General features: G+C 43.2%; 2 protein-coding genes and 1 long non-coding RNA gene across 3 annotated transcripts in view; all 3 read right to left on the bottom strand.

The window, feature by feature from the left end:
• ACTC1 (actin alpha cardiac muscle 1) overlaps nt 1-6,576 on the bottom strand; it is a 7,018-nt gene extending 442 nt beyond the window's left edge. Inside the window, exons 1-6 of the mRNA XM_075282945.1 lie at nt 6,472-6,576; nt 4,549-4,693; nt 3,392-3,716; nt 1,882-2,043; nt 1,131-1,322; nt 74-255 (exon numbers count right to left, since the gene is read on the bottom strand). Of these exons, the coding sequence (XP_075139046.1) occupies nt 74-255; nt 1,131-1,322; nt 1,882-2,043; nt 3,392-3,716; nt 4,549-4,677 (990 nt within the window). The 5' untranslated portion in view covers nt 4,678-4,693; nt 6,472-6,576. The remainder of the gene's footprint in view (nt 1-73; nt 256-1,130; nt 1,323-1,881; nt 2,044-3,391; nt 3,717-4,548; nt 4,694-6,471) is intronic.
• Nucleotides 6,577-27,668: 21,092 nt separating this feature from the next.
• Nucleotides 27,669-39,412, bottom strand: LOC142214188 (uncharacterized). The gene is made up of 2 exons (XR_012717261.1): nt 39,136-39,412; nt 27,669-28,157 (listed from the first exon to the last, which is right to left on the bottom strand). It is a non-coding gene; the product is annotated as an uncharacterized LOC142214188 (long non-coding RNA).
• Nucleotides 39,413-56,782: 17,370 nt separating this feature from the next.
• On the bottom strand, nt 56,783-135,809 carry AQR (aquarius intron-binding spliceosomal factor). The gene is made up of 35 exons (XM_075282958.1): nt 135,663-135,809; nt 134,900-134,956; nt 132,317-132,357; nt 130,410-130,445; nt 128,910-129,030; nt 125,682-125,825; nt 123,867-123,935; nt 123,658-123,758; nt 123,353-123,429; nt 122,610-122,674; nt 119,452-119,568; nt 119,248-119,361; nt 112,993-113,096; nt 111,125-111,227; nt 105,619-105,739; nt 105,071-105,212; nt 100,350-100,528; nt 87,208-87,375; nt 86,939-87,108; nt 83,348-83,589; nt 83,113-83,259; nt 82,835-82,904; nt 78,828-78,938; nt 76,407-76,516; nt 75,857-75,992; nt 75,196-75,405; nt 74,684-74,821; nt 72,961-73,032; nt 72,217-72,404; nt 71,872-72,043; nt 71,527-71,697; nt 70,544-70,629; nt 62,509-62,683; nt 60,105-60,224; nt 56,783-57,711 (listed from the first exon to the last, which is right to left on the bottom strand). Exons 1-35 carry the CDS (start codon nt 135,750-135,752, stop codon nt 57,235-57,237), a joined length of 4,644 nt encoding a protein of 1,547 aa, XP_075139059.1. The 5' UTR covers nt 135,753-135,809; the 3' UTR covers nt 56,783-57,234.
• Between the last annotated feature and the right edge of the window lie 8,370 nt (nt 135,810-144,179).

Genomic DNA, 144,179 nt, shown 5'->3' with positions numbered 1-144,179 from the left:
TAATGTTGTTATGTGGTATAACATATTACATGAGTAATGGGAGTTTTGTGAAAAGATCATTCTCGGCGCTCACCTTGATCTTCATGGTGCTGGGAGCCAGGGCGGTGATTTCCTTCTGCATTCTGTCAGCAATACCTGGGTACATGGTGGTACCACCGGACAAGACGTTGTTGGCGTACAGATCCTTACGGATGTCAATGTCGCACTTCATGATGCTGTTGTAGGTAGTTTCATGAATACCAGCAGACTCCATACCTGAGATGAAGAAGAGGGACGCCATGATTTGTTAGCAGAGTGTATAGGGATTGGAAAGAACAGGTGGCGTTAGAGCCCAAGGCTGAATGTAACATGCTCTGCCAACTGGAAAGCAACTGTCCAAAGAACTAAGCAGGTGTTAGAGCTTCAAAATGATAAAAGGGTCTTTGTTGGAGTAGCAGCTTGTGTTGGCCAGGGAATGTGGTATGGGAGCCCTTTCATGCTCGGCAAAATAAATCTATACTTAACTAGGCTGGATTTGAGATTGTATACAGTCACATTTACCAACTTTGCATGCATAATGCTGCATACAGTAGCTATTTTGGAAGCAGAGGTAGCAGTCGCACCCAGGTTCTGGTGCTTGAATAGGCCAAATGGCCTCTGACGTAGCAGAAGACACCAGTATCAAAAATAGCATATGGTATGGTAGATTAAAGTAATGCAATAGTAGGTAAGGCCTTGGTGTGTGTTTGTTCAAGTATTTTGGGATAGCTTGTGATTATCTATTGTAGAACTGTTATCATTCTATGGCTGACAGTTCTATCTAACAACCTGACTTTTTGGGGGGCCAAAAATGTGATTACGGAATGGGAAGTGGGGTCGAACTCTGGTGGTGCCTTAACTTTCCCAAGTACAAAAGGATCGACATATTGATCCATATCTCCCCCAACAATTAGTCGGGAGGCCTATATATATATATATATATATATATATATATATATATATATATATATATATATTAGATGGTTGGCTGTGCCCACCAACATTAGGGTCAGATTAAGTGATGTACAGTATAGTTGATGGCAATAAGTAATATGTTGTGGCCATACATCTGTCACATAGAAATGTGATGAGTTACATGTAAAGAGGCTCACCAATGAAGGATGGCTGGAAGAGGGTCTCAGGGCAACGGAAACGTTCATTTCCAATGGTGATGACCTGACCGTCAGGCAATTCATAGCTCTTCTCCAGGGAAGATGAGGAGGCAGCGGTTGCCATCTCATTCTCAAAGTCCAGAGCCACATAGCACAGCTTCTCCTTGATGTCACGGACAATTTCACGCTCAGCTGTAAAAGGGAAACGGAAGAAAATGTTGAGTTAAATCTCCTTATTTCAGTCATAACCTATTCTAATACTCTGTGGTACAGGGGCACATTAGGAACTGTTCAATCTCATTTTAGGGTGCATGGATATAACTTCTAGCTTTGTGTATAAGTAGAGGTTAAATATATCTCTAGATATCATAAAATGAGCACATAATTTCCAGTTATCTCAAGGTAATACAAGAAGGTAAGCGTACATTAGATGTCTCCTGGGAGGACAGAGCTGTAATTCTGCCCCCGGCTGACATGAATAGGATTTGTACAGTATGTGTGATATAAGGATTGTGCAGTAGTTACAAATTGCTGCAAATCCCATGGAATATGTACCGTGTGCCTGCCAGAGTCTTGTGACTGCCACTGACTCTTAAGGCGCCTCAGGCATACCAAATTATAGACTAGAAGCGCTATCTCCTTGTGTCATCGCTCCGGTAATTTTTGCACAAACTGACACGGTCATGAGAATAAGCGTTTTTGAGGTCCAAGCCCTACAGCTGGGAAATTCTTGGAAACCATAAAAACTTGCCTGTGGTCACGAAAGAGTAGCCACGCTCAGTCAGGATCTTCATGAGGTAATCGGTGAGGTCCCTGCCAGCCAGATCAAGACGCATGATGGCATGGGGCAGAGCATACCCTTCATAGATGGGGACGTTGTGTGTGACACCATCACCGGAGTCAAGAACGATACCTAGAAGTTACGGGAAGAAGGAATGGATGAGAAATTTACATCATACAAGGTTAGACACGGTAGATTCATGTCTTGTATTGTGTCTGTGGTCCATATATGGCCTAACAAGACGGATGTGCCAAAATACAGCCATCACTGTGCAGAACCGTCAAGGACAGACTGCAGACTGTATACGAGAGAGATTATTACACTTGGAGCTACTTTCTCCACTTTCTTCCTTTATTCTTATCAGCTTTAGGGATTTGCATTTCTACAAGAAATATGGGTTGAGCTAGGTACTGAGCATCCGGCAGCCCTTCTCCCCTGGCTATTTATATAACAGACAGATGTTATTGCCCTGTGTACTGCACAAGCCAGAGTGGGGTCACAGCACTCCATTACCCCTCCCCTGTCAAGGGCTATTCCTGTAAATATAAGCCAGTATTTCAGTACCACTAAATAGGCTAGATTCAGAGACAAGATGCCCGTGTCACCAGTGTAAGAAGATTACAGCTTCCATCGCATTCTGGTTGAACTCGCAATGAATTAATTTGACTTTGATGTATTATTGGGTGCAGGGTTGCCATAAAAAAAAGAATTTACTGTCAATTCATTGACCTTATCTTCTGCAACATTTCTAGGATTATACTGGAAAAAGATTATAAAATAGAGTAACCCATTGCAGTACTGCTAAAATAATTAGAAACCGCAGCCAAGGGGCCGCACATGCCTTCGATGCCCTCCTGTACAACCATCTCTGGCATCTCCTCTCTGTTCAGTACTCTAGAGACAAAGTGATGGTTGGAACTGGTTGTGGCTCTTTCCATTGTATCTTATAGTATATGTGGTCATTTCTATAGGTCTTTTCATACCTATTGGCTCAGTTGGCCAATAGGTATCTCTCCCGATTCTCCTATAAACATATGTATGTTGTGGGAGGCCTCATAAACATTAGATGCTTGGCTGGTACTGCCAATAACATAACATTTAATGTGTACCACCCTATCTTTCTTTAACTACAATATACAGTATATCCATACTTATACTTTGCCACCTCGACTGCTTTACTCTGTAGTAGCAGATAGGATAGCCAAGGGTGCCTATTGACTAAATATGTGGCGTTTCCATAAATCCCCAATTACCAGACATCTATGGCTAGTGCTGCCGCTATGTCCTAGAGGGCACTACCTCTACAAGTTATATGTCTACCCAAGGGGATAGTACAGCCTAATACTGTGGCCCTTAGACTTGTATGTGTATCCCTGCATATACAATACTAATGTCTGACTGCAGTGTAAGCCATGTAGAAGTGTGGTTGAGGTAGATATTGATGAAACGTGTAACGTTTTGTTATCGTATTTGTTCTCACCTGTGGTACGACCAGAAGCATACAGGGACAGGACAGCCTGGATGGCAACATACATGGCTGGGACGTTGAAGGTCTCAAACATGATCTGGGTCATCTTTTCACGGTTAGCCTTGGGGTTCAGTGGAGCTTCAGTGAGCAGGGTGGGGTGTTCTTCAGGGGCTACGCGGAGCTCATTGTAGAAGGTGTGGTGCCAGATCTTCTCCATATCATCCCAGTTGGTGATGATACCGTGTTCAATGGGGTACTTGAGGGTCAGGATACCTCTCTTGCTCTGAGCTTCATCACCTACGTAGGAGTCCTTCTGACCCATACCTACCATGACACCCTAGAATAGAAGATTGAATACTCATGTTAAATTCACTGCAATGAAATCATAAAATAAGACACATGAACGAGGCTTTATAGGAGCCCTGTATAATCTTATCAGCCAGTTCTTTTTATATAGTGTTTATAACTCTGGATCAAAGTTACCCTGACCTACAAGTGAAGGTGACAAGATCATGACTCAGTTGGCATTAATATAATTTGGCCTCATAAACTGCACAGCTCTTCTTCACTATGGCCTTAGCGCCGGTGGTTGCCATCTATTCCCAGTTGAGGACTTGGCAGGACGTAGCAGTAAATGATACTAATAGGTTGTTGGCAAAGCTTAATTGTAATATGCTCAGCTTCCCCTCATGAGTATTTGGATGTTAGCAATGCTTCTGCTGATATTTCAGCTATGGCAAAGCCATTCACAGTGTGCCAGCATTGACTGTATAACAAGGCCAGTTCTGCCCAGCACACAGTACGACAGGAGAATATGAGGAGGCTCAAAGCTTCCTATTAATAACTAGCTCATCTTATCACTAGTCCTTGCGGCACACGGTCTGTGCTATTTCTATTTTTATCTCCCAGTAGTAGGAAAACAGGGAGAGATTAAGAGGTGTAGTTTCATAGACATAGTATAAATAAGCACTAAATAATAGAGCAATAACCTGTCACCGTACTATGGACATCTAGGGGCAGGAATCATATGGGTTTCTGCCTATTGGTTGGCCGTATTGCATTATCTCATGGCATAGATTATTTTATTATTTCATCTTATTCTTTAAATGGGTAGAAAAAACCCCCTTATATTTACAGGTATTAGGAAACATTTAGGAAAAGGTGTATACCTGATGACGTGGGCGACCAACGATTGAGGGGAACACAGCACGAGGGGCATCATCCCCAGCGAACCCAGCTTTTACCAGCCCGGAGCCGTTGTCGCACACCAAGGCGGTAGTCTCCTCATCGTCGCACATGTTGGCAGGTTAGGTTCTGTGGAATAGATAAAATCGGAATAAAGCACAAACCCTGAAAGTACAGAATATTACTGCACTCTCTCTCTCTCGCTATATATATATATCTGTACATATATTACAGTGCTGGATCATTGTATTCATTCTACTATTATCATCAAATTTCAATAAAAACATATTGAAATTATTGGCAGAATATTGCAGGTATGCTAACATTTTCTTAAAGTTACTCCTTTAAGAGAACCTGTCATATTGAACATCTAATATGCAGGATACAGATTAGGAGGAGCTGAGCAGATTGATATAATTTTTGTAGGAATAGCATAACCTGAATTTTTTAAACTAAAATCTGTAGCTTAGGTGTCCAGTGGGCGGTCCTAATCAGTGATTGACAACCTTCTCTGCTGAGTAGGACCGCCCATTGGACTCCTGAGCCCAGAATGAGCAGAGATTTTAATGAGCAAAATGCATTGAGTTTTCTCCCACAAATCTATATCAGTCTCTTCAGCTCCTCCTGCTCTGTAACATGCTGCACCAGACAGAAATTCATGTACAATGTGAGAGGTTCACTCTAAGTTAAAATTGGTTTATTTTACACCTTATCCTCAAAACACAGAAATTCTCCCGGAAGCCTATGACCAGATCCTTAGGAAGCTTGTGAATCCAATCATAAAGTATATATTGCTAGAGCAAACCATACCCCTTCCCCTTTTCTTCTCAATTATTTTCTAAACAGTGATCTCTAACCAGCAAGATTTCATAGATAGATAGATAGATAGATAGATAGATAGATAGATAGATAGATAGATAGATAAATAATGCTGGGATTTGTAGTTCCAGCAACTGGATAGCTGGTTGGAGACCACTGTTCTAAAGCGTAACATTAACATGTAGGATTCTAAGTTCTAAAACAGACCTCTACCCCCCTCCCCTTCATAAAACAGTCGCCCTCACATGTCAAAGAACAGCTGTCTTTTAGACACAAGACCCGCACTGTGCCCAAATCCTCTCCCCGCTAACACAAGTGCAAATTGAGTTTCATGTTTCCACACCTGACGCTGTAAACTACTTGTGGAACAGCAGAGTAAAGCCAAAGGGGTTATTGGTTCGCTAGAGTAAGTACTAAAGCTGCCTTGTCTAGAATGGGTTAAATATGTGTGTTGAGACTTATAGCTATTGCTTGAGATGGATTTGTAGAATATATACATGTACCGTATGTATAAAAGGGAATAGCACGGGTGGCTGTAGATCTGTAGTAGAGCTAAAGATAAAACATCACTAAATCATGACACCAAAGTGACCTGGCATATCTATCTGTCTATCCATATATCTATGTATGCGTCTATATGCATAGCTAGCTTTCTATCTATCTATCTATCTATCTATCTATCTATCTATCTATCTATCTCTCCATCCATGAACAGTATTTGTCATCGTTCTAGATATATATCCAGTAACAACTAGTATAGTTTTACACATTGTGGTTAATTCTTCAGAAAACTGCAAGCAAGCGTTGCAAATTCCTGTAACCACTGGAAAAGCACTAAAATCGCTTGAATGTTTCCAGCTTGTAAAGCCGGAAAAGACCCAGGTCCAATGACTTCAGCCTTCCCTGTATGATAATCCTGTGGCGTCTGCAGTATTTTGTACATCGGAAGAAGGTTACAAAAGTTTTGACTATTTCCATTGAATCCAACAAGAAAGCTGAAGCTTGACTTTGTCCCCATAGTCTAAGAGCTGAAATCCATCTGACAGGAGGGAGCAACGAGCCACCTACAGGTCCCCGCTGGTACTCACCTGGTCAGCACAAGAGAGCTGGCTGCTGTGTTTGAAATTGGCTGGGTGCTGCCTTGGGGACTGAGCTGTCAATTTATACCCTGCCTGAAGATGTAGAGTCAGTGGGGAGCTCCACAGGGAAAGGCAGACGGCCTATCCTTATTTGGTAGCTTCTGGGCCATTGAGTAGCAAAGAAGCCATTAATGGAGTAGGTGAGGGGGGAGGGCAGGGTCCATGGACCCCTTAGCCCATGTATGGAAGGTGTGGAGGTGGGGAGAGCACTACGAGGGATGGCCAAATAGGGATTCCCAAAAAAGCATGTCTGCAATGCTGGGTGACAAAAAAAAAAAATAACAGCACAATGAAAGAAATAGCATAGAAACAGTGACTGCTGAGGGGCAGACAGGTGCAACACAATTGGGAGGAAGGGGGGCGAGAGGGAAATAGCAAGTCATGACTGCGCTTCAGACCAGAGAGACTTGTGCTCTGTCTAATGAAAGATCGGACAGAAGTTTAATGTGCCACTGACTTATACATTAATAATGAAGTAGCAGGAAGGATGGCATGCTGAGCTCGATAGTTGTCTCTTTGTGAGGCTGCCAATGCAAACATATAGTAGCAATGTGACTGCGGGTCCTGTAGTCGTATTAATAATAATATCTGTCTAATCCCCATAATACCTCAGGGGCCTGCAGACAATCACTCACTACTATTACATTCTGCAGCTCGTAACCACACTGGATACTGTAAAAATGGGAATGCACGTGGAATATGACGATGTAGCAGAGCTGAATTTGTCGTTATACCTAAACCCAAATTGGATTAGTAAAACAGTTTTATTACATTTCCTGAGAGATGGGCATGCAATAAAATGAACAGTAGGTACTGAAATCTATCAGTATTCTCATACATTTATAGACTGTCAGACTGACCACAGTCACCTCTCTGTTGAAACTGATCATTCTTAAGATATGTTCACACGTGTCAGATTTTCAGGTCCGATACATATTGTATTTATAACAGAACCCAGAATCTGAATTGGACACTTTTCTATATTAGATTTGTTGCAGATCCATACAAGGATGAGGTCCATTCAAGGATAAGTACAATAACGTTCTACTATTTAATGCCATATTTTCCTAACAATTGATCATCAATATCTATAGGACTGAGAAGTCCTTTAAAGCAACATAGTAGCTTTACTTAGATTCCTATTTAACACATGTGACACTTACAATAGGAAGCATTTTACCCCATGACAAATTCAGCTCTGCTGTCTTTTGCAAGCAGAACTCTGCTGCATCTGTCGGTATGAATGAGAGATCAAGCAAAACATGAGTTAGCTTGCAGTCTAGAGTAAAACAGGTTTCAACCTTTCCAAGGATATCATATATGGAAATAGTTATTATTTGGCAGAGCAAGGTTGAAGTTTTGCCCTGAGACAAGAAGGCATGCCAGTTTTCTCGGTGGAAATTCCCCTCCTCTTCTCTTTCAGGGGGACATGGCTTTTCTTGATACAATACTGCATACCATCCATCACAAAGGAGGATGGCAGAGAATGGTGTGCATGTTTATGTGGGATACATTGTGTATTGCTGCATTACAGTGCCAAGTACAGCGTTTCATTTTTCCACTTCATTCTTTGAATTCGGCATCTTAAAGGGACCACATTTTTTCTATGAAATTGGTGAAATATAATAGACACAGTAAACCTGCATTCAGTATGCAATGTAGGCCACATCAAGAGGTGTAAAAATACTGTACAAACATAGTCTCTCTGCAATCAGCTCATCCCTATGAGATCATACTACGATAGCCATATATATGTAGCCCCCAAGATCTAAACTCCATTACCAAATTACCTATTGTATATAGCAAACAGCACAGATGTTGCCTTCTCTGCAGGAGAGTAACTAGGAAAGACGTGTGCAGCGCCGCACCTCCCATGAGGCGACCTGAAGCAACCGCTTCAGGCGGCGCTATGCCGGGCCCCCGGGGGTGGCGGCATTTTTGCTGACCTAAGCCAGTCCAGGACAAGCTGTCCTGGACTGACTTAGCGCCACCATCTCGGCAGCCCGGCACGGGAAGCGAGTGGTGGATTGGGGAGGCCCTGTGGACACAGCGCTGCTCCACCGGCCTCCCCTGATGCTCAGGCAGAGAGCAGGTTCTCCTGCCTGCTCTCTGCCTGCTAACGCCGCCCCGTCTGCTCCGCCCCGCCCCCCTCCACTCCGCCCCCTCCTCCCGGTAGGGGGGGGGTTCTGTCGTCCGCCGCAGGCGGCATAAAAGCTAGGTTCACCCCTGGACGTGTGCCTATAACAAGCTTTTCACAGGGATCCTATCCCCCAGTCATCATAATGCCTCCTTTGCTTCCCCCACACGTATAACAGCCATTTACTGATCTCCTCCACATGGTATATTGCCCCTATATTGGTCCCTATACAGTATATTGCACCCATTAAAGACCCTCACACAGTATACTGTCCCCATTACAGGCCCCTGTACAGTATACTATCCCCATTACAGACCCCTGTACAGTAAGTGCCCCCTGTTATTGAGTCCCACAAAATATAGTGCTCCCATACAGGCTTCAAAGGTACATTAGGTTGCTACCTACTGGAATACTTCAGCAGGCAACAGCCAGTTTTCATTTAGCTATCCTGGTTCCTGTCTGCGCCTGCTGCATATTACCATCAGCACAAAACGCCCAAGAGGCCTAAGCAAATATGGCTGTAGATAGGAACAGGGGCAGGTAAGTGAAGACTGACCGTATCAACCTGTAAAACAGCTGTCCCCTTTAAACCCCCGGGTGCCCACGTGTAAACCTAACAATGACACAGACACCGAATCTGGGTAAAAGTGGAGGTTGGCCACAGGTTTATTGACATATACATATGAGCAGAACCTTGAGAACCTCTTAATGACCTGCGGAACGCGTCACCAGTATGCCCAGACACCATTGGCGGTGTGCATGTGGTGATGTTTCTACGGGTGACGTGACTACCATCTTCTCCTGATGCCAGAGGATGGGGGGGGGGGGACAAGGTCCTGCCAATATGCCAGCTGTGACACTTACGAAAACAAAGAAAAATAAATAAATAAACAGCAAACAAAAACAACCACAAAGAACCAACCATAAACCAAATTTAGCCGGAGGGATGGAGGGCCGCTCACTACTTGACACGACGCCGGCGGGGATCCAAGAGGAAGTCCCCACCCGGCGCGTGTCTATATAAGGGGGGAAAGCTCCGCCCCCCCCTTACCCGGAAGCCAATGGAGCGCTGGCCTCCAGGAAAGGGGAGGGGAGAAAAGCGGAGCGCATTAACCACGCCCAGTCAGGACCCGGCCGGCTTATGCAGCCGCCTGGGGCACAAATTGTCCATTAGCATACCACCCAACTTTCAAAGAAGAGAAAGAGGGACAAATTTGCCTTGGCAAATTTAGCTCCACTCACTTCTACTTTGACTCTGCCCATTCTCATCCATTTTTCCATGTGCCCCCACACAGTATAATGCTCCTATAGTCAGCTGAACATTATATGCCCCCATATTATAATGTTCCCCCCCCCCAACTGCCCCACAGTATTAAGTCCCTTTCCTGTTGCCCCAGCTTAAAGGGGCTCTATCAGAAAAATCATGCTGCTAGAGCCCCACATATGCGTGCATAGCCATTAAAAAGGCTATTCAGGCATCGGTAAAGTTATATTAAACTACCCCCCCCATTTTAAAAAAATAACCTAAAAAAGAATGTGCTCTACATACGGATCGTGCACGCTGGGCGGGCATTCAGGGTGTGTCTTCATCTTCATCCCCGCCTCTTCTTCCTCTGATGTCCTCCGGTCCCGTCCTCCTCCGGCGCTCGCTCGCAGACACTGATAAAAAAAAAATAGGCTATCACTGTCCGTTCGCGAGCGCTGGAGGAAGACGGGACCGGAGGACATCGGAGGAAGAAAAGGCGGGGATGAAGATGAAGACACACCCTGAATGCCCGCCCAGCGTGCACGTTCGGTAAGTAGAGCACATTCTTTTTTAGGTTATTATTTTAAAATGGGGGGGTAGTTTAATATAACTTTTACGGTGCCTGAATAGCCTTTTTAAAGGCTATTCACGCATATGTGGGGCTCTAGCAGCATAATTTTGCTGATAGAGCCCCTTTAAACTGGGGGAAACTAGAGGGGACATGAAACTGGGGTAGCTAGAGGGGGAGATTAAACAGTGGGGGTAGTTGGAGGGGAACAATAAATTAATGGCAGCTGGAGCAGGACATTGAACTGGGGGCAACTAGAGGGGGACATTAAACTCGGGCAGTTGCAAGGGAACATTAAATCATTGGGGTAGCCGGAGCGTGACATTAAACTGGAGGCATCTAAAGGTAGACAGGTCCCCCTCCAGCTACTCCCATGGTTTAATGTCCTCCTCCAGTTGCCCCTAGTTTAATGTCTTCGTCCAGTGACCCCCATTGTTTAATGACCCCTCCAGTTGTCCCCAGTTTAATGTCCCTCTTAATCTCCTCCCCAGTTTAATTGCCCTTTCATCTGCCCTTACTTTAATGTCCCTCATTCATCTGCACCAGTTTAATGTCCCCCCATCATCTGCCCCCAGTTTAATGTTTCCCCTCCACCTCTGTCCCCAGTTTCATGCCCCCCTTCATCTGCCACCAGTTTAATGTCCTCCTTCATCTGCCCCTCATGTTTATCCTCAATTTACCCTCAAAGTTTAACATAAACAACACTGATACTCACCCCTCCTCGCTCCCCTGCTCAGTCACAGAGTGTTCTGGGAGCTGTAGGCGCAATGTGTGAGGTCATCACATCATTCCTACAGTTACTGGGGCTAGACCACACGGGGAGCACATGAGTTGAAACTGGGACATACTTTTTGTCCACCAGGACGGTGGGACAGAACTCGATATCCAGGACTGTCCTGCAGAATCCTGGATGGTTGGGATGTATGCATTAGTGAGTCACCCATAGCACCTGCTATAGTGCTAGTTACGCTCCTGCTTCTCTGCTTAAAGGAAACCTTTAACATTGCAAATGTGGTACAATATGCAGGCAGCATGGTATAGGGAAGGAGGTAGCTGTCGACCACCTACTGGACTCCTAAGCTGAGGATGAGCAGGATGTAAATTTAATAAATAATTTCTATTGAAATATATATATATATATATATATATATATATATATATAACAAAAGTATAGCAGGCTTAAAGAGGAGCTGTCACCAGATGTGTAAAGCAGAATGACTTGAATCCCTGCTGCTGCATAGTAATGTATTAGTGCTAAAGGGCTGTGATCTACACGTTATGGAGATTTTCTACATCTCAGTTTTTGCTTCAGATTTTCAATGTGGTTTAGCTTAAGTACATGGCAATTTTGCTGTTACATTTACTTTTTTGCATTTGTGTCATATTCACTGAAGGGTCAACTTCTTTTTTTTTTTTTTAATGTAGATTTTTAGCCCCATATAGGGATCACAATGTACAATTTTTTTTTCATCTAAATATGTCTTTGTAGAATGGGAGGAAATCCACTCAAACATGGGGAGAACATACAAACTCCTTACAGATGTTGTTCCTGGCAGGATTTGAATCCAGGACTCCAGCGCTGCAAGCCTGCAGTGCTAACCACTGAGCCATCATGTTTCCCCTCTGAAGGGTCAACTTGTGAGGGGTTGGTCATAAGTAGACATGTAGTTCAGGGACTATACATAGGATATATATATATATATATATATATATATATATATATATATATATATATATATATATAAAATACAGGTTAAAAAGAATTGTACTGTTTAAAACTAGACCCTCAAGTAAAAGTGAACTTTTGTGGAACATGGTTTTGGATACCAGTAATCTATGTAACATGGAAGGGATGTTTCTGCTATTGATTCCGCAGGATATGGCTAAACCTTAGGGAAAAAATGAGAGCACTGACATGCGCCAGCATATTAACTTGTAGAATGGAAATTCAATAGAAGAAAAAATGCCTCCTTACTAAAACCGATCCAATAATTTATTCTAGGAAAGCTCAGTAAGCAGCTGAAGTAAATACTAGTGTCAAGGAATGTATCAGTCTTCAAGATCATTCTTTATTATTGACAAAAAGTCACGATAGCTTACATATATTACCATACATTTTCTGCCCCCATAGATGGAAGCCCTCAATGACCTGCACGACTCTTAAGACTCAGTTTGCAAAGGGATTTGTTTTCTGTTTTTCATGTCCACTATTAGTGAATATGAATCCCTATAAAATCTCTTTTCGTACATTATTGTTTTCTGTCCTAGATGGTGATGTCTTGTTTTAAAAAAGGTTTATTGTGTTGTTTATTTTCCAGAGGACAAGTGATAAATGTATGACCATTGGAGCTCCCATCTATCATAAGAACGAGGGTCCAGAAGTTTCTTGTGTGAAAGAAGTGGTAGAGGACTGGGCCTATGGGACTGATAGAGTGCCGTACCAGAACAAAATGAGTAACAAAGAGAAATCTACATAAAGATTTTTCGATTTGAATCCACTGATTCCAGCACAGTTGGAATTTTCTCTCTAGGCTCAACAAGTTCAGGTAGTTTTGATGCCTGTCGTACTATTTAACCTCCATACCGTCAGAAGGGCAGTGTCAGGCAGGGGATGTAATTCAGAGGCAGCCAGTGTCAGAGCTCAGAATCACATCGCTTGTCTGCTCCTGCCTGACAGTACTAAATAGCATATCGGGCACCACAACTAACAGCATTGATTGCTCAGGAATGGTGTGGGCTAGAGGAAGACTTCCAAATGCGCCAAAATCAGATATCTAAGCTTGTTCTGTCATTTGGTCACGTGGTTCATCCCATCACACCCACATCCCTCCTGCTTCTTCCTCACCATGTTCAATGGTATGGCATGTATTGTAGGGGATAACAGACTAGATCATTGTAACAGTAAACTCAGTTCCCATGGTACATGTTATAACACTGTACACAGGCAGGGGAAGGGTGTCAGGTGCTGGTCCTGATCATGTCAACCTAGTGTTGAAACCAACCTGCATACCCAAAGTTCAGCACATAAAGTACCTGGGCAAGAAGTAAGTAAAAACAGTCCCAGAATAACCCGTTTAAGTTCATCAATGGAGTATCTTCCTGTGTGAGCCCAGTAAAACTGTGTATGCATTAGCTTCATCTCTTCTGTTCCTTACAGATCCAGTGCTGATTCCTTTGTCAAACAGATTCTGCTAAATCCTGACTCATTACAGGGTCTATTGGGTTTACTTAAAGGGGTTGTCCCATCACAAGGATCCTATCTATACTGCTTGTTAATGTGAATGTAAGACTTTTCCTAAATACATTGCTTCAGCAAAACTGCTTTGTTTGTCCACTATATAACTTTATTCATTTTTTTTTTTACACATCCCTTGACTTATCTGGTCATAAGTCAAGTGATGTATCTGCTGCTCTGAAGGGGGAGGGAGGAGGGGCTAAGTGCACGGGAGCGAGCCTGGAGGGGGGGGGGTGTAGTTTACCCTTTGGGGGGAAGGGGCCGCCAATACACACTCGGCATCCGCTGCTGGCTTCATGAGCATAGCAGGAGCATAGTGATGTTGCAGGCATCTGTGCATCTCTGACGGCGTCTACACTCCCCGGCATCCACCTCTCTATTACAGCGGATGCCAGGTCTGTATTCACATATGCAAAGCCAAGCGGCGAGATGCCGCTGGCCCTGCATGCACGCTCATAGACCAGTCTAGCCTTCACAATGCGAATACAGACCCGACATCCGCTGTAATAGAGAGAGACGGATGCCGGGTCTCTGCGCATTGTGAAGGCTAGACTGGTCTATGAGCGTGCACGCAGGGCCAGCGGCATCTCACCGCTGGCTTTGCATATGTAACCCCGCCCACCAATGACGCAATAAAACCGGAAGAAAGAAGAATTTACAGCAACGAAGACTGGTGAGTATGCGACGTGGGAATACCCCTTTAAGAGTTCTGGTATTTTTGACTGCAAAAATGGTGCAGATGGGAAAAACCAGAGTGGCTAGAACACATCTATCCAGGGCACTAACATGTAACAGAGGAGAAGAGAAGGAGGACAAGGCTTAGGTTTACACTGCTATTGTCCTCTCCAGTGTATTGATCCATCAGAGGCAGTAGCATGACTTGAGGGGGTGCAGATCTCCCAATATGAGGAGATCAGTGCTATAAACAATACTTTTTAGTTGGGAGTGTCCATATTTTGTATTGGGTCCCAGAAGCTTCATGTTGCGCTTCTGGTCAGAGGATCAGAAAAATGGAAAAAAAACAAACTGAGATGACTTTCCTTTTGTATCTATCACAGTTAATGTCAATGTAAAAAAAAATGAAGTATGCAAAAGGCATTATGGATATGGGTGCACATTTTGGCTGGCACTCTATTAGGGGAAATTGTGTCTGACTCTATAGTATATTTAGAGCATATATGTTACATTTTGTATATTTGTCATGCAGGACTAATACACGGTGTAAAATCCGAACCAAATAGTTTCTGATGCGGAATTCACAGCATCATTACTGCGGATTGCATTGCAAATGGTTAAACCTGCAAAGAAACATCACAGGACAAATTGAGATGCTACAGATTTCCAATCCACACTGCGGGTCAATTTCCGTACAGATTCCGCTGAAGATTTTCAGGAGTGGGATTCCGCAATGGTATGCCGATGTAATGCATCGGCATCCCGTTACGGCTAGCTACGCGGAGAAGTCATACAGCGGAAAAGGTCTCCGCCGTGTGAACATACCCTTATGATGTGAATGTAGAGAAGACGTGCTGGAGGTCAGCAGAGCAGTAAAAGGAGCCACACTTTCTTGTATGAGCTGTCGTTCTGTTTGAGTTCAGCCAGCAAATTTTCCATTTGGCGCATATGTACAACCACCTGTAACCAAACCTCCATAGATGGGGGGGTGGTATGCTTCCACATCCTAGGTATGACGGACCTAGTTGCCACCAGTAGGATTGTTTCTGAATTTTACAAGGAAAGATAGAGAGCAGGAGGGGAGCTGGGACACCCCAAGCCAGAAATAGTGGAGAAGAGGGCAGTTCTTCCAGATGTGCAGAATTGTACCCTGGTCTGCATTACATCTCCTGCACCGATCCGATGAGGAGGGGAAGATCTCATGCAGTTTTCCAGGGAACTCTGTACCAATGAGAGAGGATTTTATAGTTGGTTTCCTACGATTTGCATAAGGGGACATTCACACAATGTAACGCGGCGTTGATTCTGACACGTAAACTTGTGTCAGAATCAGCGCTGCAAAACAGAATCCCATTGACTTCAATGGATTTCGTTTAGCGCGTGCTACACATTAAAATCAATGGGAGGCTTTTTAACCCATTGATTTCAATGTGTTATGCGCGCTAAACGGAACCCATTGAAGTCAGTGGGATTCTGTTTTGTAGCACTGATTCTGACACGAGTTTACGTGTCAGAATCAATGCCGCGTTACATCGTGTGAATGTCCCCCTAAGCTGGAAAACTTATGGTACATTTGGAAAGCAGAGCGCCACACATCTGGTGGAAAAGAAGCCCCTATCTCTGTCTCTCAACCAGCCGGTAAATGACTCTTTATTGTTTCTGTTGTCTTCTCTGATAAGACATTATTCTACAAATATGTGTCTTACTGCAGAAGTTTAGGTTAACTCTCCTACATCTGTATATCATTTGGGAACATAAAAGAAAAAATGCATTGTCTGTCCAAAATAGTTCATTTTAAACCATTTTCTCAGAACATTGAGAAGTGTAATAAAACCGCCAAACCGTCACCAGGCTGCAATCTAAAGAATACACCTATTGGAAATATAAGTTTTATTATTGATTAACATTGGGTTGCGGCATTCTTACTAGATAAGAAAATTGCACTATTTATGGGGTTGTATATATATGTAGCCTACTATATTTATCGAATTGTCTTATTCAGTCCTTCAGCATTTAGAAATATAGAAGATGATTCATGACAGCGTGTGCTAGAAACTGTATAATAGGCCCTTGTGGACAGCTGAAAGCTATGTCTCTGGGTGGCTATGTATTACCTAGTCTTCACCAGCAGCGAGGCCTTTAATGATCCATTTATCTGAAGTTATTTTTTTTTTCTACTGCTATTAATAGCATTTGCAAGGGCAGCATTCCTTACAGGATGTTTGGCTATATCTAGGTACAGATTGTCAACTAAATCCCTGCAGGAAATAGAGATAGAATTCCTTTCTCAGAGGTACCAGGCTAAGGTGCGAATACGGGAATGTTAGGTTTAGGCTAAAACCCAACTCCATCCTTGCCCTTGTCTGGAACATTACATAGGTCATTGATGTCTTTCTGAACCTAAAATAGCGTCAGGTTTACATAGATGGGGTAACAATGAGGGATATGGAAAATAAAAAACAAAGCTAGATAGATATAAGCAACTTGTAACCTAAAAGAAAGAAAAATAATGCCCTTGATTTGTCCTCAATCGGAACCAATATGGTTGCTATTACTTCTCCCGCAACTTTCCTAGACACCTGAGCAGTGGCGTAACTACCGGGGTAGCGGCTGACACAGGGCCCAGGACATTTCTTTACTTAATAGTTAATCCAGCCGGTAATGGGCCCTATTTACTTACCGATGCTGGCAATGGCCGAGATCGGTAAGTGATGCTGTGGGCCCCACAAACATCATTGTTATACTCAGAGGTCTTTTCAGACCCCCGAGTATAATGATTGAAGGTCCAGGGGAGGTAAGGTAACATAACAAATATTGTTACTTTCCTCTCTGGGCAGGTTCGGGCCTACTTCTGTGACTCTCACTGATGTCACATGACCCGGGCCTGCGTCCCAGGTCATGTGACATCCCAAACGTCATTGAAGATGGCCGACACCACCGAGGACTGCAGGGGAGTCGGGGATAGGTAAGTAACATTGTTTTCTATGTTGGTACCCCCCTTCGGTCTCCAATTATTATACTCTAGGGTCTGAAAAGTCCTCACAGTGGGGCATAATAGTGTGTATAGGGGCCACTATGGGGTATAATACTGTGTTTAGGGGCCACTATGGGGCATAATACAGTGTGCAGGGGCCACTATGGGGCATAATACTGTGTGCAGGGGCCACTATGGGGGATAATACAGTGTGCAGGGGCCACTATGGGGCATAATACTGTGTGCAGGGGCTGCTAATGGGACATAATACTGTGTGTAGGGGCCACTATGAGGCATAATACTGTGTGCAGGGTCCGCTATGGGGCATATTAGAGAGCGCAGGAATGCAGGGGGGGGGGGTCGGGGTCTTCGGCGGGCATCGGTCATGTGTGTGTGGGGGGGAGCATGTCAAAAGTACGCCAAGGGGCCCCGCCGTTCCTAGTTACGCCACTGCTCCTCAGTGACAAATCTGTTTAGTTACAGTTAGGGCCAGAAATATTTGGACAGTGACACAATTTTCGCGAGTTGGGCTCTGCATGCCACCACATTGGTTTTGAAATGAAACCTCTACAACAGAATTCAAGTGCAGATTGTAACGTTTAATTTGAAGGGTTGAACAAAAATATCTGATAGAAAATGTAGGAATTGTACACATTTCTTTACAAACACTCCACATTTTAGGAGCTCAAAAGTAATTGGACAAATAAACATAACCCAAACAAAATATTTTTATTTTCAATATTTTGTTGCGAATCCTTTGGAGGCAATCACTGCCTTAAGTCTGGAACCCATGGACATCACCAAACGCTGGGTTTCCTCCTTCTTAATGCTTTGCCAGGCCTTTACAGCCGCAGCCTTCAGGTCTTGCTTGTTTGTGGGTCTTTCCGCCTTAAGTCTGGATTTGAGCAAGTGAAATGCATGCTCAATTGGGGTAAGATCTGGTGATTGACTTGGCCATTGCAGAATGTTCCACTTTTTTGCAATCATGAACTCCTGGGTAGTTTTGGCTGTATGCTTGGGGTCATTGTCCATCTGTACTATGAAGCGCCGTCTGATCAACTTGGCAGCATTTGGCTGAATCTGGGCTGAAAGTATATCCCGGTACACTTCAGAATTCATCCGGCTACTCTTGTCTGCTGTTATGTCATCAATAAACACAAGTGACCCAGTGCCATTGAAAGCCATGCATGCCCATGCCATCACGTTGCCTCCACCATGTTTTACAGAGGATGTGGTGTGCCTTGGATCATGTGCCGTTCCCTTTCTTCTCCAAACTTTTTTCTTCCCATCATTCTGGTACAGGTTGATCTTTGTCTCATCTGTCCATAGAATACTTTTCCAGAACTGAGCTGGCTTCTTGAGGTGTTTTTCAGCAAATTTAACTCTGGCCTGTCTATTTTTGGAATTGATGAATGGTTTGCATCTAGATGTGAACCCTTTGTATTTACTTTCATGGAGTCTTCTCTTTACTGTTGACTTAGAGACAGATACACCTACTTCACTGAGAGTGTTCTGGACTTCAGTTGATGTTGTGAACGGGTTCTTCTTGACCAAAGAAAGTATGCGGCGATCATCCACCACTGTTGTCATCCGTGGACGCCCAGGCCTTTTTGAGTTCCCAAGCTCACCAGTCAATTCCTTTTTTCTTAGAATGTACCCGACTGTTGATTTTGCTACTCCAAGCATGTCTGCTATCTCTCTGATGGATTTTTTCTTTTTTTTCAGCCTCAGGATGTTCTGCTTCACCTCAATTGAGAGTTCCTTTGACCGCATGTTGTCTGGTCACAGCAACAGCTTCCAAATGCAAAACCACACACCTGGAATCAACCCCAGACCTTTTAACTACTTCATTGATTACAGGTTTACAAGGGAGACACCTTCAGAGTTAATTGCAGCCCTTAGAGTCCATTGTCCAATTACTTTTGGTCCCTTGAAAAAGAGGAGGCTATGCATTACAGAGCTATGATTCCTAAACCCTTTCTCCGATTTGGATGTGGAAATTCTCATATTGCAGCTGGGAGTGTGCACTTTCAGCCCATATTATACATATAATTGTATTTCTGAACATGTTTTAGTAAACAGCTAAAATAACAAAACTTGTGTCACTGTCCAAATATTTCTGGCCCTAACTGTATGCTGCGATACATTACTTAAAAAGGCAGGAATAGCATTTAGAAGGTGTGTGGGCTCAACCCAAATATTAATATTCATTGCGGGAATAACTGAGCATGTAACACCATGAGAGAATTCGGGGACGGATCTGACTCTCTGATTGGCTAGTTAAGGCATCTGAATGGTGAACTGTCCCTGACAGCCATTGGTTTAAAACCATGGTTGCAAATAAAGGCACAAGGAGGCATCTGCGGTATAAATAGCTGGTATACAGGGTGTAAAAAATAAATCCAAGGCTGTGTTCAGATAGGAACAGAAAACAGATTGCTAGCCAGGGGTTGCACTCTGACATGATGGATACCAATGGCAGACGGTGGATACTATTGACTAGAATGGGTCAGTTGGGTTTCTATCACTTTAGAAGCCAGAATAGCACAGCATGCTGCTCTATTTTATCTGACATTTTTTAGAGAAGAGAATTTGAAAGAAGTATTTTGGAGGCACAACAAGATAGGAACACATTTAGGCTAAATTTGCATGCTAACATTTGGAGAGGAATTTGAGGTGGTCTTCCGCATTAGGGTAAGTACACACAGAGATTTTTGGCATCCGCCTTAGGTTCCGGACCAAAAGCCGGGTAGCCGCGAATGAAAGCCGGTGCACTGCGAGGCGAAATGGCCTAAAAGAATGAGCACCTCGCTTCTTTTTTCCGGGAGCCGGAAGAAACGTCTCCCGGAAGAAATGTCTCCCAGAAAAAAGATCTGATCAGCTCCCATTGATTTCAATGGGAGCTATCTTTTTGGTCAGGATTTTGAGGCAGATACGGCCTCAAAACCCTGACCAAAAAACTCTGTGTGAACTTACTGGGCTAAATTCTGGCCCAATGGAACCCTTGGCAGAAAGCTCATAGATTAGCCTCAGACACAGAGGGGGTAATCACTGTGAATTTCATGCCGCGAGTTCCGCAATTGAATCGGTCACAGAATCCGTGGCAAGATTGGGCAGGGAGCTTCTTTTTTCCAGGATGCCGTCCGTCACTGTTTTTCCTCACTGAAAACAATATGAGGCTGATTTCGGAAAGAATATGGAGCTAAAACTGCCTCCAAATCAGCTCCAAATTCCACCATGTGAATGTAGCCTTATAATAGAAAAGTAAATATATTATTGGACGTAACCATGGTAACCAGCATGAAAACACAATAGAGAGAAGCTAACTAATCAGCCCCCGTTATATATACACAGTGTTCTTGGTTCAGCCTTCACTGGGTTTTAGAGCATGTATGATATATATATATATATATATATATATATATATTTCATTAAGAGACGCTAACGGTCATGCACAGACCATACAATTTGTTAACCCTTAGAACACCAGGCAGGGTCTCACAGATGTACAGTATGTGGCACTTATAGTGTTAATATGGTAGGGAGTTTTACAGCATAGGACTCATTGTGTTATCGCAGCTGTCCCAGCAGTGGGGGTGTGAGTGGATTCTTATACAAGCCACCAGAATTCTTTCCCCCTACTTAGAAACATCCCAGTCACAAACTGCATTCCCTGGGAGGGGAGAAAGATAAGAGTGAAGGGATTTAAAAGGAGACAGGGAGAGACACTGAGCTACATTCTCCAATATATAGTCTTTTTTTTGCCATATGGACTTATATATTGTTTTTTTACCATATGCTTCTGGTACCAGAGAATATTCTGTACAATATTGAACCTTTTGGGTATCTCTAAATGTTCCTGAATGTGTCTGTGACATATTACAAAATATCATGATTAATTTTATTAGCCATGAAAAGAGGAAAGTAAGGAAAATACTTTGCAAAGTTGTTATAGGGTTAAAAATAAGTAGGTAATACTATAGTGGTTTTCCGATACTAACAACCTAGGATCGGTCTTTGATATTGGATTGGTCTGATTCCTTGAAGACATTGGCGATCAGCTGATTAAAGGCGCTGTAACGTTCCGGCGCGCTGTCTGTTCATAGTACCTGTGATGTCACCTTGATCAGTTATGTGATCTTAATACAGCTCAGTCTTGTTCAAGGAAATGTGATTAAGTTGCAATACCAAGCACAGCCACTATGCAATGTATAACGCTGTGGCTGGTACACAACAAAGAGGCTGCAAAAGTCTTCTGAGAAACATGGCTCCTTCAGTCAGATGGAAGTCCTATCTCCACTAATCTAATATTAATGACCTATCCCCAGGAAAAACCTTTTAAGGGTAAGTTCACACAGGGTTTTTTGTCAGGATTTTGAGGCCTCAAATTCCTGACCAAAAAGACGGCTCACATTGAAATCAATAGGAGCCGGTCAGTTCTTTGTTCCAGGAGCCATTTCTTCCGGCTCCCAGAAAAAAGAAGCGAGATGCTCATTCCTCAGGCGGAGTCGCCTCGCGATTCGGCCTGAAGACACTCCCTCCAACGGACTAGGCCCATTCATTGGGCCTAATCCGGAGCGGAGTGCGCGGCTGGATGCTGGTCTAGTGCACCGGCTTTCAATCGCGACTACCCAGCTTTTGAACTGGAACCTGAGGCGGCCTCCGCCTCAGGTTCCGGTCCAAAAATCTCCGTATGAACTTACCCTTAGGCCAAACATAACGGACCACAACAAAAAAGCGCTGCGGGAAGACTCACAATACACAATGCAGTTTTTCCCACAGAACTTTTCACAGAAAATCCACAGAAGGTTTAATTATATTCCTCGTGAAACCACTGTAGATATAACTGACATGCTGCAATTTACAAAACCGCAATGGTTTTGGAAATAGCAGTGTGTCCGCTACTTGTATTTTTTGCAATGCGTGGATGGGATTCAATAGAATCCTATTGACTTTGCAGGAACTGTAGAACGCTACAGCTAAACTGCTGCATTTATGCCATGTGGGGCCCCCGGCCTAAAAGAACCTGGCACGTCTCCTGACATGTCTATAACAAATACCTATATTTCCATAAAATAACAATTTAGGAGAATATTTTCTTGTTGTGCTCTTCCTCTGTTATTCCTCTTAGAAATGTATGAATAAATTATCGGGGGGGGGGGGGGGGGTTACCAGTGACGCTGGGTTCTGCAGGCAGAAGATGGAAACCTGTCAGACCGTACCCGGCTGTGAGCGCCGGTGAGCGTTTTATGCTCTCCGCGGCGAAACCGTTTTTAAAAAGAAAATGGTTTCGCCGTGGAGAGCAGAAAACGCTCACCGGCCCTCACAGGCGGACACTTTTTTTTTTAAATGTAGATTGTGAGCTCCACATAAAGCTCACAATGTACATTTTACCCTATTAGTATGTCTTTGGAATATGGGATGGAAATCCATGCAAACACGGGGAGAACATACAAACTCCTTGCAGATGGTTTTTTACCCTTGGCGGGATTTGAACACCAGGACTCCAGCGCTGCAAGGCTGCAGTGCTAACCACTGAGCCACCGTGTAGCCCTCACAGGTGGACACTTTTCAAACCCATTCATTTGTGTTTCCTCCCAAACTCCAAAGACATACTGATAGGGAAAAACGGAAAAAAAAATATTTAGGCCCCATTCACAACGGGCGCGGATGGCAGATTTTGGTCCAGATTCTGAAACGGGAAGCCGCGTCAGAATATGGCCAAAATCGGCCCTCTGTGACTTCCGACAGTTGCAGCACTCTGGTCCGGCGTAGGTCCACATGAATGGGCCTAGTCCAGAGCGTGCTTCCACGAGGCGGACGCCACAGCTGAATCAGCCACTGAATCCGCCTGAAGAAAGGGCAGCTCACTTCTTTTTTCTGTGAGCGGGAACAAACCGCTAACGGAAAAAAGAGTGCTAGTGGTCTGCACAGACCTTTATTTGTGAGGGCACAGATTATGATGTGGATTCCACGCCAAAATCGGCCCCCTCTTGCCCTGTGTGAATGGGGCCTTACCAGTATTCACTAACACACACACGTCATGTCACAGCTTTATTTTTCTCTTATGTTATTATCAGGCCTTGGAAAGCAGTAGCCTCCAGTCTGGATCTGAAAGAAGCACTACAATACCTTCAAGAACTTCAGGCTACTCCGCTACCTTGGTCGTGTTCTTTTTCTAAAGTTCAGGCTTGTCGTAATGTATATAATGTAGGAAAAAGCAGTGGCAGGACAAGCTGTTCTGTCAGACTGAGATTGGATTGTTCCTTTACAGCATTTAGAATATATTTCAGCAAATGTGAGGTCTTCTTAGTTACTATGCAGATTACATATTAGAATAGCATTGTGACAAGGTAATGAAAGACAGTAAAATCTCCCATCACTGCACTGTGGAGAAACAATCCATTTTCTGCTCTTCATGGTGCTTTTGGGAATCACTCCCAGTCTCTGTTGCCTTGAGTAAATGCTTCATACATTTGGCCTGTTAGCTATGGCATTAGATAACATATTTCATAGTTTATACTGTGGCCTCACAATTCAGAACTTTACATTTCAAAAACATACGGTTCTGTGCATAAGTGTTAGGTGAAAATATGCAGCAAAGTAATGGCTAGTTTACACGGGGCAAAATGGTCAGGATTTTGATGCGGAATCCGAGCTGTCCTCGCGGCACCACCCTCTGGACTAAACACATTCGTTTCGGCCTAATCTGAAGTGGAAAGCCGCTACAGGATGCCAGTGCACTGCACCAGTATGCCGTTGCGGCAGCCGCAAAGGAATGTGTTCACGTGGAACCCCGTATGAACTAGCCCTTAGAATACTTTGAAAATATCAATTAATAGTTTATATTTGTCAATTAACAAAATCAAAATAGATGAAGAAACAGAAATCTAAATCCCATTAATATTTGGTGTGACCTTTGCCCTTTGCCTTCCATCCATTCTTCTAGGTACACTTATAAACAGTTTTCAAAGGAACTTGGCAGGGAGGCGGTTCCAGATGTCTTGGAGAACTTAGAACAGATCTTCTGTGGATGTAGGTTTTCTCCAATCCTCCTGTGCTTTCGTTTAATAACACTCATGTCCCACTTTTTCAAAATTGTCAAGGGCCAGAGTGAGAACAAACATAGGTTGGGTCTTTCCACCTCTGATAGCTGCTTGCATTGCCAGGTGGTGCTGGGTACCTTCTTGCACTGTATGTGGTTGTGCCATAGGGTTTCACCCTTCTAGCCCAAGGTAGTGCCGTTCATTCATGATCATTTTGATTGTGTCTTTTGGCAGTGGCGTAACTAGGAATGGCTGGGCCCCAAGTGAACAATTGACATGGGTCCCCCCTGATTCCGGCCAACACTCTCCCCCCCCCCCCATAATAACCCCTACACAAACTATTATGCCCCATAGTGGCCCCTGCACACAGTATTATGCCCCATTGTTGACCACCCATGCACAATCATTATATTTTAGGGACTTTTCAGTGTTTTTTTGTGTTTGTATCATCCCTTACGCATCCAATCATTATACTCCGTGGTCTAACGGCCTATTAAAAAAAGTAAAAAAAACATAACAAAACACCCTGACGTCTCGGGCCCTATAGCAGCCGCTACTGATGCTACCCCGGTAGTTATGCTGCTGTCTTTTGGGTATTATGAATGATGTGGTAGAGGGTTACCTTGACACGCTCACAATATAGATTTTTCCCTATCAGTATGTCTTTTTGGAATATGGGATGGAAATCCATGCAAACACGGGGAGAACATACAAACTCCTTGCAGATGGTTTTGTGCCCTTGGTGGGATTTGAACACCAGGACTCCAGCGCTGCAGGGCTGCAGTGCTAACCACTGAGCCACCGTGTGGCCCCCTTTTACCCTTTTCTGTGCTAGTTATATCATTATCATGACTTGACTCTGGAGCATTGGCTGCAGCTTATTAAACAAATGTATCCCTTTACACCAACTATTGTACCTAAGTAGAAGGTGTCCCTATAAATGTGCTAACATCTGGACACACTGGTTGGAAATATCAGACACCGCCATGTAAACAATTCTATCCATGGGGGTGGGCTGGGGTGTATAGTGGCGTAGGGTGATTGATCGGGTGTGTGGAGACTATGTGTGTGGCAGTGGTTTCTTCCATTTGTTTATACGTTATACAGCGTTCACTGTATTGATTTTCTGAATATCTGGCTTTTTCTATTGTTTGATTAACTTGATTTATTTCATCGATCCGTTGCCGCTACAGTGGTTTATTTACTCTGTTGTTCTTGTAATGTCTAAATAAAGCCTTTGAAAAAAAAACCTGCTAGCGGATGCCGGAGCATTTCTCCAAGCCTGGGAGATTTGTCTGCCCTTCTGAGACCTTAGATTACCCCTTTTTTTGGCCTCCCAGATGTTGTAGATCTATTGACAAGTATGCTATTACTGTGCATAGGGTCAGTCAGCGGTGTGGAGGCTGAATGTCTTGAATACATCGGACTTCTTGATGCTAGCTTTGGCCATACACCCACTTTTGCACAGTGGTATTTTGCATCAGTGTTTGTAAACCAAACCAGGAGAGGAACCTACATACAAAGACTTACAGTGGGAAGATGTGTTTGGTGTCTCCTGCTGCTGTCCGGTCTGATCAGCTGTATGGAGGCGCTTATGGCGCCCATCCTGTTCACAATACAGGGCTGGAAGAGAAAAAACTCTGTCCACTGTATAGGGGCCGGACACCATCATTGAATCTCAGCACTAGCTTCTATACAGCGGATGGAGCTTTCTGCTTCCGGGCCTGTATTGTATACACAACAGGTGTCAGAAGTGGCTCCATACAGTTCATGGGGGCTTGTGTCATTCTTCTACCAATAGAGTATTTATGGCTTATCCTGAGAATGGGCCATGAAAAAACATTAAGCCAGGACAATCCCTTTAATATTCCCCACGCAGTTTAATGGGCTTAGAGCACTGAACCCAAATAAGAAGTAGCTACTACAATAAAGACTCATATTTAGAAAAAATAATACAAAGAAGATATAATGACATTGAAGTTGTTTGTGGCCAGCCATTGTCCACTTGGATTTTGGTTTATGGGAACCAATACAGTAACAGATATCAGATGGTCTGGCACAAGATCTGTTCACATTTTGCTTCATTTGTAAACAACCAAATCTGTTAGATGCTTCTGATTAAAGATGTCACCGATCCGACTGCTTCCTCGAGATGAATGAACAGATTGTTTTTACAACCTTCAAGCAAATAAACTTTGGAGAAATAAGTGACATCATTTTAGCGACGGCGGCAGCAAAGGATATTGGATGAGGTGTAAAGGAGACAACAGACAATCTGACAGCTGAGACCTCACACTGCACCGTCTTTGGGATTGCAGTTGTCCCGTTGTTTTGTCAAATGCAATAAACATGGGTGTAAGAGTACGTAGACATTTTTTTTCCGATGAGAATCTATATCACTATGCCAATAGTTTACTGTCCAAATAGCACATATCTATAAAAGACATGTCATCCCCGTTGCAGGATGTTACATGACTGTTACTGTTTTATGTATAATATATAGGATTGAGCCGATCTTGAGATTTCAGGATCGATTTTAAAATCCGATTTCCGGTCATTTTCCAGCTGATCGGGAAATTTGCTCGATCACCGATCGGGATCCGATCTCTCCCGATCCCGATTGCTCAACCCTATTAATGATATATACATGAATAGGGTGGAGCCGATCTTGAGATAACCTGCAACCTCAATCCTTCCAGAAAAGATTGGGATCGGAATTCCAATCGCGATTGTGACATTTACTTGATCGCCGATCAGAATCCGATCTTTTCCGATCCCAATCGCTCAACCCTAATAATATATGTCATTTATGACTGCACGGCCAATATTCTTCAAGAAATTAAGGACAAAGAATAGTTTGAAAGGTAAGAGAAATCTTAAAGTGTCAGTCTCCTGTTATTTGGTGACAAAGGGTTAAATTGCAGAACCAGTCCTGTATCTGCTATCTGTGTGCCTTTGCATATATAGACCCATACAGTTGCTCCGGCACCTGTTCTGTGCACATGTCTGCACCTGGGGTCCAGTTTGTTCAGCTGGACACTGACTGTAGACAACAGGCGTGACAGTGCCAGCCATTACATATTTAAAGGATCCTTCAGTTTTCTGTTTGCACCAGTTAAGTGAAGATATCAGATTTCCTTATCTTTCTTTTTGGCCCTGTCTTGGTCGATTCTAATATTGAGCACCAGTCTTTTCTACTCCCTGACAAATGTGCTCATATGGCTCCGTTTACATTGAGTATTGAAATAAAACAAGAAGACTCATGCCAATAATCTTATTTATAATGACGTCATACAAATGACCATTGGAAATGCAGCTGATGTAAAAACATGGCAAGCAATACAAAGGTGCATATAACCCCCATCTGGAGAAGTCCCATCAAACATCACACTCCTCATCTACAACCACTTGTGTATATCTGCATCGTTGTAATGATCTCTGTTCACACAGACCGGTGAGGGGTTTTCTTAGTCCTAGATGTTTTAGTGACTTGAGATGAAGCTTTGTTCAAGTTTAGGGTCCACATCCTCAGCAAAGGGATTTGCCTGTACGTGCATATTCGGCACAGGTTCTGCCCAAGTTTACCCCCTGGAGAAGTAAGTCTGTTACCTGGTCCAGTCCCACACAAGTGGTGAGGGGTGCCAGAAACCCATACAGACCTCCAAAGAAGATACTCAGTGGCCAACCTATGAAAATTAGGACTACAATCCAGAATATGCACCACAGAACGCAAGAACAAGTAGCCATTGTGTACCTGTGGAAGAAAGCATAGAAAGAATTAGAATCTAAAAATCTATGTATTTATTGATCGTGAAGAAAACCTAAAGTAGACTGAACAAAGACAATGATATAATGGATTTCTCAAAGGATGTCAACGAAAACCATCTCTAGGCTATAGTACTGCACTACAGTTCAATCAGAATTACTTAATTAATGCCGTTATTCAGTGTTTTTTTTTTCTTTTTGTGATTCCTTGCTACTTTCTGTATATGTAAAAGGAGTCTATCGAGTCCAAAATGCCACCCAAACCAGTAATAATGCTGTGTAGGGACTTTTAATAGTAAAAACTCCAGGATTGTGTCATTAAAAATAGATCTTGTCTTAGGCAACACGGTGGCTCAGTGGTTAGCACTGTAGCCTTGTAGCACTGGAGTCCTGGGTTCAAATCCCACCAGGAACAACATCTGCAAGGAGTTTGTATGTTCTCCCTGTGTTTGTGTGGATTTCCTCCCATTTTACAAAGACATACTGATAGGAAAAAAGAAATGTACATTGTGATCCCTATATGGGGCTCACAATCTACATTTAAGAAAAAAAATATATATACAGTGCCTACAAGCAGTATTCAACTCCCTGCAGATTTAGCAGGTTTACACATTCTGAAGTAACTTGGCTATGTGACATTTGGACTGTAGATCAGCCTGGAAGTGTGAAATGCCCTGCAGCAAAAAAGAATGTTATTTCTTTGTTTATTTTTTTTTTAAATTGTGAAAAGTTTATTCAGAGGGTCATTTATTATTCAACCCCTCAAACCACCAGAATTCTGTTTGGTTCCCCTAAAGTATTAAGAAGTAGTTCAGGCACAAAGAACAATGAGCTTCACATGTTTGGATTAATTATCTCTTTTTCCAGCTTTTTCTGACTATTTAAGACCCTCCCCAAACTTGTGAACAGCACTCATACATGGTCAACATGGGAAAGACAAAGGAGCATTCCAAGGCCATCAGAGACAAGATTGTGGAGGGTCACAAGGCTGGCAAGGGGTACAAAACCCTTTCCAAGGAGTTGGGCCTACCTGTCTCCACTGTTGGGAGCATCATCCAGAAGTGGAAGGCTTATGGAACTACTGTTAGCCTTCCACGGCCTGGACAGCCTTTGAAAGTTTCCTCCCGTGCCGAGGCCAGGCTTGTCCGAAGAGTCAAGGCTAACCCAAGGACAACAAGGAAGGAGCTCCGGTAAGATCTCTTGGCAGTGGGGACATTGGTTTCAGTCAATACCATAAGTAACGTACTCCACTGCAATGGTCTCCGTTCCAGACGAGCCCGTAAGGTACCTTTACTTTCAAAGCGTCATGTCAAGGCTCGTCTACAGTTTGCTCATGATCACTTGGAGGACTCTGAGACAGACTGGTTCAAGGTTCTCTGGTCTGATGAAACCAAGATCGAGATCTTTGGTGCCAACCACACACGTGACGTTTGGAGACTGGATGGCACTGCATACGACCCCAAGAAAACCATCCCTACAGTCAAGCATGGTGGTGGCAGCATCATGCTGTGGGGCTGCTTCTCAGCCAAGGGGCCTGGCCATCTGGTCCGCATCCATGGGAAGATGGATAGCACGGCCTACCTGGAGATTTTGGCCAAGAACCTCCGCTCCTCCATCAAGGATCTTAAGATGGATCGTCATTTCATCTTCCAACAAGACATCGACCCAAAGCACACAGCCAAGAAAACCAAGGCCTGGTTCAAGAGGGAAAAAAATCAAGGTGTTGTAGTGGCCTAGTCAGTCTCCTGACCTTAACCCAATTGAAAACTTGTGGAAGGAGCTCAAGATTAAAGTCCACATGAGACACCCAAAGAACCTAGATAACTTGGAGAAGATCTGCATGGAGGAGTGGGCCAAGATAACTCCAGAGACCTGTGTCGGCCTGATCAGGTCTTATAAAAGACGATTTAGCTGTAATTGCAAACAAGGGTTATTCCACAAAATATTAAACCTAGGGGTTGAATAATAATTGACCCACACTTTTATGTTTAACATTTATTAAAATTTAACTGAGCAACATAACTTTTTGGTTTGTAAGATTTATGCATCTGTTAATAAATCCTGCTCTTGTTTGAAATTTGAAGGCTCTAATTTATTTGCATCTTATCAAACCTGGTAAATCTGCAGGGGGTTGAATACTACTCGTAGGCACTGTACATATATATCTTCTTGCAAAGAAAAGAAGTCCTCATACACCCATATACAGAAGGATGGAGGGGAAATAGAACAAAATTACACCAACCCAAATACCAAAATAGGCTGCCAACTTAAGAAGTTAATAGACAGCATTGTAAAAAATATTGCTTGCAACCTGGGAGCCCGTTGCTCCATAAATCTGAGTAATCTGCTGATGGATTTGCAGGTTATGTACACCGTGTAAGCACCATTTTAGATGGCCATGTTCAGTTCATGAGACGGACGCTTTTCATGGACCACGTCATCATAATGTGAGCTCCACTCTGACCACTCTCTTACTGTCCTGTACCTGGATGTCTGAATTCACCCTTAGGGCTAGTTCACACAGGGGCGGGATGGCGTATTTTGGTCCTGATTGTGATGCGACTGTCACGGCTTCCCGCTTCGGAGTAGGCTCAAATGAATGGGGCCAGTCCAGAGGTTGCTGTCGCGAGGCGGACGTCATGGCTGAATCAGCTGCGGAATCCGCCTGAAGAAAGGACAGCTCGCTTCTTTTTTCTGTGAGCAGGAACATACCACTCACGGAAAAAAGTAAGCTAGCGGTCTACATAGACCTTTATTGTGAGGGGGCGAATTCTAACGTGGATTCAGCACCAAAATCCGCCCCCTCTTGTGAACGAGCCCTAATGCATCTAGCAGAAACAGGTCAATGAAGTTGTCATTCCTGCTTGTGAGGTTTGGGATTCAAGTAGATGTACAATAAGGAAATGTTGTTTGTGTTGTCTGTGTTTGTGTTGAATACTGTGAAAAAGGGGATGAAAGGTAAGGTATATACACACATATATATATATATATATATATATATATATATATATATATATATTATGCTGGTGGAGATGTCATCACAGTCAGCTGAAGATAGCGATCAACCAGAGAAAACGGCAGTGAAAGGGGGGAGATGTTACTAATAAGAGCGAGCATACACTTCCTCTTAGAGATCAGCGCAGTCATTGAGCTGTGGACGCCAGGGATACCTAGAAAGCAGAAGTTCTTGTAACTGACATTTATAACCCCGTAACATAAAGTGTTTACTCCAGGGCTGATGATAATCCTGTACAGTGAGGGCTGTGACTATGTAATGGCTGGAGCAGAATAGTGCAAGCAGCAAAGAATAGAACCTATTGTACTACACTATCCCTCATACTACTATATAAGGCACACAATGTCAGCTCTTTGTCATGTATTGGCTTTCCTATTCATATTTGTCCTATGGCCATAGAGCAGATTCTGCTGTTACTATCCACTAAATGAAAGTCTTTTACGTTTAATCTTTATTAAATACAAATAAATGTCTTATAACTACTGTGTCATCTTCTGAGACTGATCTAACGGGAAAGGTCTCATGGACCTCTTTAGACTGCAGGATGAATTGACTGTAATAATACCTAAATAATCCTAAAACTAGGACCCTGATGTAGCCAGTAGTGCTCTCAGATGTGTATTCGAGTAATATTGCTGCCTGTCCATGATCTTTATACCTTCCTTGTATTTCTATAGGTATTGGTCTACTTCATTACAGAATTAGGACAGAGTAGCAAAGCCTCATGCCGAAACTGGTACAGTCAGTATAATATTGCCATGTTGGGTACTATACTATCTTTGACACCCAACTATGGGGCTGTTTGCGCTATGGGTTCATTTATATTTACAAAGCACAAAGTGGGAGAATCATCAAATGACCTAGGCCTCAAAAGTTGCATAAAATAGTCGCAAAATGGTGATTTGCAGCCATTTAGCGACATTTGCAACTACAATAGTCACAAGTACCATTTTTATACTGCCTCACCGTAGCCAGAGTTATTCCAACAAAAGTGGTGTAAATGTCGGCAGAATCCATGTGGGGTTGCTGAAGATTTGTGCCTAGACACAAGGGCACTGGGAAGTAGCGCCTAATACATGATGAGGCACAGTCTGAACAGGATTTAAGCAGTCCATACTCTGACGCAGGGGACACATACACTAGTCTTGATCAATCTTTTCCCCTCAAGTAATGTATGTGTGTCTATGAAAACATTTTGGGAAACAACAACATTGACCCAAGTCCACAACAGGGAATCTGCGCTTGCTTGGTGGGTAGGGGAAGAGTAAAAACACAAAAGCACAACGCGTTTTGGGCCATCTATAATCCCTTTCTCAAGTGCAGAGTAACAGGCCATGTCGGGCCAGATGTGCAACCCCAAATGGTGAGAGGCCATCTGGTACTACGACCTTATTTAAGTCATCTCAATAATATCACGTTTAATACTACACTTAGTCTGCTCGGTGTCTCCCCCTCTTTTCTTGTATGAAAACATTTTAACTCGGTATGGCCTATATCCATAACTTCCAGCTACTTTATATGTATTTTCCAGCGCTCCATTATGAATTCAGCTCCTGGTGTTTATCAGAGCATCCATTCATTGGTGACCAATGATATAAACCATTTCTAGTCATGTCATCTAGTAAAGGCTTTATCACTGCCAATCCATCAAAAGTTATTCATCTGATTCAAGTTTATATCGTAAGGTGTACATGAATGGGGAATATGGTACTGTTAATATTGGTTGCCTGCCATATACAATATATATGCATAAATATATATAGTGCATATAACGGCAACTATTCAGATTCAGCTCAAGGTTCTCATTCACTCCATACCTGAATCTCATGAACAACCAAATGAAAGGTTTCCAACACGTGGAGATATTTTTCATTAGCTGTATAATGATAGGTATTGGCCAAGGCTAGGTTCACCTTACAAACCTGGTTAAAATTGTATTTGGGGTATTATAGCGGATAAAAAAGAATGCCGTGCTGAGCTTCTGTATACTACTGTATGTACGATGGCCGTGCGTGATAGGTTAGGTTTGTAGCTTTAAGGTCTTTGTGACCTTGGGGAGCAAACACATGATAAGGTTACCAGGAAACAGAGAAGGAAGTCTACTGACTGTTGAGAAGAAGGCAATTCTTCAATGACATATAACAGACCGCCCTTCTATGTATGTAAAATACACCACTTAAGCAGTCCCATAATACATACATCCTGCACCTTTGTCGATGAAGGTCTTTCAGATACAAAAATACTGCAGGCCACTGTGCAGGTCACTTATTCCTGCAGCAGATTTTGGATTCCGTTCAAAAGGTGTCCGTTTAAAAAAAACGGACTTGGGTGTAAACGGACACAAGATAAAATCCCATTGAAATGAATGGAAATTTTAACGGACTACTGACGATTCAGCTAGTGTCCTTTGCTAAAATCTTGTAACGACATTAGCTACGGACACTGCTGACAGTCACCAACGGTAGTGTGAACACCCCCTAGAGGAACAGTGCCCCAGACAATGCCTCATATCACTGAGGCCATGTCCCGTTTTATAACATGACGCAGACCCTTTTTGACCGTGTTATGCCCTTTTCTTGTGACATAGGCATGTTATTCTTCTGGGCACACCCTTTTGTATCTGATGTGGAACAGCACATAATGTGCCCACATCACATATTAAAGGATGGAGACTCCAGTGGATGCAGGAGCACTCTGCTGGGCCCTTTCTTTTGGGAGTCCGAGAGGTCTCCCTTGTTTTCAGGAGTCTCGGGCAGATTTGGCAAGTCCAGGAGATTTGGAAACCCTATCTGCCCCTCAACTCCCAGGGTTTGTGTACTGTCATATTATGTTTCTGTGCACAGGCCGGTTATTTAGTCCTATGGATGGGATCTTATTCTATAGGATCAGTAAAGCAAAACAAGCTGCCATCCATGGTTAGAATATAAGCTTCATCCATCTATTTTATCCCTAGCTATTGGGATATTCCCTTCATAGCCCTCAACAGTTATGGGATGGATCCCATTTACATCCCTCTTTTGGTCTATACATCAACTATTAGCCCCTTCCAACTTCCCATCTTCTCACGTTTCCTCTCCTCCCTTTTATATCTCCCATATTCCCCTCCCATTGTTCTTTACGATGTCTTCCCTATATCTTTGTAGAATTTTATTTCCTGTGTATACTACATTCCATGTTACCCAAACCACTAGGTGCCATTGACTATTTTTGTTATACTCCGGTATGTCTCACACTACTACAGCCTCTAAAAATCATCAATATTTCTATGGCTCTGTTCACGTCTGCATCACTTTTTTGGTACAAGTGGCAACCATGCCAAGGTGCGGATCGGTCATACAGCGGACCCCAGCAGTGCCCAGTGGTCTCTAGTAAATTATATACTAACTAGAATACGTTATGGTTTGTCATGGTGTCTGTCATCTTGGCAGGAAGAAGAATGCTATATATGCTGTGCTATTCCTCTCATTAAAAATGCTGAATACTACAATGGAGGTTCCTCAATGTAGAGTCTCAGACACAGATGTGGACACAGATTATTGTGTTTACTTTGCACATGACAACAGTCGTAATGTAAATTCTGTAAAGTGCTGTCACAACACAGTGTAGATGTTATCTATTTTGCTGTTGCACAATGTCAAGATGCTACGTCATAAAACAGATAAAATCTTTGAATAAGGAACCATCCATCTCATTCACATAGATGTAATAGTAGAAAGTGGGTTAACTAGTCTATCGAGTTCAACTCATTTCTCCTTACAGATCCCATATGATTTGGAGAGAGATGAAACCACCATAACCATTTCTCATAGGTTGGAAACATTAGTTCCTGACCTCTACACTACAAGTACTATAAAGAGCTATACACGGTGTACAGAGCTGTATACTTCCCACACATGATGTATAGTTTTATAAGATAGAAAGAGAGAAGCTGAGTTCTGTAATATATAGCTTCATATGATAGAGGGAGAGAAGCGGAGCTCTTTGATATATAGATTTACATAATAAAGGGAGAGAAGCTGAGCTCTGTGATATATAGGGTTATATGATAGAGGAGAGAAACTGACTTTCACACCTGTGGTAGCAAGAGACGGACTCTACAAACCACACAAGTGGCTCAGGTAGTGCAGCTCATCCAAGATGGCACATCAATGCAAGCTGTGGCAAGAATTATGCTGTGTCTGTCAGAGTAGTGTCCAGAGGCTGGAGGCGCTACCAGGAGACAGGCCAGTACACCAGGAGACAGGGAGGGGGCTGTAGGAGGGCAACAACTTAGCAGCAGGACCGCTAACTCCGCCTTTGTGCAAGGAGCAGCAGGAGGAGCACTGCCAGAGCCCTGCAAAATGACCTCCAGCAGGCCACAAATGTGCATGTGTCTGCACAAACGGTTAGAAACCAACTCCATGAGGATGGTATAAGGGCCCGCCGTCCACAGATGGGGGTTGTGCTCACAGCCCAACACTGTGCAGGACTCTTGGCATTTGCCACAGAACACCAGGACCAGGAATTTCGCCACTGGCGCCCTGTGCTCTTCACAGATGAAAGCAGGTTCACACTGTGCACATGTGACAGTCTGGAGACACTGTGGAGAGTGATCTGCTGCCTACAACATCTTTCAGTATGACCACTTTGACAGTGGGTCAGTAATGGTGTGGGGTGGCATTTATTTGGAGTGCCGCACAGCCCTCCAGGTGCTCTCCAGAGGTAGACTTACTGCCATTAGGTACCGAGATGAGATCCTCAGACCCCTTGTGAGCACATATGCTGGTGCGGTTGGCCCTGGGTTCCTCCTAATGCAGGACAATGCCAGATCTCATGTGGCTGGAGTGTGTCAACAGTTCTCATCAGGAGCATGCCCAGGCATTGTAGGGAGGTCATACAGGCACGTGGAGGCCACACACACTACTCAGCCTCAATTTGACATGTTTTAGGGTCAGTTCACACGTGAAAACCGCCTAGCTTATTTGTGCGAGGTAAAAAACCTCGAGGAGTTTTTTTGACGCTGTTTTTTGCATTCCACGCGGTTTTTGACGCGGTTTTCGCTAGCGGTTTTCGCTAGGGTTTTTTTTTCCTATATGTGCTATAGAAACTGCAGGCGAAAACCGCGCGTTTTTTTGCAAAAAACCGCGCGGTTTTGTGTGCAAAAAAACGCGCGGTTTTTTACCGCGCGGTTTTTGCCTCCCATTCACTTCTATGCAATTCTTCAGGCGTTTTCCGCCTGAAGAAAGGTCATGTTGCTTCTTCAGGCGGAAAACGCTAGGAGGAAAAAAAAAGCTAGTGGTCTACATAGACCACCATGTTAAAGGAGAGGTTTTTGAAGCGAATTCCGCTGTCAAAAACCTCCCCTTTGCCCACGTGTGAACTAGCCCTTAAGGACATTACATCAAAGTTGGATCAGCCTGTAGTGTGTTTTTCTACTTTAATTTTAGGGGTGACTCCAAATCCAGGCCCCCATTGGTTAATAAATTTGATTTCTACTGATGATTTCTGTGAGATTTTGTTGTCATCACATTCAACTTTGTACAGAACAAAGTATTCAATAAGAATATTTCATTCATTCAGATCTAGGATGTGATATTCGAGTGTTCCCTTTATTTTTTGAGCAGTGTATATATATGATATAAGCAGAGAAGCTAAACTCAGTGATGTATAGGATTGTAGGTAGAGGGGAGTAGCTACCTTCAGACCCCTCTGGTGGTGATTTCTCTGTGGTGCATCCCCAGCCCTTTATTCCCCTGTCCCCAATACACAGAAGATAGGAGATTATTCCTGCTGAGATTGAAGTGTTCTGCCATCTTTACTCTACATTTAGTAAAGTCTTGTTATTATGATTTATTTCTCTATATACAGACAATTTCCATATTCTCCTATATCTCAGTACAATGTAGCATTGTTGCACTAGGATGATAGTATATTGCACCATATATAAAAGTGACTGGAGACAGCAGATCTTTCCTCCACATGGGAAGGGTTAATAGAAACTGGTTTGACTTCAGCTCTTCTTCCCAGCTGTTTAGACTGTTTAAGGGAGGGAACTGAGGAAATGTTTAACTTTTGTATAAAACTCACTAAGAAGATGCGTATGTCTGCTGTTAAAATAGCAGCGTGGACTGTAGAGCTGTCAGGGTGTGTCCGGCTGTGGGGGTGTCCTGGAATGTGCTTGAAAAGGACAAAAAAAGAAACCCCTCTCTGTGAGTGTATGTATGAGACGCATGAAGTTACCACATGGACAACACATCTATCATGTATCAGGGCGTGACCTGTGCGGCCCTGGAGGCCCCGCCATTCACATGCTATTCCTGTGCCCTTTACTAATGAATGCCGTCTGGTAACTGCACCCCATAGCTGTGCTAATATTATTTACTGGATGGGGAAACACATCTGTGCCGCCTCTTTACAGCGTAACAATGGCTTCATTCAAGAGAAGAAACTGGAACATGTACAGTATACTTGTCTAAGAAGCGCCGCAGCTGCCTAAGCTATGAAACTTGGTGCCAGCTATAAACTTAGTGCATCCGCTCTTGTGAGGTGTCATACACACAGACCCACATTTATCAAGGTGCGGTCAAGGATCTTTGCATGGACCAGTTGTCCCATAATAGTGCAAACTGAGATTAAAAAAAGACACTTAGATCTTATTACATGTACCCTAAATGCTGCCTGAACCTTACAGTACAAAGTGTTTACACCACATACACTCTGGACAAACCGTACAATGGGGCTCGGGAGTAACCAAATCCGCATGTCACAAATATAAGTAGTAAAAAAACTCTAAATGATTATTCAATAGCTATCTATCTATCTATCTATCTATCTATCTATCTATCTATCTATCTACATATCTATCTATCTATCTATCTATCTATCTATCTATCTATCTATCTCCTATTATCTATCTATCTATCTACATATCTATTATCTATCAATTATCTATCTATTCATCTATCTATTATCTATCTATCTATCTATCTATCTATTATCTATCTATCTATCTCCTATCTATCTATCTATCTATCTATCTGTCTGTCTGTCTGTCTGTCTGTCTGTCTGTCTGTCTATCTATCTATCTATCTATAAAGCTCTACATCAAATCTAAACTCTCATCTGATATGTGGGGTGCATCTAATCTAAAAATTCCCCTCTGATGTATCTCATACCAACGATTGCTTCCAATTTTTGGAGTGTATGTAATCTGAAATCTGTCTTCCGATATTTGAGATCTATCTAATCTGATAGCTCTCGCCTGACGCTGGGTGTGTTACATCTGAATTCTCTGCCCTGATATGTTGGGTGTGTATTTAATGTGATACGTGGGAGTATCTAATCCGATAGTTCCTATGTGGCATATAGTGTGTGTCTATCCAGAAAGCTCTCCTGTGGGGTGTATCTAATCCAGTAGCTGTCCTGTAGAATATAGGGTGTAAAAAGCTCTCCTATGGTGAATGAGGTGTATCTAATGTGAAAGCTATCCTGTGTTATAGGGGTGTAAAGTTTGTGGGGTGCATTTAGTGCTAAAGTTCATCTGGTATTTTGTGTGTTTCAAGTCTCAAAGTTCTTTTTTGATAGGTGGGGTGTATCTAATCTACAGCTTTTGGGCTGTATCTCATCATAAAGCTGTCATAGGGTTACATCAACCCCCCCAAGCGGTCCCTTTGGTATGTAGATGTGTATCTAATATTGATGCTCCTTTGGTATGTAGGGTGTATCGAAACTGAATCTCCTTTCTGGTATGTGGGGTGTATCTAACCTCAATCTCCTTTTGGGTCTGTGGAGTGTATCTAATCTATAAAGATATGTCGTGGTCTGTGCAGATGAATGGGAGATATTCCATGTTATCATTAGAAGTATGTCTATAGTAAGTGCTCCCCATAGGAAGAGATGAGAAGTTTGCAGAGCAGTAGATGGAGAGATACATGAAGAGAGAAGTCAGAAGGCTCAGCCACAAGTTACTTACTAGTTGACTCTCTCTTTCTCCGCGACTTATCCCCTTGAGAAGTTATGTAAAGACAGTGAGCTAGTAGAAGGCAGCCCCAGGCTATAGGACACTGAGCCCAGGTCTTCTAGCTCCAGGATACAGTGCTCTCTGTACTTCCGTCCCTTGACTTGCTGTAAATATTTCCTCCCTCAGACCTTGCTGCTGCTTTCCTTCTTTCTTTCTTTCTTTCTTTGGCAGAGTCCCAGAGCAGTGAGTGTGACCAGCCCTGGGTGTAACGCGTCCCACTGTTAGACCAGAGGCTGACAATCAAATACACTTATCAGATGACTGATTGTTTCCCTGGAGCAGGACGCAACACTGAGCATGACCACTATGTTGTGTACAAGATCTGGGGACACGCAGTCTGCACATCCATACACTTTACTTCACTATATTTTCTGGGTTTGTTCAGCAGAATTCGGATTCCAGTCCTGTATTCTCACACTAGCACTGCAGTGCGGGTCTGGTTTTCATATAGGAAAGAAAGTTTTTGATGTATTTTTGCAGTATTTACAGCAGCCCCTGTATGTGCTACAGCTGGAAAACACAGGAGACACAGGGAATTTGGCTCCCCTACCTTATCATGAGCAGGATCTCCTCCCTTTGTACTAAGGAAGTTTATTTTGCATTTGCCTATAGATATATTGCCTCTAAAACCACCCATACATATTAGATATACATTATATTAACCAAACCCAAAAACTTTTGGGGTTCTGGATGATTGCCTAATGTTTCTCAATCTTTTCAAGTCAAGTACCCCTTGTGAAAAAAGTTCCAACCGAGTACCCCAATGGACGGACACTGGTCATTTAACAGATCCTGCTCCTAATCTAAAGTGAGAAAGAAAAACTGTCACCCATAATGTGGCAAGCAAATTCTTTGGCTTGTGGGCTACCTTTAGGAGACACACAAAAAGTTTGGAGGGTCTTTTAGTGTCCCACCAGCTTTTTGCTCATCAGATCATAGCTGTCTATTCAGCACAGACTATCTGCTACTGTAGAGGAGAACGGACCCGATCTGACACCCAGGATTTGGAGATGGTGGGGGATTTAGTCTCCCAGTCGCAGGGAACTTGAGCACTCACTAAATCTGCCACTTCCATGGCAGTGGTTCTCAGCTGCAGCATGTACCCCAGAGACTGCTTGATGTACCCTCTGGGGTACACATACCCCAGGTTCAGGACCACTGGTCTAATGTGCATGTAGTCCTCATGACTCTCCCCTGATGGCAGATGATGGGAGATAATGATCAGGCTACTGACAAATATGTCTGGCTTTCCCCCTCTCCTATTCGGTGCACATGCACCACTCGGCTGAACAGGGCATGCATGTGTATAGGAGAGTTGGGTGAAGTAGCTTGTTCAACTGATGACTCTCATGTATATGACCAGCTGAAGACTTTCTAGCTATTGAATAATATCATATGTAAGACTATATAAAACTCAGCCTTGAGGTATAGACTGTATATGAAAATATGCAGAATTTTAGGGTTCATACTGGAACATGAACTACATCTGAAGGTTAAAACGTTTAAAAAGTTTATTGATTTCTTATGTCAGTCTTAATTTATTCCGTAACAGGAGCAAAACACACCAAAATTACCAAGAGGCTAAAGCCTCTGGCCAGTTCTGGCATGTAGGTGCTACAAGAACTGCCATAGATTTCTGGCATAACTCACTCGTTTTCTGGTGTCAGTTATTATAAATCTGATGGATCGGAGACCACCACTCTGCCCACTGGCTAAAAAAGTGGTGGACAAAGCACTGGAGCTGAGATATGCCTTCATGCATCAAAATTGCTTCAAATTGACAAGTTGGAGCAAATTTTTGTCCACTTTCAAGGTACAGACCAGATATTGTATCTGTATGTGTGTGTGTGTATGTGTGTGTGTGTATATATATGTGTATATATAGTTAATTATGGTAGATACATTATACTTATCCCTGTATGTTCATACACTTCTTTGTCTATAAGGAACTAAATGGCCTTTTACACAAGATGATGATTGGCTGAACTATCTTTAATAGAAATGCTTATTCCTGACCATTGGTCTCTTTGAAAGGACCCTGGTTGTTGCCCCTGTAAACAGGTAATGTGCTGCCATCAATTTATGTATGGGGACCAAACAATCGCATCAAAGATCATTCGTCCCCCATACGGTTTGCATCAAACCATATAAAAGGCCCTTTAAATGAGTAAAGGAGACCAGATTGACTTGTAAAATCATTGCTTGGTGCAAATCTGGAAAAAGACCACAGGCATTGGATGAATTAAGTCATGTGTGGTAACAGGTTCGGACTGGCCCATCGGGGGACTGGTGAATCCCCCGGTGGGCTCCGTTCCTTTTGGGGGCCAAAGCGAACTGTTTTTTTGGGGGGGTTGTCTGGTAAGGGCCCCCATTGATTTACCTGCTCACTGCAGTGTCCCTCTTCAGCCTCCACTTCACCACAGACATGATGTACGCAGCACAGGGCCCATTGAAGGCTGAAGGGGGAAGAGGAGGCGAGATGGAGCAGGGATCAGTAAGTGAATGCAGCCACTTCTCCCTGGTTCTGCAATCCAATTGTTAGAAATATAACCAGATCGGCAGAACAGGGGAGAAGCAGAGCCCTGACCTGGATCTGTTGGTGGTAAATCAGAAAGGCACTCCAAAATTTGTTGGTCATAGGCCACAGTAAGTCTGTGGTGGCCTTCTGGCCAGTGCCTACCTGCCTGCTCTCAGGCCCCTCCCGCTGCTTGCTGTTCTGGGTGCACATGATATCACAACAGTACACCCGGAGCAAGAAGGAGCAGATGGGTAAGTAATCATCTAATACTGCTATAAGGGCACCAATGAAGGGATCACTGTATGACCTATACAGTGGTCCCTTCACTGGTCCCCTCACCATACAGTTGCCCCCCCCCCCCCAGTGTGTGGGGCATTAGGGGGCAGAATGTTAAGAGGGTTGTCCGGGATTAATTTTTTTTTATGGCCTATCCCCAGATCAGCTTTTCCAGCACAATGTGGCTAATGACAACAATTTCAGGAGCCACACTGCTTGCTTGCCATACAAAGTATAGTGGTGGGTTTAGGTTGTGCACTGTCTTGGTACAGCTGATCTGCTAGGATCATTTCCACTGTTGGGCCCTAGACACGCCAGTCCAACACTGTACAGTAAACTTGTACCGTATAGGGACCAGGGCTGCGGTGTTAGTAGTACAACTCCGACATACTGTTTCTATTTTTCTACAGTCCTACTCTGACTCCTTTTATAAATGTCTGACAGCCATAATCCGTCAGAACCAGTAAAGGTCCTCCAATTCATTAAAAAGCCAGTGATTGACTTCCTATGAAAGTAAATATGTAACAACCCATGCACCTGATTCATTTTACAATATAAATAATTGTAGAATATCATTTTTTCTTAAAATTCTCATTCTATTTTGAAGGCAGAGTCGAAGTCAGTAACTTTTTTCTGACTCCAACTCCACAGCAATGGAAGTGTAATGGACCTGCTTTTTAGTAATCTTCTCTAGATATCCAGCAGCTTTACACCAGAGATTTTCAGATACTTGGTATATATGGTATAGAGTTTTGTAAAAATTTCAAAAAGATCACCTGTAGTAGGGATTGGACATCTCATGGGAATTTATATAGGCCATCATTGTGGCCAACGGACAATGAATTTCTATTACATCATGATGTGTGAAAGTCAAGCAACAAAAAAAAAATCAAAACCAAACCTCAAAATAGTCCCAAGAATAACCAGTACAGTGACACACAAATCACTCTAAACCTGCTCCTAACCAGTGCACTGACTCTACACTATAGTAATAATGGATATGTTTATATACAAAATCATAACGGAGACCTTCCCCTGCACCAGCATGGGTTAATAATCTGTAGGATATTATTTTTCTCTCCTAATAGAAGTAGCTGACCCTGTGTCTGCAGTGCGTTTCAGGTAAATTCCCTGATGATACCGCCGCCACCTGCATTCTCTAGTAGTTCTGCGGTTTCATCACAATATCCCTGTGTAATATCTATCAGGGTTGTTTTTAGGCAGTGTTTTGGGATGTGTCTGTGTGCAAAAAAATGTAATATTTAGGAAGCACCATAGTGGTGAGGGTGGACCTTTTCGTCCAGTGTTATGTAACATACATGTATACCGCTAATGGTGCTTGCACACAAAGAATGCCTCGACGCACTACAAAAATTTCTGCAATTGTAAATCAGTTCCAGTCATCTGTCAGCTTTCTATCAAAACAGCCTCATGCTAGATTCACACCAGCGTTCGGGTTTCTGTTCGGGGATCCAAATTTTTTTTTAGCAGGTTCGCAAACGGAGTTCAAGCCTTATTCAGATGCATGGAACTAATTTTCAGTAGCAGAAAAGTCTGCCCACAAGGTCAACCAATAAGCAGCCATATTTATAGTTTAGTTTTTTACTCCCCACATTCCAAAATGGATTTTTTTTATTCTTTTTTTTTTTTTTAGCCATATGGGGGGCTTATTTTTTGTGGGACAAATCATATATCTTAATACTACCATTATATATTACATACAATGTACAGAGAAGATAGAAAAAAAACTTTCAATATGGGGTGGAATTAGAGAAAAATGTAATTTACACCATCTTTTTACGGGTTTCATTTTTACGGCGTTCACTGTGCGGTAAAAATAACACGTTCTATGTGTTCTTTGGATCAGCATGATTGCAACAATACCAAACTCATCTGTCTTAAGGCCTTTACATAAATCCAAAAATTTGATAAATGCACAACAATGACGAAAACAGTCTGTCAAATAAATGGACATGTGAAATAGACACATTGAAATCAATGTGCTCTCAAAACAGCCCTCTTTCATTGTTGTGTGAATAAGGCCTTGCCGGAACCCTAAATTAAGACGTGGGGGCGGCATCTGGTACTTACTAATATAAACAATGTTAAAGGAACATGACACTTATGAATGAACAATAAAGGCAAACAAGAACTATGTTTGTCCTCAATGTTTGTCAGTCGGCGGTATTTTTTTCATGATTCTATGTCACAGAGAACCAGAGGTGTAACTTCATGTAATGTATGATCTGTAATGGGGCCATTTAGAATAGAGGTATATTTTATGTGGCAGAGGGACTTTTGAGGCCTCCTCCAGGTCCTGGTAGTAACTCCACCTACTATAGTTACGCCCATGCAGAGAACCAAGGGTTAAAGGGTTTTCCCACGAATAACATTTATTTCATATCCACAGAATATGCCGTAAGTGTCTGATCTCTAAAACGTAACACCCCTACCTCCGTCCCCTAGCTCTTACCTGACCGCTACTCTGCTGAGAAGACTGTCATTGATGATGGGGCTTATACAAAGAGCGTAGCTACTCTGTTCTCCTCTCCTCTAGGCTGTTTCCTTAACTCCCATTCACTTCAACAGTTATGGAAACAGCATAGCTCAGAGAATTGTGTAGTTTGTACTTCTCAGTGAGGTTGTGGCCAGGTAAGAGCCAGGGGACAGAGGCTAAGGATGTTCATTTTAGAGATCGGTATGGGTGTCAGAGGTGGGATCTGGATTTATCAGACATTTATGGTGTATTCTGTGGATATGCCATAAATGTCATTTGCAAGAAATAATTTCATGTTGTTTTCCTTTCCATCTCCAGCTGGAGGTCCTCAAGTACCAATCCCACTGCAGATAAGACACAGCAGGGAGGCTCCTGCTCCAGCCAGTTGTCTTATAGCCAGACATAGGAGGAGGACTTGTGAGTAATCCTGTGAGATACACAAAGAGGATTTCTTTATATGCTTCTCCAATTTGATTGAGACAAAACAGGACCAAGGGAAAGGAGAAGAAGGGAGATAAAGGGAAGAAGTGCTGGGATATTTTATTAGTTTTTGTGCAGTTTCTGTATTTATTGTTCCTTTAAGAAGTGAACAGAATCGTGTTCTATTATTTTCCACTAGAATAAAATGTGATATAATACAATATATATTTTTCCTACACCTGCGGCTCCATGCTGGGTCATTTGTCACAGGTTTTTGTTTAGTAACCTGATGGTATTACCCCCGGTCATTCTTGTTGTGACAGATGTCTATTCTTACTTTGCCTTGAGAACTGTTCCAGTCATTGACACATGAAATAGGTGCACAGACTTCCCTTATAGACCCCAAACTGGTTAATAGCTTGTTTGGTAGTGTGGTCTGTAATTTGTGACAGTTTTTGTGCTGAAAAAGCACCCCTCGGCTTATACTCGAGTCAAGCAAAAGAAAAAAAAAAATATATTTTTTTTTTTTTGGGGGGGGTCTATGACCCTTTCCCTAGAATACATATAAAAGTAGAAAATGACTGTGAAACACAAACACATTAGGTGTCCCTGTATCAGAAAGTGCCCGGTCTACTGAATATAGGGGATCTGCAGTGCTCCTGTTCCATCAGGAAGGGGTTAATAGGAGCACTGCAGATACCTTATATTCAGCCAGCCAACTGAATGAAAGGAAAAAAAAACCCAGTCCTCAAGCTCAGGGAAGGGGCAGACAGACAACCAAAACACCCCCTCCCTTTCCCCAGCATCTACTGCACCCAAAAACTCCGACCATTTTAATTTTTGAAATTTTCCAGTAGCTGCTGCTTCCCCCCGCACCCCCACCCCAGCTTATACTCGAGTCAATAAGTTTTCCCAGTTTTTTTGTGGTAAAATTAGGGGCCTCGGCTTATATTCGGGTCGGCTTATACTCGAGTCTATACGGTATTTATATAGCACCATTAATTCCATGGTGCTTTACATTTGGGGGTTACATACAGTACACAGAATATACAGGTAGATATAATGCTAACAGTGATCGGCTGGCACAGTGGGGTAGAGGGTTATATTAAGAACCCTGTGAATCCGTCCATACGTGTACATCTATACATGACATTGACCTAACTGTCTGCTCCTGCATTTTTCTATATTCTGTACAGCCAAAGGGTGAAATGATGAACCTATCCTATCCTAACCTTATTACTCTGTAATGTCTCATGTACCCTATGATTTGTTAGGTGCTGCAGAATATGATGGTGCTATATAAATAACATATGTTATAATGACACTGTATAATCCATAAGGAAGCAATTACTTGTTACAATGGGCAGGGTTTTCTCATGGGTTCATTCACCTGTTCAGTAATATAGTGATGCCAAGTGGAATGTGGGATAGGACAATGCTCTAAGGATAATTCTCACTAAGAACATTGCTTATTACTTATTGGTTACCAATTTAATGCCTTAGAAGTCATCAGAGTGAAACTCCCAAGACGTGCAGGAAGAGAGGGGATGTTGTGATGATGATCACTGGGCTGTTGAGCCATGCGAACTCCAGTGCCGTGTCCAGCTGCGCTAGTTATGTGGTTGAGCATCCATGGCGCGAACAACCCGATCGAGGTGGTCCCACAGATTCTCGATTGGGTTCAAGTCCGAGGAATTTGCTGATCAAGGGAGTACAGTAAACTCATCCTGGTGCTCCTCGAACCACACATGTACACTGCGAGCTTTATGACACGTTGCATTGTCCTGCTGGTAGATGCCATCATCCTGAGGAAAAACATTTCACATGTAGGGGTAAACATGGTCCACAAGGATAGATGCATACTTATGTTGATCCATCGTGCCTTCCACAATGATGTTCACCCAGATGGCTGATGACACGTGCCTTCTGCCATTGGTTATTTAACGTTGACGCCAAAAGTAGGCGGTGCTCACATTAATATGATTGGACTGTGTATGTCCAGGTGCTCCACTATTAACCCTATAAGGGGGTACCCATACATCTTTTCAGTGTTAAGCAGCTGCACAAAATCATGGGCCTGCAGAACCGGAGCTCCTCTAGAGAAGGCAGGGAAGGTTTATTACGATCCAAACTTTTCTGATCACTGGGTACAAAGCTCTCAATGAGCACTGTATACACAGCTATGGGAGCCGCCATGATGTGGCTTCCCTACGGCCTGGAAGTCATGTGATCCGCCAGGGGCTGAGAACTGTAGAAGACGCAGATCAGCTCTGCAATTCAGAAGGCTGCATTTCTCCTGTAACCAGGTAATGTACAGTCTAAAAGCTACTGAAAAATGTCTATTATGACCTTATGGGGGGGACAATGTAAAAAATTAAAACCGCCAATACCATGCCCCTTATCCCAAGAACATAAGAAAGCCAATTTCTCTTCTCTTCCTGATATTTGCGGAGAAGAATCAGGAAACCCTCATACATATTAGATGGTTGACCCGTCCTGCCGCAGGTTTGAGCAACATCAAGTCACCCTATTCACAAAATCTCAACCATTAAAGGAAGGAGAAGAGGATGGTGGACATGCGGTACCATATACTTAGTCAGACACGTTTATAGTGTGTGTATTGCCATCAAACCCTGTAAATGCTTCACTTCTCCTCTCCACGTCCGCATTGGTTGGGCTTCTTTTATTGCCTTGATTTACATTACCTTGTTCACATAACTTCTCACTCCATATAACTATTATTTATTTACAGCCTCACCCATAGAAACAAAACTGTTGTGGGAGCGATAGACCAGGACAACATACTGTGAACACGTATATACCTGTATACCTTCTTATTTTAACCTTCAAAGTGCTGCAGTTTTTGTAGTTAGGGTTAATTTTTTATTAAAGTTGTCTGGCAAGGAAATTTAGCAAAAGGCTCAGGGGGTTTAAAAAAAATAAAAAATCAATATTCACTTCACTGAACACATGCTGCTCTTGTTCTGACTCTTATAAAACCGGGATGTAGAGACCAGCAGGGACCCGGACATCATTGGAATGGGAGCAGTGAAGTATTTCTGCTTTTAGAGACTGTATACATCCAGGCGGTCCTCTCGTAACCCTGCAAGGACATATACATAATACAGACCTCCTATAGGGAAGGCAGGGATGGCTTATTACTATCCCTGCCCTCCTGGTTCTATGGGGCCGCTAAAGGACCCAGATCAGCGCTCCGGTGTAATACAGAAAAAAACTAAATGGTAAGTTAAAATGCCCTCCAAAGCTCTATTCTGATCTTATGGGGGCACAATATATAAAAACTGTCTTTAAAAAAGCCAAAAAAATATCACTACTATCACGGCCATGATACAGGGGTCTAGCCCCACATCCCGGTGACACAACTCTATGTATCAACTATGTAAAAATTACCATAAGGGAAAGCTATTTTTTTAAATATTTTTGTAATGAATATTTCTTCCTATTTAAAAACACATGAAAAATGTGAAAAATCCAACGCGTTTCCCCTTTTTTTTATTTTAATATCTTATAATATGTATAGAAAAAACATGTAAGAATTAAAAATAATAAAAATAAAACCCTATTTATCAAAAAAAAAAAATAGAAAAAAAAATATTTAAACACTCTGAACTAAAAAAATTTTTTAGAATCCTTAAAACCGCATGTTTGGTAAAAAAAAAAAAAAAAAGACAAAAAACAAATGTGTCAAGTAATGACCCCGTCCAGAAGGGATTAATGAGGTTTTAAAACTATTTTTTTTTTTTATCATTAAAAGTTTATTGAAATTTTAACAATTTTACAGGGGTTCAGGGAGGAGGAGGGGAAAGGGAGATGGAGGAATGGCATTGGCGAAGAAAAGGGGAACAGCAAAAATAAGGGGAGGAGGGAGTGGACTCCAACTACTTTTTATTGATGCCCTATGCCCAGATACCGTATGTGATTCTCTAGTAGATGGACGCTATACGCTATATCTCATTATATGCCGGTATGTCGGATTGAGATACCTTAGTGCAGGACTGGACCGCACCGCCATCAGGGGCTAGTGACTACTATCCTTATTGAGATACCTTAGTGCAGGACTGGACCGCACCGCCATCAGGGGCTACTGACTACTATCCTTATTGAGATACCTTAGTGCAGGACTGGACCGCACCGCCATCAGGGGCTAGTGACTACTATCCTTATTGAGATACCTTAGTGCAGGACTGGACCGCACCACCATCAGGGGCTACTGACTACTATCCTTATTGAGATACCTTAGTGCAGGACTGGACCGCACCGCCATCAGGGGCTAGTGACTACTATCCTTATTGAGATACCTTAGTGCAGGACTGGACCGCACCGCCATCAGGGGCTAGTGACTACTATCCTTATTGAGATACCTTAGTGCAGGACTGGACCGCACCACCATCAGGGGCTACTGACTACTATCCTTATTGAGATACCTTAGTGCAGGACTGGACCGCACCGCCATCAGGGGCTAGTGACTACTATCCTTATTGAGATACCTTAGTGCAGGACTGGACCGCACCGCCATCAGGGGCTAGTGACTACTATCCTTATTGAGATACCTTAGTGCAGGACTGGACCGCACCGCCATCAGGGGCTACTGACTACTATCCTTATTGAGATACCTTAGTGCAGGACTGGACCGCACCGCCATCAGGGGCTAGTGACTACTATCCTTATTGAGATACCTTAGTGCAGGACTGGACCGCACCGCCATCAGGGGCTAGTGACTACTATCCTTATTGAGATACCTTAGTGCAGGACTGGACCGCACCGCCATCAGGGGCTACTGACTACTATCCTTATTGAGATACCTTAGTGCAGGACTGGACCGCACCGCCATCAGGGGCTAGTGACTACTATCCTTATTGAGATACCTTAGTGCAGGACTGGACCGCACCACCATCAGGGGCTACTGACTACTATCCTTATTGAGATACCTTAGTGCAGGACTGGACCGCACCGCCATCAGGGGCTAGTGACTACTATCCTTATTGAGATACCTTAGTGCAGGACTGGACCGCACCGCCATCAGGGGCTAGTGACTACTATCCTTATTGAGATACCTTAGTGCAGGACTGGACCGCACCACCATCAGGGGCTACTGACTACTATCCTTATTGAGATACCTTAGTGCAGGACTGGACCGCACCGCCATCAGGGGCTAGTGACTACTATCCTTATTGAGATACCTTAGTGCAGGACTGGACCGCACCACCATCAGGGGCTACTGACTACTATCCTTATTGAGATACCTTAGTGCAGGACTGGACCGCACCGCCATCAGGGGCTACTGACTACTATCCTTATTGAGATACCTTAGTGCAGGACTGGACCGCACCGCCATCAGGGGCTAGTGACTACTATCCTTACTGAGATACCTTAGTGCAGGACTGGACCGCACCACCATCAGGGGCTACTGACTACTATCCTTACTGAGATACTTAGTGTTCATAGGTAAATTTCTCCTAATTTCACGCTCTGGTTCCTTAGCTACAACTATCTATCCTATTGCATATGTATTCTGACAGTAACTAAGCGGAGACTTACTGCTAATGCTTACAGTTTTAGTGCCCTGTATATTGATTGTATTGAATCATGTCCTGTAATAAAGTTTTATCCGTCAGCCGAGGATTTTAATGTCGAGCGGTCATCTGTTAGTGCAGAGCCTCATTCACACCAGCTAAATACTGCCATCAAATACGGCCCATGTTGCATTTAGCCCTGTCTAGGTTGTTGTGTTTGTGCGATCTTAGTAACTCTAATCAGTATTTTCTCCAATTTTGCACATACAAATCCGGATCCTTAGGGCTCGTTCACACGGGGCAAGAGGGGGTGGATTTTGGCACGGAATCCACCTCGAAATCTGCACCCTCACAATAGAGGTCTATGTATGTTTTTTCCGCTAGCGGTTTGTTCCCACTTGCAGAAAAAAAGAAGCGAGCTGCCCTTTCTTGAGGCGGACGCCGTGGCAGAAATCGGCGCGTCCGCATCAAGACAATCCCTCCAGACTAGGCCCGTTCATTTGGGCCTACTCCGGAGTGGGAAGCCACGACTGTCAGAAGCTGCAACAGTCGCGGCTGGCGCATTTTGTTCCTGATTCTGACACGCTTCCCGCATCAAAATCAGGACCAAAATATGCGGTCACTAGCCCCGTGTGACCTAGCCCTAATTTTTTATTCATATTACATCTGTATTGTGGAGCCAATTTTAATCTACAGGGCTTGTTCCACAGGCCTAAACAATACAATATGATTGAAACACCAACAAAGACACAAAATGCCCATTGTAGGAAACTGAAAGTCGTACAGAAGGTTGTCCAGTCTTGCAAAGTTTGTTGTAACTCACCGATTCCTCCATTCTTGCTCCATTCGTCCGTTTCTGCTTTAACCATAATATCAAAGAAAGATTGTCCTCTTACGCCTGTTTTCTGGTATAAAATCTTGAGACTTGTAACTTCTTAAATGCCAGAACAATTGTAACAACTGGCGTTTGATGCCATACTCAACACTTTCCAAGAAGGGGGCATAGTGAGGGTCTACTGGGGACGGAGCCATTACCCCCTGCCATATCTATCATCATTTACGTGAGAAAACAGACTTAAATGATGCCAGAAATCTACTCCATGAGCTGGCATAGGAGTCAGTGCGGGAGCCCGGCCTGCTCTAGGTAGTACTTGATTTATGAGAAGGTGTGCGACTCCGATGCCAGCGCAGAATATTTTCTCCATAGAGCATCCTAGACTTGTATGACCCTGCGAGTTCAGGTCAGCAGAGCCATAGTTGGGCCGGAATACATCTGTAATATAAACACACATTCAGGACATGGGGAAATGTATTCTTCTGCAAGAGCCACATACGGAGGGTCACAGCGTGTCCTTATTTTGGTGTTTGCTTTGTATTGACTACAAATCCCATTCCGACTGTGGGTCTGATGATGGCAACATACAGCACTGTAGATCCCTATGATACTGGTATTAGTTATTGGTTTATTATGGATCTAACTTTTTTTCGCCACATTTTGTGTATACGCCAGGTAAATCCTTTGCTGTATATGCACAGTATATCAGCCTATTGTATGAAGAGTATACAGACGCCCAGCATTGCACCTATTACATCTTGCACCCCGCTGTCTCCAGATCTGCACAGCGGCACGGCATGGCAGGACCAGTAAGGCAACATCTGTGTGTTGTCTGCACTGGTGATAAATACAGTGCTCTTATGGCACCGGAGAGAGTTGCAGAGCTCTGCAGTACTATTACTGCTGCCTTATTTCACAGAGAACATTTACCTTGTGTTACCTCCTGGCTGGCAGAGGCATCCGATGGTCTGGGTATTATTAGCTTCTGGGATAATAAGTTATCGTCTTGTTGCAGCAAACCACTTGGCACTCTTCCTTCCGTCATTATGTAGACTGAGAAAGAATCTCCTTTTAAAGGGAAGGTTCGTCTTAAAATATTTGTTGCCATGCCTTTATTTCGAGCCCTGCACTCCTGTCTTTTGACTCACAGAGTACTTGGAAATCTCCCATTGTCGTGATTGGGAGATTTTCCCCTTAGGCTGGCCATTCACATTAGACTTCAGACGGCCGTCATATGATGGGATTGCTCATACAGAGGATTCCATTGTGCAAATCATCAACTAAATTTGGACGATTTTAAGGCAAAAGCAGCCAATCATACCAAACAATGATATTTTCAGTAGACAGATGGCTGAAGCTGTTCAACATTGTTGATCTGGTTTTAGTTGCAAATTGATGTTTGTGGCATCTACATAGGCAATAACCAGCCATCAAAAATCTATCTGTGGGAAGCTTTAAAGAGAGTCTGCCAAAAAATCCCAGGATTTCAACTCAGCCCTGCTGATAGATAGGTTAGGGGACTCTGTATGAATCAGGTGACCCCAACCCATCAGTGTATAGGTTCTGGTGACAAGACAGCGAACTGTCCTCATCCCAGAGGTAGTACTTAATAAATGTCTTAGCCACTTTTTTCTATCTTGGACATCAGTAACAGCGCCACACCTGTCCCTGAGGTATTGCAGCTTTGCCGCCTTAGGCCGGGGCCTCACGGGACAGAAACGCCACGGGAAAAATCGCGGCGTTTTACAGTATAGGCAAAGTGGATGTGATTCTAACGAATCTCATGCACACTTTGTGGTTAAAAACTGCCGTGGACACCCCCCCCCCATGATTTCCAAAACTGGCGCAGTCAATTATATCTCCTGAAATGCAAGCACTTTACCCATAGGTATAATTGCAACAGAAAGTCCGCAAACTTTCTGTTTACAGCGCTGCGGGAAGAACCGCCATGCATTCCTGCCACGGTTTTTCCTGCAGTGCGTTATTGATTTAGGACGTCCCGTGGGGCCTTAACCCTATAGGAACTGGAACTGAGCAGTAATACTACAAATGCTTTGGAAAGACATATGGGCATCTTAGGACACTATCATTGGTATAATTTGGGCAGCACAAAAGAAACTTGCAAGCAGTGTATACCGCCATGATCTATACCCTAGAAAGAATTCTAGCGCAGATTGGTCGGTTGGAATGGAGATATCTGCCATGTATATCTACAGGCAGACTGGAAAGCCACAATTTGGAGCTGACTGGGTTAAATTACCATGTTGGTGACTCTACCATATGTAGCCTGCGGTTATTTATTTCTGCGGGGCAGGACGTAGACTTCACACTGCATGGCTGACGGCCACATTCAGCTTGGCACATCATGTAAGATTTATCTGTTCTTGCTGGAAAATTTTGCTTTGCAATTACGGAAACCCAGAAATAGCTAGAAATCAATGCAACGTAATGTAAGCCCAGCGTTGCAAATTCTGCATTGTGTTACAGGCGGACTTTGCAGCCGGTTTCATTGTTGGTTGGAGTTACCATTCACATGCACCGCACTGTACGCTGGTGTAGAGATTCGGTGCAGCATCCCATAACTTTGCTATTTTTATAAAGGTGTTGCATTTCACCCAGTCCTAAGGTGAGCGTAGTCCTCGGCTAATGGCATTCAGCTGCATTGTCCTTATGTTAACAAGTTCCCTGGAGAATATCCTGCATCGGGAACCATGAATATATTTGCATATATACACCGTTCTCTCCGTGGAAGCAATTTCAATGTAAACAAATCCAATTTGTTTGTACCTACCTTCTTATTAAAATCGTCATTTTGCTTAATGAACTCTACACATTCATTTTATTCTGCATTTATGTAGTCAAGGACTGATTAACTCCGTAATGTATGATAGATGGGAAGAAGCGGCAGGAATACACGCACTCAGCTTTTTTGCGTGGCAGCTTATATATAATGTAATAACACCATTTAATGGCAGCAATCGAGGACAAGCTGGCGAGGGTGCAGTGGTCCCACATAGCCGTATGTATTCCTGCCCGCCTTCTATACAGTTTTATACATTTTCATAAGTTCAGCCTCATTGGCCTCGCACTTCAATTCAACTTTTCTATCTATATTCTAACATTCTCGTCCTGCGTTCCTACAGATTTCCTGGTCCATGTCCAGCAGTGTGTGGCAGGCGTATTTATCTTGGAGACTTGTACAGACCGTGATGTGTTGCAGCTTTCTGTCCTGTAATGTCAGTATACAGCTTATTTATCAGTAACAATTAGATCTAGCACAGGAAAGGAGAAATTCACTTTGAGAATGTTTCAACCTGAAGGTAAAATTCACACCACGGCGGGTCTCTGTGCAAGAACAAAGGGGAGTCTGTCACCAGAACCCAGCCCTGCACATTGATTCAGGAGACACTAACCTGTCTTAGGGGGCATTCACACCTGTAACGCGGCGCTGATTCTGGCACGATAACTCGCGTAAGAATCAGCGCTGCAAAACAGAATCCCATCGACTTCAATGGGTTCCATTTAACGTACATAAGACATTGAAATCAATGGGTTAAAAAGCCTCCCATTGATTGCAAAGTGTTACGTGTGCTAAATGGAACCCATTGAAGTCAGTGGGATTCTGTTTTGCAGCGCTGATCCTTATGCGAGTTATCGTACCAGAATCAGCACCGCGTTACTCCATGTGAATGCCCCCTAAGGCCAAGGCCCCACCTTGCGGAAATGCAGCTTTTTTTGTTGCAGTTTTTTGAGCCAAAACCAAGAATGGCTACATATGGAAAGCGAAATATATAGAAAGCTCTTAAATTTCTACCTTTTGCTCAACCCACTTCTGGCTTTGGCTCAAAAAACCGCCACAAAATCTGCAACAAAAAAAGCTACGTTCCCGCAACGTGGGGCTTTAGCCTAAAGGGGCGTTCACACTTGCGCCTGCTGTCTGTCCATCATGAATCCGCCGAAATTGCAGAAATACAGATTAGCAATGGTTTGTAAACAGTCCATTTAAAAACCCATTCACTTCAATGGGTTTTTTAAAGCAGTCCGCAGGTGTCCGTTCACAGCCTCTCCACCGTGAATCTGCTTTTTTTGGACGCACACAAAGTCCTGCATGTACAATTTTGTGTCTGTCCTAAAAAAAAAAATAGATCCATGGCATAAGTCACAATTCGTACTAGCGGAGTCTGTAAGAGGTTCTGCAGCTGAATCCGCCTAAAGTCGGCAGAAAGAAAAGTCCTGCAAGCAGGCCCTTTCTCTCCGCCAGTTTCAGTATAGCTACAAATAGTAGCAGCACCAATTGCAGTTGTTAACCACTTAGGTGCCACAGAGCTAAGCAGTTGTAGTACATGGGGGTCTCCATGTTTAAACCACTGTCTGCAATGTCACAGGGGGCGCTAATCAGTTGTCAAGAAAACCAGGAGGCTACTCAGGCTCCCAGGTATGATAGGTCTTCTATTACACTGTGCTACAGGTAGCATTAGCTTTTCCCTGTCCATCCACATCACATAGAAATGCCATTTAGCATGTACAGCATTGCGGCTGGACAAGAAGCCCACCAATCATAATGTTATATCTTAGCAATGTGTTCTAATATAAGGTAAGAATATCCCTTTAATTGGGTTACAGATAACTCAGCTGTTGTCTTTTATCATGGCTGGATGTAGACAATGCCACGTGAAGGTTGGCATAAACAGTGTCGAAAGATCTTTAGTCGTCACTCATGATAAAGTTATTGTCATAGATAACAAGCCAAACGTGTTCAGCGTTTTCTAATAATGTGACAAAGACAGTGTTTCCTTCTTAAAGGGTTGTCCAAGACCACATATTACATGGGTGCAGAGATGTAATATAGCAGCATGACCATTACAGTGTATGGACATAGTTCACACTGCTATGTATTCGGTAATGTTTTCCAGATGGGATCTAGCCACATTTTTCTCTTAAATATATATGAAATATATACAATAACATTTTCTGATCGGCATTTACTGTTTATGTGTTCGGTGTCTGATCGGTGACAGTCCAACACCAGGACCCAGCACCGATCAGCTTTCAGCATTGGCAGAGGTGAAAACAGCTCTGCTCCTCTCCAAGTAATAGGGGCAGAGCTGAAGTCCTGTTCACTGTACAGTATTGGGGCTGGAGTACCGCAAGCTACTAATGGAGGTGCCTGACAGCTAAAACACATGTGCTTGGCCGAGTGTGCAGGTGTGTACGATGTCCTGTCTAATGTGTATGACCAGTGAGTGTCCTCGATGTTTGTGTCTGCCTACAGACATGGGATGTGGTGTGTTTTATGGGATTTATTGGTACCAGCCGGGAACCTGAACTAGTAGTATTACTGATCTAGTGACACACAGAAGACGTGGTACAAGGACACCCAATATCAGGAATATATAGGATTTCTTTAGTTCTGCTCCATTTGTAGGTTTTTACATTTACCCAGCAGGGTGTATTCCTTCTCTCCACCACAGACTGAAGAAAGTCGAAGACAGTTTAGTACAAAATAAACTTTACTGCCAAGTATACAAACCAAAGAAAAAAAGAAAAAGAAAATCTTTCCATGGCTTGGGTGGACCTCAAGAAATTCACTGTGAATCATGCATGTCCGCCCCGTTTAGTTTTGCAGCTGTGTGTACGGACAGTACACACATTAACCCCTTCTTACATAATGGATTGGCTCATACCGATTAGAGACAGCCGTGTTATGGACGTGTGCCCGCTTTTCTGAGGAGACTGAATCCTGCTCTGGCACGTACCAAGCGCTCGCTCAGACGCTCTCTGCATCTTCTCCAGACAATCCAGCTTTGTCTGTCTTTAGGTTTGGCCAATATCTGTATTCATGACTATAAATGGGGACAAAAAAATATCAGACTCCTCCAGCTACAATGGCAGGTAGCTAGAGTGCGATCAGCTTCCTACAAGTACATGATGACGGTCATAAAGCGGAGGTCTTGTACAATTACATGGCGCATTAGTCCTCTGCCCCCTCATCTTCACTGTATTCACTGTCGCTGTCCCTTCCAGGATGATCTGGCATCTTCTGATGTTCTGCACCATCCTCCTCTGGCTGGATATTTCCATAGCCTATGTTCTCTGCTGCTTCTTTGGCTTCTGATGAATCCACCTCCATCTGCGGCCCCGGCTCGCTCACTTCTACCCCAGTCTCTGATGTCTCAGAAGACATTTCTGAGGGTTCAGGCTCTTGGACTTCCCTTGACGCTCCCTCACTTGTCTGTTCTGTACTTGTAGTCTCCTGCTCGGTTTCCTTTCCAGAAGGTGTCGTCTTTTCTTTCTCTTCTTCTGGATCTGCTGGTGTCTTTGATTCTGGATCTGGGTTTTCGGACTCCGCTTCATTTTTTTGCGATATACTTTCTTCTACTTCCATGTCCTCATCCTGTGAGGGAGCGGACTCGGTTTCTTTGGTGGCAGCAGGTGGAGGCAAGAGGCCCTATTGGGATAGAAATAAACATATCATTAGTCACTGTGGTTAGTGAGTTATGGCGGTGCCAGCTATTATCCTACATATATAGGGCTGCTTGGTCGGGCTGAGTATGCATGTGTTGTCAATGGAGGGGAGGAGAGTAAGCTACTGCAAGGCTCCTCTGGGGAGGGCTCATCTCTCAGGGCAATGGATAGGATGAAATCCATGCCTGCTCCTTATTTCCTGTGATATGACCGGCTGAGGGCCATGAGATATCTATTGGCATGGCTGTGTCCTGATAAAACTTTGAGTGGCTTTTTTTCTGTGTGTATGTGCCTTATTTTGTGAGCAAATACTTTTATATCTAATATAATACCTTAAAAAACTTTGCACCCATTGGTCGCTTTAGGTGGCAGGGATTCAACCCTGCCATGTGTTCCAACCCTTACGTTCCATGGCAGTGAATGGGAGATCCTTAGATTAAAGCCAACGCCCTGTATTGGGTGCGCTGCAAGATTTCGTTCTCAGATATCCCAAAACAGCCCCACCCGCAAGAAAAAACTGCTAGAAATGCCTGCTTTTAGCCATGATTTCTAGGTGGCTGGCCCTGGGCTTTCAACCTTGGCATTGTAAACGCTGAGAACCGTGGGAGAACGCAGCAATAATCGACATGACATGTGTTTGAACCCCACAGTGTAAGGGCTGGTTCACACGGGGCAGATTTTGGTGCTAAATCCTCACCCTCACAATAGAGGTTTATGTAGACCGCTAGCGTTCTTTTTTCCGTGAGCGGTTTGTTCCCACTAGTGGAAAAAAGAAGCGAGCTGCCCTTTCTTCAGGCGGATTCCGCGGCTGAGCACCCGTTCATTTGGGCCTAATCCAGAGCGGAAAGCGCACACACGCAATCCCTGTGTGAACTAGCCGTAAGACTCCTTACGCGGTGGGTTTGTTCCTGCAGTATGTGGACAGGACTTGTTGTCTTGTTACTATACTTCGCAGCGGGTTAGCCACCAGTGATTTCTGAGATTATGCAATGAGCGCGAGTATTGTGTGTGATGTTTTAGTAACTGGTATGGGGATCACAGATTTTCTTGAGAGTCTGTGAGCCTCCTTATTAAAGTTATCTAGAAGTTTAGCAAGGACAGGGTTAAGCCGGAGAAGAGATGCTTGCAGTACACAAGCTGATTTGAATCAGTAAAGTTGGATTTCCCTGGGAGGACGGCCCGTTTTCCATCTTGAGCTGCACACAATCATTAGGATTAGTGCACCCGCAGCACATTGAGACTGCTGTGTAACGACTTCCAAGATTCTGCGGAAAGATTTAGTGCTGAACTGCTGGGGAAAGGCCAAGAACAGGAGGGGAACTCCTGCTGCGCCCTGTCTGTTCTCCTAATACACACTTCATCTGTACTGCATTAGCGGCTAAACTGCAGCACTCACTCACTTTACTTCTTTGTTTCTCAGCTCACGGGCTGCTTGGGTGGATTTCTTTTGGGTTTATATGTAAATTTGCTAGCGTGAAAAGTATATTAGTTGTATAAATGCGCGCGGCCCCGACCCCATACAGTTAATAAGGTACAACACGGAATTTTTGACAACCACTGAAAACACGCAAATCGTAACAAACAAAACAAAAAAAAAAGTGCACCCTTTTATACTACATCTATAGGAACGCTCAGGAAGTGGAAACTGCAATGTACACCGAAATATTGATCTGGTGGAAAACTGGGCGGCCATTACACATCCCCTTCCCCGATACACTCTGCTGTGTAAGACGGGGGTTGGGACAAGTTCGTTCTCTGACAAACAACCGCACTCATTCTCAAGCTTTCCATTGAATATGCCCAACTTTTAACCCCTCACTGTCCCAGCCATTTTTTTTTTTTAATCCATGCCGTCTGTGAGCCATAGCTTTATTATTATTATATGACGCAGCCACATGAAGGATTTTTTATTAGAACCATTTTGGATTACGTAAATGGGAACATTTATGATTGCCCTACGTCACTTGTGTGGCACAGTCTGCGACCTTTTAAAAACCGCTCACGACCATATTTCTAGCAAATAGCTTTTTTTTTTTTTTTTTTTTTTAACACCGTCCTTGCCATTTATGGTGGGATCATCGGCCCCGTCAGATTAATAATAATTTACAGTTGTTTTCTGGCATCAATATAGGCATAGGCCCCGGCAAAGATAGCGACTCATTTATGACAAGGCGAGCACCTAAATGCACACAAACCTGTGCTTGGTCAATGTGCTTAGCCATGTTTTTCAGGCCCATTATTTGCTATGGCCTCATACACACTCCTGTGTATGGGACGTGAGTCTGGGAGTAAAACTCAGGACAGGGCTTATTCCTTTTTTGCGGCCAGGGCTCAATAATGAAATGAATTATTTCCCACAGGACTGTGTAATATTACCTGGTGGTACTGGTATTGCTGACTGCTTCTCATCATGTGCAGATACATGTTGTACACATATCCTGCCATTTCTGGCATGTTCTTGATGACCTGTGCTGGGTAGGGCGGCACATCTCCATTCTGAAAAGTCACATACACATTAATGTTAACATATTAGAATCCTGTTGGATATGTACAATTATTTATGAGGGGGGAATAAAACCTTATTCAATGGTATATATTACATTATAAGATTACTGCTACACGGCTGTGACTACTGAAGATCTATTGGCTGCTCCTCTTTAGAACACAAATGCTGCAAATAATAAAATAATAACAGCAAGGAGTTAAAAACATAGATGGCCTAATCTCGAATGTAGATGGAGCTGTGCACACACTGGATTACACAAGCACCATCGCCCTATAAAACAGCTGATCAGCCAGGGGGCCATGAAATGGACTCTCACTGATATTAATGTCCTAAACTGGAAAACCCCTTTAAGTTGGATGTGAACATTCCTAACAACTTATGTCAGAACTCTGTTGTAAAGGCCTACATCTGTCAGATACTGTGACAGGTAAGAAGTAGACCGCCATATGCCTGATATCCGCCGGCTATATCTGTGTAGCTGGAATATTTGACAACATGTGGTATATGGCGACCTTGTAGTCAGTAAGCTCATCCCTGACTTATGTGTGTGGTTATTGGTGGAGGAATTACTCCATGACATTATAATATAGGGGAGCCCCCTCAGTCTAGACTTTTATTGTATGCGCTCATAGCAATAAATCTCATCTTTTATTGATTTCCTAGCAACACAGTCTTTTCTGTATATACGGTAGGAATCAAGGTCTTCTACATAACAAGAGCTGCCGACAATATGATGTGAGAGTAACACATGGCTCTTCAGTATCGGCTGGCATTTACTGAGCTGGAGACAGCACATGTCACATCATTACATTAGTATGATACACGTATGTCTATGTGATACTTACCAGCTGCATCCACTACTAGCACTGACTGCTACTGTCTGCGCTCAACAATACTCTAAGGCCAGATTCACATGACATTGAAAAACAGCCATGCAAGGGCATTTATAAAAAAAAAAAAAAAAAAAAAATACAAAACAGGATTGAGTTTTAATGTCTGTATTTTTGGAAAGACAGAAAAAAAACTGACACCCTCTATCCTTGTCTGTTTTGACGGACCCAAGAGAAATCAGTGGATCTGTTTTTAACAGATATACAATAGATTGGTGAGTGAACTGTGTCTGTTAGCAAAGGATACTGGGTGAGGTCAAAGAAGAAAGAGCTGTCAAAATGAGAACTGTTGTGTGAATAAGGCCTCGGTCACATCTGTGTTCGGTATTCTGTCCAGGGGAGTCCGCATGAGGAACCCCTGAACGGAATTACAAATGTAAATGCAAGCAGTGTGCCAGTGAAAGCACATGGACCGCATAGACTATAATGGGGTCCGTGTGCTTGCTGCCAGATCTCCGCATGAACATGCGGACAGGAAAGTAGTTCAGATTCTACTTTCCTGTCCGCATGATTTGTGCAGGCAGCACGCAGCAAGCAGATAGACCCCATTATAGTCTAGGGGTCCGTGTGCTTTCACTGGCACAACGCTTGGGGACTCCCCCGGACGGAATACCAAACACAGATGTGAACGAAGGGTTTTCAATGGGCAGAAAAGAGAGCTCATCTGCCAGACAACTCTAGCTTCTCTCCCTTCAGAACCCAACGATTGGTCATGTTGCAATCCAGCAGCCCAATCCATTTCTACTCAGTCATCTGCCGTCACGGAGGGTTGAATTGAGTTCAGGCTGGACTGTTTTAGGGCTCTATTCAGATCACGTTTTTTACATCTGTTTAGAGCCTCTGTTTGAAGGACACAAAGTGATAGTCATCTGTTTATAGACATCAATGTTATTTTAAAAAGAAAAAAGAAACTAAACTGTTTCTGTCCATTTTTTGTACAATGTTGTCAATGTAAATGGACGACCATCAGTTTGCGCTGAAGTCAATCATTCAATTCACCAGGAGTGACATGCTGAGTTAGGTGCAGCAGAGTGACACTTTGGCCAGTACATCCGGCTGATACATGGGCCATGTGAGACCAGACTTATTCTGACTCCTGAGTTGCCTGATCATAGGAAGGACAATTGGATCATTTTTACATTCAGTTCTAATATGTGAAATGGTTTGTCATCATCTAATGCTGTAAGAATCCTTCACTCCAGCTCTCCTTTCTCAGATACTCTGTGGGTGTTGTATCTGGTACCTTATCACTTGTTATGGGCGACTTCTATACTTTCTTTGTACTAGTTATGCAAAACCATCACAAAACGGCAAAGACGACAAAAGCCTACAGTAATATTCTTATCTCCCATTGCCAGGTAACTAGCTAGTTGATGCCACTTACCCTCCGCTGTGTAGGAAAAGATTCTCCCGGTATAATGTGGAGTCGCAGAGGGCGAGCGGTCAGTTGTCTGAATGCAGGAGTCAGCTCAAAGCAGTTCTGGAAGAGGGAAACCCGAGCAAATATGTAGAGGCCGAGGCGAGCTCTGGACATGGCCACAACTAAACGTCTCACATCCCTGCAAGACAAAGCAAGTCACATATAACAGAGCACAGAGATGGAGACATGTCCTTGTTATACAAACATGGAAGACAGATGGCAGAAAAGACCGCACGGTCCATCTAGTCAGCCCTTACATTATTATTTTATCTTATCCCAGGTAGACTTATATTCACTTATGGTAGATTTCCCAAAAACATCTGTAGGAAGTTTGTTCCAAACATTTCCCTCCTGAACGTTATTGTACCTCTAACATATATAGAAGCTTTCAGTCATGTCCCCCCTTTCCTAAATGTTTTACAGGTTTTTTCACTTGGAGCAGTCCCAGTTACATATTGCAAAAAAATACACGCGGTGGTTTGGAACATCGCAGCATGTCAACTACACCTACAGCCTATATTATTTAGGGTAGGTGGGATCTATATTAAGCAAGCTCTTCACAAGCCTCTTAGTACCAGGCGGATAAGCTACTGCACGGATATATGGCAGTGGGTTTCTGCCTTTACAGAACACATGTACACGGTCTGACATCTATCTAATGTGTATGGCCAGCAATGCTTTGGAGAGGTACTATATACAGCGAGTCCGCCCCCTACCTAAGTGAACATATAAGAAAAGGGATTCACTTTTTTTTGCAACTAGAAGTCCTGTCCACAATGCGACTCCATTCATTGACATTGGTGAAAGAGTCACAGGGTGGTGATACAGCGATGTGGAGTCACAGCCAAAATCACATGTATCGGACAGAAAACTTCCTAAACCATCAGAATGTGCCCTGCTAACATACCCAACAGTGTCCCCCATTAGATTCATTATCTAAGACTGACATCTATAACATGAGGGTCAGGGGATAATCCATACACATTAGGGAGAGTGTGTGCCTACATAGGCGTACGGAGACTTACAAGTGGTTCCTGCTCCGCTAGGGATTCTGGGTAAAAAATATGCAAATCTATTCTCCAGGATGGAATTAGGAGAACAGTGCACTCTGTATGCCGCCCTCTAGAGGACAACATACAGAGGCAATGTTCTCCTAATTACATCCTGGAGAATAGATTTGCATATTTTTTATCTATAAAATGAGTCATTTTGCCACCAGTTTTACATTGTAGTATAGTCAGTGTATAAAAACAAAGTTACTACATCTCAGCTAGCACCCCCCAAAAAATACGGCCATATGAGTAATAATTGTGGTCCGTTATATCACAAGATTACTTGGCCCACCGTCCTCACCCCAATAGCCGCTCTCTCCATTCACTTCTATGGGAGATCTGAGAACATCCACTCGCTCGGCCATTCACAAAACTCCTGCACTGCACATTTATGGACGTCTCTCCATTTACTGCTGACCAGGAATCCAAAATCACATCCGGCACCGCAAACTAGGGGAAAGCCTGAGCACTGGAGCTAAAGGTATGGGACAAGTTGGCTCAGTGAGCCGACATCCCTGGACACTCGGAGGATTCCTATACTTATCTGCAGGGATTTCTTAGGCTCACGATGCTTTGCCAACAATGCTGTTCAGGAAGTTTTAGATCAGTAAACAGATAACTCCATGGGATTTCCTCTTCATGAACATTTACTAGCTAGTGCACGTCCTACTGCAGCTTCTCCCATAGTGCCTTTTATTTTGGTTACAACCTCCATCTGTGTCTTAGCGTTTAGTGTTTTGTCTCCTTCACAAGTTCCTGTACGTAATATTCCTGCACATTATAAAGAGGAACGCCGAATGATAAGAAATGTCAGGGCTAATGGTTAAAAATCTTCCCCTGATTCTGGCTGGGTGTAATATGTCTGAGCTCATCTCATATGAATCCTAAAACTAATGAAGTAATATAATATAGGAAGAAAATAGGCATATTGCTCATTGGGGAATGCAGGGGAGGTGCTGGTTTTCCCCCGAACAGACCAGGCGGTGCATGGAGACGGAGTTCTTCAGGCAGCGCTCCTTGGGAAATAACTATGCCTATTACCTCAAACCAGAGATTCCTCCAAAATGAAAATGGAGTTCTCTGGGTAATCTGCACTTCCATTAAAGGGGTTGTCCAAGGACTTAAACTGTATACAGTGGATTTTTTTATCTTGGACCCTGGAGTTCATGCTTGGTTTCAGCCTCTGGGTCGCTACGCCCCCACTCCTGATCTCACAAGTAATTTGGGCTATGGTGCTGACTGACTACAGTATAGACAACCCCATTGTATAGATAAATTACCTGTGAGATTAGAAGAAGAGGGAGGAGATGAAGTGACCCAGAGGGTCTATGAGGTACCGATGGAATCAAAACCAGGCCAGAGCCCCTGGGTCCATGATGAAGAGCCAGATACAGCAAAGGTAAGTTAAAGTTCCTGAACGACTCCTTTAAGCTGTGTCTACGGTACTGATGAGGGGCTCCAACCTCAAAACAGCTGTATACAGATAAATGCCATATACAATCTATTGTTCACAGATCCACTGCTAGAAGATGCTGAATATAAGGGCCCCTTCACACGGCGTAAGCGCTCTGCTCATTCCGATCTGTACACGCGAGCGCTTCTAAACACTTCCCATTCACTTTAATGGGAGCGCTCGTAAAGCCGGCTTTACGTGCGCTCCCATTGAAGTAAATGGGAAGTGTTTAGAAGTGCTCGCGTGTACGGCTCGGAATGAGCCGAGCGCTTACGCCGTGTGAAGGGGCCCTGACGCTGTCAAACACTGTGAGCTTCTTAAGTAGTTCTTTTTATTTTGTGGAGAATACAGATGACACACAGAAGTAAGGGCAAGTTCACACTAAGGGCTCGTTGGGGCAGATTTTGGCACAGAGAGTGACGTGGGGAGCCGCGTCACTCTTGGGTCAAAACCCGCCTGCCACGATCGTCGCGGTCGCGGCTTCCCCCTGATACTGGATATAGGATACTGCCGCCTGAAGAAAGGGCAGCTCGCTAGTCTCCATAGACCACCATTGTATAGAGGTGGATTTTGAGGCGAAATCCACTGTCACAATCCGCCTCCTTGCCCCCGTGTGAACTAGCCCTAACATTGTTAATGTCTGCTGCTATCATCTGTCATAGGACATTAATGGCGATAGGGTAACTGATGTAGACAGAGTCCCGTCATCTACATTCTCTCCAATGTATAAAAACATGATGGAAGATGGCGTCTGTCATTTATTTTTTGTTTTTTTCTTTACAATAGAAAGAAAGAGGATGGGAGCAGGTAAGGAGGCTCTGCTTGAACTCGAAGTGGCAGGGCCGACTGTACGCGCTCCATTGGCCTTTTTTCTTTAGTTTCTTATACCAGCGTACTCCAGAAAAATGGCCGACAGAGCAAGAAGATGCTGGGGGCATGGAAAAGCAGCGCTGGGGGGGGGGGGGTTGCAGCGATGACAATGGTGCGCTTGGAGCTGCATTACCTATGAGAATAAAACTTTTTTTGGACAAACAGCGGTCAGGAAAAGTAAAGATAGTTGTAGAATAACCTTTATAAAGGCTATTCCAACACTGCTTCAGCTAAAAACATGTTTCTCCAATGATAGAATCCCTATAATGTCCATTACTCTCATTTTATGATGGGTGAAAGCAACATGTAGTGTGAACCTACCCTAACAAAAATGGACACACAGGTACAACATAGACTGACCCAAAAACAAAAAAAATCTATCTGGATAAGGTCTATAAAGGACCAGCATGCTCTTTGGATATGTGAGCGGCTGGTGGTGGTGTGTCCATACACACCCTCCAATAACTGCTGCCAGTGTCACCCCTGGCGAAAGCTACACCAAAACACAAGCCTGGGCTAGGTTATACACTGGTATTGTCTTCACAAGGGCTACTTATTGTATTGTACAGCTCTAAGTCTATATAGCGGTTTATAACGGGTGGGCCGTTATGTTTTTTCATGTCTTTTTTCAGTAGGTTCACCAGTGTCAGACTGTGCAGGGACACACTCCTTGGAGAAGGAAATGGTAACACTGACTTGTCCATTTATACATACATTTCTAGGAGGACTAACGTAGGAAGGGCACAATGTATAGTTTGTTTTACTAAACACAGACAGGAGAGGATATATAAGCTGTATACAGGGTAATGCATAGCATGGTATATCATCACAGATAGCCCATGTATCTCCAGTGACCACACATCTGTGATGGTAACCTCAGCAGTACAATGGCCTACAGCTGGCTGTACACAGAGTGGAATATGTTAAACATGAAGAATATTATGTTGGTAATGAGTATTTCCATTCCGTGCTAGGACGTATTCAATCCAAACAATTGGGAGCTGTCAGGACACAATTATCTATATTGCAGCCCCATTACGAGAACGCCAAATGAAATTCTCAAGACAATGGCAGCCTAATTCTTTTTGTTCTTCAAGTTCCTCTCTATGAGAAGACACAGAAAGATAATGAAACTAATTGAAACCCTGAGAGTAGAAATACGTCATGTATGACAGTCAGGTGGGGGGCGCTGGGCGTACGGCCAGATAGAGCGGCTGTGGGGGGATTCTGGGGCATATAGGGTGGCAAATCACATCTATTCTGTGAGGAATCAGAAATGTACAGGGGAAAATTGCAAATGGGGCAGCGATGATGCCATACAGACGCTGCAGGGAAATGATTAACTTTTAATGGTCTACAAATGTAAAGATGGTTGTGTCCATGAGAAAACTCCTTTATCTCACACATGGGTATTCGCAGACTTTAGGTAGAAGCGCCCGAGTACAGGAAGGTGAGTAACTTTGTTTAAGTTTGATCTCTGCTTATTATAATGTGGGGTCTGGAGATACCCCAGAGTATAATAGCACCAGTTTCTGAACCAAATGTCATCCCTTCAGGCTGCCATGCCAGGGAAATATGCCTTGCATGCCCCTGCCCTAGACCACCACTGGATGAAGTTGCAGGCAACATAACATTCCCCATTCAGCGTGAGCCTGCTTTCATCTATGAACGGAATGGGGAGCCAATGGTGAACCTGACAATTCTTGTGTTCTCTGGTAAATGCCAATCAAACTGGATACTGTCAGGTACATTCCATGAGAGTAGCATGAAGGCCCGGTTCGGTCAGAAAGATGTATACCAGTGGCCTGCTGAAGTCCATATTGCAAGGCTCTGGTAGCACTCTACTTTGCACAAAGGAACAGATACTGGTCTTGCTGTTGGAGTGGTGCCCTTCTTCGGCCCTGCCCTGACCAGCTCTCTTTGTGTAATGTTCTTGTACCTGCAGCTGGGAGGCATAGCAAACCTTCTTGCAATCAACAGCCACGCCATTAAACAGAGCCGATGTAAAGCGGAGTGTAATAGTGGCCCTTGAGAAAGAAGGTCCACCCGCAGGGAAAAAGGCCAAGGAGCATCCGCTAGCAGGAACATGAGATCTACGTACCAGGCTCAGGAGGCCAATCTGGACCCACCAAGATGGCTGGAACCCCCTCGGTCTTCAGTTTCTTGAGGACCGGAGGGAGAAGGAGAAGAGGAGGAAACAGGAATAGGAGGCGAAAGTCCGACCAGGATATCACAAGAGCGTTGGCTGCAAGGATCCCAGGACCATGCCATATAGAGGGGGACCTTGTGGTTCATGCGTGAGGCAAAGAGGTCGACATCAGGCGGACCCCACTGGGAGCACAGCTGGAGGAAGATTTCTTGATGAATAGACCACTCGCCCGGGTCTAGTCTCTCTTGGTTTAGGTAGTTTGCCGCCCAGTTGTCCACGCCTGGAATGTGGACTGCTGAAAGAGCTGGGATGTCAAGCTCTGCCACATGAGAAAATGGGAGCCCTCACAAAGTCCACACAACTCCTGGCGCCACCTTGTTGGTTCAGGTTTAAACTGGAAATGCCAAATGAAGAAAACGCTGATGGCCCAGTGCAATGGGAATGTGGAGATAAGCGTCGCGGATGAACGGACGAACCTGTTGAGCCCCTTCAGATTCAGGACATGGTGAAGAGAGCCGTCCTTCTTGGGAACGGTGAACAGGTTGGAGCGGTAACCCCGGAAACGTTGTGAAGCAGACATGGGAACGATGACTCTCTGCCGCTTGAGGTTGAAGACTGTCAGGAGAAAAGCGGCTGCTCAAGCGCCCAAGAATTCCATGTGCTGAGAAGGCAAGAGACAGGACTTTTCCGCATTGATGAAGAGAACAAGGAGACTTCCCCCGAAGGCAAGTCACAACAGAGCCAGGATCATGGACTCCAGCTGGAGTTACCGGCCTGGAGGAGGGTCCAAAGAGACAGGGCCAGGAAGGTGGCCCTCAGTTCCAGAAGGTTAATCTGGAGGAACGATTCCACAGTGGACCACAGGCCCTAGCTTTTCATTCACCTAGTGTCAGCCTCCTAGTGGCTGGGTCTGTGCCCATGGTCCTGTGCTCCCCCCCCCCCACACACACACACACACACACACCCTCACGTGAGCTGCAGTTCTGCCAGAATTCAACAACACATTGTCTACCCTATGGCATATATCATGGATTTGTACATGGATTCATAGCATATTGTCCTGTAGGATCTGAGCTTGAGACTCGCACCATTTCCATTAATGGGCTAGATCTGGCGCTTCTGAGTAATCCTGCTACAGCTAAGACTTATTATACTTATAGGGTAGACATATTTTCGAGAAAAAAAAATTCCAATAGTGTGTTTTGACCAAATATTGGATTTATCCATAATCTCAATAAGAAGGCGAGGAGCAAATGCTCCAGTACTGACATCATATACACAGACATGATCCTCGGTGCCCTGACTGAGAAATGACACAGTGCGGAGCTCAGCGTAAAGCCTCTTCTAAACAATATAGAGTCAACACTTCACAGTCACCGAGACTAAATACTCTGTTCACACCTCAGACAGCTGAAATATGCAGAAACACTCACATCCATAAACGGCCCTTCACTCACCAAGTCGGCAGTGTAGATGGAGGCTGAAGATTAATTCAGTATAGTCTAATACTATCTAATAAGAACATATCTAATAGAAACCATGGTGGCTACAAACAACTGTCCCTGACCACCAGTTTTGCCAAGTGGCTGCTGTAAAACTAAGCAAAGAGTGCACTGGGATAACATGGAAAGTAAGGGTTAACTATAGCGACTACAGGAAAGTGATGCGGGCCGTGGCAATGTGTATGTGTGTGGGCTGTTCTGGTGACTGTGTCTTGCCTCATATCAGTGTTGCCCACTGACATGGACATCATGATGCAGTTAATGGAGAGGTGGGGCGTGTTCACACTTTTCCTAATGTGGTCCTTTTGGATTGTATTTGCAGTTTTTGCACTGTTCAGCCCCTTGCCACGTTCCTGGGATGACCCCATCAGCACTGCTGCATCTTGTCTTGTGTACTTCCTAGTTTCACCTCCTGACCTTTCCCTACGACATTACTACTGGTATGTACAGTGTTGCTTTAGACCAGGGTCTTATGTCCTCCTCTACAACAGCAGCCTCCTGGGTGACTGTACTGTACACAACCTGTGCACCCATCTGATCATGCTCCTGAGGTGTAAGAATGAAGACTAGGGTGTAACCTTGGACATTGCACCCCAGTTTGACTGAGTCCCTAAACCTTGACCCAGGACAAAACACGACCGTAATCTTTAGTCCTGAGGGAAGGGGGACAAAGGCTCGCAATCACTGGGTTGTATGGACTGGATACATATATTGTAGTTTTCAGACTATAAGATATAACCCAAGATTAGACAACAAAAAAAAAATATCTTGGACAACCCCTCTAAGAAAGCAGTTAGGATATGAGATGCAATTCCCCCCCCCCCCCCAGCCTTTTTTTTTTTTTTGCTAGATTTTTCCTTGCTAAAGAATGCGTCTTATAGTCATATATGCAGTGCAAGTATACAAACTACGCTATACTGGAGACAGGTACGAGGGGTTATACTTCACAAGACTACTGTTCTCGCCAACTTACCTCAGATGACCCACAGCCTTGGTTCTGACAAGTGACAAGATAATATAGTCATTCTGTTGTCCCTGGAATCTGTCCACAGTGGTGACCTACAAGAAGACAGACATGATTATCCTTGTTTTAGAGGGTAATGCTGAATCTTAGAAGAAGAGAACATCTTGGTGTCTGTCACCTAACATCTGATAATGCAATGACAGCGTGTTATATTCATTTACTGATCCAGCATACATTTTGATGCCAGCATTACAATACAGTGGATATTGCCGCAAAATCGTTTTGAGAATGTGAAAGTTTTGGTGGTTCCTTCCTTCACTGATCATAGGGCCTAGGGCACAGAGAGAGAACACTGGGGGTCAGAATCTAAAGTGGTTTTAAAGGGGGGGGGGGGTTTCTGGACTATCTATCTATATTTGTAATTTATCTTATTCACAAAAGTGGAACAAGTCGGCCATTCCCATGTGTGTTCATGTGATGCAACATCTTTGGTCATGTGAAATTTGTCAAGCATGTGACATTTCGCAACTTGGTTTCCTGACATACACTGTGAACGTGTATACTGTGTGATCCATGTACGTGCTTAGAATTTTTAACTCTTGCAAATCCTTGCAAAATGGGTTTTCCAAGACACTGCTATTGATGACCTATTCTATCCTTAGACACACATCCGGTTCACCGGTCACATGACTATACTGCAGCTTTGTCCCATTCAAATGGATGGGACTAAACTTCAATTCCAAACACAGCCACTATGCAATTTAAGGCGTTGTGCTTGTTAGTAAGTGCAAAGGCTGTAACATGGACCATGGTCTCTTCAAAGCTCTTTAAAGAGGGAAAACCAATATAATTTAGGGAGTTGTAGAAAATGTTAATTATTACTGTTTCTACTGAATAGACAGAGCCTGTAAGCGCTTATATCGCTGTCTGTGACCATGTGTCACATCACCAGGACATAGACATAAATGTACTGTCCCATCACCACCACTCACCTTGTTAGGCTGGCCTATCACAGGGTTCTTGCCACAGCGCTGGTTGATGATATCACGGATAAGATGTTTCTGTCCATTGTATGTGGTCAGGATGCTGATACGATTGGCAGGATATCCAAGCAGGCGCATGTACATAAACAAGGCTACGGCATACTCTGCCTCAGCAAGATTCTGCACGGTGACAAGTACATTAGTAAGCATCCTCAATCAGAAAACTATAGAAATGATCCAAAAATATCAAAGTGCAGTGAAATTCATTTCATCCAGCGTGGAAGTATATCCTTACAATAGCGTTACATACACCTTATAGACTAACACATTTTATATCAACAGGTGACCGCATACCTGGTAAAAATAGGGGTTGGGCTCAGACTCCCCTACGCCATTGAAATCTTCAACGTTTATAAGTTGGAAGTCATAGAGGAATCCGGCATTAGCGGCTATGAACTCCGGCAGCAGCTGCACATGAGGAAGGTTCCCCAAACTCTTGTAGCGCCAGTTGTACAGATTGCACAGACTAGAATAGAAGGAAAAGAAGACGAGGTTGTGTGTCACATGAGGTCATGTAATCCAATGGCTGGATTAAGGTTTATTTTAAAAAAAAAATATATATAATAATAATAATAATAATTAATAATAAATAAATATATATATATATATATATATATATATATATATATAAAATTTGACCTTGCTCTGGCTCTTCCTTGGGCATCGAGGTCCACAGTTGGCACGCCTAGCCTGACAAACCGCGTGAAGAGGGACTGCTCCATGTTTGAGTATTTCTGGAAGGCCATGTTCTTGATCACAGGTGGCAATTGGTGATGGTCTCCAATCATGATCCATCGCTTCAGCCGACTGAAGCCATCTTCTGGGTTCTACAGAGGGGGAACAAAGGAACATGGAAGCCAATGGACACATTCAGCATGTGCACTGGGAGTTTTCATGACATGGAAGCGAAATGTAGAAGAAAAATCAGTTGTGAACAAGTCCTGAGACATTATTAGATTATTGGAGTCACAACCAAACACGGGTGGGTGACTGGTGACATCAGGAAGAGGCACCTGGGGTTGTTAGAAGCAAGTCAGACAGCCCCGAGAATATTGTACAGCCACGATGGACAGATTATCATGTGAACCTCCAAATGACAAATACAATTGGGACTTTAGGTTTTCTGACTTACTGATAGCATATACCAGAACACAGAGGCTTCGGCCACCGTCATGAGGTCAATAAGTGAATGGGGTACACAGGACACCACAGTGAAAGCTCAGTAACAAGACACCAACACTTCGCTCTGTCTGTGAACACTTCAGGTTAACCTCAGGATATCTAGCGCAGCATATTTAGCAATGCTGAAGTGCCTGTGTATAGACTTTCTGGTCAACTGTTATTATAGCAAAGTTCAAGAGGTCAGAGGCTCCTATATTGTACCTGCAGGAGGAGGGGGATGAAGGTCTCAATTTCTAGAATCTGAGCAGCTTCTTCCATCAGGATGTTATCATACTGCAGAGAGAAGACAGGAACCAAGAGTCAGCAAGATCGGAGAGAACTTCAAGGTGACCGTCTGCAGACGTCGTACAGAACAGTCTGAAGCTGCAAAAACATCTGGACCAATAACAAAATAAGGCATTTCTGTTGCTACTGCAGGTAACAATGCCAAACAAGTCTGGGTGAGATTACCTTAAAACACCTCACACAAAATCTTTGGCTGGCTTATCATCGCGTCTTAGAAGACCTGTTACGTTAATGACAGCAGCCGCACAGAAAGTAATAGATCTTTTATATACAGTGCACCCATCTGGGGAGCTTCAATATACAAGTATGTTATGGGTGTCACTGTTTTAGGAATACTCTCTGTGGACAGTGTATGGAAGGTCCAACAAAAGATCATACCAGATGACAAGATGTCCTGCAGCTGACCTCCAGAGATCACCACTAATCTGGAGCATTTATTTCCCCTGTGAGTATGGGTACAATAAGAAAGTCACATCATACAATTCGAGTCATGCCAGTGGCATCTCCATAACAGAGCACTGAAGTGGGAGTTATGGGAATAGACCAGCAAACAGTTCTTGGAACTTCCCTTAACTCTTACAAACTTCAAAGAAGGGGTGAGGCCAAGTCACCGCTGACTTCTGTCTGAGAACACTGGTGTACTAGGGCGGGTGTCACATCACTTCTAGATTGATGTGGTTCTCAGAAGATCAGTACCTAATCAACAAGTCACCACCCACTTCTAATATACCTGTTTCGGTAAATATCTGAATTCCCATTGAAAAGACAAATGTGGAACATCTTTTCTTATAACTCTGCTTGGTGCCGAGTCTCAGGTATTCCTCCTAGAAAACTATGACTAAATTGACAACTGAGTGTTACCATTGGGCAGGGGGCGGGGGTCCCAACACAAGAGGAGACTGTCTAAGCAGTGCGGATTGTGAAACTGTGTAGGGACACACCCCTCTGACATGGAGAATGGTAACACCCAATAGTAAATTTATTCATACATTTCTAGGAGGAATAAGCAGGTACAGCACAATGCAGATTTATAGGAGGAGACATCCCAAAATGGTTGTCACGTGGGAATACCAGTATTTACTAAAACATATATGTCAGAGAGTACTGGCACGTTTACCTTTGTGTTGACACTACCCTTTGTGGATGTCCGTTGCTCTCACCCTATCAAGGATGAGAGCAACGTACTTTAACAGTGATAGAGTTATGGACACAGTCAGAGCCACCTCTACCTGTGTCCGTTCCCACAGAATCTATTGTAAACATGATGAACGCTCTCTCTGTAACATTTGTTTACTTTTGTAACAAGAACAATCCTGCATGTGTGACTTTTTCCTCCATCATGTGTTTTTTTTTTTAACATGAGAGTGAATGCAGATGGACACCAGACAGAGGGGGGTAATGTCGATCGTGGATGAGACCACCGGCCATTAATAACGATAGTGTAAACCCACCCTTAGAGGTTAACGTAAAAGGAGAGGAACTGCTGGGTCCTCTAAATAAAAGGAGATTATGAACAAGGATCCGTCATCAAGTAGAAAATGCTAAGTAAAATATATCATTCGCTTCTTGCCATTCCCCTGGACAATTTGGTGTTTTTCTTTTCCTAATCCGACCACTCATTTTTTCATGTCAAATTTACCTTGAAACCTAGATCCACGAGGTCATGACGTTTTAGAGCTGCGTGGGTACAAGTCATGGCAATGATCTTGGCCTCTTTTACAAGGAGATACTTTGAACGATCCAGCCCGCTGCGCAGCAACTCAAAGGCCCGGAATTCCTGAAGAGGTAGAAAGGGAAGCTTAGGTCATCGTAGCCTGCCTGTCCTTAAGTAGTATATCTGTATCATTTGTGAACTACATGATGAATCGTGGGCCAAAACAGAATTTCTAGAGTCAGTTTTGCTGGAGTCTGTCACAAATGTTACATCTTTTAAGTCTAACCCTTCTGTCCTGAGATGTTATTTCATCTCACACCCTTCATTTCGGGTGTCCACATAGCCCTACAAGCCCTCAATACTGACACAATCATCTAACACTACAAGCGTAAACCTTTCCTACATAGAAGCATTACACTATACTACAGATGTGACAGTGGAGCACAGCAGACCAGATGACATTACATAGCATGTGCTCATTCTTGGACAATACCCACCTCCAGCTGAGTAAATATTTTTTTAATATGCCGGAAACATCCTTCAGCGATCTCCATGTCCTCCTGATAGGACTGTCCTTTGAATATAGGTTGGGGTGCATTGGAGAAGTATTGGTGGAAAGGGAAGAATTTTGCAATGTCGCCGACTTCTGGGGCTTGAGAGGACTTGGTTTTCACCTTGCTCTGGTAAGCCTCCCATCGTGACATTATCTGCAGGGAAGACATAAAGCAAAATTTACACAAATTAATTTAGTTTAGAAACGGATTATCAATCCTGCCTTACAGAGGTGGTCTTATCTTCTCTAGTGGAATCTACATAAATCAACGGCTGCCTATGTGCTTGCTTCTCTCTGCTCAGGTTCCTACAGGGGATGAGGGGTCCTGAATATTATACCTCCTTCTACAACAATAGGACATACACCAGGAGTTGTCTTCAAACATCTCAAACTATAACTTATGACAACATTATATAGATGTCATACAAGCGTCTTCCCACCCCTCTATTAGGAGATGGGAAGGGCAATGAACCAAAAGCACCTATCATCCCAATCATCTCTCCCACAATGATGGATTTTATGGTATCACAATATGGCGGTTGTATGTTTATATGGAACTAAATAAGACCCCACGGAAATACAGAACCTTAGTGAACATGATTTACCTGGTACAAAAAGAAGTGTCCAGCTGTCTCACACGTATAGGACACATCTCCAGGAACCCCCAGACTCTCTTGTAGACGTCCCACTTCATTCAGTAACTCCAGTCTACGTGCCAGCACATAATTCACTCGCCCATACCTAGAAAGGTTAGCATATACATACGCTTCTATTAGGTTGCATTCCTCAAAAACAGACAAATCAGTCCATTTTTAATAACAGATTACCCCCTGGGTAAGAGTCTGCAAATTTGCTGTCATTCAGGAGAGCAATAATTGCCTCTTTAGTGCCTCCTAATGGTTACCTACAATAACCAGCACTAAAGAGGAAACCTCTGACCTACTGGATGGAAGCGAAGCTGCAGACTACAAAAGTCACAGAATAATAAGTATCCAGAATCTATAACTGGAGAGAATCGGAAGGGAGACTATTTGGCCCAATAGTCTGGAAAATGCATGCCTGACTGACCATATGCAATCGAAATTGTTAAAATGATTCAGATATGACTTTTATTGATATGCAGCGTAACAAGTCTTCTTCTTCCTTAGGTCTCACCTGCTGAAGTCCTTCTCCGTCTCCAGCTCCTCCTCTCCGTGCCCCAGACGCAGGAGGTGCCTCTCGTCAATATCTAGGGCCATAATCTTCTCAAACAGCTGGTTGAGCGCCTGCGGATTGATGGGGACAGGAGGAGAGAGGTATTTACAGTCGGCATGTTGATGTTCTAGGAAAAAGGGGGGATGGGGCCGGGTGGGCAAGAACCGCCACGAAGAACAGGTCTTCAAGTAATTAGGTACCAGGCAACAGATGGCACCGGGCAGAAGATAAACATCTACGTGGAATGTATGCAAAGATGGGGAATGAAGAAAGAGCTCTCCTATTAGCTTGTAGGACTGAAGGATAATCTGCAAGGAGAAATAATGTGACTTAAGAACCTTGGAGAATAACTATTTGGTAACTTATATCGTGTAATGAGGTTATCTGGGGCTTTCTTTCTGCTACTTTTGTGTGTATTACTGCATATGTTTAGAGGTAAGGAGGGGAAGACTGGCAGATTGAAGGTCCTGAGACGCTTGGACAAGTGCTGCAGTACTTCACTGTATGAGAGGCACAGTCCTGTATATAGTATAGTGTCTGCATCCAGCATTGCAACTCAGCTCCATTCACTTGAATGGGACTGATAAAAGCCCACCACTCCTTCAGTCCACAGCTGATTGTCTGACCCCCTCCCATCTGACATTATTGTTCTGCATGTGTTTTTTTTTTTCTTGCAGGTTTCACTGCCAGATTTGCAACAGATTTCACTCTATCCATTGGAAAAGATGAAATATGTGATGTAAATCTGCAGCATAAATCTCATAAACCTTGATGCTACTGTAATACGTTGTGAATTTTCTGCATACAGTTCCAGGACAGAAAGTCTGTGTGAACCTTCTCTAAGGGTACAGTATAGTTATACACTTCGCGGCATCACAAGGCCCGGTGCTGTGCAGGCTCTTCTACAATATCTTCCACTATTACTATTACTGACCCTGCGGTCTACATACTAAAGGTAAGTGTGGAATAGCCTTTCTAAAGCCTATGCAAGCATGTGATTAGTTAAAAATGACTTTTTCCCAGTGATAGAGCCCCTTTAATTAGATTAATGCTTTATTATAACTAAATATCAGTATATTATGTCTATCTGATACTGAGGTCAACTCTGAGGTGCCAGTGCCATTACCATCGGGATCATTCTGAAGTCTTAGAGATCACACACCTACACCAACACTGGGGTGCACAAATATGCTGCAATGTGGGACATCAGTCCTTTTAAAGAGAGTGCAAAAAATCTTGGTTGACGTGGCAGTCCCTGCATTTTCAGTGCCTTATTCAACCATTGGTGACTACACGGAGGTAGATGCCATAGACGCCATCACTGACTCTGAAGTGGGTGATTTCGGAGCAGCATTCCTGCAAGAAAAAGCCCGGTCTCTCTCTGCTTTTACCCTTTGAACTGACATGCAGCCGGTCAGCAGATGAGGACCCTGCCGGTAAATAACCCGCTGTGCTTACATCCCATGTGGGGGCAATGGAGGATACAGATATTAGTTACAGCAATGCTCTTCCTCTATATAAAGACAACTAAGCAGAATTTGTCTCTGTCTAACAGGTAAAATCTAAAACTTTATATGTTGAGCCCAGTCTCAGAGTGAACCCATCTTTACAGGGCATTGGTGCTAACTCCTAACTTTTGGCGCTTGCCATAGCCCATGGACTCTTTATTGTTCTAGAGCTAAATCTTGTAGAGTAATGTAGTGCTCAGACATGTATACATGGCAACTAATGCCACATCTTTATATACGCGATACAAATATAAGAAAAGCATTGAGAAATGTCCTAACATGGGGGCTACAGATACCACTGAACTCTTGTAGAACTATTTATTCCTCTTATGGGCAGAGACGCGAGCAGATAATACATGACTATGTCTATTATTGGGGCGGGGGAGGAGAGCTGCTTTGTGGGTTGGGACATGACAACAACAACATTATACTAACCAGTGTTATTCAAGATACCATAGAAAGACGGGATCTACACAAACAGGGAGGGAATCGAGTAACGTGGTAGGATCAGATGACTAAAGATACTTCACAATACAGAGCACTGGACTCCAAGGCACAAGCAAGAAGGATTGCCATACAGCATTATAGTAACACACGGGGCTGTGCCGATATAAAGTATCCAAGTGACCTACACCCACAAGATTTTCCAAATGCCACAATTGATAAACATAAAAACTTTGCAACATAAAGCACTGATAAGGATAAGACGAGAATTGCAGGGTTTTATAAATTATTATAACTGTATGGCATCTATGCGGGGGTGGATTTGGCCATAATGTAGTCTGCCCCACAGCAGCACCTGAAAACACAAATAGGTGGTGATTTCTGTAAAGAGGACAGACAAGCGAAAAAACAAAACAAAAAAGGACTGTACCTGGTTAGAATGAGTGACAATGAGAGTCCTCTGTTCAGGGAAATTGTGATACAGATTGGATATAATCTGTACCGCCACATCGGTTTTGCCTGTCCCGGGAGGTCCAACAACCTTAGAAGAAGTGAAAAGATTAAAACATCCCATAAATTAACTTAAAGATGTACAGTATGTACCTGCAAACTGCAATAGTCTCACAAAGGATATAGGTTTTGTTCATGTTAGCATTAATATAGTGGAAACTCCAAAAAATTTGGGTGGTCATCTCAAAGAACTGTCATTGCTCATAGTAGACGGTGTATTCATACATTAGCATCGTATAGGTTTACTATATTTGTTTCTATATGTCACCCCATACATGCACCAGACATCTAAAGCTGTTCTATAACTCCCCCTAATGGCACAACGTGAAATACATCAGTAGTAATGAGTTTTCTGTACCCTACAAGAGCCAGAGCGCTGGAAGAACACCTGTGATACACGTCCTAGTGAAGGAAAACAGAGCAAACAGCTGGAGCTATAATCCCAGCGTGAGACTACACAGAGCAGGGGCACGGCTCAAAGCTACTGGACTGACACTCTTTAACCCCTTCCTCGTCCCAAAGTACAAGAGCATCTGGTAAGCAGGAAGCAAAGTATAAGTTATGTTTATTTTTTCATATCTATTTCCTAAAAGGCTTGTACTATGGTGCCAGATACATAGTAAATATTTTTATGCATATAAATATAAGAATAAGAAGTGAACTATATATATATATATATATATATATATATATATATATATATATATATATGTAATTTATTTATTATTTATTTTTATTTATTTAGATTTATCTGTTTACAACTTAAATTCTCAAATGTTTTTATTTTGTTTAGTTTTTTACTTATTTATTTGATAAACTTTCCTATCGAAGTAAAACTGCTACTTGAACCTGGGATCTCTTTTATCAATGCATCTACAATGCAGTATACGACATGAGAGGCCACTGAATGGCAGAGCCGAGGACCCCATAATCTCATCATTCCTGCAGTTAGCACCAGGTCCTGTCTACGTAATACAGATGGGATCCGGGAAGCCATGTATCAGGAATAGCTCCTGTGCCGTACCACTATGGTGCTGAACCTTCACTCTATGCTCAGCGCGATGCAATAGTACATTAGTCCCAGTTATAGGAGGAATATGGCCTCTTAGTATACAATGCAGAGCTTCTGCAGTTCCCAGGACATCCACAGATAACAAGACTGCTGGGCCAGAAGGAAGAGTCATGGCGTCTTCCATGACGTCATACAGCAATCATGGCGATAATAAACCATGCTTGCCTTCTCTCTGGTGAGTTTGGCTATCACTAGAAGTAGGCTCCCTGCTCCTGCACGATCTCTACCAACTCCGCAAGGACGTACAGGCATGTATGCTCACTGTCTGGATGTATAAAGTCAATCTAAACAGCAATGGATGATGGTCAGCAAGTGGTTAAAGAGACTCTGTTACTAGGAGATTTTATATGACACCAGTCCCCGTGCGATGTAGGGGACATTAGACCTTTTACTTTAACAAGCAGGTTTTAGAGGTGGAAGTGCAGTGGTGTTGTCAGAGCATCCAAGGGGTACCAAGGTGTGAAATACAGAGACTCTGGCACACACACTTGAGTCATATTTACTTATTTAGGAAACTGCTCTTTCAAGAAAATTTTACATGTATAGGACAATCTATGGTGCGCAGAGAATCGGCGGTTACCCGTACGGTGAAAATCTGGTCAGAGGAAAGTGTCGAGTCTCTAAGGGACTGTTTCAATATAACTTTATGGGAAGTGTTTCAAGACTCATTTCCAGAGGACATTGAGGGACTCACACACTGCATAACAGACTACATTAATTTCTGCGTGGACAGCACGGTACCAACTGGAAAGGTGAGGTGTTTCTCCAATAACAAACCATGGATCAACTCTGAGATTAAAACCCTCCTCAAGGAAAAAAAGAGAATTTTTAGGTCTGGGAACAAAAATGGCCTGGGGGCGGTGCAGAAACAGCTAAGACAATTGATCAGAGAAGGGAAAGCCAACTACAGGCGGAAGATGGAACTACAGATGGGGGAGGGTAGAATCTCGGAGGTGTAGGACAGCCTTAAGGCAATTTCAGGACACAAGAAAAAAATAACAGGGCATCGAACAGTAGGGGACAGGAAGTGGCTTAATGAGCTTAATCTATCCTTCAATAGATTCGACTCCAAGCCAATGCTCCCTCCACTTGCATGTCAGCCAACCCCCCTCTCCTCACACACCAAGACCCAACCCCCACTGAACTGCGGTCAACTGCAATCTGAATATCTGATTCTGCAGGAGTCTCTAGCAGACAAAGCGGGAGGACCTGATGGTATAAGCGCAAGAGTTCTTAAAATGTGCAGTGACCAGCTAGGTGGCATTATTACGCGCATGTACAATATGAGTCTAAAGCTGGGAGTGGTACCTCAACTGTGGAAAACATCTTGCGTGGTACCAGTCCCAAAGAAACCCAACCCGATGGGCTACAATGACTACCGACCCGTAGCACTGACATCCCACCTGATGAAGGTCCTAGAGAGACTGGTCCTGACACACCTACGCCCCCTAGTGAGCTCCGCTATGGACCCCCTCCAGTTTGCCTATCGGCCGGGCATTGGGGTAGATGACGCCATCATCCACCTTCTTCACAGAGCTCTCTCTCACCTGGAGAAACCCGGGAACACTGTGAGAATAATGTTCTTTGATTTCTCCAGTGCGTTCAACACCATTCAGCCAGAGCTACTGAGGGAGAAGCTGAACCTTGGTGGAGTGGACCATCACCTGTCCAACTGGATACTAGACTACCTGACAAACCGCCCTCAGTATGTGAGAGCCCGGGACTGTGTGTCTGACACTGTGATCTGTAGTACGGGGGCACCACAAGGTACAGTTCTTGCCCCATTTCTCTTCACACTGTACACTGCTGACTTCAGGCACAACTCATCCAGCTGTTACTTACAGAAGTACTCCGATGACTCTGCTATAGTAGACCTTATCACTGATGGTGACGATAGAGAATACAGAGACTTAAATCGGGATTTTGTTGAATGGTGCCAGCAGAACCACCTCAGGATTAATGCTGGGAAGACCAAGGATATGGTGGTGGACTTTAGTGAACGGAGAGGTGCTCCGACCCCGGTGGAGATCCAGGGGACATGCATTGAGATAGTCAGGACCTATAACTATCTGGGTGTGCTCCTCAATAATAAACTAGACTGGGCTGATCACCTGGAGGCGCTGCACAGAAAGGGCCACAGCAGGCTCTACCTGCTCAGGAGGCTGAGGGCCTTCGGAGTCCAGGGGACACTTCTTAGGGCCTTCTTCAACTCTGTGGTTGCCTTAGCCATCTTTTTCGGTGTGGCCTGCTGGGGGAGCAGTATATCAACCAGGGACAGAAATAGACTTGACAGGCTGATCAGGAGGGCCAGCTCTGTCTTGGGGAGCCCCTTGGACCCAGTACAGGTGGTGGGTGACAGAAGGATACTGTCTGTGGTGACCTCCATGCGGGAGAACAAATCCCACCGTCTGCTTCACCCCAAGTGTGAGAAGGAGCGCTATCGCAGGTCCTTCCTTCCAACCGCGACCAGGCTGTATAATCTACATCAGACCAAGCGAAGATCACTCCGCACAGAGAACTAATGATTATGAGGTCTTCCTCTTTCTCTTCCGTTTTTCCTTAGCTGCTATGGGCTCCTAGTATATCTTCTCTTCTCAGCATATGTGTGTCTACTTCTGTAATATATTACTTTGTATTATCCTGTACCTGTATTACTATGCTGCTGAAACATGCTGAAATTTCCCCAATGTGGGACTATTAAAAGGATTATCTTATCTTAAAGGTATGCTGGCGCTCATCAGGTATAATGTTCCATATACTGCACTGTGGCTGGTTTGATATCAGGTTTCCTGTTATTGAACTGTGCACAAGTTGTATATCTGTGTCTATAATATACAGCAAATATTGCTTCTTACCATAGTAAGCCCAGGCTGCATCCCTGCACGAATCGCTTCCGTCTGTGTTGCAGTGAACTGGATGGTATTCCTGGACAGAGAACATATTGAGCATCTTACACATCAATTGCTTCATGCACAATAAATCTAGCAGTCAGAACTTGCCTCTAGCATTACTGAACAATACTTCTATATGTTATATGCTTTATGATAAGCATGGACTCTTATGGCTATCATTCTCATCTACCCATTAGGGCAATTCATGCAGATAAGGACTATATGGATATATGAGATATTACCGCTTAGGCTGGTTGTATGGGTAGGGACCACGGTTGGGAATAACATGGGGTTCCACAATCAGTGTGGCCGGCTCATCTTGTGTGGTTCCTTCATCGCTGTCTTCTTTTCGTTTTTTCCCCTTCCCTCCGTAGACAGGAAACGTAATCCTAGGGTAAAGCAAGTTACAATAAAATAATGGGACATGCAAGGCTTACACCAGCAGGCCTAGAGTTATACAAACACCAGTAATGTTACCTGAAAGGGGCCTTGTGCAGGGAGGGGTCTTCCACAGTGACCTTCACCTGATACCCTGGAAAGCAAGCCTTCAGGTGGTCCAGGCTCAAAAACGTGTCATTGAAATCCAACGTTGGGATCTGATTTGGCATTTTTGTGTAGTGAGCACTGCCCGGATCACCATAGCCCAATATAATATCATGAAGCCAGTCAGGGACCACACAATCAGTGTTCATGAGCTTCCTGATGGTCTCCAACACCGCCTGGAAAAGAAACAATTGGATTAAAGCAGGAAATGGATTTTACTGTAGGTTACAGGACATGTATTTTCTGTATGAACCAATAGTTCCAGACTCCTGGCACGTAATAGGAATCTGTAAGCAAAACTGCTGACATGACTATATAGATATGGTGAGTGCGGTGGGGTCACGATTATGCAGGTTGCTTGACTATTATATCCACATGCTGTGGTTTTGAGTGCCCAGGAGGGGGCCCCTTAATGTGCAGTGTCCTGGGGCCGCTGCCTTAAATGACCACTCTAGTATCCAAGGGACTGCAAAGACAGTCACACAGAGGGAGGGGGCTGGGATGTGTATAGTGCACATAGCTATGGTCACTGCATTTAAAGGGGTCACCTCTAGGGCACTTGTGATCGGGGCATTAAACGTGGATTTCTCGGTCATACGACCTGCCTACCCTCAACACGTATGCTTTCTCTGCTCTCCATGTCCTCTACATAGAGTTGTCAGCAGTTTGAGGGGTCAAAACAGTGGAAAGAATCCCTTCTAAAGGAAACAAGTTTACTTACAGATCAGTGGGGGTCCGACCTGCTCAAATCCATCCTGATCATTCTCCTGATCCATAGACGAGTCTGATCAGTCACACCCCCACTGATGTGCATGTTATCCTCTATCCTATGGAAAGCCTAGTGATGTGTCCAGAGACATTACTATGTTCTTGTCATGAGCATTTATGCCTATTTTAGCTGTATGAGGCTACCTAAGTATAATGTATTGTTTATAGTACTTGCCTCCTGATAACGGGAAGTGACACCCTATAGGATCCAGGTGAGACCACACCATCTCTACTCCCTCCAAGTTACGCCCCTCGGTGGATCACATAATTTCATTTGCCTTGGCAGCAGCTGCCTGACACTGACAATAAAGGATAGCTAGATAAAGTCTTTTCCAGGGGCCGTCTTACCTAGTACTTTACTATTAAGTACAAAATGCATAACCTTACATTTGTATGTCATGGAAATGAGACTTAGGCTTGGTTCACATCTGTGCAAGGGTTTCCATTGGGGGGGTCTGCTTGAAGACACCCCCCCCCCCAAACGGAAACCTAATACGCATAAAAAAGCAGTTACCTTAGGAAACCCGCAGATCCCATAGACTATAATGGGGTCCGCCGAAAAGAGCGAAAAATGTGGAGAAAAAAAGCACACTTTGCATCGCTTTTCTCTCCGCATTTTTCATGTGAATCCATACGGGATGGAGACCGGGCGCAGATGTGAACCAAGCCTTAGACTCTTATACTGAGAAGATCATGAGAACACAGGAACTTAGTTACCTAAAAGAAAAAGCATACCTTTACCCCCCACATTGCTATGTATCATGTTCATATGCCTGTCGTATCACACTCTCATACAGGAGAAGATAAATCTCAGGAGGGCACCAACGATGGGGAGAAGCCACAGAAGTCTTACTCCACATCTTTAATCACTCTATAGAAAATTCTGCTAAATTTGGACATTGAGCTTCACATATGTGTATCCTGCTCCTATGCACTAATATGTAGGATAATACATACCGTATTTTACGGACTATAAGGCGCACTGGACTATAAGCCGCATTGCCCATGAGCGCCTTATAGTCCGTCTCGGTTCATATATAAGGCGCACCGGACTATAAGCCGCAGTCCGGTGCACATTATATCTTATTGAAAGCGGCGGCAGGCAGACTTTGCCAGCGGCCGCTTAACCCCCCGCGTGCCAGCCGCTTCTATTGGAAGCGCTTGGCAGGCGAGGAGGGGCTCTATCAGCAAAATCATGCTGATAGAGCCCAACCGTAAACGTTAGGTTGATGATATTGCGCATGCGCCCCGGCCATTATCAGCGAGCGCCGGAGGAGAAGGACGGAACATCGGAGGCAGAGGAGGCCTGAATGCCCGCCCGCCCTGCACCGCTGGGTAAGTTTCACGTTCTGTTTCAGGCCGGCGTGACAGCAGGGCTGCCGGACACTTCCTATTCATTTCTATGGGAGCCGACATGCGAGCGCTCCCCATAGAAATGAATGGACTGCTTTTTTCCATTCATTTCTATAGGGAGCGCTCGCATGCCGGCTCCCATAGAAATGAATGGGAAGTGTCTGTCCATTCATTTCTATGGGGAGCGCTCGCATGCCTGCTCCCATAGAAATGAATAGGAAGTGTCCGGCAGCCCTGCTGTAACGCCGGCGTGTACGGCTGTGATACACGCCGGCATTCGGTAGTGTGAATGCACCCTTACGGTGCCTTTTATGTATGTATGGAAGCGGCACGCAGTCTTTGCCGCCGCTTCCATCCATATATAAGCCGCACCGGACTATAAGGTTAGGTTTTTATGTGCGGCTTATAGTCCGGAAAATACGGTATATATAAATTACCTCGTACTGTTCCTATACTGGTCTCTATGATCAGTGCAGGAAAGAGAATGGATACTCATTCCCAGCACTATGGAAAACATATACCTCTGTTTTGCCACAAGTTTCTATGCATTCAAGACACAGACTCAGTTGATTTCTTGCTCTATTTTTTTTCTGAAGCGATCATCTGTGTCTCCACGCTGAAGGCCACCGGTTATGTGCTATGATTTATGGGAAGCAAGAAGAGAAGACATCCCAGAGACGTGCCAATGCAGAAATGGAGAGAAGGTAAAGTAAGGACATCCTGACAAGATGAGACACCACGGCCACTGGAGAGGTGCAGCACAAGGCTACATGACCTGTTATGATCACAAATTACCTGACCGTTCCCTTTCCAACTGAGATCACAGTAATTCGGTTAAGGACTTGCTGTAGGCTAAATATAGGGACGTGGTAAATATGATTTACCATTTACTAGCGACTGGGCAAGCAGGTATACACTAGAAATGGAAAGTATTTAAAGGAAACTTGTCACACAGGAAATGCAATGTGGTCTGCAAGCAGCATGATATAGAGCTGGAGCAGCGGAGCAGACTGATATACTGCTTACCTCTACATTATAGAAATAGCTTAGAGTAGGGGCTCCCATAACTCCAACCTGGTGATGGGGACTTATTCCTGTCTTAGGCTGAGCTCCCACGTTGCGGAAGCACAGCTTTTTTTTTGTTGTTGCAGATTTTGTTGCGGTTTTTAGAGCCAAAGCCAAGAATGGCTACAAAAGTATTGAGAAATATATAGGAAGTTCTTATACTTCTCCCTTCTGCTCAATCCACTCCTGACTTTAGCTAAAAAAAACTGCAACAAAAAAAAAAAAAAAAGCTGCATTTCTGCAACATGGGGCCTCAGCCTTAGCAGTGATTTGCAGAGATGGAAATAAACCTTGAAGTAAATGGAGAAAAAAAAAGTAAAAGAAAGTGTCCTGACTTACCTTGAAGTTATTTTCTTTTGGTTTTCTCCTCATGATCACATTGAAGGTTTCATAGACATCCTCAGCCCCATTCTGAATGGTGTTTGTCATGTCCTGCTGATACTGATTGGGGTCAAGAAACACCCGGAAAGTCCTTGTATCTCCTTTAAGTTTGGGTTTAGGTTCAGGACCTTAAATAAATAAATACAATAAGTACAATGAGGGTTTGCGTAGCAGCTTTTATAGTTACTGTCAGGCATGGCTTTATGGTTTACATTAGAGCTACTTACCTTCCTCGATGACTCGCCCCTTTTCATCCAGCATGCCTTGAATCTCGCACCCTCGTACATACATCAGACCAGTCTGCTCTACAATGGATTGTCTCCTGTCAATCTTAGTGCCATATAGTAGCATCGGCCGCAGAGTGATCAGGAAGCAGACATCATGTTTCCGAAGACCTAAGAATACAAAGAGAGGTTATATACTGTATATGCTTTGCATCTGATAATCTACAATAGATGATTGTTGTGGTAAATTTAGCGCTGCCTTACAGTCAACAATAATAATTTACACGTAAAAATCCGTTTATTGGGATATGCAAATGACACTCATTAAGCACACCCACGTCATAACCTATCGCTGCCCTTTAGTAAATTCTGTTCACTTCCCTCACCTTCTGCCTTGTGTAGGTATCCGACGCTGCGCTATACAGGGATGAAATCTCACTCGTTTGCAATTGATTCTGCCACTTAAGGCAGAGCCGACTGCACATGCTCGGTCTGCCATTTTGGGGTGGTCTGTTACACGAGCGTACTGTACTGCGCAGATTTCATCCCCGTATATTGCAGTGTTGGATGCTTACACAAGACAGAAGATCAGAAGATGAAGAGGGCTGTGAAGAGAATTAACTAAGGGGTGGCGACAGGATACGACACGGGTGTGCTTGGAGCATAGGGGGAACGCCCCCTGCTATCCCTGAGTGTAATCTGCATATCGCAATAAAATGATTTTTACAAAAACAGTGGGGAGAAGAAGAGAATGGAAGGTAAAAGAGTAGACTAGTCTTTTTAAAGGCTATTCCAATGTGCCATTAGTTCTAAGGGTGATTTCTTTTTTTTCTAATGATAGACTCCCTTTAAGGGACAATACACAGAGCCATTTCCCGTCCCGAGTGAGCTCACAGCATTGTAATGATTTGTGATACCGTGGGTTCAGTTCACAGGAACTGCAGTCGGAAAATCACACAGACTGGATTCCCTACATGGACAAAACCATGTGAATCGACCAATTGTATTAGTGTTATGTTACATTTTACTCCATGGCACTATCACTATGAAATAAAAGCATAAAGTATCACATTATTATACAGGGGTCACTGAGCCCTCACAATGGGCTGACCATGTGCTGTGTATACGGGACGCAGAGCAAGCAGTATTAGGAAGGAAGGACGGACGGAAGGAAGGACGGTAGGAAGGAAGGAAGGATGGAAGGAAGCAAGGACAGAAGGAAGGAAGGAAGGAAGGAAGGAAGAAAGGAAGCAAGCAAGGACGGAAGGAAGGACGGACGGACGGACGGACGGAAGGAAGGAAGGAAGGAAGAATTTATCAAGCCCTTTGTGCCAGATTTTGGGCATCAAACAACTGCAGAAAATACACTACGATGGAAAAAGACACACCCAATACAAATACACAGACGGAAATAAATCCTAGACACATCTCCATGTCTGTTAAACACTTTGGATGGCCATCAACACAATCTTGCTTTATAAACCTGCCAGCCATCTGGCGATTGAGTGGGGCACACGTACTGCCCAGCTGTTGGCATGGCTCACTCAGTAATGGTCAGTCACACGGAGGTTACTTGCTGTGCCAACAGAGGTCACCTTAAGTGTGAGGCTCCTGCCAGAGGACTTACGGGGATATGTTGTGCTGCCCGCTGCCAGCTGGCACTATCCTGCACACTACTAACTGGACCTTCAACATAGAAATCACATTTTGCTGTATCAGCTGCACTGACATCCCATAACCTGAAACATGCTTATTTTTAGGAGTCGAGCACCAGGGCAGGACCTCTTGGAACACAGACATAAATCTCTCATCATGTCCATTATAAAGCCATCAGCGAGGAAATAAACTGACCTCCATGTCCTCACTCTGATCCCTTGTGTATACCAGTCCATTACCTTATTCACAAACACACTTAATTGGGGCCAATTCACAGGAGCCAAGGGAATTTGTATTGTACTGTACAGGTGGACCTATAGCAGCCTATGGGGCTATACTGTGTTTCCATATGGATGGGAATTTATATGAAGCCTATTCCTGGCAGATTATACACTGGCATGATCCACAATTCACTGCTATGGGGCTACCAAGTCTGTCATCTCCAGCAGCCTCACAGCAGTGAATGGTCACAAGGAGGGGGCAGAGGACGCCTTCGTTCCCCTGTTCTTTTGATCTGGTCCAACCACTATAGATAGAGGATAAGTGTCCTTAATGGCACAAACCCTGTTCACATTAGACAAGCCCCTTAACTTTATGCATTTTGTGGAAACATTATGTTACTATATAGACATTTTCTTATTCATGCCTACCTATAACTATTTCACAGTTCAGTGACGGAAATATGTCAGGGCTCTTGAGTTGCGAGACAAGTTGTACTTTTTATTGGTATTAATGTTTGGTATGTTTGACTTTTTATTCCTATTTTTTGGGGAATCCAAAATCCATTCATTTGTGCATTGCGGTATTCACCATACAGGATAAATATCACTATTTTTGGATAGTGGGGGTTTATAGGCACATGGAGATACAAATTTCGTTTTTTGCTTAAATTATGTGTTTTTAAACTTAAACTTTTTTAATTTTTTTTTTTTTTTTTTTTTTTTTTTTTTTTTACATGTCCCACAAGGGGACTCGAACTTGGGCTCTTTGATCCCCAGTGCAATGTACTAGTTTCCCTATGGGAAGTGTGCATAGGCAGCTATATGCCCTGTGCGACGTAATAGTATGGCACAGACCTTTAACCACCTCCAACAAGCCCAGCTCTTTACGTCATTTAGTAGGCGCTGCTCCATGGATTCTGCCAATGGTGGAATTTTTTTCTCTAGCCCCCACCTTTCCCAAACAATCAATGCTGTTAGTTTTGGTATCTGATATACTATTTAGGCTCTGCACTGTCAGGCAGCAGACAAGGGGTGGGATTCTGATGACACTGGCTGCCCCTGACTGGAGCTCTGAATCACACCCCTGCCCGACATTGCACTTCTGACAGTACAGAGCTGAAAAAGCACATCAGGCACCAAAACTACCTGCACTTGTTGCACAGAAATGGTGAGAGCTAGAGAAAAAATTCCAACTGTGCTGGAATCAGAGGAGCGACGCCTATTAATACATGAACTTGAATTGGTAGAAGGTGGTGAAAGGTCCTATTTAAAGGCTTACTTCTAAGTCACTGACAAGATGGCTAACTGTTCCTAAGTCTCGACCACTATGGTGGAACCTACAAGGACAGCCTAGCAGTGCTACTCCATGCGGTTCCTGTCCAATAGGAGAATGAATGGGAGCTGTAAAAACAGCATAGCACAGCTGGGTTACACTATTTTCATAGCTTCAGAGTTCTGCAAACAGCTTACCTAAATGTACTACACCGTTTCCATACTTTTATTCTACTCTATGGGAGATACGGAAATAGTGGAACAGCACCACCGCTACGGTTCGAAATAAGGAGAGAGGATTCCCATCTTGGCAGCAATTTGTAGCCATGACAATTATCCTTTAATGCTATATTACTTGTAGTGGTACAAGGGGAGGATGAGGGGTGACAAACAGAACTTGTAACATGTTTCTACAAGCCAGGTTAGGGGGCGTTCAGACTACCGTCAGTGTCCGACAGGAAGTGTCCGCTCCTAGTGTCCGTTCAAAATCTCGCACAGACATTAGGAGCGGACACTAGCTGTGTCCGTGACACTTTTCATTCATTTAAATGGCGATCGGGTGCGTTCGTTTGCACTCCGTGCCCTTCCTTAGTGTGACGCTCCCTTATCACTGCTATGGCAGCTTTTACAAACATGTACAGTCCTATGAAAAAGTTTGGGCACCCCTATTAATCTTAATCATTTTTAGTTCTAAATATTTTGGTATTTGCAACAGCCATTTCAGTTTGATATATCTAATAACTGATGGAGACAGTAATATTTCAGGATTGAAATGAGGTTTATTGTACTAACAGAAAATGCGCAATATGCATTAAACCAAAATTTGACCGGTGCAAAAGTATGGGCACCTCAACAGAAAAGTGACATTAATATTTAGTAGATCCTCCTTTTGCAAAGATAACAGCCTCTAGTCGCTTCCTGTAGCTTTTAATCAGTTCCTGGATCCTGGATAAAGGTATTTTGGACAAACAATTCAAGTTCAGTTAAGTTAGATGGTCGCCGAGCATGGACAGCCCGCTTCAAATCATCCCACAGATGTTCAATGATATTCAGGTCTGGGGACTGGGATGGCCATTCCAGAACATTGTAATTGTTCCTCTGCATGAATGCCTGAGGATTTGGAGCGGTGTTTTGGATCATTGTCTTGCTGAAATATCCATCCCCGGCGTAACTTCAACTTTGTCACTGATTCTTGAACATTATTCTCAAGAATCTGCTGATACTGAGTGGAATCCATGCGACCCTCAACTTTAACAAGATTCCCGATGCCGGCATTGGCCACACAGCCCCAAAGCATGATGGAACCTCCACAAAATTTTACAGTGGGTAGCATGTGTTTTTCTTGGAATGCTGTTTCTTTTTGGACGCCATGCATAACGCCTTTTTTTTATAACCAAACAACTCAATTTTTGTTTCCAAAATGAAGCTGCCTTGTCCAAATGTGCTTTTTCATACCTCAGGCAACTCTATTTGTGGCGTACGTGCAGAAACAGCTTCTTTCTCATCACTCTCCCATACAGCTTCTATTTGTGCAAAGTGCGCTGTATAGTTGACCGATGCACAGTGACACCATCTGCAGCAAGATGATGCTGCAGCTCTTTGGAGGTGGTCTGTGGATTGTCCTTGACTGTTCTCACCATTCTTCTTCTCTGCCTTTCTGATATTTTTCTTGGCCTGCCACTTCTGGGCTTAACAAGAACTGTCCCTGTGGTCTTCCATTTCCTTACTATGTTCCTCACAGTGGAAACTGACAGGTTAAATCTCTGAGACAACGTTTTGTATCCTTCCCCTGAACAACTATGTTGAACAATCTTTGTTTTCAGATCATTTGAGAGCGGGCTGTCCATGTTCGGCGACCATCTAACTTAACTGAACTTGAATTGTTTTGTAGAAAGAAATGGTCCAAAATACCTTCATCCAGGATCCAGGAACTGATTAAAAGCTACAGGAAGCGACTAGAGGCTGTTATCTTTGCAAAAGGAGGCTGTACTAAATATTAATGTCACTTTTCTGTTGAGGTGCCCATATTTTTGCACCGGTCAAATTTTGGTTTAATGCATATTGCGCATTTTCTGTTAGTACAATAAACCTCATTTCAATCCTGAAATATTACTGTGTCCATCAGTTATTAGATATATCAAACTGAAATGGCTGTTGCAAACACCAAAATATTTAGAACTAAAAATGATTAAGATTAATAGGGGTGCCCAAACTTTTTCATAGGACTGTATACTGCATTGGCTACAGAGGTCTTGTGCGCGATCTCCACGTGTTATACAAAGTGTCAAAATGGGTCACTGGGCAGTAGCCTAAGTTATACAACACAACAAGACAGGGAATAAAGATGATATCCTCATATTTATTATAGGACTCGGAGTACGTCATATTTAGCATACGATTTTCCCATCATAAAAGTTGCTACATATTAGACGAACGTTATCTGATTTTGGTGGGAGCGACAAGCCATTTAAGGTGTATGGAGGCCTCCTGACTTTACCCTGAGGACAGATGGGGAAAAAAGGATAATCAGTTGGATATGAACATGGCTGATACAGTTCAGATATCTGGCAGCAGCGTCCCCATTCCGCACACATGCACACTCAGCCAGGACAAGTGTGTACATTTATGGGGGAAAGACTGAACTGCTGTTGGGCAAACAAGTCGGCCTTCGGATATATAAAGTGTATGGCCAGACTTAGGCTATGTTCACGTCTGCGCTAAAGTCTGCTGGAGACTCCGCCACAAAAACAGACAGAAATAGGGAGAGTGAAAACTCCTGCACGGTTTAAGTATTAAAAACTACGTACACTTGATGGCCCCCATTATACGCTAACTATAGTGTCCGGTGTGTTAGCGGCGCAGATGTGAATCTAGCCGAAGGCGGTCAGGTCACGCTGGGAGTTTTAGCGTCACAGAATAGTCGCAGGTCTGAGAGCACATAACAGCCTGATAGGACATGTCATAAAACAATGATGGGTGGGTTCTGGCTGCGGGCGTGTCTTGGAGGAGCATACAGCAATATATTACCTGCCATAATGTAGCAGCTCGGTCTGAATTCCATTTGCTCACACAGTCCACAATTCTTCTATGCAATGTTAAGTAGGAAAATACATAAATCAATACTTTATTGCTGCAGTGTGAAGATCTGCTGCATAACGGAAAATACTAAAAAAAATTGAGAAGTGCATAAAATGTTGTTGGATCCAGCAGCCAATGCGGTTACTGAGCCGTCTGTCATGGACTTGTGCCTAGGCTGTTTTTCTGACAGTCACTGAAGCACAAAATGTAAAGCGTGCCAGGATAACCGAAGAGGGAGAACATAAATAATCCTATAAGGCCTCTATCACAGCAAGCGGGTAGTGCAACAAAAGAAGAATTTCACGTGTCAATGTGGTGGAGGCAATTTTATCTGCAAGCAATACATGACCCTTAAAGAGACTCCATTGCCTGAACCTAGCCCTGTACATAGACAAGTAAGGGTCACCTGACTCAAACAGTTTTTTTCCATTGTAAACTGGGGTCTCTGTTTGCCAAGATTTGGTGACCACTTTTGAGGGCATTGCCACTTACTTCTATAGAGCAATAGTAATGCCCTTGTTGCTCCTAAGTGCTCATTTGCTTACTGACAAAAACAGCGATATCTCGGGTACAGAGACACCAATTCATAAGGGGAAACCACTGCTTGAGTCAGGGGACCCTAACCAATGTATTTGCAGGGCTGGGGTGATATGCTGGGGTCTGGTGACACTCTCCCCATACAGTAGCTCTCCAGTGATTTTCATTTTTTTCCCCAATAAATATAATTCATCCAGTCTTCCCTTAATTATTCCTTTCTATCTGGATCCTCAGCAGTAAATTCGTGTGACCTGATAACATCTATCCCCCTGACTTTGTATATGATGGACTGTACCACACGGGTTCTCCATGGGGAGAAACTACTGATGAGCAGACTGTTATAATGAAGTAGCTCACAGCTTAGCCTCCATAACTATATCCTTGTAGTCTTAGATTATTTAAAGGGGTTGTCCTATCTCAGGGATCCTATCTATACTGCTAGTTTATGTGGATTTAAAACTTTTCCTAAATACATTGCTTCAGCAAAACTGCTTTGTTTGGCCGCTATCTGAGATTATTCACTTCAATGCCTACACCGTCTCTTCATAACCACGGACCTGCGGATGGTCTTATCTCTGCGCCCAGGACAAGTGACGTAGCTTCCTGCTCTCAGGAGGGAGGGGGAGCTGAGTGCTCGGGAGCTTGTATTTCTGAGCTCTATCTCTCGCCCAGGACAAGTGACGTAGTTCCCTGCTTTCAGGAGGGAGAGGGAGCTGAGTGCTTGGTGCTTGTATTTCTGAGCTCTTTATCTCTCCGCCCAGGACAAGTGACGTAGCTTCCTGCTCTCAGGAGGGAGGGGGAGCTGCTTGCTTGGAACACTTTGTATTTCTGAGCTGTTTATCTCCCTCTTCCAGTTATCAGTCTGCTAATTGAATTTTGCTGATAAGGGCTGATAAGGAAGTCTGTTACCTCTGTATGTAACACAGACCTAAAACTGAGTTTATTGCAAGCTGACTCTTGGTCCTGTAGCATGTAAGTTTGGGATTCTCATCACCTATCAAATCCAGCTCTGCCACAAGGGTCAGTATTAGGTCCTCATTTGTTTAATATCTTTATTAATGACTTGGTAGAGGGGTTACAAAGCAGGGTTATTTGCAGATGATACTAAACTTTGTAAGGTAATCAATAATGAGGAGGATAGTAGAATATTACAAGGGGATCTAAGGAAGCTGGAAGCATGGGCGAAGACTTGGCAAATGAAGTTTAATGTTGACAAATGTAAAGTAATGCACTTTGGGCAACGTAATAAAATGTATGACTATGTACTTAATAGTAAATTACTGGCTAAGACTGACAGTAACATAGAATCTTGGGGATTTTGGTGGACAGCAAGCTTACCTTTAGTGACCATTGTCAGGCAGCTGCTGCCAAGGAACATAAAATTATGGGATGCATCAAAAGAGGTCTAGATTCTCATGACAAGGACATAGTTATGCCTCTATACAAATCACTGGTGTGGCCACACTTAGAATATTGTGCGCAAATTTGGGCCCCGATATTCAAGAAAGACATAAGTGAACTTGAAAAAGTGCAAAGACGGGCAACCAAAATGATTAGGGGAATGGGTGGACTGGAGTACAACAATAGATTAACAAACTTGGGGTTATTCAGTTTAGAGAAAAGACGTCTACGGGGAGATCTAATAATGTACAAATACATGAAGGGACAATACAAAGAACTTTCTAAGGACATTTTTACTCCTAGGCCAGTGACAGTGACAAGAGGACATCCACTACGTCTGGAGGAGAGAAGGTTTCACCAGAAACATAGAAGGGGATTCTTCACAGTAAGAACAGCGAGGCTCTGGAAGTATCTGCCCCGGGAAGTGGTGATGGTGGATTCACTGAATAAGTTCAAAGAGGGCCTGGAGGTCTTTCTTGAAGAGAAAAATATAATGGGTTATGGTCTCTAGATTTTAAGGGCACATTGATCCAGGGTTTTTATACTGACTGCCAGATAGGAGTCGGGAAGGATTTTTTTCCCTGAATTGCGGCAATTGGCATAAGCCTCATGGGGTTTTTTGCCTTCCCCTGGATAAACTCTATAGGGATTGTAGGTTTATAGGTTGGACTTCATGGACTGATGTCTTTATTCAACCTCATCTACTATGTAACTATGTAACATCAGCTTCATGTTGTGCATCTTCCAGTGATACTGTGCTAATTTATTTACAACCATTCCTCATTAATGGCTGCAAACATGTACTGCTATGAAGAGAGCTAGCAGAGCAAGTGAAACCCCGCCCACCAATTTACTGAGAAAACCAGGAAGTGAACAGAGCAGACAGCCTGCAGGTTGGTGAACAGGGGAGTTGGGAATACCCCTTTAATAGAATATGGTAAGTCTCTAGATGCCCATGTCATGCTGTACTGATGAATCACACCCAAGAGAAAGAGATATAAAAGCCAAGATGGAATCTCAGGGATATGAGGAGTAAACATCAAAAAATGGTGGAGAGTGACAAACTGGTGATAGGTGCAGGGATAAAAAGCGCAAAATCCCAAGCCAGATGTGAGCAGAGCACAGCATTGTGAGTGAATCCACATCACTGAAAATAATAGAGGCAATACACAGCTTTCTGGTCTGTCTTAGTGCACGGCGTACTCTCATTGACCAATGACTGAAAGAAGCTAAATTGTGCCTTTGTTTATGTAATACAATATATGGTAAGCTACCAGTATATAATAAGTTAGAGACTCTTCCGTGTATTATGAGTTATCTGCCAGCTTGATTCCACATTTGCTCATTACGACTCCCCTAATATACCCTCCATTTCTCACTATACCTCTAGGGGGATCTTCTAATCTTTTATTTAGACATCCCAAGTTTTCCCATTAGAAATCATCAGAGAACACCCAAACATATACAGAGTACATACAGTTACAGCTGCACAGTCCTCTGTACCCATTGTCATATATAAGAGTGCAAGGAGAAATTAGGAAGCTGAACTTTCAGTGTCATAGTGACAATTCCAGAAAACAAGGTCATCTGACCCATCTCACAGCCACAGTGAGTCGAGAGAGGGCCACGTATGCACAACCTCTCCATTCACATCCAGAGGACTTTCAAGAATAGCCGAAGTCCCTATTCACAAGCACAGTCCTTTCTATGTTCACTGTGGCTGCCAGATGGGGGTTGTAGCATCCTTGTGCGCCCCCCATGGATCAGAATTTACGACATATACAGTGGCTATGCCATAAATGTACCAGATGGGAATCTCTCTAAGTCTCTTGTTACAACTAGTACAACACTGGAGCCTGGAGAAGTGAGAAACCAATGTACAGAAGGTATGGAAAACTCCTATACTGCCCTCGTCCACCATCTAGTGGATAGTCTGAGGGCCAAAGTATGGAACTACCAATAGGACGAGACAGAAGAGAAACAGATAGGAATAAAAAGGTAAAAATCACACCGGATCTACAAAATGTATGCATGGTAAACTAAATACCTGCTCATGAATATTCATTACTTACAAAGCAGATTGTCCAGTCCTGTGACTTCTTATCTACTAACAGTCAATATGATTGGAGAAAGTCTTATCTTAAAGACGTCCTCTTTCACAGTACAGCTCTATAGAACAGTACCTTCCGGGGGTGCTCCTTAACACCCAGTTATGACGCCATTTCCCCATTGTGGGACTATTAAAGGATTATCTTGTCTTATCTTATGGAATTGGAGAGAACTGTATTTGTGCGACTTTCTTCCATGCTTTGTTTACAGCGTTCACTGTACAGCCAGAATAACGTCACCTGTATTCTACAGGACATCATATAGTTGTACTTATGTGTTACAAATCCAAAACTTTCCAAAGTTACCATATTCTGACACCCTTATCTCTTTTATATCTACATCTACATGGATGCATAGGGTGTGCTTTTTGCAGGGCCAGATGTACCTTTTATTTATACCAATTTGGGACATGTCTATTTGCTCTTGAAGGTCTATTCACATACAGCTGATTTGAGGCAGAAATTTCCGAAATAAAACAGTTCATGTTAATGGAGTAGTTTTAGCAATAAACACAGAAATTTGCACAAGCTACATTTTTTGCAACAAATTCTGCAGGGTGTGACTATATCCTTAGGTTCATTCGCTTCTACATTACATTTCCCAAAAAGAGCTCAGTAAACCACCGAAGATCTTATTTTCCTGAATCATCCCATAATAATGTATCATAATAAAACATTGACTAGAACTCAATCACAAGAGATGTTGATGAAGCTTATACGAGAAACTTAAAGGGTCAAAAACTATGTGCAAACAAATAATAGACAATTCTAAAAACAAAAAAAAAACAAAAAAACTTTATTAGGGTATGTTCAAACCATGGAAACGTTTTCCACCCATGAACTCTCCACGGCGGGATGCCGATGTAGGGCACAGGCATCTAGTCGCGACATCCCGCTCCTGATTAGCCGCGAATGAATGGTCTAATCGGGAGGTGAGTCTCGCGCCATGGACGCGCCATGAATCTGTGGCAAGATAAGGCATGTCACTTCTTTTTCCCCTTGAAGTGAATTGGAGGCATTTTTGCAGGCGGATTTTGAGGCGGATTCCGCGTCAAAATCTGCCTACAAAAAATCTCAGTGTGAACATACCTTTAGGCTGAGGCCTCACCTTGCGGAAATGAAGCTTTTTTGTTGCAGATTTTGCTGTGTTTATTGAGCCAAAGCAAGGAGGGGATTGAGCAGAAGATAGAAGTATAAGAAGCTTCTATATATTTCCCATTCCTTTTGTAGCCATTCTTAGCTTTGGATCATGAAACCGCAGCAAAATCTGTAACCAAATCAAAACTGTGTTTCCGCAACGTGGGGCCTTAGCTGCATTCACACAAGCATTAGAGTCTCCAAAGCAGACACCGTCTAAAATCGTCGGAGAGGAAAGGACTTTTCTCTCTGCTGGTTTCAGTATAAAACGTGCAGAAAATGATAGTTTATGGGCTCTGTGGGTTTCCGCAGGTAACTGCTTTTATAGTGGACAGGGTCTCAAGTCTTTTGTGTTTCCATGTGGACCTGAAGGACGGAGACCCGAATGCTAGTGTGAACCTAGCGTAATATATCTCATCTTACAGAAGAGAAATGCTTCTTTTTGCTTTTATCAGACGGTTTCCCCTGCTCTGTCTGCCTCGAGATAGACTACAGGTCATTTGACTATTACACATGTCGATAGAAGTCTATGGAAAGAGAAGGCGTGAACAGGAAGTGCCGGAAATAAAAGACAGACAGTTTCAGGCTTTATTCAATTCACGTTATTTACATGTGTTTAACTGATGAAAAAAAAAAAAAAAAAAAGATGCAGAAAATGGATGCAAACCAGGTCTGTTTACATAGACATCAATGTTTTAAAAAAAATACAAAAAAAAAAACCAAACCCACGGATCTGGTGATGTCTATGTAAACAGACGTAAAAAAAAATGTGATCTGAATACAGCCTTAGTGTGATACTGGAGCTAAATAGGAGCTTCTGAGTAAACAAGAGTTAGGACCCATTCACCTGGTGGAATCTGCCACCGATTTTCAAGTGGACTTGTGTCTATCATTAATGGCAGATTCCTCCCTGATCCTCCCAAACATTTTTTTCAATGGAAGACAGAAATTGAAGTAGGACAGTGAAAAAAAAAATAAGCATACTGCTGGGGTGTGGGTTGTGATTAGGGCTCATACATCTGGGCCTAGTCAGTAGCAGAAAGCTGATGCTCTGCTTGTGCATTTTGGAGCGGGAAGGAAAATAAAGAGGAATATGAGGCGGGTGTCTTCCTCAAATTCCAATACATTTCCCATAGAATGAATTTAGCGTTATATAGCATATATTTCTGTGATTTTTGTATACAGTGCAGGACATGTAGTTCCCATCTAAGCTCAGAAATTGCTTAACCTCAAGGGCTAGTTCACATGTTCGGGGGTCTGCCCGGGTTTTGAGAGAGAGACGCGGCACAGGAGGGTGCTGCCACTAGGCGGAAGCTGCGGCCCAGCGCGCTGCGGCTTCCGCCTGAAGATAGGACACGTCGCTTCTTTTCTCCGCTAGCAGTAGCCCGCCGCTAGCGGAAAAAAGAAGCCCGGCGGTCTGCAAAGACCACCATTGTAAAGGGGCGGATTTTGAAGTCTTTTGAAATCCGCTGTCAAAATCCACCCCTTTGTTCACGTGTGAACTGACCCTTAAGTACCATCATGGTGTCTATCATAATGATGTGTATATTATAGTGGTGTATGATAGACACTATGATAGTACTTAAGGGTTAACTGCTAAAGACTGAACACTATAAGGCATATAATGGCAGGATATACATCCTCATGTACACATACTGTAATCTTGATTTATGCATATTTGTTGAAAGGTTAAGTACGTGTGAAAAAGTTCATGTTATTCCTACATTATCCATACCTTCCCACTCATCTTTTATCTGGTCTCTGACATTCAAGTTGATTGTGACGTCTGCTCGTACTCGAGTCGGCCAATTTTCTCCAATGTTTGGCTTGGCCACTTCCACCACTGAGAAAGCAACAATTGGCTGAGCCATACGAGCCCATCCACCAAAAACCGTACCACCATATTCAGATTGCCTGTATGGAAAGGCATGAACAATTATTCATATATACACATACAGTCCTATGAAAAAGTTTGGGCACCCCTATTAATCTTAATCATTTTTAGTTCTAAATATTTTGGTGTTTGCAGCAGACATTTCAGTTTGATATATTTAATAACTGATGGACACAGTAATATTTCAGGATTGAAATGAGGTTTATTGTACTAACAGAAAATGCGCAATATGCATTAAACCAAAATTTGACCGGTGCAAAAGTACGGGCACCTCAACAGAAAAGTGACATTAATATTTAGTACATCCTCCTTTTGCAAAGATAACAGCCTCTAGTCGCTTCCTGTAGCTTTTAATCAGTTCCTGGATCCTGGATAAAGGTATTTTGGACAAACAATTCAAGTTCAGTTAAGTTAGATGGTCGCCGAGCATGGACAGCCCGCTTCAAATCATCCCACAGATGTTCAATGATATTCAGGTCTGGGGACTGGGATGGCCATTCCAGAACATTGTAATTGTTCCTCTGCATGAATGCCTGAGGATTTGGAGCGGTGTTTTGGATCATTGTCTTGCTGAAATATCCATCCCCGGCGTAACTTCAACTTTGTCACTGATTCTTGAACATTATTCTCAAGAATCTGCTGATACTGAGTGGAATCCATGCGACTCTCAACTTTAACAAGATTCCCGATGCCGGCATTGGCCACACAGCCCCAAAGCATGATGGAACCTCCACAAAATTTTACAGTGGGTAGCATGTGTTTTTCTTGGAATGCTGTTTCTTTTTGGACGCCATGCATAACGCCTTTTTTTTATAACCAAACAACTCAATTTTTGTTTCCAAAATGAAGCTGCCTTGTCCAAATGTGCTTTTTCATACCTCAGGCAACTCTATTTGTGGCGTACGTGCAGAAACGGCTTCTTTCTCATCACTCTCCCATACAGCTTCTATTTGTGCAAAGTGCGCTGTATAGTTGACCGATGCACAGTGACACCATCTGCAGCAAGATGATGCTGCAGCTCTTTGGAGGTGGTCTGTGGATTGTCCTTGACTGTTCTCACCATTCTTCTTCTCTGCCTTTCTGATATTTTTCTTGGCCTGCCACTTCTGGGCTTAACAAGAACTGTCCCTGTGGTCTTCCATTTCCTTACTATGTTCCTCACAGTGGAAACTGACAGGTTAAATCTCTGAGACAACGTTTTGTATCCTTCCCCTGAACAACTATGTTGAACAATCTTTGTTTTCAGATCATTTGAGAGCGGGCTGTCCATGTTCGGCGACCATCAAACTTAACTGAACTTGAATTGTTTTGTAGAAAGAAATGGTCCAAAATACCTTCATCCAGGATCCAGGAACTGATGAAAAGCTACAGGAAGCGACTAGAGGCTGTTATCTCTGCAAAAGGAGGATCTACTAAATATTAATGTCACTTTTCTGTTGAGGTGCCCATATTTTTGCACCGGTCAAATTTTGGTTTAATGCATATTGCGCATTTTCTGTTAGTACAATAAACCTCATTTCAATCCTGAAATATTACTGTGTCCATCAGTTATTAGATATATCAAACTGAAATGGCTGCTGCAAACACCAAAATATTTAGAACTAAAAATGATTAAGATTAATAGGGGTGCCCAAACTTTTTCATAGGACTGTATATACAAACACTGTGCAATCAGAAAAATATTTACGGCCTAAATATTAATTACATTCATATATAAATAATAATAATTATATATATATGTACACACAAACAAAAATTATTCTAAATAAAACAGAATATGTCTTGTCCCACTTTCTCAGAACTCTGGTTATTAATAAAACAGGAGATGGCAATGTTTCGGTATGTATCCATTGAATATCACAGGGTTGGAGTAATGTCAGGTCTGGAGGTGGACAAGTATGCCTACTTGCTTAGAATAGCAGATCTGAGCTGTGAAAGGAACAGATCAAAAGACAAGCAAGCTCAGCACCCTGAAATAGCCGTGTAATATGACACAGCAGCCATGGCTCAGGTTCCAGGAGTCGTTCCTCCACATTAGCCAGGGCCACCGAGGGGATTAGTACGACTCTGTGTGCCGGGGAGTGAACAAGAATATGCAATTTTAACCATTTAATGCTCAAGATCAGGAGGCGGATGGATTCCAGAGGCCAGAACCCATTACTATCACAGGCTATTCTAACTGGCATGAAAAGTGAAATTCTCTGAAATTACTAAAATTACAAAAGGACAAGATGAAATGGGCGGTGACCTCATATGGCCCTCTGAAAACCTACAATCCACAGAAGCCTATGCCCACCAGGGATTGTGTATAACTGGCTAACCTGGCAAAGCAGCATTTGGTAGTTCTAAGCATATAATGCTTCCCAATCTCTGCAAAGCCATAACTATCCATCATCCTCTCCTTAAAGGATAATTCATCTTGGAGGAATCAGAACCCACAAGTACATAATGGTGAAATTCCTTTCTGATATCAGTGAACTAGAATAAAGAGGAGTTACATGGGGTGTGGATCAGGATAAAGACTAGCCTAGGTTTTTCACATCTCAGCTGGAGTTACCTGTAAAATAGATGAAACTACCTGGGGCAGTCATTCTTATAAAGGTTGCAGGTATTTCCCCATAGAAAATGTATTCTATAGATATGACATATATGTCTGATAGGTTAGTGTCATAGGGGGGAAACTACCACTTGCTGGTAAATGGTCACAGTCTCTATATCAGGGGTAGGGAATCTTTCGGCACTCCAGCTGTTGCAAAACCACAACTCCCAGCATGCATACCCCTGCTCTATATCCAGGGGGGAAATTGAATGCGAAGATGTCTTTGCCATGTGTGCAGCTCTCTCTAGTTTACCTGCACTTATCCGACATGGTGTAAGACCCCTTTAAGAACTTTCCATCATCAAAAGGGTTTTGGGAAACTTAGTAATTGAAGAAGTGTCTGTAGGATAGGTGATCAGCAGGTGTACAACACCCAGATTGATCAGCTGTCTGATTTTGTGTGACTGCGGCGCCCTCTATGGTAATTGTGAAGCACAGTGTCTGAGCTTGGTATTGCAGCTCAGCCTATTTGCTTGAATGAGTGGTGATCGCTGAATATGATGTCACACGGCCTGTGAAGGGCAAGCTGCGCTGCGACCAGCTGATCCACAGGTATCCCTAGTGTCAGACCCCCACACATCTTTAGAGAGGACCTGTCACTAAGCCCAAAATGCTAAATGCCATACATCATTTTATTCTTAATGTGTCCCTGAACAATTTGCCATTTATTGGCGTTTTATCCGTCCTAAATCCATCCTACCGTTCAAAAGATATGGCCTCTGGAAGGTTATATGTAAGCTATGTCTGATCTCCTAGTGGGTGGCAACCACCGGATTTTCTCTAAAAAAAAAAAAAAAAAAAGTTTCCACAAATCTATAGCAGAAAATATTATCTCAAACCCTAAAATACTTGTACGTTTTGTGATCAAGGCAGCATATTTGTCAGGGACATGATCTTCCACAACATGACATCATTATAACAAATCTGTAGTACTCATATCCTTGGGGCAGTCACCCCAGGGGCACTTTCTGATAATCCAGTGATATTTCGTTTTGACAACTCCGAAATGGAACGTCACCAGTACCGTACTCCCCCACCTCCCCCCCTAAACAATAGTTAGCAGCCTTCCTGTCCAGGAATGGCTCCTCCCGTCTTAAAGCACTTGATGGAGGCTGGAGATGCAGTGTCTGCAAGACACGCACAGTAGACAAGGCGCTCCATCTCTACTGCACAGACCTCACAGATACTTCCAGTTTGAGCGCAACCACTCCAGCCGCCGCACATTGAAGAAGAAAAGAGAAGCTGTCTCCCAGATTGGAAGCTAAGTAAGTAAGATGCAGTGTGGAGGTGGGCTTAGTTAGTTAGTTACTTGTGAAGGGCTAGGAGTGGGTGGGATAGCTTAGCTAGGGAGACAGGGAGTGAGAGAGGAGGGGAGAGCAGTGACAGGGAGGTGGTGTGGAGGGTACAACCGGAAACTACATAGCAGGAAACTAACATCACATAAACAAATGCAGAAGATGCCAGGAGCTCCCATAGAAAACCAGAAATCACTCAAAAAGTATAAAGGTATATGGGTGTACTTTGAACCCATTAACGGCACTAACTGACCTTTTAAAAAAAATTTGGCCAGAGAACCCCTTTAAGCGTTTTGACCAATGACGCAGATTTCCATGAGTTGGAAGTAATATGATATGAGATATCAATGACCTATCCTCACCCCCACTGATCAGCTGAATTTGGGTGAGCACTTCTGCCTCTTCAATGCATTCCAAGCACAGCTCAGTTCATTGTATAGTGGCTGTGCATGGTATCACAGCTCAAGCCTATTCATTTGATCAGGACATGTCATCAATATTAGGATAGGTCACCGATATTAAAATGGTTTGGATCATTCACAAACATATCTTCAAATCTGTGCCCTTGTTAGGCAGCTCCTCCCATTCTACAAAGACATACTGATAGGAAGAAAAAAAAACGTACATTGTGATCCCTGTATGGAAAGAACATCCAATCTGTTGCTTACCAGGGCTTCAGTCGGCACACAATGTCTTCAATGTCCTGTCGAATCTCATATGTAGACTCCAAGCGGAAAAGATTGAAATTGCGAAGAAGGTAGTCATGTAAAGTAAGAAACTGTAGATTCAACTTCGGCAATGCCAGACACCCTGAACAGAAAGCCAGAGTTCAAAATCAAAAGGGAAAAAATTGGAATCAATGGACGTCAAGTGTTGAGGGTTACAAGCAATGGTTTATATTGGGGAATTATATGATAAGCCCTTGTCTAATAGACATCACTGACTGAAATGATGTTTCAGACCTATAACATGTGATGTTGACGCCTGGAGTGTCAGTCCACACTCAGCGCCTACATGTAATACATGAGTCTGGTGAGGGAAGTGTTAAAGTGTTAAGTACTGTTAGCGCTAAAAGTCACATTCATGTAAGCTTTTCCAGGCAGCGCGGGTAAAACAAGATTACATTTCAAAGCGCGAGTTATATTGGTGGGTTTCACGATATTAGAGCTTATTAGGGCGATCAGAACGAGGCTTGAGGATCAGTTTACAGCCTCACCTTCCCCAGAATAGTACTCTGTGGGCACAATGTTCTCATCCCATATGATCTTCTCTGTGGGATACAAGGGCATCTGGTTCAGCTGCTGGATTTGGGAGATACGCCGCTCATGACGGGATACCTGCAGGGAGGGAAGACAAAACATGTCCATGTAGCACATAGCAATATGGCTGCAGAGCAATAGCAGGAAAGACTGGTTATGAAAGTTGTTTAAATATATAGGATTTTCTTTTTCTTCTACTAGGTCATCAATGGGTTTTAACATCGACAGGATAGGTCAGCAATATCAGATTAGAAGCCCCTCCCTTACACACATGATTGAAGGGGTCACGGAGCTCCAAAATGGAAGAAAAAAAAGCTGCAGTACGATTCGTGGCCACTACTCAACATATGGTGCTCTGCATGTATAGTTATCTGCTCTGGAGTATGACCCTATCAATCTGACTCTGATGACCTAGCCTAATGATAGGTCATTCATTCTGCAGGGACACACGGGAAACTTACAGCGGGTCAATGGCAACTATGATGTATAGTGCCAGTCTAGGGGAAGAGATGTAAACACACCTTATCCATACACGGCCTAAAACCAACAGTGCAAAGTGTCTTGCGAAGCAGATTCTGAACTCGCAGCACGTCAATTATAGCTGAAAATTCACATGTATTGTAGTGTATACTGTGGCATTTTCAGTTTGGATTCCACAAAAAAAAAAAAAAATGTTGTCAACCTGGCCAGAGTGTGTATTGCCATATAATGTATTAAAACCACAGTGGAGAACTCTGGTGCATCTTGGAGTGTATATCTCTATGGGTAGGAGTCACATGTTCGCATGCGGGTCACAATAGCTGCAAATAGGTGGATGGACATTAATTGGAATTTTGCGATAACCACAAGAAAGCCAACATTGTACAACACCGTATGACCCTGTTGCAGAAAGAAGCATGAATAAATGCATTGGTAAACAAGACTTGGGTGTGGGGACATGAAACACTACATACACAGATTTACAGTTCTGGCTACTTTTCATTGCGTACAGGTAAAATTTGTACAGTAGGTGGCAGTATGTGGTCAATACATAGTTATTTTGTCACCATTGTTTCTCCTACGATTAGTCAGTAAAGCTAAAAAGCTCTTTGTGACATGTAAATGTGGGTTGGACTGACATCTGGTGGCCAATCTGGAAACTGCACCAAAGATTGCAATAAATTTGCAAGAGAAAAGAAAAGTCCCACATAAACAATTATGCCATATTGTTAGGACACGCTAGCATGGCTCCTAACACAAAGATCTGCTCCTGACTAGGCAGTGTTTCTGGAGTCGCACAGCACAAGGGAATTGAGCTGAACAGCAGTTCCAGCACGGCACTCAGGTTTGGACCGGAAAGCTTGGCATCAATGACAATCCACATGATGGTTTGATATTAAAACAGTTGCACAGGATCATAACGTGCGCAATTCTAACTCATGGCAAAAATCCTGAACAGTTGAAATACCCTTCATCATTTTATTTTACTTCCATGTTAACATCCTGGTGCTCCCAGACCCCTCCTCTACACCCTCTTACTTACATTGCTCCTCTTCTGTGTCTATATAACCACATGGTGACATTATATGGCAATACACTGCTTAGCTAAGCGGCCATCTTCTCTACTGTTTCTATATCTTGACTTTCTGGTTATAAATATTAGTGTTAAGTACTATTAACTGACTTAGTTCATATTGTCTATACTCTTACCGTATATACTCGAGTATAAGCCGACCCGAATATCAGCCGACCCCCCTAATTTTACCACAAAAAACTGGGAAAACTTATTGACTCGAGTATAAGCCGAGGGGGGGAAATGCAGCAGCTACTGGAAAATTTCAAAAATTAAAATGGTCGGAGTTTTTGGGTGCAGTAGATACTGGGTGCTGGGGAAGGGGAGGGGGTGTTTTGGTTGTCTGTCTGCCCCTTCCCTGAGCTTGAGGACTGGGTTTTTTTCCCCCACTTGGAATTCAGCCTGGCTGAATATAGGGTGTCTGCAGTGCTCCTATAACCCCTTCACGACGGAACAGGAGCACTGCAGATACCCTATATTCAGCCTGGCTGAATTCCAAGTGGGGGGAAAAAAAACAGATCCCTAACAATGTAGCCAATAGATATGAGGCACTAAAAAAGAAAGAAATGTTCTGGATCTACAAAATTAATATCCAGATGGCCTAAATGAAGCCCTGGAAGATATATCTTATTAACCTATCTCATTAAGCTATTTTACCCAAAATAAAGGTTGTTTAACGGGATCCATCACAGGAAACAGAAAATATTTTAAGATTTTCATTATCATATTCACATTTCTTTGGTTTTAATATATACACTCGATATTTGTATTATTAAATTGATATGGTCGTTTTTAGCATTTATTTTGAATATCTATCTGCATATTTATTGCAGTTTTAGTTGTTGGCCATTCATTTAGAAGACACTGTTAACTAATGTATTATAGCATCAAAAATATATGTATTGTACCCTTTCCCAAAAAAAAAAAAAAAAAAAAGCCATTATGAATGAATTGTAATAGAAAAGTAACGAAATGTGATACATATCATGACCAATCCAAATCCATTCGGATCGCGGATAGCTTTTCATAAGCTAAGAATAGTTTTTTCTACGCATGCGCGTGTCCTCGGGAATCCCCGTAAACCAGCAGAGACAGCCGAGGCAATTATAAATCCATCCATACTAACCGCGCATGCCATTCGGGGGCCTCCGTGAATTACGGAGATCCCCGAATACATCGTGACTTGCGCTGTAATACTTCCCACGCATGCGCAACACGCGATGTTCGCGGGCGACAGGGGATAATACCCGTGTGACTACACTATCTGTAGTTTTATTTTACATATTTAGCACCCTTCTTTTCTGCCTTAAATTTTAGAAACTATGGGCAAATGAACCACATACTCTATCCATGCTATTACATAGAAGCTAGTGCGCATGTGCAATACGTACGCGCGCTTTTTGCCAGTTTAAAGCATCCCTAATTTGGATACACGCTATCTTCACCTCTGGCTACATACTGTTAACTCTTGCAGCATATTCAGTGACTCATCTATCTGCAAGGTAAGAAGCAATCTTTTACTTTCGCCCTTAATTGATTGAAGTATGTGTCCCTCTTGTTTTTTTTAACTCAAGAAGCCTTTTAGCCTAAACAAATTTTTATTATGTCAGTCTGCACTAAAACTACTATGGTAGTTAGATTCCTATGGAATAGGCCATGCTAAAAAGTTTGTTGGGATACTTGATATTATTCCTATGTATGTTTTTACATTTTGAATTGATGTTTAGAGGTTCTTATTAGTAACTATTTATGGAATTCTATTTCTGTATTTATTTATATATGGTGTCTATATTTTATTCCTTCTGTACATTTTGGACATCTTAACTATTAGCAGATTAATTTATAGAGAGTCTTTGTTTTGTGTTCTGGTTTTATCAATAGGATAAGTGTGTACTTTGGTAATACACTTGATAAAGGGGAAGCCCCGAAACGCAGTCCACTGCGTCGTGTATTAGGAACCTAATAAAAGAACGTGTTGAAATAACGGATTTGGAGCAAGCGCAGTTCTTTTTCATCCATTGGTCTGTCTCCCTATGTCTACTTCACCCTCGGAAGGTGTCGGATGTTGTTACTGCCGCTGAAAGAAGCTCCCACGTGTAAAACGAACCTACAGTTAAAATCGAAGTCTTGGTGGTCTGCTCGGTGAAATCCTTTAAAAAACAGTCTCAGGGAAGGGGCAGTTAGACAACTTTGTATTCCAGCTACAGCGTTTACCGTACAGGAAAAATATTTTTATAGATTGGTAGAACGGGCGATTTCGGACACAGGGCTACCTAATGTGTATATGTTTCACAGTATTAGTTCTATATGTGTTCTAGGGAAGGGGGGGTGATTTGAATTTTTTATACTTTATTATATATCTTGAACCCCAGGGGGTCTGATCACTAATGCAATGCATTACAATGCTAATGCATTGCAATACATTGCAAAAATCGTCATTTCTTTTACAGGCTGTATAGAGCAGCCTGCAAAAGAAAAGCACTGCAGCTGGGGAGCCTTTACAGAGGAGCTGAGGGGAATCCCCAGACGCAGGCAGGAGCGCATACCTGAAGGAAGACCTCTGCCGCCGGACCTGAAGGGGAACTGTGGCCGGCCACTGGCAAAAGCGCTGAGGGGAATCCCTGGCAGACTCGGCTGCCTGGATTTCCCCTCAGCGCTTCTGCTGACGGACGGCTTTTCTTTTGCATGCCGAGGTCTTCATGTACATGCTCCTGCCGGGGATCTCTGCTTCAGCTCCGGCGGCCGAGGTACGCGCTCCTGCTGGCAGCCGGTGATCACCCCAGCGCTTCAGGGCCGCATTTGAGAGAGCGGTTGCGTCTGCTCTCTCCAGGGGCATGGCGGCATCTCCACTGTAACTCCGCCATTACCACTGTAAGAGTTACAGTGGAGGTGCCGATTCTAATGGCGACCGCTCTGGAGCAGAGCGGTCACCATTATAGCTACAGACTACGCAGCACAGACCCGGCATCCAGACACCGGGGCGGGTGCCGGGCCTGCAGCATCGCCATGGCGATGCTGTTCATCGCAAACTACAGAAGTACTTACGGTACTTCTGCCAGGAGCGTGGCGATGCTGCGGCCCGGCACCAACCCCATGTCTGTATGCTGGGTCTGTAACTATGGTATTACCGTAATGACCCGAATATAAGCCGAGGCAGACTTTTTCAGCCCTAAAACTGAGCTGAAAAACTCGGCTTATACTCGAGTATATACGGTATGTTGCTTATGTGTTATTTCCATCCGTACAATATTGACAAGAATCTACTAGGATTACAATGTCACGTATTATTATTATAATGCAATAAAACCCTCAGTTTTGAGGCATTACATGACTTGTGTTCTCTTCTTGAATGCTGTAGATTGCAATATACTGTCCTATGGGGCTCTAGCCCTTTATACATACATGCATTGCAAAACACTACAGAAGACAATGTACACTTGCTTTAAGCAATACCAGGAATTTCACCAAAAAGTTTTTTGGCAATTCTTGCTGTGGCTTCAGCAGGGAAACTGCACTGAAACTGTATATATATATCAATATCTATCTATCCATCTATCTATCTATATTATCCAATTATTATTTCTTTTAATGAGATAAGATTTATAACTATTTATCTCTATCTATACACACCCACATGCTAATGCCAAAATACTTGAATTGATCCAGTGCAAAATCAATCTCAGGGTAAATAACACAGGCTGTCCAGTAGAATTTGAAGTGTTAAATGGGTTGTAAAAATATATTATTGGCCTATCCTTAGTAAATAGGATTCAAGTGAATGGGAACTGAGAAGCAATAGTGTCGGCCATGTTCACCCCAATATGTAGTCTTGGACAATCCTTGAAATATGTTAAAGGAAATGGTATAACCAACAGTAACACGGCCAGAGAAATAAAGTATTATGAACCTACCAGAAACTCCAGGAGAACTTCTTTGTCATATTTAGTCTCTTCTCCTTCAGCCAAGGCAGGCAATAAGCAGAGGTAAGAGGCCACCTGGTGGAGGGTGTTGGGGCTGAAAAATATTAAAAGCACAAACATATGAGCTCAGCACATGAGCACAGACAGACAGAAAGACGATGTAAGCATGAAAAGCAAAAGAGTTTAGCGAAAAGTAACTGGTGAACTTTACATGTCTACACAAAATAAATGACAAGAAAAACACTAAACTTAACCCCTTAGTGACATGAGACGCACGTGCATGTCACGTGACTGCAGGCAGTGTAGACTAAACTCATTCCATAGATACCAGGTCCTGGCTGTGTTATACAGCTCATGTATACATGAGAAATGGAAAAAAGATTTACTCCCTTGTCTCCTGATACCAGGCTCTGAGAGACTGGCGTGGCAGCCTGGGCACTAGTAAAGGACTCAGACACAGAGCGTAAGAGGAAAAATACAATAATACAAGCAATGACATGTTCAAGCCTCTTATAACAAACCACATAGGCATGAAAACTAACTTAATTGGCTTTGCCACATCTGGAAATGTGGTATGAAGCAATGAAAAGTACAGCAAGCCCTGCAAAAGACAAGCGTATCTACATATCACATAGCATCTATACATAATTTGGTATCACTATGTTTGTGGTGACCTGCAAAATAAAGTTAAAAGGGGTTTTCCTGAACTATAAAATATTGATGACTTACCCTTAAACTGATGGGGACTCGTAACCCATGACCTCCACAGATCCCTACTGTTTAAAAGTCGTAGATTTGTCCTACAATTTACACCGTTCTCTGGAGCAGATTATAATAAATCTGCCGGATCAATGCTTGTCCCGCTCCCTCCCAGATGGCAAGGGAAGTAAAAAGCCACTTTTATACATCACAAATAAATGAAATCTAATAAATTTCCTCTTTTAACTGATTTTAAACCTACTTTTTCATAAAGATCTGCAGCATCTGAGAAGTGTGTTATTATCTACAGAAGCTCTTCTTTAAAGAGGACCTTTCATCAGATCGGGCACATGCAGTTTTATATACTGCTGGAAAGCTGACAGTGCGCTGAATTCAGCGCACTATCGGCTTTCCTGTTCTGTGCCCCCGGTGAAGAGCTATCGGTACTGGTACTGTAGCTCTTCACTGTCAGAAGTCAGTCAGGAACGCCCCTCCTCACTGTAGCATCTATAGCGCTGTACTGTGAGAGGGGGCGCTGCTTACCACCCAGTGATGACACTGAGCAGTGAGGAACGTCCACCCAGTACTAGTCTATGGACGAGTACTATCAGGATTAGGGGAGGGAGTCGTTCCCTCACCACTCAGCATCATCACTGGGAGGTAACGTACGCCCCCTCTCACAGTACAGCGCTATAGACTGACTGTCAGACGCGCCCGACTAACAATGAAGAGCTACGGTACTGGCACCGATAGCTCTTCACTGGGGGCAAAGAACGTGAAAGTCGATCAGTGTCTGACACAGGGACAAGAACATCTTACAGAAGTGACCTGTGATAGACACTTCTCCAGGAAGAGTTCAGTAGCATCTATTAAGTGCAACTTTCCAATAGTGTGCTTTCTACATATCTGCTGAATGCAGCAATGGGATGTAATCTTAGGCCCATTTACCTGTGGAAGGAGCAGAACTAAAAATGAGAATAGTTTTATGGATGGAATTCTATAGAAGAAACGTAGAGGTTTTCAATCACACATCACTTTCAGAAGATCCAGACATAAGGGAGAATGCAAGATTCCCAAAATATCAGTAAATGGGTCTGAAATAAAGTATGTGCTAAATACAGGAAGACAAGGGTAAAAAAAGGGATGTTTTATTCACTTACCTAAGTGATCCAAAACACTTCACAAGAGATTCCCGGGTATCCACAGCTGCCACATTGGAAAGAGCAAAGTTGTAGAGTTCTGGGAAGTGAGCAAAGGCCGCTCTCTGTGTGGACAAAAGTGTGACAATGAGGACACAGAGCGGCGACATTACTTTTTTGCTTGAATTCTCCACAGGGGCTTATTAATATGTGCGTTTTGCAGACGTGTTATGACTGTGTTAATCATGGATAACACACAACCCTGCTGCTGAACATCGGGGAAAAATGGATTGGGTTTTTTTTCGTTTCCTATATATTTTCCTAGGTCTTTGAATCTAAGAGAAATGGACAGTACATGGATGGCAGCAATGTGCTGCCTGTAAAAATAAGGTGCATTTTACAGCACCAGCAAAGTGAAGGAGATTCTAGTTAATCTCATCCACATATTGTGGAAAAAAAGACCTACGGAAAAGCTGCACTCAAAAATGCATGGGTTTTTGAAAAACTTAGCATTTTAATTTTAGCTGTGGAATCACAGGCATTTTTCCTATACATTGAATGGGGGGAGCAGAAATTAAAGCAGCAAAAACTCAAAAAAAAAAAAAAAAAAAAGTGGAAATAAATACATTGCATTCTCACATTTAGGGGTCATTCAAGCGGGGCAAGAGGGGGCAGATTTTGACAACGAATCCACCTCAGAATCCGCCCCCTCACAATAGAGGTCTATGCAAATCGCTAGCTTCCTTTTTTCCGTGAGCGGTATGTTCCCGTTCATGGAAAAAAGAAGCGAGCTGTCCTTTCATCAGGCTGATTCAGCCATGGCGTCCACCTCACGGCAGCACCCTCCAGACAAGGCCCATTCATTTGGGCCTACTCCGGAGCGGGAAGTCGCGACAGGCACATTTTGGTCCTATTCTGACGCAGCTTCCTGCGTCAAAATCAGGGCTAAAATACGCGGTCACAACCCCCCGTGTTAACTAGCCCTTAGGATCTTATCTGTGATTTGCTATGTGAGGCCTTAGTTGAGGGGGCTATGTTTACGCTAGTGCTACACAGGAAAAGGACGCTCAGGCTAAGAATCAATACTTGATATTGCAATCGCCAGAAACAGTATTGAAGGGTCTTTCCAAAGACATAAAAATCATGACCATTGTTCACAGCCACACCTTGCAATATTCTGTCTCTACTTCCCAAAGTATCAGAAAAGGTAGTAACCTTCCAGGATCACATGACTACTCCTCCATCTAAGCGACTAGGGCATTATTGCTAATGGAAACTAATCAGCAAGTGCTTTACTTTTATATGATAAAAGGCAATGTTTTTTAGTGCTGCCAGACAACCCCTTTAACCACATGAGGACCGCCGTACGTAAATTTACGGCCTCATGTGCTGGTACCTAAAGACCGGACTATTGCCGAAATACGTCCGGCCTTTAGGTACCTTTCTGGCGGGGGGAGGGGTGCGGGGGGGACAGGGGTTAGGTGTTACTAACACCTAACCCCTTCCTCCATAATGTCCAGTCGGAACTGAGTCCGACTGGACGTGTTAACCCTTTCGATCGCGCCGTCAAACATCGCGGCGCGATCGAAAGGGATCCGCCGACAGGTTAACCAGATCGGCACCCCCCGCGGCGAGATCGGGGGGTGCCGATGTCAGTAGAAGGTAGTCTGGGGTCTGGCCAGTGACCCCAGACTACCGGAGCCCCCACATACCTGGTGATCCTGCCAGGCGGTGGAGGAAGTGAGCGATGTGTCTCACTTCCTCTGCAGCTTACAGGACACGAGCAGGCTCATGTCCTGCTCGTGTCCTGTCTGCTACTGTGTAGAATCAGCTGATGCTTTCATCAAAGCATCAACTGATTCAAGTGTCCTAAAGGGACACATGAAAAAGTTAAAAAAAAGTTAAAAAAAAAATAAATAAAGTGTATGAAAAAAGTAATAAAGTTCTAAAGTCCAAAAATCCCTTTTTTCTATACAAAATGAATTATATAAAAAAAGCACTAAAAATTAAAAAAAGCAATGCATATTTGGTACCGCCGCGTCCGTAACAACCTGTACAATAAAACTGAAATAAAATTTAATGTACACGGTGAACGTCGGAAAAAAAAAACGGAAAAAACTCGCCGGAAATAATGATTTTTTGCCATCTCATCCTACAAAATATGCTATAAAAAGTGATCAAAAAGTCATATTCACCCCACAACAGTGCCAATAAAAAGCGCACATTTTCCCGCAAAAAATAAGCCCTCAACCAACACTGTCAACCGAAAAATAAAAATGTTACGCCTCTCAGAAGATGGCGATGCAAAAATCACTGATTTATGTCCCCAAATGTGTTTTTGTTCTGCAGACTTAGTATCGCATAAAAAAATAACATAAATGAGGTATCGCCGTAACCGTACCGACCCGCAGAATAAAGGACACATGTTACTTATGCTGTACGCTGCATGGCGAAAAATTTAAAATGTAAAACTCAATGCAGGATTGATTTTTTTTTTTTTTTTAATCCAGCAAGAAAGAGTTAATAAAATGTAATCAGTAAGTTGTAGGCACCCAAAGATGGTGCCATTACAAAATGCATCTCATCCTGCAAACAACAAGCCCTTATATGGCCACGTCACCAGAAAAATAAAGAAAATATAGCATCTAGCAATGTCAAGGCAAAACCCCCCAAAAATCGCCAAATTATTAGAACACAACTGGCTGCGGCAGATAGGGAATATATAAGCTGTGCGAGCGAATATCAGGGGACACCTCAGATTTACAGCTTATGAGCGAAAAAACACCAGAAGTGACCCCCAAAGTGACCCCCAGAGTGACTCCCCCAATCATAGGAGCTACTGGGACATAGTAGGGAATTTGGTGTCTGCAATGTTCTCCGCACAGCTTATATATTCCCTCTTCGCCATCCGCTGTGCAGTCACGTCCGGATACTAATACTCACTACACCCCCTGGTAAATTCTTTGAGGGGTGCAGTTTTCAAAATGGGGTCACTCCTTTGGGGAATCCACTTTTCTGGTACCTTACAGGCTCTACAAACATGACATGGCATCCAGATACCAAACATCAAAATCTGTACTCCAAAAGCCGCATCGCGCTCCTTCGCTTCTGCGCCCTGCTGTGCGCCCAAACTGCAGTTTATGACACATGTATGACACTGGTGTACCCGTTATATCGGACGTAATGTCATATGTGAGTATAAACTGATATTAGGGCACAGCTGGACGCAAAAGGGAAGAAGGGTTATTGGGTTTTTGGAGCACAGACGGTTTGGTTTTTGGATGCCATGACACTTTTGTAGATCTGAAACGCCAGTAAAGTGGAATCCCCTGATATGAGACCTTATTTTGGAAACTACACCCCTGAAGGATTTCTCCAGGGGTACAGAGAGCATTTTTAACCCCCAAGTGTTGCTATAACTTATTATCCATAAATGAATACGAAGCTGATTGTGAAAGGTGAAAATGACCATTTTTCCAGGAATACGTCATTTCAGTGTGTAATATGTTGTGCCCGCCTTGTATCAGAGATGAACGCTCTAAAAGCTGTTGTGCCCAGGATACCCGCTTACCAGTTTTTGGAGTGTCTCTGCTGACATAAGTTGGGCACAACATATCGGGCACTAAAATGGCGAATCTCTGGAAATTTTTCATTTTTAACTTCTCATTATCAGCTGTGATTTCATTTCTGGAAACTAAATAAATGCAACACTCAGGGGTTAAAAATGCTCGCTACACCACTTGATAAATCCCATGAGTGGGCTAGTGTCCAAAATGGGGTGACATGTCTGCGGATTCCACTTTATTGGCAATTCAGGGGCTTTGCAAAAGTGGTATGGTGTCCTAAAACCAAACTGTGCTCCAAAAACCAAAATAGCGCTCCTTCCCTTCTGTGCCCGGCTGTGCCCAAACAGCCATTTATACCCACATATGGCATTAAGTCCGTTATCCGGGGTACACCAGTGTCATACATGTGGGCATACACCGCTATTTGGGTACCCAGCAGGGCGCAGATGTGAAGGAGCGATATGTGCTTTTGGAGTGCAGATTTATATTCTTTGTTTTTGGACACCACATCACATTTGCAGAGGCCCTAAAATTGTCCCTACAAAATGGGGTCACTTCTTGGTGAATTCCAGTTTACTGTCACCTGTGTAGTTTCTAAAATGGGGTCACAATGGGGGGTTTCCATTGTATTGATACTTTAGGGGCTCAGCTAATGCGACATGGCACCTGAGAACTATTCCAGCCACATCTGCTTTCTAAAAGCCAAATAACGCTCTTTCCATTCTGAGCCCCACCGTATACCCATACAGCAGATTATGGCCACATATGGGGTATTGCCGTGTTAAGAAGAAATTGTGTAACAAACTCTGGGGGGCTTTTAATTCTTCAGCTACTTGCAAAATTAAAAATATGGCGCTAAATGGACGATTAATTGGAAAAAAAAGTAATTTTTCATTTTTACGTCCCATTGTTAATAAAATCTGTGAATCAGCTGTGAGGCCAAAATGCTCACCAAACCCCTAGATAAATTCTATGAGGGGTGTAGTTTCCAAAATGGGGTCACTTTTAGGGGGTTTCCACTTTATTGGTACACTAGGGGCTCTGCAAATGCGACATGGCACCTGAAAAATATTCCAGCAGAATCTGCCCTTCAAAAGCCAAATAGCGCTCTTTCCATTCTGAGCCCCGCCATGTTCCCATACAGTAGATTATTACCACATATGGGGCATTTCTGTGTTCAGGAGAAATTGTGTAACGAACTTTAGGGAGCTTTTTTTCCTTTATCCTCTTGTGAAAATGAAAAATTTGGGGCTAAATTGACAGTTTGTTGGAAAAAAAGTAAATTTTCATTTTCATGTCCCAATGTTAATAAAATCTGTGAAACAGCTGTACGGTCAAAATGCTCACTCTACCCTTTGATATGTTTTGTGGGGGGTGTAGTTTCCAAAATGGGGTCACTTTTAGGGGGTTTCCACTGTATTGGTTCTCTAGGGGCTCTGCTAATGCGACATGGCACCTAAAAATTATTCCAGCAAAATCTGCCATCCAAAAGCAAAATAGCGCTCTTTCCATTCCAAGCCCCGCCATGTTCCCATACAGCAGAATATGGCCACATATGGGGTATTGCCGTGTTCAGGATAAATTGTTTAACAAACTTTGGGGGGCTTTTACTCCTTTAACCCCTTGTGAAAATGAAAACTTTGGGGATAAAGTGACATTTTAGTAATTTTTCTTTTACACATTCCAATGTTAGTAAAATCTGTGAAACAACTGTACGGTCTAAATGCTCACTATACCCCTTGATGAATTCCGTGAGGGGTGTAGATTCTAAAATGGGGTCACTTTTGGGGGGTTTCCATTGTTTTGGTACGCTAAGGGCTCTGCAAATGTGACATGGTGCCTGAAAATTATTCCAGCAAAATATGCTGTTCAAACACCCAGTGTCACTCCTTCCCTTTCGTGCACTGCCGTGTGCCCAAAAATCAGTTTACACCCACATGTGGGGTATTTCTGTGCACGGGAGAAATTGCATAACAAAATTTGAGATGCATTTTCTCCTTTAACCCTTTGTGAATGTGTTAATTTTAGGTCTAAATGAATGTATTAGTGAAAAAAAATGAAATGTCTAAATTTGACCTCCATATTATTTTTATTCTTATGAAATGCTTAAAGGGTTAACAAACATCCCAAATGCTGTTTTGAATAATTTGAGGGGTGTAGTTTTGAAAATGGGGTGATTTATGGGGGTTTCTATTATATAGGCCTTTATAATTCCTTTCAGAACTGAAGTGGTCCCTAAAAAATTAGTTTGAGGAATTTTCTTGTAAATCTGGAAAATTGCTGTTACACTTGTAAGCCTTGTAACATCCAAAATGAATTAAAAGACGATCAAAAGATGATGCCGATATAAAGCAGAGATATGGGAGATAATATTTATTCATGTATTTGGATGGTATGACTATCTGCCTGAAAAGCAGAGAATTTCACATTTTGAAAATTGCAATTTTTTCCAAATTTCCATCAAATTTGCTAGTTTTTTTATAAATAAATACAAAAATATTGATTAGTGTTTACCACTAACATGAAGTATAATGTGTTACGAAAAAACAATTTCAAAATCACTTGTGTAAGTTAAAGCGTCTCAAAGTTATTGCCATTTAAAGTGACACATGTCAGTTTTGAAAAAAGAGGCCCGGTCCTTAATGTACTTCTGGGCCTGGTCCTTAACCGGTTAAATATGACAAACAGCAATATATAAATTCAGACCTACCTGCAGTGAGGTGATACGATCGTAATGAATAGTAGTCATCTCATTCTCTGTCAGGGCATTTCCCGTCTGGTCATTGATTTCAAAGCCAGTGTAAAATTTTAACATGTCCAGGAGCTATCGGGAGAATATTAGTTCTGCATTAGAGTTACTGCTGAAGAAAGTTATTTAAAAAATTATTTTTCTTATCAAACATAACAAAGGTACCTGAGAAAACAAATGTCCTTCTTGCTCTCTCATGCATAGGCTGGATAAGTAGCAATGGACAACGAGGTGGGAATCATCCAGAACTGTATTAAACCAACGACGTGTGGGAAGTAAAGCCTATGAGATAGATATGGTATAAGTTACTGTAGCTGGAGAGGTGTTACTCCTAAAAAACTACTTCTAACAAGCAAGTATGCCTCTACTGTTCAGTGCTGAGAACTAATACTGCAATATACTGCAGAGAAGATCAGAACACTTTCTTAGGCTGCGTTCACACTGGGTTTTTTGGTCAGGAATTTGGCCAGGAAAAATCTGCTTCAGGAAAATTCATGAGGCGTTTTTTGAGGCATTTTTTGAAGTGTTTTTCACGTTTCCGTCTGAAAAAAAATCAATGCAAGTCAACAGGAGGTGGAAAATTCGTCTGGCTAGCGGTTTTTCCGCCTCCCATTGACTTGCATTGATTTCCTGAGGCGGAATCCGCCTGAAGAGGACCTTAAAGAGGACCTGCCACCAGGCATGAAAAGTCCAATAACATACACCACCTGATAAGCACTGTCACCCTGAGGATTTTGGGGTTCTGCTTATCCAAATCAGCTTAGGCATCCTGAAGATATCAGCTCCTTTAGTGTTGATACAAATTAGGGCTTACTAGTCAAGTGGGAGATAACACTGTGCTTCCTCTAGGGATGGGGTCTGTGTGCTGTAGGTCATGCAGTGTTACGATCCACTTGTTAAATACCATAAATCAGAGGTTCTCAAACTTATTTTGTCTACCGCCCACTTTGAGAATTAATTATTTTCTAGCGCCCCCCAAATTTTTTTACTTTACTACATCTTAAGAATCACAATCGCAGTCATTATGTTAATAATTAAATTATGTGTGTCATGTGAAAATAAGACTTTCTGATGAGGGTAATGTAAAGAATCGAGTATTAAAAACTTGCTAATGACACCACTCACAGTATTCACCACCGCACACACAGCACTTTACCTAGTCGCTAAATTCACTTGTTTTCGTAATATCGTCGAATGACATGACTGGCTGTGACATGATGGCGCGTGCGCTTTTATATGAGGCAGCGAGTGGGCCTAGTACTTTCGAGAATGGACTAGAAACTCATTTCGCATTGGAGCTTACCGCCATCTATGGTACAGTTTGACAACTTTTGGACAGGAAATAGTTACTGTCTAGTCCCCTAGATGGCGTTACACGAGGAAACGCGTGTTAAGCGTAAAGGAGCAGTAAAGTTTGTGTTAAAAGCAAAAAAAAACAATTTTAAAGGGGTAGCCTCATGAAGCTTGATCTGCCTTCTAAGCTGCCTAAAAATCTTCTTTCTTCCTGTTTGCTCGCGTCAAATAGCCCCACCCCCAAATTAGCATGTAGCTCCGCCCACCACATAGCGTGATCCTATGGGATGACTGAAGGGCCTGTGATGTCATCAAAAGGTCCTGTAGACTTGGATTTACCTTGTACGGAGTTTCCTAAAGGACCTGGCCCCTCTGCCCACTAGCAGCCTGCTCTATATAATAAAGCTTTATCCTAGTGAACAGAGAGACCAGGTCCTTTAGCCCAGTAGGATTTAGACTGCTTTATATAAGAAAGCAGCACTTATTCCACACACCCCCCTCTATCTGACAGCAGGGAGCTAGGTGATGTGTATGTGATGTGTATGTGTGGTGCAGACACAGGCTGGCTCCATACACTCAGCCCCCCCCCTCCCCCCACACAGCAGGGAGCTACGTCATGTGGCTCCCTCAGCAATGAGCAGGGGGCCAGGTGCTAGTGTCCATAATGAAGTGAATAAAGTAAGATAGTGGACAAACAAAGCAGTTTTGCTGAAGCAGTGTATTTAGGAAAAGTCTTAAAGGGGTATTCCCATCTATATAATTATTTATTAATTTGTAGATGATTAAAAGTTAAACATTTTTGCAAATATAAGTAATTAAAAATTCTGCAGAGTTTTAAAGATTTTATCTAACTTTCTTAGTGGTGACAGTGTTATCTTGATTGGTTGCCATGGATACGACCACCAATGCAGAAACTTTCTAAGGTCAGAAAATCAGCCATGATGTCCTTATTGTGGCCAGGATATCTTCTGATACATGTAGTGTCCCTGTCTGATAACCCAGCTACAATAAGAAAATCATAGCTGGGTTCCTGACAAGTCCCAGACCATAGAAAGTTTCTGCATTAGTGGTCGTAACCATTGGCAACCGATCAAGAGAACAGACTGTCACCACTAAGAAAGTTAGAGAAAATCTTTAAAACGCTGCAGAATTTTTAATTACTTATATTTGCAAAAATGTTTAACTTGTAATTATCTACAAATATAGATATAATTATGTACATGGGAATACCACTTTAAATCCACATTAACAAGCAGTATAGATAGAATCATTGTTATGATACCACCCCTTTAAATTAGCCATCGCCCCCCTAAACCGCTTCAACGCCCCCCAATCTTCTCTGTGCCCTTTACTGCCCCCCTATAGGCCTCCAGCGCCCACAAGGGGGCGTTATCGCCCACTTTGAGAAAGACTGCCCTAAATTATATCAACACAAAAGGGCTTATATCTTTTGAATGGCCGAATAGATTTGAATTAACAAAACTTGATTGCTATTGCATGGGATTTTTAGATCTGGTGATGAGTTCTTTTTCACTAGAGATTTATGTATAATTTTTTTATGAGTAAAGGCTCGTTCACATCTGCGCCCGGTCTCCGTTCATGCAGGTTTCTGCTTCCTGCACAAAACAGAGCAGGAGACGGAAACCTGCAGGACGCTTTCATACCCATTCATTTGAATGGGTTTGAAAGATGTCCGGCCGTGAGTGCCAGTGAGCGTTTTATGCTCTCCGCCACGAAACCGGGTTTTGTTTTGTTTTTTTAAATCGGACACAGAGTCGGACATGCAGGACTCTGTGTCCAATTTTTTAAAAAAACAGTTTCACAGCGGAGAGCATGAAACGCTCACCGGCACACCCCCCCGCACCCGGTCTGACAGGTTTCCGTCTTCTGCATGCAGAAGACGGAAAGCTGAGAACGGGCTCCGGGCGCTAGTATGAACCTAGCGTAAGCTTTGCTGTATCTAAGTTGCACATACACAACATAAAATAGTTCCCATCTACATAATAAGTCAAAATCTCAACACATTGTACCTCAAGATCAATCATAAGCTCTATGAAACGCTCACAGTAATGTACTTTATCCATGGAGACAGGACCTACGGAATGAACAGACGTTTTATGTTAGGTAACCGCAGCATAACCTACCTACTAATAAGAACAGAAGATATTTATCAGCAACTTAAAAAGGTTTATAGCTTTATTTGTATAAAACTCACAAAGGATATTCTGGTCAGAGGCATAGAGATGATAACTACAAGGTCAGAGGAAGTTCAACATTTGGGTTCATCCATTGCAAGAACAGAGCACCACAGCTAGAAGTCTAAATGTCAATGGAACGCTTCTGTCCCTTCATCTTTGTGATCATTCGGGTCTCAGAAACCAGATGCCCATCAAACAAAACTTATCCCTATTTACTTATTTTAGCTTACTTATATAGCATTATCATATACTGCAGCGCTTTACAGATATTGTCACTGTCCCACATCTACATTCCCTATCAGTATATCTTTGGAGTGCAGGAGAAAACCGGAGTACACAGGGGAAACCCACACAAACATGGTGAGGATATACAAATTGCATGTCAAAGGTTTTATTTGAAATGACAAGCAGCCTTGAAGGTCTGAACTGAATAACTGGACGTATAAAAGAAATACTGCACATATGCATGGGTGAGGCATCAAGTTTACTTGTAATCTATAAAGCTAGGCTTTGACAGAATGCAAAGTAAGTATATGTATATCTCATGTACAACGAGCATGCAGAATAACTGATACCTGTAGGTGGAATGGACTGAAGTACGGACAGGAACCTCTGTATAAGATGCCATAAAAACTTCCTTTCCTGGGTGGCTCTATAATGTTGATGACAAAACTTTGTGAGTAAAGCAAGAACAAAGAAAACTAAAGAATCACCATTCAATGTAGAGTCTATGTATACAGCTATATACCAGATGCATGGCTTCTACACATACAGTCACTTTACAAGTCCTGATAAGAGTCATGCATGTAAAAACCTGTTGCATGCCTAAACTAGAACACTGATAAAGCGGCCTTTATGTCCTGTTGGTATATGTACATACAGTTCACGTGCTTTCTCGTCCATTTTCTCATCCGTTTTCTTAATAAGGTTCCAGAACTTTTTCAACTTTTGAGTTTTCTTGATTTCCTGCTCCAGTCGAGCCTACCAATGTAAGAAGTTACCAGTATACCATTAGGAAAAAGACGTCATAAAGGAATGTGCAAAAATAATAGGCAAGGGCTATAAATAGTAAATGTCCCTAGCACTTACAGGCTGCAAGCAGATCCACATGGGCAGGGATATCAGCTGCTGGATCTGACCACGGATTAGATCAACTTCCTGCAAAAAGATATATACTGTTATCAGAAAATATCCTATCCAACTAATCTATAGGACAATGAGAAGCATTTGTAATACATTGGTTTTCTCACACAGGGGACTCCAAACCATAAATCAGTACATAGGAGTTTTCAGAAACATTGTTCTACATAATGATCTATCTGATGTCTTTCAGGAATACATTAAACTACTGTACTGCTACAAAACATCCTCTTAATTTAGATCTGAATTCTAAAAAGAACATAAATCCTCTGTTACCCTCCTGGAAATGTAGGAATAAATTGACAATGAGGTATTACTACTCACGTTGTGTCAGGGGACACCTCCAACTGTCAGCACCCAGTTGTCAATTTAGTCATACATTTCAGACATAATGATCATACCTACTAAAATACAACCCTCCAAACGTTCACTGCAATACGCTATCTTATATAAGCTGTGCTGATGGAGCACCAGTGCTATGTGGAGCGCACTACACCCGAAACATCCAGACCTGATGACCAGAGCTAAAGAAGCAGCATCATATATCCCTGTGGTGCTGCCTCTTGGGTCATTAGATCTGCAGTCCAGATGGGATGTGCAGGTATAATATGGTTTATAGAACACGGACACTTTTTGGCTGTCTGAATAAGCCCTTAGTCAAAGTTGAGTTATTTTCCAAATACCTTTACTTAACATTATCAAAAGGTAGTAAGTAGAGATGAGCGAGTACTATTCGAAACGGCCGTTTCGAATAGCACGCATGCATAGGAATAAATGGAAGCGGCCGGCACGCAGACTTTGCCGGTGCCCGGCTGCTTAACCCCCTGCGTGCTGGCTGCGTCCATTCATTCCCATGGGTGCGTGCTTTTCAAAACGGTCGTTTCAAATAATACTCGCTCATCTCTAGTAGTAAGTAAAAGACAGAGCTCCACAAGCACAACATTTACCCACATGACCAGCAGGCATATCAAAGTCATGCTCGGTCATTCATTTGAATGGCAAAGTTGTAATGTTTGAGTTCCCCTGTGGATAGGAGATGAATTGCTATCATGAGGAAACCCCTTTCAAGGGATGCTATTATTTGATATCCTTTTTTCTGACTAACACGTAGGAATAGCCTTAAGAAAGGCTATTCTACTCCTACCTCTAGAAGTCTTCTCTGCGCCACTGTTCGGTAGAAATCTGGGTTTTCTTTGGTATGTAAAGGACTGGGGGCAAAGTGGAATGGCCTCTCCCTGTGTCTTCTTCCATCCTGGGTTTCAATCTTCAGAGCCGACTGCGCATGCCCGGGCCACAAGAAAATGGCTGCTTACTGTGTAAGCGGCCACAAGAAAATGGCATTTACACCAGCTTACTGAGTAAGCGGCCATTTTCTTGTGGCCCGGGCATGTGCAGTCGGCTCTGCCCGAGGCCTAGAAGATTAAAACCCAGGATGGAAGAAGACGCAGGCAGAGGCTGTTCCAGAAGCAGATGGAGGCATCGCTGAAGAGTTCTCTCGCAGCATTGAGGACACCCCCAGTGCTGTGAGAGAACTAATTTGCATACCAAAGAAAACCGGGAATATCTACCGAACGGCGGTGCGGAGAAGACATCTAAAGGTAGGAGAAGAATAGCCTTTCTTAAGGCTATTCCTACGTGTTAGTCAGAAAAAAAGGTATCCAATGATAGGATCCCTTTAAGCAAGCACTACCTGAAGAGAGTAGCGTATAACGCTTTTCCACTACTACAAGTGCATAGCCACTTTAAGGTAAATGTAAGCAGTACCAGACTGTTGAAGCAGTGATCCAAGAACAGAAGCAAAAGTGTGCGCTCATGCAATGAAAAGTCATTTTCGGATTCCTCAGCCACAGACGCCTCTCTAATACACTTGAAGAAATGGGGGAAGTGCTCTGGTTTCTTCTTAAAGGTCTGAAAATTATACAGTGAAAACCATTGTTAGACAAAGCAAAACACATTACCACAAAGGACAAACTCTTCTACACGCACAATAAATGCACTAGCACGATGTAAACTGCACAGAGGAATTTAATCAGGCAGAAAGCCAGTTTTGACACTGATAAAGCCATTCCAAAATCTGCCCCCCCCCCCCATTTATTTCAATAGGAGTTTTAGGGAGAATCTGCCCTGAGAACAAGCAGGACATCAAATACAGCTCCAAATTCCTCCATGTGAACATACCCTTAAAAGGGAGCCATTTGGTATTGATGTATTTCATTAAAGGGGCTCTATAGCAAAATTATGCTGTATGAGCCCCACATATGCGTGTATAGCCTTTAAAAAGGCTATTCAGGCACCGCTAATGTTATTTTAACCCCCCGTTTTAAAATAAAACCATAAAAACATATTTCTAAATCATACCCATCGTGGGCGGTCGTGCACGGTCCGACGTCATCTTGCTGTCACGCCTTCCTCTTCTTTCAGCGACGTCCTCCTGTCCTGGCTCTTCCCCGCCTTGATCTTCTGTTCTTCCGGCGGGTTGTGTTCAAATCCCACGCGTGCTCAGCATCGCTCCCTCCGGAGAGCTACTGCACACGCGCCGGTGCCATTTTTGTTGTAGTTCTAAGTACCCCTTAGAACTACATGTGTAGTTCTAAGGGGTACTTCTTCATTCCGGAAGAAAAGAAGATGAAGGCGGCGAAGAGCCAGGACAGGAGGACGTCGCTGGAAGAAGAAAGAGGAGGAAGGCGTGACAGCAAGATGACGTTGGACTGTGCAGGACCGCCCACCGTGCACAATAAAGTATAATTTACAAATATGTTTTTATGGTTTTATTTTAAAAACCTATTATTTTAAAAACCTATTCAGGAAGGCCTACAACCTCCAATAACAGAATCACCACACCCCCATCTGTACAGTCTCCCCCTTCTCCTTCTGTCTCTATCCCTCTCCCCTCATAGATGGTAAGCCCTCACGGACAGGGCCCTCTACCCCACTGTGCCAGCCGATCACTGTTAGTATTATATTTGTCTGTATATTATGTGTATTGTATGTAACCCCCAAATGTAAAGCACCATGGAATTAATGGTGCTATATAAATAAATAAATAATAAATAATAATAATAATAATAATAATAATAATAATAATAATAATGGCCTAACCACAGACTATTGTACTGTGAGCAGCAGAGCGTCCTGGATGTAGGACCCGGTAGACCTAACATTGATGGACTATTCTAAGGATAGGCTATCAATTTTAAAACCAGGATAACCCCTTTGGCTGGGTTCACACAGAGTTTTCTGGTCAGGATTTTGACGCGGAATCCGCATCAAAATCCGTCTCCAAAAACTGCCTCACAATAGAGTCCTATGTAATCCGCTAGCAGGAAAAAGAAGTGGCATGACCTTTCTTTAGGCGTATTCCGCCTGAAAAAACCAACGGGAGTCAATGGGAGGCGGAAAAAACCGCTAGCGTTTTTTTTAAAGGTCCATACAATGTGCTGGAGGAAAAAGAACAAAAACTAAAAACACCTCAAAAACCGCTCCAAAAAACGCCTCATGTAAAAAAATAAATTGCTTAAAAAAAATAAAAAAAACAACATTTCCTAATTCCTGAAGTGGATTTTTTTCCTCTCCAAAATTCTCACCAAAAAACTCTGTGTTAACCCAGCCTCAAAGTCTTATGGCTAGTTCAGACGGGCAAAATGGTCAGGATTTTGACACGGAATCCGCGTCAAAATCCTGCCGCCTCCCATTGAAATCAATGGCAGTCGGTCATTTCCTTTTTCCACAAGTGGTTTGTTCCGCTTGAGGAAAAAGAAAACCGAGCTGCCCTTTCTCCAGGTGGATTCTGCGGCTGATTCAGCCCCGGCGTCCGCCTCGCGACCCCACCCTTCAGACTAAGCCCATTCATTTGGGCCTAATCCAGAGAGGAAAGCCGCGATGGGATGCCAGAGCACTGCACCGGCATCCCGTCATGGCAGCTGCGACGGAATGTGTTCACATGGAACCCCATGTGAACTAGCCCATAGCTGTACACCTGGAATGGTTAATCACAATGTCTGAAGTCTCACATGCTATAGACAAAAGGATACAGAAAAAGGCAATGAATAAGGGTCCGTTCACATGTGTGTGGTGTAGAAAAGCTGAAAAGGATGTCAGAGTACAGGTACCCAACGTCCATCTGGAGTTCCAGGCACTAGCACTGAGCTAGACAGATAAACCCTACAGGTAACTTGTGCCTTTGTTGCTGAGATATACATTTATTTCAAAATATCTGGAGCACTGAGGGCATCTCCATTGCTATAGACTACTACACTCCACACTGCCCTATTATGCCATCCTTTTCCCTCTCCTTTATTGACAGAGCCAGGAAGCTAGGCCGAAATCTCACACGGCCCTGTCACTGGGGCCAGCATGTAGCAAGGGAGCACAAATTTTCATGGGGGAAAAAAAACAACAAAAAAAAACCATTAGAATAAAGTGAACCTGACCTATCTGTGTTGCTGGTTAAATATGTTCCCCCCAGATTCTCCCTTTAAGGCTGCTTTCACACCTGCATTGTTTTGAATCGCAGGAACAAACATTGGATTACACGTTAAAATGGATCCTGTTAATGACAGACAACAAAGGATGTCAAGGGACCTCAATGAGTATACTGGGGCCACAATTTTAATCAGATTTTGGCTTGAGGCGGAGGTGCTATGAAGATGTGAACCTCCCGCTAAAGACGCTTCCCCAGGGGATGAAAAATAGCTATCAATAGCCTTGTCATACAAAAATAAACAAAAACTGCAGTGCATGGCGGTATGTTATATTATCTGTGTAAAGTAGCCTAAAAAAAATGAATTAAAAAATCCTTTCATGCTAATCTGAGACACAGCAACAGGCTGTGGAGTCACATGGCTGCTGAGTGGGGGGGGATTTATACGGATTTGATAATTCTGCATTCAGTGGACAAATTAAACCATTCATAAATTATATGCTCAGTCCTGTTCTTAACATAAAACATCACTACAGGTCATATACTTAAAATAAAGACCTTATAGCTCTTACCTCCCAGGCAGGGACATTCTCTCGAAATTTCTCATTTACCATACAGCAGATAGACATAAGGTAGGCGCGACTTGAGACTTCAGGTGAGTAATTCAGCCACAAATAGTTCTCCAAGTATTGGCTGTGAAATAAAAGCAGACGTTCTTTAAGATGTCAGATACAGAAAGCTAAACTTGTTTTAAAAAATAGATAGAATAGGTCATTAGTATCAGATCAGTCGGGGACCATCCTCTGCACCCAATGCCAATCAACTGATTCGGCCACTGAAAGCAGGGTTGCAGTTCCAGGCTCAACCACTACATTTTACAAACTGTACACTGCAGTGGTGGCGTGCGGGAGAACTGCAGCCCCGCTCCTATTCATTTGTATAGGAGAAGAGCTGCTTTCGCCCATATACCTCATATATAGCTTCCAGGAGCCGCATCTATTGATTCGTGTGAGGGTCGGATGTGAGACCCCAACCAATCTGATCCCGATGAAGTGTCAATGATCTGCCGTTCCTGAACAACCCCTTTAAGATTCCAAATTCTTGAAATCCAATATACTTGACCCTTCTTTCCTTTGAAGAGTCAGGAGGCCCCATACACATTAGAAGATCAGCTGCACAAGCTGAAATTGGGAGTTTTGGCCCAAGTTTATCTAATGTGTATGGCCACCTTAAATAGTACTTACTATTTACATATCAGGGCTCGTTCACATCTGCGGCGGCACTCCGTACTTGAGGATTCCGTTTCCTGCCTAAAACAGAGGCAGGAGACGGAAACCTGCAGGAGTCTTTCTCACCCATTCATTTGAATGGGTGAGAAAGCTGTCCGGCCGTGAGCGTTTTAGGCTCTCCGCCGCAAAACCAGGTTTTATAATCCGGACACAGAGTCGGACATGCACTACTCTGTGTCCGGATAAAAAAAATCCGGTTTCGCGGCGGAGAGCCTAAAACGCTCACCGCCGCTCACGGCCGGACCCGGTCTGTGCTTTCCGTCTTCTGGCATGCAGAAGACGGAAACCATAGAACGGAGACCGTGAACGCAAGTGTGAACCCAGCGTCAACAACATATCCTGTAGCACTTTACTATTTCAAGGCTTCAAGTACTAATAAATTGTCACATTATGGAATAATAAACCAGCAGTGATAATTCTGCTGACTGTCAGAAACATCCTTCTGACAGTGAGGAGCTATGGTACCAGCACCAATAGCTTTTTACCGGGGGCACAGAACGGGAAAGCCGATAGTGCTCTAAATACAACGCAATGTCGGCTTTCTAGCGGTGTATTACATTGCATGTGCCCCAGATGGTGAAAGGTCCTCTTTCAAGGCATGCATCCCATCACAGTCTGATTATGTCACCACTGACAGGACAATATCAGACTGTATAGAGACACCATCAATTTGTCACGCCCTGTCGTCTCTTTAGTCAACAGAGTAACAGCGGAATATAAAGTTAAAAGCAAAGAGGTGTCAGCATTGTTAATGTCCATGTACTAAATAATATTCCTCCTCACCTGAATTCCAAAAGCATTATCTTCCTTATCGCAAATCTGTAATATAAAAACACAAAAGATCAATAACTTGCTCGCACCTTCTGTACAATGATAAACCCACCCATTATGTAGGCGCTCTCTATGGTGCAAAAGTGCTGTATAGACAAACAGCAAGCCTATAGTTTGTGAATAAAACATACCGAAACTCTCAGACAACTTTTTTGGCAGCATTTGTTACATTAAAGGGGTATTCCCATCTTGCTTGTTCACCAACCTGCAGGCTGTGTGCTCTCTTCACTTCCTGGTTTTCTCGGCAAATTGGTGGGTGGGATTTCACTTTTTTTCTGCTATGTTTGCAGTCAGTAATGAGGGACTGGTTGTAAATGAATTACCACAGTATGAAGCTGATGTAGAGGCTGATGTAGCAGAGCTGGATTTGAGTCAGCTTGTAATACATACAGAGGAAACGGACTCCCTATCTCAGCCCTTATCAGCCAAATTCAATTAAACCGACTGATAACTGGAAGAGCAGGAGATAAGAGCTCAGAAATCCCGGAGCTCTCACCTCCCCCCTCCCCTATCTGAGGAGCTCCGTTACTTGTCTGTGGCAGAGACATACACAGCTCAGAGCTGCTCCCAGCACTCAGTCCCTCCCTCCCCCCCTGAGAGCAGGCAGCTAGTCACTTGGGGACTGAGCAGATAAGCTCAGAACCAGCCGTGGTCATAGAAACGCATGTAAACAATGAAGTGAATAAATTAAGATAGCGGCCATACAAAGCAGTTTTGATAAAGCAATGTATTTAGAAAAAGTCTTATATCCACATAAACTAGCAGTATAGATAGGATCCGTGTTATGGGACAACCCCTTTATAATATAAATATTGTAACAGACTTTATTAACAGATTTTGACTCTTTTCCGTGAAATCCTGCAATGAAATTCACTTTCTGTCTCTTCTTTATTAATTCTCATGTTTTTTGTATTGCCAGCAGAAACATGTACACTGCTTCTCACTGGACTATGAGTGTATATAACACGAAGAAGCTGAGGGTGGAAGGGAATCGCTTCATACAGACTTTGCAGGCACTAGAAAACCAAGATATTCTATGTATACAACTCCCATATCATGATTGTTTTCAACTGGTAATATCTCTGAAATTAAAGCAGGTAAATCGTTTTTCATTTGATAGGACAACAGAACTACTGTTCTAGGTTTCCTAATTCCAGAGAGATCACAATTTGAAGTGACCCTTCCCCAGCCTTAGTATCTATGAGCCCATGCACCCATACTCAGAGTGAGTAGCAGTGAGAGAATTTATACTGGCAATGGCGGAAGAATAAAGGAGGAACAGAATGTGAATTTCAACGCAAGATTTCATAGAAAGGAGCCAAAATTTGTTAATAAAGTATACGTCAACACTTACCAATATCACAAATGCTGCCAGGAAATTAAAAGTTGTTTGAAGGTTTCTTTGTGGATTTCAAGATCTCTATAGATAGGCGTTCAATAGCACTGTTTACTTCTAGGTTAATACAATCTGTCCTGATCATGTGATGGGCAGGGCCCCTTACAATACAGTCCCCTGTTTTGAGTCATGCACCCCTGTGCCCACCACGTAACCAGGACAGATATTAAACTGGAAGTGAACAATGAAGGTTCTAGCACAGATCTTTAAAAGGAGTTTAAGAAAAATTATACTAGAAATTTGAACAATGGGACGTTTATGGCATAGGCCCAGAAAACGCCATGAAAGTCTTACAGCTACATATCCAGAACCCAAATCCCATGGATATGCCACAAAAGCCTGAGATGGAAATAATAACGATGTTTAATATGGAATTATTTCTGTATACACACAAAGCGCCAGAAGAAAACAAAAATCAGAGACTTAGAATGATAAAGAAAGAGAAAAAAACAAATCCATTTACCGAGACTTGACAATTTCCTTGACATATATATCTTCTATAACCTGTGGAAATAGATACATTAATGTCAAACAATTAAAGGGAAAGCTCTCACTCGTATGCAGATTGTTAATAGTAGACATCTCACAGAAGCAGCAGGGAGACGTGTTGCAATCTCCCAGAATCTCTCATAGGTAATGACATAGGTAATCATAGAATAAGAATATATCGTATACCACTAATAAAGGTGTTCCTGGAACCTCTGCACTGATGTCCACCCACACAGTGATTGGCTTCAGAAGCCACATGGGGGTTAGAAACACCATTGCTGTAGTGCTCCAACATAAGACCAGTGCCAGGTATCAGGGAGTTGTAACTGGGATAGTGGGGCCTAGGGCTTGCATGTACCCTAGGCCCCACTATCCAAGTCAGAACTCCCTCAATTTTCATTTCAGTACCAGAAATTCCCTTTAAAGAGGACCTTTCATTGAGTTGGGCACAGGCAGTTCTATATACTGCTGGAAAGCCGACACTGCGCTGAATTCAGCGCATTGTCTGCTTTCCCGATCTGTGCCCCGGGTGAAGAGCTATCAGTACTGGTACCGTAGCGCTTTACAGTCAGAAGGGCGTTCCTGACAGTCTGTCAGGTATGTCCTTCTCCACAGCAGAGCCTATTGTAATGTAGTGTGTGAGCGGGGAGGAACGTCTCCTCCCCTCCTGATAATGCTCGTCTATGGACGAGCACTGTGAACAGAGGGAGGGGGCGTTCCTCCCCGCTCACACTGTACAGCGCTATAGGCACTGCCGTGGAGAATGATGTTCCTGACAGTCTGTCAGGAACGTCCTACTGACTGTGAAGAGCTACAGTACCGGCACAGCTAGCTCTTTGCCCAGGGCACAGATCGGGAAAGCCGACAGTGCGCTGAATTCAGCGTACTGTCAGCTTTCCAGCAGTATATAAAACTGCTTATGCCCAAATCAATGAAAGGTCCTCTTTAATGTAGTGTGCTAACATATAAAGTGACCCATGGAATTATAACATCATCTACGAGTCTATGAAGTGGACACTGGTGTGAAGAATGATTTCAATGGAAAAAAACACAAGATGGGAAGAGTAGTCAAAGAGAATCAGGAGTTGCGTTCATAAGGCTAAAGTAGTTAGGAATTATAAGCAATATTTATGTATCAATTCAAATAATTCTGATAGGGCAGAGTAATAAATATATACCATTCTGTAGACAAGCAGTTGTCAACCTGTGGGTTCCTTTCACAGGGGTCACCTAAGGCCATCGGAAAACACATATTTCTGATGGTCTGAGGAACCAAGACACCGCTCCTATAGCCTTCTCCAGGTGGGTGCACCCACATACATGTACGGAGCATGATCACAACACAGCGCCAACCCCTTCACATACATCCCGTACAAATACAGGTGTATGTGACAGATTTGGCACCATAATGTACTTATTCGGGCCAGTCACACCTGTGTAGAGAGCAGCAGTATTAGAGAAAAAAACGACACTTCATGAATTCTAATTACCAGGTGATTATGTTCAACTTGTAATAAGGAAAATACATCCTGCATATCAGATACTTGCATTATGATTCACAACAGTAGCAAAATTAAAGTTATGAAGTAGCAATGAAAATAATTTTATGGTTGGGAGTCACCATATCATGAGGAACTGCATGTCCGACTTTGTGTCCATGCTAAAAAAAACGGAGAGGCTGTGTACGGACACCGGAGGTTTGCTTTGAAAACCCATTCTAACGAATGGGTTTTAAAACTGACTGCCAGCAAGTCATCCCCTATCCAGGTTCTCCAGGGATTAGGACAGAAACCTCTGGGCAGACAGCAGATGTTTGTGTGAACGTCCCCTTAAAGGGTCGCGGCATTAGGAAAGTTGAGTACCACGGCTATAAATAAAGAACGCAGACACGCTAGGCTAATATCGGGTTTCACTTATCGGAAAAAAACAATAGGATAAAATAATCTAAAAGCCAATCCATCTAATCCCAGATTTCCCAGGGAATTCTCGGTTGATAATTAGATGTAGGGCCGGACTGTTACGACCCAAATCAAAATCATTATTAATTGAATATTTTCCCCCGGTTACAATTACTGAAGGATTATTTATATTATTATGGTTTCATGGTGACATATCAACAATCCTGAATGGTTAGTGTACAGTTAAGTAACATATCCTTTAGCCAAGGGCAGTGTGAGACAGATTGACATGGTTGCAGAATAATTGAAATAATCCATGTGAGATTGTTCATATCGATTGATTGAAACAAGTTTTGATTTTGATTATATTTCGATTAATTGCTCAGCTCCAATTAGATATATGTCAGCCAACAAGGTATTAGACACTTCCACTTCTTCCTGGATGACAGATATCAGGGGGAGGGAAGGATGGATATCAGTGTGTATGGACGTTTGTTCTCAGGGAGAAAAGCTGCTGCTAGAAGTGTTATCAGTCGCTTTCCCTCCTTCAGAACATAAGGACACTTGGCCAAGCTGAGGAGGCGTGTGTATGGGGTAGTTAAGCAGAGAGGTGGCAATTTCCTATGACTGGAATACTCCACTAATACAAATAATCTTACCTTATAATCAAATGGAAGTTTCTTCTTTGAATGTGGAGCCCAATAAGATTTGGCCAGCTAAAAGGAACAAGAAATACGGATTTATAAAACTGAAACTCCTTTTCATCTTTAATATAAAAAAGATTTACCTATGATGTAAAGCTCTATAAGCCAAAAGTAGATATCTGCTGTATACCGTATCTCCCCCTGGAATACATATATACAATATATAGACTTGGGCTCTTAGATTTCAGCTGGACAGAGCCCAAGTCTGGTGGTGCAGCCACTACCTAGTGTAAAAACAGCCGCCACCGCCGGTAAGGTCGCCTTCTGGTGGAAACACAACCACCGCTGCAGGTCGGGTTGCTGTCGGGTGGAAACACATCCTCCACTGCCACTGGTCGGGCCTCTGTCTACTGGAAATACAATCACCGCCGCCATTGGTAAGCCTGCTATCTGGTAGAAACACATCCACTGCCACCACCTGTCAGGCGGTTGTATGGCAGAAACACAGTCACTATGGCTGGTCAGGCCGCTCTCTGGCCACTGCCACCAGTCAGGTATAAATACTAGCGCTGGTCAGACGACAGTCACTACCACTGACAGGCGGCCTCCATGTAACATATGGGAGTAGCACTGTAGCTCCCCAGTTTGCAGCACATACATGATGACATACTCCATGATGACAGCCCCACCACATAATGACTGAGGTGAGACTGCTGCGCCCCCTCCCGCCACACAGCCGCACTACAAGTCACAGCACAGGACACTTCCCAATACTCACCTGCGTGACAAACTCGGCGTTCATTTGCGTCACTGTTGGGGTCGCCATCTTTCTGGCAGGCGGCTGTGTCGCTGGCACCTGGGTTTCCATGGTAACTCCTCAGAAACCCAAAACCTCGTGTGGTACTGTGAATTGAACGTTCCCACTTCACTCAGACCGGAAGTTGTGAGCCTGCGACTGAAGGGACGTGACGTCAAATGGAAGTGGCAGAATGTGAATGAGGCGAGTGTACGGGGCTCCGCCATTTTGTTGAAGCCCTGCGCCTCTTGCTGCTATTGACAATACACGTGTGTAAATGTGCGGCTTTAATAAAAGATTTTGTAATCAAATGTTATTATTTGGATTTATTCAGAGATTTATTACAACTATTGCAGGAGCAGTGTTTATGGTATGTGATCAGAGTATTCTGCATCCCGGATTTGGGATTTCTTCAAACCTCATTCACATTGTTGGTGCTGCAAATTTACAGCACACAAAATTGGGATGGCTAATTCACAGCATGCATGCCCCCATGTGAACGGAGCCTAAGGGTAAAGTGACATGTGGAAGATTTATTGTGAAAATTGCAATAACTCAGAACCGGTGAACAGCTGAACAAAGTTGTTTTGGTGCCAAGCCCTATTCAGAGCTGCAAAAATGTCTGCAACAAATCTGCCATGTGTGAATTCACCTTCAGGGAGCCTTCACATGGTGTATACGCTCCGCTCATTCTGAACGTAAAACTTGTTCAGAGTGAGCGGCATAAAAACCAGATCTCATTGATTTCTATGTGTGCCAACATACGCGCGTATCACATTAAAAGCAATAGGTAAAAAAGCCTCCCATTGATTTCAATGGGGAGCACGTGTATGCCGGCACCCATAGAAATCAATGGGATCTGTTTTAACGCTGCTCATTCTGAACGAGTTTTACGTTCAGAATGAGCGGAGCGTATACTCCGTGTGAAGGCTGCCAGTCAATACTGATAGTGGGTCATGTGAACTAAACAATGTTACAGGTTTCTATCTCTTCCCTGTAACATTAACATTTGATTTGTACCCATGATAAACAGTCCTCATGATACTGGACCCCTGACCCCTAAATAAATACAAACCCCCTGAAAAGACCTCTGGCACTTGCAACCTTCACAACAACATTCCTTATTCTTTCAGCGTCATGCTGCGATCTCCACTTCCCATTGAAGACAATGGGAGGCAGATTCTAGTCACAATCTGCTCTTACATTCCTCAGTGTGAACATACCCTAAGAGTCCCAGCGCAAACTTTGAAACAAGACTCTCCTGTCCCTTATACAAACCGCAAGAAATATATTCCCCTCACAAAAAATGTCTATATACTAGTATAAATTGTGACACGACAACTGTGGTAGAAGGAGTATACATTTCTCTTAGGTTCTTGTCATATATGTTCTAAAATCACCTGGGAAAGCTTGCAATAAGAAAGCTGTGTTTCTTGCTTGAAGATTTTACCCAAACTTGGGTATTATGGGTGCATTCACATGGTGCTGAATTTGGTGTGGAATCCGCATCAGATTAAGCGCTGAAAAAAGACCACCCATTGATTTCAATGGGTTCCTTTTTGTGCTATTGGGGAAAAAAAAAGCTAGCAGAACCCATTAAAATCAATGGGAGGCTTTTTTTTTCAGCGTGGAAAATTCCACACCAAATTCCTCACCATTTTCCTCCATGTGAATGGACTCTTAGGGTGCTAGCAGAAAAAGAAACCTTTGGAGTCAGTGGGAGGCTTTTTTTCAGCGCTGAAATTCCACACCAAATTCCTCACCATTTTCCTCCATGTGAATGGACTCTTAGGGTGCTAGCAGAAAAAGAAACCTTTGGAGTCAGTGGGAGGCTTTTTTTCAGCGCTGAAATTCCACACCAAATTCCTCACCATTTTCCACCGTGTGACTGGACCCTAAGTGTCCAGTCACACACAGTTTTTTAGAGAGGATTTTGATGCTGAATCCACCTTAAAACCAGTCTCCAAAAAAAGCCTACCAAAAGAACTCTATGGGAGGCTTTTTTTGGAGGTGGATTTTGAGGCGGATTCAGCATCAATCTCCTTACCAAAAAATTCAGTGTGAACTGACCCTAAAAAGTAAAAGCTGTTGTTTCTCCACAGGTTGAGAGACAACTTTTGCTTTTGGGACATGGATAAGTATTTGTTTCTTTTTACAAATCTTTGCAGTGGGAATATTTTCCTGGAGAGGTGGTATTGGCTTTGGAGTACATATGTGGGTTGCTTGCTTTACTTTAATCCACTCCAAAAATAATTGGGTCTTGCTATAAACCCCTGGCTTCTTTGCACGGCCACAACCACTCTCCCAACTTGTGACACCAGTCACATAATATTTAAAGGTAGCTGTATCCTGGCCCATGAGGATTCCTCCACTGTCACCTTGTAAATAGTTGCAAAGAGATCATCTAACAAAAGAAGTATCAAACATTAGCATTAGAAATGAGCGAACAGCGTTCGATCGAGTACATGTTCGATTGGATATCAGGCTGTTCGAGATGTTCGATTCGAGTCGAACACCAGGTGGCAAACTCACAAAAAATTCGATTCTCCTCCCACCTTCCCTGGCACTTTTTTTTGCACCAATAACTGTGCAGGGGAGGTAGGACAGGAACTATGACAATGGAGGCATAAAAAAAAATTCGGAAAAAATAATTGGCTGGCTAAATCAGGTGACCTCCAATTCTACTGGAGGAGGCAGAGTCTAAAATCGATACACAGCAGTCTCCATTCTGGTCCGATATTAGACTCCGCCTCCTCACAGACGAGCCTCCGGCAGAACCAGCGTTGATTGGCCAAATGCTGTACGGTATGGTATTCGGCCAATCAACGCTGGTCAATGCATTCCTATGGGAAAAAGTCAGCTCCCGCATATCGCAAGCTGACAGGGATCCCGACGTAATACACTGATTTAGGCATGTTAGATGCCCCCAGGAATGCTTCCCCAGTTGCATTCCAGGGTGCTGGCATCATTTCCTGGGGTGTCATATTGGACTTAATGACCCTCCTGAGTCGAATAGTGGTTTCTCCATAGACTATAATGGGGTTCGATGTTCGATCGAACAGTCGAGTATTGAGCGGCTACTCGAATCGAACATTTCACTGTTCGCTCATCTCTAATTAGCATACAAAGTCAGCAATTTCCTTAGGCCACTGAGGCCAATCGGCGGTCAAGTGCATGAGAACTTCTGCAAAAACAAGACTCATGAGCAACAAGTCCAGACAGCGGTGGGAGACACCAGAGCACCGGAAACAAGTGAGAAGGACTTTTAGGGGTTTTCTCACAAAGCAATCAAGACAAGGACCCGAATGTCCCCATGCCTCCTCCATGTGAATGACGTGCTAGTTTGTTTCATGACCGCATTTCACTGATTTTACCACTTAGAGGTCAGTAGTACACAGTACAATACAACTAACAATATAGAAAAAACTATAATAATAGTAGTAATAATAATCAAAAGAAAAATGTAGAATTAAATATGAATTGTAAAAACGTAAAGTGTTATTATGCATAATAAGGCTGTGTCTCGCTGTGTTGTTCAGGCTGCTCTACACCAGCTATTCACAGGCACGGTCCCACTACTGATCAGCACGGGTACATTGACCTGCTCTGTTTCCAACCTGGGCCGGTTCACCCCTCCTTAGACAACCTGGTAGCTCTGAGCTCCCCCAGAGTTACCATATTGACGCCAATCTTAGTGCGGACACCCGATCTACATAGCACAGTAGAGACCAGAACCCCTGGACTCAAGCAATCCATCAGCCTCCCATGTAGTTGGGATTACAGACACGCACCACCATGCCTGGCATCAACCTGATCACATATACTAGAAGCTACAGGAGCTCTGACGTCACCAGACCGTACAGTGCCAAGAGATCTATTACAGTCTATTTATTCCATGTACATGATCTACAAATGAAATTGTGTTATTCAGTATTCAGGTGATGTCCAGATGTTATTTGTGGCAATAAAATAATCCTTTAGCAATGCTGGTATAGTATTATTTCCTTATGGCTCATCTATCCAGTGGGTCTTTATGCGGGATCCATACATTGAGGTCCATATACTGTCCATAGACTAACCAGAAGCTGGTTGTGGATTTAGATGAATGCTGGCTCACTTAGCAGATATCACACCACATTGGGTTTGACACGTTAGGCCTCTTTCACACAACTGTATTTTAACATCTTTATTACAGCCATCAGATCCGGATTCTCTTAATAGGGTTAAATGGTTTTTTTGTCTTTTAGGGGGATGTCCAGGAAATTCAGTCTTTTTGCCAGGAGGCCAGAGAAGGTGAAAATGACTCCACACAGTATAATATGCTCCCAAGGGCTTCCTCCTCTAAGTAAAATATGCTCTGGAAGCTTGAGACATTTCATGCGAACCCCACAAAATTTGTTTCTATGAATGTTTATGAGGTTTGGCCCTGCGGTTTGTTTTGGTGATATTATTATTATACACTGGGGTCTCCTCACATCCCAGATTATAATAAGTAGAGGTCCAGGGAAGGGGAGGAAAATTAACAAACACTTGCAATTTGACTCCACACTTTCCCATCAATTTCTCTTTGTGCCCCACACAGTATAACCACCCTAAAGTCACCCTAGTATGGTTTACCCCCACATTATAAAGCCTCCCGAACAAAAGGAAAGACCACTATGCACACCTTTCCCCATTTCCCTGCTGTTCTCTCTCTGATCCAGAGCCTTTACAGGACTGCAGGCGCCATGTAAGTTATGTCACTACATTGTGCCTACTACTCCTGAGACAGAGACAGGGGCCAAATGCTGAAGAAGGGAACCACCAGATCCTGATTTTCTTGGTAGGCTTAAAGGGATTTGTCATTGAGGCTAAGGCCCATATTGCAGAAATGCAGCATTGTGTTCTTGCAGATTTTGCTGTACTTTTTTTCAGCCAAAGTCGGGAGAGGCTACAAATGGAATGGAAAATATAAAAACAAGACTCATGAGCAGCAGGACCAGACCGCGGTGGGAGACACCAGAGCACCGGAAACAGGTGAGTAGGCGTTTGGGGTTTGTTTTTCACCTAGCGATCAAGAAGAGGACCCGAATGTCCCCATGCCTCCTCCATGTGAATGACGTGCTACTTCATGACGCATTTCACTGATTTTGCCACTTGTACACAGTACAATACAACTAACAGTATAGGAAAAAAAATAATAATAGTAGTAATAATAATAAAAAGAAATATGTAGAAGTAAAATATGAATTGTAAAAGCGTAAAGTGTTTTTATGCATAATAAGGCTGTGTCTCGCTGTGTTGTTCAGGCTGCTCTGCACCAGCTATTCACAGGTGCGGTCCCACTACTGATCTGCACGGGGACTTTGACCTGCTCTGTTTCCAACCTGGGCCGGTTCATCCCTCCTTAGACAACCTGGTAGCTCTGAGCTCCCCCAGAGTTACCATATTGATGCCAAACTTAGTGTGGACATCTGATCTACATAGCACAGTATAGACCAGAACTCCTGGACTCAAGCAATCCATCAGCCTCAGCCTCCCATGTAGCTGGGATTACAGACACGCACCACCATGCCCAGCAGATGCATCAACCTGATCACATATACTAGAAGTTACAGGAGCTCTGATGTCACCAGACCCTACAGTGCCAAGAGATCTATTACAGTCTATTTATTCCATGTACATGATCTACAAATGAAATTGTGTTATTCAGTATTCAGGTGATGTCCAGATGTAATTTGTGGCAATTAAATAATCCCTTAGCAATGCTGGTATAGTATTATTTCCTTATGGCTCATCTATCCAGTGGGTCTTTATGCGGGATCCATACATTGAGGTCCATATACTGTCCATAGACTAACCAGAAGCTGGTTGTGGACAATAGATGAATGCTGGCTCACTTAGCAGATATCACATCACATTGGGTTTCACACGTTAGGACTCGTTCAGACAACTGTATTTTAACATCTTTATTACAGCCATCAGATCCGGATTCTCTTGATAGGGTTAAAGGGTTTTGACTTTAAAGGGGATGTCCAGGAAATTCTGTTTTTTTGCCAGGAGGCCAGAGAAGGTGAAAATGACTCCACACAGTATAATATGCTCCCAAGGGTTTCCTCCTCTAAGTAAAATATGCTCTGGAACCTTGAGATATTTCAGGTGAACCCCACAAAATTTGTTTCTATGAATGTTTATGAGTAGGGTTGAGCCGATCTTGACTTTTCAGGATCGATTTTGAAATCTGATTTCGGATCATTTTTCATTCGAACCCGATCTCGATCCCAATTCCGATTCCAATGCAAGTCAATGGGATTTTTTTACTAATTGGAGATCGGATTTTAAAAACGTTCCTATTCACTATACAGCATGGAATCTAACAATTGAACACTTTAATTATTAGAATACACGCTGTGTAGTCATTTTTTTTAATCACTAAGTAGCCAGAGGATTTTTTTTTAATCCTCTGGCTACTTAGTCCCCCCTGGTGTCCACTTACCTGCAGAGATGGCTGGTCCAGTGTACGGTGTTCTCGTTCTTCTTTGCCTCGCTGCCCCCGCCTCTCAGGTTAGGAGAGTGTGGGCGGGTACTGGGAGGGGAGATGTCACATCTCCCCGCCCTGTACCCACCCACACTCTCCTAAGCCACAAGCCCCACCTTCTTCCTAGGTCTTTAACACTAACCTGGGAGGCAGGGGCAGCGAGGCAAAGAAGACCGAGAACACCGAGCACCAGACCAGCCATCTCTGCAGGTAAGTAGCTACTAGAGATTTTAGCTAGTCTCCCATGGAAAGCAATAAGTTATAAAGCCTGCCATTAATTTTAATGGGGAGGGCACGTATGCCGGCACCCATAGAAATCAATGGGATCTGTTTTAATGCTTCTCATTCTGAACGAGATTCCATTCAGAGTGAGCGGAGCGTATACTCAGTGTGAAGGCTAACATTGTTAGCTTTTCCCACAATGCTTGGCCAGTAGCAAAGCATTGTGGGAAATAATCACCGATCTCAATCCCACCTAAAAAGATTGTGTTCGGAATTCCGATCGCGATCGTGAAATTTTCTCGATCGCCAATCGGAATCCAATTTTTTCCGAACACCATCGCTTAACCCTATTTATAAGGTTTGGCCCTGCAGTTTGTTTTGATGATATTATTATTATACACTGGGGTCTCCTCACACCCCAAAGTATAATAAATAGAGGTCCAGGGAAGGGGAGGAAAATTAACAAACACTTCCAATTTGATCCCACGCATTTCCATCAATTTCTCTTTGTGCCCCCACACACTATAACCACCCTAAAGTCACCCTGGTATGGTTTACCCCCACATTATAATGCCTCCCAAACAAAAAGAAAGACTACTATGAACACCTTTCCCCGTTGCCCTGCTGTTCTTCTCTCTCTGGTCCAGAGCCGTTAGGGGACTGCAGGCGCCATGTAAGTGACGTCACTACATTGTGCCTACTACTCCTGAGGCAGAGACAGGGGCCAAATGCTGAAGAAGGGAGCCACCACATCCTGATTCTCTTGGTAAGGTTAAAGGGATTTGTCATTGAGGCTAAGGCCCATATTGCAGAAATGCAGCATTTTTTTCTTGCAGATTTTGCTGTACTTTTTTTCAGCCAAAGTCGGGAGAGGCTACAAATGGAATTGAAAATACTAAAACAAGAATCATGAGCAGCAGGACCAGACCGCGGTGGGAGACACCAGAGCACCGGAAACAGGTGAGTGGGGGTTTGGGGTTTGTTTTTCACCTAGCGATCAAGAAGACGACCCGAATGTCCCCATGCCTCCTCCATGTGAATGACGTGTTACTTCATGACGCATTTCACTGATTTTGCCACTTGTACACAGTACAATCAAATAACAGTATAGAAAAAAAACAATAATAATAGTAGTAATAATAATAAAAAGAAAAATGTAGAAGCAAATTATGAATTGTAAAACCGTTAAGTGTTTTTATCCTACTAATATTATAAGTGTGAAAGTTTGTGTGTTTGGATGTTTGGATGTTTGTGAGTTTGGATGTTTGTTCCTCAATCACGCTAAAACGCCTGGACGGATTTGCGTGAAATTTTCCACAAACATAGTTTTCCCTTAGGATTGAGTCACAGGCTACTTTTGGTGCCACTAAACAACATGGCTTCCTAGCAGGAGACTCACAAAAGCAGGACTCCTAGCCCCAGCTATAGACTCACACACACTGCCTGGCATTTCCTGCCTCAACCTGCCTGCACACTCCTTACTGTCACCTCAGGAGTAACCCTCACTCTACTTACTCCAAACACACAGCTATGTACTATCACTCCTCTTCCTGTATATTACATGTATATACAGCTATGTACTATCACTTCCCCTCCTGTATATTACATATATATACTGTATATACAGCTATGTACTATCACTCCTCCTCCTGTATATTACATGTATATACAGCTATGTACTATCACTCCCCCTCCTGTATATTACATATATATACTGTATATACAGCTATGTACTATCACTCCTCCTCCTGTATTTTACA

The sequence above is a fragment of the Leptodactylus fuscus genome, chromosome 7 (genome assembly GCF_031893055.1).
Source record: "Leptodactylus fuscus isolate aLepFus1 chromosome 7, aLepFus1.hap2, whole genome shotgun sequence".
In the NCBI taxonomy this organism is placed as follows: Eukaryota; Metazoa; Chordata; class Amphibia; order Anura; family Leptodactylidae; genus Leptodactylus; species Leptodactylus fuscus.
This window is presented reverse-complemented; position numbering and strand designations above follow the sequence as displayed.

Excerpts from the sequence above, each read along its gene's own strand:
- AQR (XM_075282958.1), bottom strand. The coding sequence starts at position 135,752 with ATGGAAACCCAGGTGCCAGCGACACAGCCGCCTGCCAGAAAGATGGCG. Across the intron at positions 123,936-125,681 it reads ATCACTGCTTCAACAGTCTG|GAAGTTGATCTAATCCGTGG; the intron begins GTACTGCTTACA and ends ATCTTTTTGCAG. Across the intron at positions 105,213-105,618 it reads AGAGTACTATTCTGGGGAAG|GGTGTCTGGCATTGCCGAAG; the intron begins GTGAGGCTGTAA and ends CTTTCTGTTCAG.